Raw genomic sequence first — 119,901 nt, forward strand, 5'->3', positions numbered from 1 at the left:
TTTATTCCAACAGCAGGGAAATGATTGAGCAATTTTAATTTTTTTATTTCATTGACTTGAGAGAAAGAGGAAGGGTGAGGGAGAGAGAGAAACATCCATTTAAGAGAGACACCATCAATTGGTTGCCTCCCCCATGCACCCAACCTGCACTTCAGGTACATGCCCTTGGCTAGGTATTGAACCTGAGACCTTCCGTGAGCATCCTAACCACTAAGCACACCAGCCAGGGCTGGTTGAGCAATTTTATTTATTCCTTTATATAACACCTTGTTTCAAAAAAGGATTTAAGTTGGTTTATGGAGGACTAAACAAAAAAGCTAGAGAAAATATTTAAAACAATAAATAAATATTTAAAACACAAAAATAAAGAAAGGGAAAACAAAGATGGCAAAGTGGGAGGGCCAGGAGTAGGCTCAGCAGTATAAACAGTATATATTGTAAGGTCATATAATTTGTCCGGTAAGATTTGCTCAAAGCTTCCTAGCAGTGAATTCAACGTAAAATCTCACAGGGTCTGTAGGCCCAAAACTAATTGCTGTAGAAGAGTTAAATAAACTCTTCTTTATTTTATTTTATTTTATTTTATTTTATTTTATTTTTACAACATAGAAGCTAAATCTATTACTAGATTGTAGATACAAAATAATTAACCATTTACATGCAATAAACAATAATATTTCAAGAAAAGCTATTTTAAATGTACCAAATAAACTCTTCTTGAGAGCTAGACCATAGGGCCTCCTCCTCCGAGTAACCAGAGGCGCATCATCAGGGAGCACCACCGTCCACCGCTCCGGGGGGAGAACTAGCACCTGCGGAGGATGTGCTGAGACCAGCTCTGTCCCCAGCAATGATGGCCCATATCCCCGGTCCGGGTGCAAAAGTAATAGATGACAACCCAGTTAATGGGCTGTTACAATGCGTGCGATATTGGGGGCCGGCGCTTAGTGACAACGTTAGGTGGAAAATTGGAGAAGACAGAAACAAAAATGTCAAACTATGTGAAGGAATTTATCGGAATAAAATCCGCTAAAATGTTAACAGTAGTAATTGCTTTTGTAATTTCTGTTTTCTTCAGATGTCCAAGGGAAGCAGAGCGGGGAGAAGTCCTTAAGAAGATGACTCGCATAAAGCCTACACCGGGGTTAAGCCAAGCCTCGCTCGCATCCGCGGTTCCGACCCGGGAAAGCCTGGACCAGCGGCGCCGAGGCGGGAGGCCACCGAGACGCAGGTCCTCCGCGCAGCCTAGAGCGGCCGGGCCGGCCGGAAGCGGGGCCCGGGCTCCGCAGAGGGTCGGCGAGAAGAGGACTTCCGCTGCTCCGCACCCGCGGTCCCCAGGCGCGCAGCGAGAGGGGCGGCTTGCACTTTGCCCCGCTGACGTCCCCTCGCCCTTACATTGTACGTCAGCGCCTGAGGCCGCACATCCCCCTCCTTAGGCTCCCACTCCGACGCCCTCGGAGGAGGGTGGTGGGTAGACAAACTGGTGACCTTCGGGGACGTGGACGTGGACTTCAGGACCGAGGGTGGAAGCGCCTGGGCCCTCGGGGGCGCTGCACGGGCGCGACGCTAAAGCTAAAGCAATGTGGAGGCGTCATGGCACCGGGTCAGCGCTCGCCTGGGACTGGCGGCCGCACTGGAAGGCCCGGTCCAGGGCCCCCTCACTGGTTCCGACCGTCAGGCTGGAGAGCAGCACGTGCCCCATGGACACACTTTGGGCTCCAGGGTCTTGCCTGCTTTTGTTTTAGTCAGTGTTTCCTTGGTTCTTGTATTATCTCTGTGTCAGACAAAAGGCCTTGGCCTTGGCCTTGGCCTTGGCCTTGCGAGCCTTCTGGGTGCGAGTGCCACTGGAGCGAGCTGAGCTGCGTGGGCCCTGTCCGGTACTGACAGCCGTGGGGTGCAGCCGCTGCGCCTGAGACCAGATGTTCTGCTCTGGCCCATGTCTCCTGCTTCATCCCTGTGAATAGAGTTCCCAACCACAGCCTTTCTGGGCCCGGGTGCCCGGTCGGTGTCCCCACAGCAGGATGGGGGCCAGGTACTGCGGGTGTCTAGGGTGGCTGCTCACTGCCACTGCCCCTCAGGCCCTCCAGGACGGACGCCCCTGAAGTACTTCCCACCAGGACCACAGGCTTTCCAGGCCTCAGAGGGTAACCTGGCCCCAGGGAAAGCATATTTCTCCTACCTCCCAAATACGGGGTGTCCCAAAAGTGTGTTCACACTTTAACAGCTGATAGCTCAGTTTCAAAAATGGAAAGTATTTAAATAAACACTGCTTTATAATTACTCAAAATGGGATGTGAGGGTGATCTGGCTGCGACATCTGACACCCCATTGATCGCCAGGGTTGATTCGGCTGATCTGGCTGGCTAGGTGGGTGTCCCCCTCCTCCCTCACCGATCCATGTGCGTCCCTCCCGAAGCTGCGCGCTCCGTCGAAGAGGATGACTTTCCCCCAAGAGGAGAGGACCGGTCTTCGGTCAAGGGTATACGAGTAGCTGTGCTCCCCTGCTAGAACCTCCAAACAAGCTCTCAAAATGTATGTATTCATGGGGTGGGTTATATATGAAACGAGTATTTATTTATTTTTTTTAACTTAGAGAAAGTTCCAACTCTTTGCAGGGGTCTTCAAACTACGGCCCGCGGGCCACATGCGGCCCGCAGAGGAGTCTGATCCGGCCCGCCAGGTTTTTTGGGCAGTGAGCGCAGCCGAGGTGTTACAGTAGGAATTAGTAGTTCATATAGTCCGGCCCTCCAGCTCTCTGAGGGACCGTGATCTGGCCCCCACTTTAAAAAGTTTGAGGACGCCTGCTATAGCATGGCAGTTGAGGGCCTCCACAATGGTTGACAATCTACCTTTTCAATAACTCCCATTGTCAGGAATGAACACTACTGCAAATTGTTCTGCCCACTACCTTTGAGCATATTTAGTTTTCCAACCTATATACCCGTTTTTGTTTTTTTGTTAACCCTCACCCAAGGATATCTTCCTAATGATTTATAGAGAGTGGAAGGGAGGGGGGAAGAGGAAGAGAAACAATGTGAGAGACACACATTGATGGTTGCCTCCTGCATGTGCTCTGATTGGGGCCAGGGATCAAACCTGCAATCCGGGTACATGCCCTTGACTGGGAATTGAACTGAAACCCTTCTGTGCATGGGCCAATGCTCTGAACAGAGCACAGAGCCAGTGCTCCACCAGTACACCTTTCTCTTTAAATCTCCACTAGTTACATAGCGCTAGTGTGTACTATGTAGCCATTAGTTACATAGGGCTAGCAGGGGTCCTCAAACTTTTTAAAGTGGGGGCCAGATCACGGACCCTCAGAGAGCTGGAGGGCCTGACTATATGAACTACTAATTCCTACTGTAACACCTCGGCTGCGCTCACTGCCCAAAAAACCTGGCGGGCCGGATCAGACTCCTCTGCGGGCTGCATGTGGCCCGCGGGCCGTAGTTTGAAGACGCCTGGGCTAGTGTGTACTTGAAATGTGGCCAGTCTAAATTGAGATGCTTTACACACATCCAAATGAAACGAGTCTTTAGCTACTTTTGTTACTGTAATCCTGTGTCAGGATAGCTTAAGCTAAATTTGGGGAGACATTAAGGTGAAATATTCCCGCCTGCAGTTTGCCAGTCCCTCTTCCTTGGTATTAGAACAGGAGAGAGTGTCTAAGAATGGGATGGGATTGAACCCCACCCTTGATGAGATTGTGGCAGAAAAGAGGTTCCCAGCCTGGCCCACGTGGTCCAGTGGTTAAATCTTGAACTATGAAGCATGTGGTCACAGTTGGTTCCTGGTTAGGGCATATGCCTGGGTTGTAGGCTAGATCTCAAGTATGGGATGGGCAGGAGGCAGCCAATCAATGATTCTCTCATTGATGTTTCCATCCTTTCCTCTCTGTAAAACATCAATAAAATATATTTAAAAAAGAAAAGAGGTTCCTAGGATATCATCTGCAGAGGAAAACAGAAAATATAACCACCACCACCACTTCCCCATTGTTTATATTTCTGTAATAATCAGAGAAACCTTTATTTGGGAAGCTTTTTTAGGTCAAAATGGACAGAGAGAAAGTGGAAAGCTGCGAAGTCTACAGCTAGTCTTGGGGAGAAAGAAAAAAGGGAGCAAGTGAATGGCTATCTAGCGCCATGAGAAGGAGCGGGGGTCAGAGCAAAGGGAGCACAGCTAGCTTGCCTGGGGCCATGGGATCAGGTCGCCATCAGACAGTTGTGCTGGCACCTTGCTTCCTCAGCATGCTGCTGCTGTGCCCACAGTGGGATTTGCAGTTTATAAACAGGCGATCGGCCATTGGGAAAGAGGGAGGTTGTGTGTCGTGGCCAGGTCATGAGTGCAGGCGGCCTCTGGGCCCCTGGCCTGGTCTCCCTTCCACTTGTGATTGCAGTAAGTCATTCTAAAGGCTTATGTGTTCTAGTGTTAAGCAAACAGTCTCATTCTAATTAGTTTTCTCCCCCTGGTTGGTCTTACCAATGAGTAGCCAGCCTTTTTCTCCCAGGTCTTGCTCTGGTTCAGAGTTACTGATAAGGAGGACTTAAGGTGGGTTTCCTTCCACCCTCCCCAGTTCCCAGCGGACTCAGGATTTCTAAGTGAGCAGATGTAGCGTTTACATTCTTATGTGCTCTCCTTAGCATCTGCATCTTCATTTTAAAAAATATATATTTTATTGATTTTTTACAGAGAGGAAGAGAGAGGGATAGACAGAAACATTAATGAGAGAGAAACATCGATCAGCTGCCTCCTGCGCACCCCCTACTGGATATGTGCCCGCAACTGAGGTACATGCCCTTGACCGGAATCGAACCTGGGACTTTTCAGTCCACAGGCCGACGCTCTATCCATTGAGCCAAACTGGTTTCGGCTGCATCTTCATTTTTGTTTGGAAATGAAAGCAGAATAGAGAGTGGGACTTTGGATATGCAGCTTCCAAATTATCAGAACCCTCATCTCCACTAATAAAAGAGAAAGATGCAAGTTAACCGTACCTTTGTGACATCCACCACCCAATCAGGTGTGAGTATGCAAATTAACCCAACAAATTTGCATGCAAAGGTGCCAAGTGGCTGAGGGCCTTCTGAACTACCCCAGCTCTGGGTCTCTGGGCAGCATGGGAAGGCAGAAAGGCAGCTCTGGCCTGGAGTGAAGGCAGTACTGGCAGCCAGAGGAAGGCAGGCCTAATCTTTGTGCATCGGGCCTCTAGTCCTATATAATAAAAGGCTAATATGCAAATAGACTGAACAGCAGAACAACTGGTTGCTATGACATGCACTGACCACCAGAGGACAGATGCTCAATGAAGGAGCTGCCCCCTGATGGTCAATGCATTCTCACAGGGGGGTGCCGCTCAGCCAGAAGCCAGGCTCACAGCTGGTGAGTGCAGCGTAGGTGGTGGGAGCCTCTCCGCCTCTGCAGCAGTGCCAAGACTTCCCCTGAGGGCTCCCGGACTGTGAGAGGGCACAGGCCAGGATGAGGGACCCCTGCCCTGAGTGCATGAATTTCTTGCATCAGACCTCTAGTGTTCAAATAAGTTCCACTCTGAATCCAGCGGCCTCTATTCTGACACTGGACTAGAAAAGGTGTCTGGATCATGCTGCGCGCCTGCACGCACGCGCGCACGGAGAGGTCGCAGCCGGAGAGGAGGAGAGGGCTGGGTGCTGCCTGGCGTTGCCTAGCAGTTATGAAATAAAACCCCCAGCCTGGGCTGAACCCCCGAACTGGCAGCGCTGAGCCCCAGTTATGGGCCAGACCCTGGGGACCCAGGCTCCGGCAGGGGGAGACGGGGCTGTGAGGCAGAATCCCAGGGGAGCGGCGAAAAGCAGGGCGCCCCCGGAGTCGTGCGCACAGCAGAGGACTGAATGTTGACTCTGATGCTGGATTACCCTAGCCAGAAGAAACAAAGCCTCCGGCGGCGCTGAGCCTCAGTCCGGAAGGCTCTGAACCCCAGTTCTAGGCCAATCCCTGGGGACCCAGGCTCAAGCAGAGGGAGACGGGGCTGTGAGGTGGAGTCCTGGGAGTGCGGCGAAAGGCCGAGCCCCCGGAGTCGCGCACATTGCTTGCAAGGGAAGGAATGTTGACTCATGCGGGATTGCCCTGGAGGGAAGGAAACAGGAGCCCCGGCTGGCCGTGTTGGGCCCCAGTTTTGACTGCTCTGAACCCCAGTCCTAAGCCAGACCCTGGGGACCCAGGCTCAGGTAGGGGGAGACGGGGCTGTGAGGCGGAATCCCAGGGGAGCGGCGAAAAGCGGAGCCCCCAGAGTCGCGCACACTGTGCGCAGAGGACAGTCTGTTGACTCTGATCCTAGACTCCCCTAGCGGGAAGGAGAAAAAAAAGCTCCAGACTGGAGGAACGCGACGAGGAGCAGGAGCCCCTGCCGGATACCGGCCAGCCGGGCACCAGCAAGGAGCTGGGTGATGGGGCCCCCCGGGTGGGGGGTGCCCCTGAGCCTTTGACTGCTGGGCGCGGGCAACGGAGCCAAGGCCGGGGGCTGCTTCCTGGGCGGCGCCGACCCCAGCAACAGGCTGAAGCAGCGCAGGAGCCCGCGGAGAACAAAGGGGTGCCACAGGCCAACCTGCTGAGCTTCCAGGACAAGGAGGAAGAAACCAAAGAAGTTCTCAATGTGAAGAAATCAAGTGAGAGCAAAAGATAGTAAAATTACTTCTTAAGAAAGAATACAAAGAAGATCTTGAAAAATCAAAGACTAAGTCGCAACTCAACTCACCAGCAAACATTGCAACATAAATGCGTTTAAAAAAAAAAAAAAAAAGGACAGAATGTTGGAACACCAGCGGCCAGGCCTAGAGTGGCCAGGCACAAGGCAGTGGCAGCCGGGCCCAGAGCAGCAACGGCCAGGCCCCCGAGCAGCAGCAGCCAGAACCAGAGCATCAACAGCCAGCACTGGAGCAGCCAGACCTGGGGCAGTGGCAGCCAGGCCTGAGGCGGAGGCGGCCAAGCCCAGGGTGGCCAGTCCAGGAACACCCAGACCCGGAGTGGCTAGGTCCGGAGAAGCCGGGCCCAGAGCAGCCAGATTGGGAGCAGCCAGGCCCAGAATAGCAGTAGCCAAGCCCGGAGCATCCAGGCCGGGAGCGGCCAGACTCGGAGCGGCCAGACTCAGAGCAGCGGTTGCCAGGCTGGGAGCAGCTAGGCCCGGAGCGGCCGGGCCCAGAGCAGCCGGGCCCAGAGCAGCCGGGTTGGGTGCGGCCAGGCCCGGAGCAGCAGGTGCCAGGCTGGGAGTGGCCAGGCCCGGAGCAGCCGGGTCTGGTGTGGCCAGGCCCGGAGCAGCAGCTGCCAGGCTGGGAGTGGCCAGGCCTGGAACAGCGGCTGCCAGGCCCGGAGCGGCCAGGCCCGGAGCGGCCGGGCCCAGAGCAGCCAGGTTGGGTGCGGCCAGGCCTGGAGCAGCAGCAGCCAAGTCCAGAGCAACTAGGTCGGGAGCGGCAGTGACCAGACCCGGAGCAGCTGGTTGTGGAACGGACCAGAGCAACAGAGGCCAGGCCCGGAGCAGCCAGGCCCGGAACAGCTCGCTCCTCGCCTGCCCCTGCCCCACGGCTGCCCCTCAGACATGGCTGGAAACTTTTGTGGGAACTTGAGGGTCTGCTGAATGAAGTGATGAAGGCTTAGATCTGGATGTGTTGAGTTAGTATAGCGCTGGGGTGTTGATCTGTGAGTGCCTTGGGTGGGGCCTGGATGAGGCTGGTTGACCTATTTGGAAATGTCTTTTGTGTGAAGTGTATCATTGGGCATGTGGAGGTATTATTGATATGAGAAAATGCTAAGTAACTGATTTACTATCTGAAAAGGGATTTACTATCGAGGAAAGGGAGGGAGGAAGAGACTGAACATAAACTGTGCACCTATGGATGAGGACAATGGGGGATGGGGAGGGGGCAGAGGGTGGGGTGGGAACCTGGTGGAGGGGGGAAGAAATGAGGAACCTTTGTAATAATATGAACAATAAAGATTGATTAAAAAAAGAGAGAGAAAAGAAAAGGTGTCTGGACGATGGCGATGGGACCTCCATCCCTCCTCCCTCTGCTCTGCCTCTTAGTGAAGTCGTGGAGACTTCTCATCCAGGGCAGTGGGAGGAGGACTGGAAAGTCACCTCCACAGGAAAAGCTATTTTTTCCCTGAAGGGTAAAACCTCCCCTGGCTGCCTGGAGGTCCAGGAGCCGGTGCCTGTTCTATGCTCTCCTGGTTGCACGGATTGAGCCCTCCCCCTGGTGCAGGATCGATGCCCCCCACCCGTCACCCCACAATTCAGTCCTCTCCACGGGTTTGCTAAAGGCAAAAGAAAAACTTCACTCACAAGACATTTAAACAGTTGAGGCTTTGTTACCGATAAGGTTAAACATTACACTATCAAATTCTCTTTAAAAACTAAATACACAGGGGTTAGAGCCTCAGACTGAAGGGTAAAGGGTTTGTCGGTTAGGTATCCTGGTCAAGGGCATGTACCTCAGTTGCAGGTTCCCCACAAGCCCCTGTCAGTCAGGGTGAGAGTGGGAGGCAACCAATCAATGTCTCTCCCTCTCTCTCTCTCCTTTTCTCTCTTTCCCTCATCCCTCCTTTCCACTCTCTCAAAAAAATCAATGGGAAAAATAACCTCACTCCTTGAGTGAGAATTATTTAAAAATTACTGATTATTTCCTGATTATAGAATTATTGTTCATTGTAGAAAATTTGGAAAATACAGAAAAATTACAAAATTACAAAAGTACAAGTTAAAGCAATTCATTTCTACTTGCTTCCTGAGACATGACCTTTGTTTAGGGGTCCCTCCAGTTTCTTTTTCTGAGCATACACTTTTTAAACACCGCTGGGATCATATGTACATTTGTTTTGTAAAGTTATTTTTCAAACATCCTCTATTGTGAACATTCCCCATGCAGGCTCTCCTCCGTTACATCGTGTTTTGTAATGGCTGCATATCTTACACACATGCACTAGAATAAAGTTTGTAAGAAAATATGTAGGAAATTAAACGATACCAAACAATTCAAAAGAGCGGTGTTGGTCTTAATTACTGAGGTCAGCAAGCTGTGTGATAGCCGTTCATGTGTATGTGGACACGTTTGAATCAGACTGCACTACAGCTTTCCAAGTCACACCTGAGACAGTGTCTGGGTCATGCGCGGCAGGGTCTCCTTACCCAAACCTGCAGAGGTGACTGGGTTCTGCCGGTGATTCATCTTGTCTCCTGAGCACCTGTCACATCCTCCTTCCCCATAGATGGACACCCGAACATCTTACATGGCTGCCCATCATGCCACTATATATATATATAACCTTATAACCACTATATATATAGTGGTTATAAGGTTTTATATATATATATATATATATATATATATATATATATATATATATATCCTTATATCCTTTCCCCAAAAACTTACATCTCATTTTCTGTGTGGAGAGAATCCATATCTTTGTAGCATCTAAGTATTTAATTGACAAAAATGTGTATTAGCTTTACACAATGTTAAATGAATGTTTAGATTGGCAGAAACCTATTCAGTCTCCTTTTCTCTTGGAGATATTTGAAAATTGATTTAATGTGTGAGTATGTGATTTTTATTTTTTATTTTTCTCAGAGAGAAAGAGAGAGGGAGAGAGAGAGAGATGGAAACATCAATGAAACATCAGTGATCAGCTGCCTACTGCATGCCTCCAGCTGGGGATCAGCCTAAAACCTAGGCATGTGCCCTGACTACAAACTAAACCGTGACCTCCTGGTTCATAGGCCAATGCTCAATCACTGAGCCATGCTGAGTGGGCATATGTGCGTAATTTTTTAATTCAAGCAAAGACTTTGTTTATTGCTATACTCAGTCATTCAACTTTTAAATATATATTTCTTATTGATTTTTTAGGGAGGGAGGAAGGGAGAGGGAAAGAGAGAGAAGAAACACTGATGTGAGAGTGGAACATAGATCTGCTGCCTCTTGCATGCTCTCTACCAGGCATCAAGCTCACAAGCTGGGTACGTGCCCTGACTGGGAATGGAAGTGGCAACCTTTTCTTTGGTGCATGGGATTATACCTAACTAACTGAGCTACACAGCCAGGGCTCAACTTTTAAAAACTATTTTGTGCCTGGCCGGTGGCTCAGCGGTTAGAATATTGGCCCTCAGACTGAAGGGTTGCAGTTTCAATTCAATATCAAGGGCACATTCCTTGGTTTCGGGTTCAGTCCTTGGACCTGGAAGGGGCACATGCATGAGGTAACCAGCTGATGTGTCTCATGTGGACATTTCTCTCTTTCTCCTCCCCTTCTCCCTCCCTCCCATTCTATCTAAAAGTCAATGGAAAAAGTATCCTCAAGTGAAGATTAAAAAAAAAAAAAAAATACACACACACACACACACACACACACACACACGCACACTAGAGGCTCAGTGGATGAAATTTGTGCGGGGGGTGGAGGGTGCGGCGGGATTGGTGCCCATCAGCCTGGCCTCCACCCTCTCCAATCTGGTACCCCTTGGGGGATGTCTAACTGCTGGTTTAGGCCCACAGGGATCCAGCCTAAACCAGCAGTTGGACATTCCTCTCACAATCCGGGACTGCTGGCTCCAAACTGCTCACCTGTCTGCCTGCCTGATGGCCCCTAACCATTCCCCTGCCAGTCTAATTGATGCCTAATTGCTCCCCTGCTGGCTCGATTGTCCCTAACTGCCCTGCAGACCTGGTCATTCCAACTTCCCTCCCTTGCTGGCCTGATTACCCCCAACTACCCTCCCCTGACGGCTATCTTGTGGTGGTCATCTTGTGATGACATGGGGCAGCCATCTTGTGGTGGCCATTTTGTGATGACATAGGGGTGGCCATCTTGTGATGACGTCACAACAGCCATCTTGTGACAATGCCACCTAGGCTTTTATTATATAGGATATAGTGTATACCTAATATATACCGGAGACTGTTTTAGATGCTTGGGATCATCCATGAACAAAGAAAGACAAAAACCCTTCCCTCATGAATTTACATACTGGGTGGGGGGGGGCCTTGGATGTTGAATTTCACTGTGTAGCATCAGTATACTAATATCTGCTCAGTCATGCTCTTGTTATAGTTCCAAACTCTGGTGAGTTTGCCAGTGTGAATTACTTAATGCCACTTAAATTTATTAAAAACGGAACCTTTAAAAGCAGAGTGGCTGCTGTGGGGCTGAGCACCAGCAAGCTCGGCTGGGATTGTTCCTTCAGCCGGATGCCAAGGAGCAAAGCCGCAGGCCCCCAGCCTTTGAGGAGCACATGTGCACTCTTGTTTAAGAAGTAAATAAGTACCTGCACTTTGTGTTTAAACTCTAGCATTAAAAGCAAAATCTGAAAGAAAACTTTTAATAAACTAATACAGTTCGATGTGTGAAAAAGCATGTGGAAAGTGACACTTTCATTTAAGAGTTAGGAGAAATTAATCTGGGTTTTATGTGTGAATATAGATTTTTAAAAGGATCAAGCGGAACCTTGTCTTCCTACTGCAGCAGCTTACTGCATCCAATCACATCCCAGGCCCCCGAGACCTGCTTTATTCTCTGCGGCTCCCGGGTTCCGTATGCAGACATGCGGGCCCATCTGGCCAGTGGGGGGTAGCATTTGTGATGCTTGTAGTTGCTTTCTTATTTAGCAGCCCACGTTCAGATGGTTAGAGTATATATGGGTAGATTTTAAATTCTTTTTTCTCTACATGAAAGAAAGATGCTGGGTACACTATTACCTTAGAGTCTGGTTTCTCAAGTGGATTTCGGTGCAAGTTCAGAGCTCAGGGCTGTGTGCACCCCCACTTAGGCAAATATTTCTGCCTATGTGTGGGGTCCTCCCTGGTCATTGGGAGTCCCTCGGGGTGTTACCAAACCCAAGTTCATGCATTGACACTTATAAAGGCCAAAACTCAAAACGGCAAGGCTGGAGGGAAGGGAAGGGTTATTAATCGAAGAGGCACCAGCAGAGAAGATGGGAGACCTGCTGTGCCTCAATCCACCTTGCCTGCTGGATTGGTTAAGGGTGTTTAAGGGGTTTGGGGGAGCATGTATGCAGAAGGGCAATTGAAGGACCTTGGAACTTGGCCATTTGTGGCAAAGGGCGTTCGCACTGGACCTTCCTGGACAACAGATGGAGCCTTCGCTTTTGAAAGGGTTTGGTGTCCAAGTGACATCATGTCCGGTCTCTGGTCCCGGTGTGGCCCGGGGTGCAGGCGAGACTTTGGTTCCGGGTGCAGTGAGGCTGAAGTGCTCTGCTCTGCACATGTGCCCAGGCTGCGTGGCCTGCGGTCTGGGTGGGCTGTCTCCGAAAAGCAGCTCCGTGTCCTGTTAATCAGGATAGGACCATTTTCAGCTGCTTCCCCGGTTACAAATGCACAGACTGGGGACTGCCATTTTTTTCTGTCTTAGCTCACACTTCCCCAACCTGGCCAGTCGGGGCCCCATCACGTACACCCTCTGCGGAGGAGAACCACGAGGCCAGGCCCGGCCGCAGCCTTGCCACCCACACAGGCTGACATTTTTTGTGTGTGGTATCCTATATAATAAAGAGGCAATATGCAAATTGACCCTCACTCTGTCACGCCATTACAAGATGGCTGCACCCAATGCAGAGGAAGGGTTCCTGTAATGAGCTGTAAACACTGATCAGCAGGGACCTGAGACTGCATGGCACTGGGCCAGACGTCCCCCGCCCAGTGGGGCTTGATGGGCACCCCACCCCAGTGCCGGGCCAGGGGACCTGCGACTGTGCCTGCCGCCCAGCAGGGTTTGATAGGGGCCCTGAAGCTACACCCCCTACCTTAGGGGTGTCGAACTCAATCAGAGAAGGGGCCAAAATCTAAAATCCAGCCTAATTCGCGGGCCGAATGGTTTACTGAACAGTCATAAACTGTCATTGTGATGGAAACGCAGCGGAGTGCAGTGATGACAGCGCGGTGCGGGCCACATTGCAAGGCCTGGCGGGATGGATTTGGCCCGCGGGCCTTGTGTTTGACACATGTGCCCTACCTGGCAGGGCTTGATGGGGGTAGGGCTGGCTGGGTATGGATCTCGCCCAGTGGGGGTGGGGCCCGCAGGGTCTGGGTCTCATGTGATTTTGAGGTGTATGCAGGTGGGCGGAGACTTGACTCTGGGTCCTGAGGCATGCCCCAGACTCTGACAGGAGGAAGATTTTACTAATTTTCTTTCATCTCTGACACTTCTATTATAGAGAAAGGGCAAATAGCAATATTAAAATATTTCCTCTAATTAATTCCCTTTTAATGTGCATGAATTTAATGCACCGGGTCTCTAGAAATAAGTATATTGGGCTTTGTCTCCAATCCTGGCACAGAGCTCCTAAAAATTTTGGAATTTCCTGAGTGATAGGATTAGTAAACTCATAAGGAACTCACTCCTTCTGAGTGTATCTCAGTTTATGCTAATGAGGTGACTCAGTGGGGACCGTAGGGAGCCTCAGGATGGGGCTGGTCACCAGAGACCTAGTGAGTGGAGGGACCTCCCACCCAGCTGCCGGCCTCTGGGAGGGCAGGGGTGGGCATTAGCTCCATAAAAAGTGAGATGTGACCAGCTCTCCAGGGTTGGTGAACAAGAGTGCAGCCACTCACCAGGAGGGTGGCACACCCTGACTCCACGGGGACAGAAAGCTCCTGCCAACGTAGCTCGTCATCTGGTTGTTTATTGTAACCTTCAATGTTACCGGTATTTGTAATAAACACTGTAGTAAGTCCACTGTCTTCCTGCGTTCTGAGAGCTACTCCAGTAAATTAGTGGAACCTGAGGAGGGCTGGTGGGAACCTCTGATTTACGGCCAGCCGGTCAGCGCGGGTGCCACCGCACTGGGGTGAAGGGAGGGAGTCCGGGGGGACGGGGCCCTTCACCCGGGGCCGGACACTGTCTGCAGGCACTCAGCGCCAGAACTGAGTTGAACTGAGGGGCACCGGCTGGTGTCTGAGAATTGTTAGTTTAGAACCCACCCACTCCCGTTTGGTGACCAGAGGGTAGAGGAGGAAAATGGAACCATTTCTTTGCTCTGACATCTGCTGACCATGGAGCCCTGCCCATCTTCTCTGCTGGAAGAGTCTCCCTGGATGGCCAAGGCCATTGCTCATTCTTCTCTCACTCACCGCGCGCGCGCACACACACACACACACACACACGCTCACACACACACGCTCACACACACACGCATCTCACACACACACTCACACCCACCCCTACCCCCCACACACACGCTCACACACACACACATACACACACGCTCACACCCACCCCTACCCCCCCACACACGCTCACACACACACGGTCACACACACACACACACGCTCACACACACGCTCACACACACGCTCACACACACACACGCATCTCACACACACACACACACGCTCACACACACACACACGCTCACACACACACGCATCTCACACACACACACACTCACACACACACACACACACACACTCACACGCACACGCACACGCACACACGGACTCAAAGCCTCCCTGTTACCCGGCTGAACCTGGCTGTCCTCAGGGGTCATCACTCGGGTGGCGGCAGGAACCTCATGTTTCGGGACCGGCGACCTCAGAGGGTGAGGAGGCCGTGCCACATGCCTGGACTCGCATCTCTGCCCCTCGGAGGCATCTCCTTTGGGTGGGACGATGGAGAATTCGGACAAGACCGCACAAGTCACTGCGGCACCCGTTTGTGCGTAGCCCCGGGGCTAAGGGGAATCTTTGCAAGCTGCTTGGTCCTCCTGCCGGAAGGTGGGCGATTTCTGCTTCCCGTTTACCGTGGGTTCGGTGTTCGCTCGCTGCGGGCCGCTTTCCTGTGCAGAGTCTGCCGGCGCCTCCCGGGCCGGTCCGCCTTTGCCTTGAAGGCCCTGCCGGGGGGCGTGCACGCCTGCCCAGATGCCCCCCGCACGCAGGGCCTCCCACCGGCCTGCTCAGCTGGCACAGGCCTGGGCTGTTCCGTCCATTTCCTCCACTTCCCTGCTTCCAGTGCGATGAACGAAGTTCATCTTTCCCAGCCTGATCTCGTCCCCCTCCCGGGCCAGGGCAGCATCGTGGGCGCTGCAGCCCCGAGGACAGGAAACCTGGCTGCACAGGGTGTGTGTGTGTGTGTGTGTGTGTGTGTGTGTGTGTGTGTGTGTGTGTGTTTGGGGGGTCTATTAGCCCGGTCTGATTGCAGCCCCTTTCCTTGGGCGCTGGAAGTGCGGGGGAGTACAGGGCAGAACACCAAAGTTAAAAAAAGAAAAATTTTCTTTATTGTTGAAAGGATTACATATGCCCCCTCTCCCCCCAGTGACCACCAGTGTAGGTACTTCCCGGTTTTCTCAGCCTCTGAGCCTCGAGAGGAAATCCCGGCCTCCGTGTGCTGCCCCCATGCCCTCTCTGCTGCCGAGAGCCTTCGGCCCCGTCCCCCTTCCTGCCTTCTCCTGGGGCCGACTGCCTTCACTCCCATCCTCTGTCCTCCTCAGGCTGTCCTCTCTGTCCGGGGCTCATACGGTGTCCCTGTGCCCACTCCCTGCATTGCAGTAGTGGTTGTGAGGGATGCAGTTGTGAGGGATGGGGGTGGGAGGGTTGCGGGTGGGAGGGATGCGGGTGGGAGGGATGCGGTTGGGAGGGATGCGGGTGGGAAGGATGCGGTTGGGAGAGATGGGGTTATGAGGAATGTGGGTGAGAGGGATGCTGGTGGGAGGGATGTGGGTGGGAGGGATGCGGGTGGGAGGGATGCAATTATGAGGGATGGGGTAAGAGGGATGCGGGTGGGAGGGATGTGGGTGGGAGGGTAGCGGTTATGAGGGAGGCAGGTGAGAGGGATGCATTTGGTAGGAGTGCAGTTGGGAGGGATGCGGGTGGGAGGGATGTGGGCGGGAGGGATGGGGGTGAGAAGGATGAGGGTGGGAGGGATGCAGGTGGGAGGGATGCGGGTGGGAGGGTAGCCATTATGAGGGAGGCGGGTGAGAGGGATGCATTTGGGAGGGATGCGGTTGGTAGGGATGCGGGTGGGAGGGATGCGGTTATGAGGGATGCGGTTATGAAGGATGCGGGTGAGAGGGATGTGGGTGGAAGGGATGCGGGTGGGAGGGATGCGGGTGGGAGGGATGCGGTTATGAGGGATGCGGTTATGAGAAATGGGGTTATGAGGGATGCGGTGGGAGGGATGCGGGTGGGAGGGATGCGGTTGGTAGGGATGCAGGTGGGAGGGATGCGGTTATGAGGGATGCGGTTATGAGAAATGGGGTTATGAGGGATGCGGTGGGAGGGATGCGGGTGGGAGGGATGTGGGTGGGAGGGATGTGGGTGGGAGGGATGCGGGTGGGAGGGATGCGGTTATGAGAAATGGGGTTATGAGGGATGCGGTTATGAAGGATGCGGGTGAGAGGGATGTGGGTGGGAGGGATGCGGGTGGGAGGGATGCGGGTGGGAGGGATGCAGGTGGGAGGGATGCGGTTATGAGAAATGGGGTTATGAGGGATGCGGTTATGAAGGATGCGGGTGGGAGGGATGCGGGTGGGAGGGTAGCTGGGCCACACCCCCACCTCGCCTTGTAGTGACCACTCCGTTCTTCTCAGGTTGCTTTTGCTCAGAATACAGATCAGGGCGGGTTTTTTGTTTTTTATTTCTTTGTTTTCCTTTTTGTTTTTCAGGGTGGGTGTTTTATTCGTCACAAGGTGAGAGCAGAAGGGGAGGTGGAGCCAGCCCTAAAGCATGGCACTCTGAGGGCACCGTGGGACAGAGGTGCTGGCAGAACTCCACAGGCTGGGCTCCAGACACCGATTCTGAAGGACGTTTACACCTGGAGTGACTTTCTTATTGTTGTTAATCCTCACCTGAGGATATTATTTCCATTGATTTAAAAAAATATATATATATTTTATTGATTTCAGAGAGGAAGGGTGTGAGAGAGAGCAACATTAATGGTGAGAGAGAATCATTGGTCGGCTGCCTTCTGCACACCCCCAACTGGGGATCCAACCATAACCTGGACAAGTGCCCTTGACAAGAATCAAACCCGGGACCCTTGAGTATGCAGGCCAATACACTATCCACTGAGCCAAACCAGCGAGGGCTCCATTGATTATTTATTTATTTACTAGAGCCCAGTGCATGAAATTCGTGCATGGTGGGGGGGGGAGGGGGGTATGTCCCCTTAGCCCAGCCTGCACCCTCTCCAATCCAGAACTCCTCAGGGATGTCTGACTGCCAATTTAGGCTCAATCCCCTAAACCAGCAGTGGGACATCCCACTCACAATCCTGGACCGCTGACTCCCAATCACTCACCTGCCTGCCTGCCTGGTCACCCGTAACTGCTCTCCTCCCCCACCAGCCTGATCGCGCCTCACTGCCTCTGTATGCCAGCCTGATTGGCCCTAACTGCCCCTCCCCCACTGCCAGCCAGGTCGCCCCCAACTTCCCCTCCCTGCTGACCTGGTTGCTCCTAATTGCCCCCTCCACTGGCCTGGTCACCCCTCACTGCCACCCAATCAGCCTGGTTGCCCCACGCAGCCTGCTTGTTCAGTCGTTTGATCTTTCCTCACTAACCCCCCTGCCAACCTGGTCATAGACAGCCATCTTGTGAGGGCATGAGGGTTAATTTGCATAATACTTCTTTATTATATAGGATTCATTTATTTTTGAGAGAGAGAGAGAGAGAAAGAGAAGGGGAGAGACAGAGAGAAACATCGATGTGAGAGAGACTCATTGATCGGTTGCCTCCTGCACATGCCCTGACCAGGGCTGGCAATCAAGCATGCAACCCAGGTATGTCCCCTTGACTGGAATCAAACTCGAACCCTTCAGTCCTTGGGCCAACATTCTATCCACTAGCAAAGCAGGCTAGGGCCTGTAGTGCATTTTTATGAGTTTATTTGAGCCAAATTGACAGTTGCTGAGAAGCAAAATCTCTTTGGTTTAAGAAAATGCTCCAGAGCCCTAGCTGGTTTTGCTCAGTGGATTGAGCACTGGCCCAAGGACTGAAGGGTCCCCGGTTCAATTCCGGTCAAGGGCAGTGGTATTGGTTCAGGTTCAATCCCCAGCCCTGGTCAGGGTGTGTGGAAGGTAACCAATTGATGTGTCAATGTTTCTCTCTCTGTGTCTCTCCCCCTCCTTTCCACTCTCTCTAAAAATCAATGGAAGAATATCCTCGGGTGAGGATTAACAAAGAATAAAGAAAACGCTCCGAGAATGGCAGTTTGAGCTTATTTTATACATTAGACTAAAGGAGGAGCTGTAAGGGGAGAGGGTTACCTACAATCCATTGGAGGTAGATTTGGTAGATTAAGGGGGTGGGAGAAAGCAAAGTGGGGAGAAAAATCACTGAGATTGGGTAAAGAATAAAACAGAGACACACGCTTCTATATTGGTGGGCACAGGCCCGTTAACATTCCCAGCACATGGAGGTGGGGAACAAGATAACAGGGAGGGGTTCTGTGGTCTCCTGTGCTGGGGTCCCAGCTGTGCCCTGAGGGGCCTGGAAGAGAAGGTTACTCTGACATTTCAGGATTTGTTATCTGAGATGCAGAACGACAGTAAACAGCCTGTGGACTGAAGGGTCCTGGGTTTGATTCCGGTCAAGGGCACATGCCATGGTTGTGGGTTTAATCCCCAGTAAGGGCATGCAGGAGGCAGCCAATCAATGATTCTCTCTCATCATTGATGTTTCTCTCTCTCTCCCTCTTCCTTCCTGACTGAAATAAATAAAAAATATATTTAAAAATAAAATAATATGACTATTTTCAGATGATTTAGGTGCTCTGTCTATCCGATTACAAGTGCCCCATCATAACTGTGGCAATAACCACATCTTCCCAGCACTTCCCATTGCCGGTGCTGAACTGGGCAATTTGCATTATTGCTTAATTTTATCCTCACACCAACCCAAAGAGGTGGCTACTACCACCCGTTTTATGGAGGAAATCCCTGTAGATTACTTGCTCAAAGTCACACAGTTGAACCAGGTTGTAGCTGATTCAAGAGGATGATGTAATCACTGCCAGCAGCGTTCAAACTTAAATTTGACCAAGACCCACAGTAAGATGTACAGGGTGTCTCCAAAAATGTGTACCCACTGTAACAGCCAATAGCTCAATTTTGAAAACAAACATATTTTAATAAACACTTTTATAATTATTCAAAGTGTGTGTATACATTTTTTGGGACACCCTGTACTTTTTTTTATTTTTTAAACCTATCTTTTGTTGAAAATATTATAGATGTCTTCCTTTTTCCCCCCTTTAATCTCCTCCACCCCCTACCTGTCCCCATCCCCACCCCCAGGCCTTCACCACACTGTTGTCTGTGGCCATGGGGTGTGCACAATGCGTAAAAGTTAATCTTCCCACCCTCCCCTGCCTTCCCTCTGAGATTCCACAGTCTGCTCCAGGCTTCCCTGTCTCTGGATCTATTTTGTTCTTCAGTTTATTTTGTTCATTAGATTCCACATATGAGTGAGATCATGTGGTACTTGTCTTTCTCTGACTGGCTTATTTTGCTTGGGACACCCTGTACTTTGGATCTTAGCCCAGCACACATACAAATCCTCCTCCTCCTCTATAATAAAGGTGTAATATGCAAGTCAACTGAACGGCTGAGCAGTGGAGCTGATGCAGAAGCCCAAGAAGACCAAGGACACTCTGAGGAAGTCGGAGGGATGCTGTTTTATTTATTTTATTTTTTAAAAATATATTTTATTGATTTTGTACAGAGAGGAAGGGAGAGAGATAAAAAGCTAGAAACATCGATGAGAAAGAGTCATCGATCAGCTGCCTTTTGCACACCCCCTACTGGGGATGTGCCCGCAACCAAGGTACATGCCCTTGACTGGAATCGAACCCGGGTCCCTTCAGTCCCCAAGGCGACGCTCTGTCCATTGAGCCAAACCAGTCTCGGTGGAGGAACGTTGTTAATACGCTGGCGGACTCAGGGAACAACTTTCCAAATCGGAGTGAAGGAACATGCAGGGGCTTTCCTTTATAGCTCCCTGTGGTCTTTGTCCCGCAAACATGGATTCTGCTTCCGGTCCTTTTCGAGGGCCTTGCAAGAAGCCCCCAGGTGTTGGGGTCTCCAGGCCACGTCTGAGGGTCTGGCCTGGCGCCAGAGCTAATAGCCCTCCCTGTGGGGCAGCGCACTGTCCACAGTAAGAGGTTCTGCAAGACCAGCATCTGGGAAGGAGGCAGGGACTTAATTACAGGTTATCAGGAGTGTACACTGAGCTTGCTGGCATGGATTCAGATCACTAGCCGCCAAAGATGAGGGTTACATTGGAATTAACCCTTTATGGCCTCCTCAGAACGACCATCAGACGACAATCGGGGACCACGCTATGACACCACTGGCACCAGGCCAGCAAGGCGGTGCGATGTGATTGGTCAGGGCCCCGCCATCGCCCCAGGGTGATCAATGTGGTTGAGGGTCCACCATCGCCCCACAGAGGGAGGCCCAGGCCACCGGTGGGCGGGGTGGGCGAGGCCTCCCCTTGAGAGGAAGCCCGGGTCCTTAGTGCCAGCAGCTGGGAAAGGACGGCGTACTTTTGTACGAATTTCCATGCATCGGGCCTGTAGTAACATATGAGGACATTTAATAAGACCGTATGTGCATCCCCTGCCTGCCTACAGGGCACCGCCCACCGAGTACTTTGTGCCCTATCCGTCCTATTTCATTTAAAAGGCTGCTGGTCAGGACCTGCTAAATGCATTCCATCCTCGCCCACGGGACAGGACCCCGAGGTGGAAACACTGCGCTGCCGTCTCCGCAGCGGACCCAGAGAGGGCGCAGGCGCCCCGGGTCGCCGGGATAGACCGGAGGCCTCAGCGCCTGTTCCCGCCCTCTGGTCCCGGAGCCCTCCTGCGGCAGGCTGCGGGGCTGAGGCTGCGGCACAGCCTGCGCGGGAGCCCGGCGCCCAGGGCGCGTCCCGCAGGCTGCGCTCCCCTCCCGGGAGGAACCCCTCCGGGGCCGGGACGCGGGGCGCCGCTCCGCGAAGCTTTTCCTCATCCCCGGCGGGGGGCGCGGGCGGTCTGCGGCCTCAGGCGCGTTCCCTCTCCCCGCAGCCGGGGCCCCGCACTGGCCGCTGGGGCGCCGGGGAGGCCGAGGGCGCTGAGCGCGGAGCGTTTCCATCGCGGCTTCTCGGCGCGGCTCCTCCCTTGAGGGCGGGGACCCCCCCCCTCCTCCTCCGGCATCTGTGTCCCAGCACCCAGCGGCGCTGAGGGCGGCGCGGCCGGCTCCTGGGAACCGGGGGGCATGGGTGCCCAGGGGCGCCAGCCCAGGCCCCCCCAGGCTCGGGCCTCCGTTCCCTCGCGCCCCGCATCTGACCGGTTACTTGGACCGAGGAGGGCAGGACATAATATTTATCAACGTTTCCGGTGGCAAAACTAGGGCAACCAACGCTCTGGATGGCAGAATCGGTGCCCAAAAATACTCCAGCACCTGGAAGGCGGGCAGGAGCAAGATGGAGACGGCAGAGCTGCCCCACCCCGGACCCGAAACAGCTTCCCAACTCCGCCCAGAGCGCAGGGCGCGGAGCCCGGCCTCCCAGAGGCCACATGACACCTTTCAAACCCCGAGGAGAACCACGTGTTGAAGTTCCTGCATCGAAACCCAGGGTTTCTGTTCAGCAGGAACCCCAGAGAGGTAGTGACTGGGTGGGTACCAGAAAGAAAAGGCATCTTATAAAGTGAACACAGAATCAGAGGCTAGAGTATCAGGAACTCCTGCAAGTCAGAGGGAGAAGCGGGGAGCGGGAAGAGGCCCGGGGCGCAGGCATTTCACGGGAGAGCAGACTGGAGCCCCGCCAGTAAGAGATGCTGAGACCCACCGCTAATCAAAGAAAGGCAATTAACACCGCGAGGCTGCTCTTCTGGTGATAGCAGGACACGCCCTCCAGCAGCCCTCCTGCTGAAACCCTGGAAATAGCAGCGGCCTGTGACAGCATCCTCTGTGACTGCATCCCTGTGACAGCATCCCCTGTGACTGCATCCTCTGTGACATCATCCCCTGTGACAGCGTCCCCTGTGACATCATCCCCTGTGACTGTGTCCCCTGTGACATCATCCCCTGTGACTGTGTCCCCTGTGACTGCATCCCTGTGACATCATCCCCTGTGACTGTGTCCCCTGTGACTGCATCCCCTGTGACTGCATCCCCTGTGACTGCATCCTCTGTGACAGCGTCCCCTGTGACATCATCCCCTGTGACATCATCCTCTGTGACTGCATCCCCTGTGACTGCATCCCCTGTGACATCATCCCCTGTGACTGCATCCCCTGTGACTGCATCCCTGTGACAGCGTCCCCTGTGACATCATCCCCTGTGACATCATCCTCTGTGACTGCATCCCCTGTGACTGCATCCCCTGTGACATCATCCCCTGTGACTGCATCCCTGTGACAGCATCCCCTGTGACTGCATCCCTGTGACTGCATCCCCTGTGACTGCATCCTCTGTGACTGCATCCCCTGTGACTGCATCCTCTGTGACAGCGTCCCCTGTGACAGCGTCCCCTGTGACTGCATCCCCTGTGACTGCATCCTCTGTGACATCATCCCCTGTGACATAGTCCCCTGTGACATCATCTCCTGTGACATCATCCCCTGTGACATCATCCCCTGTGACTGCATCCCCTGTGACAGCGTCCTCTGTGACATCATCCCCTGTGACAGTGTCCTCTGTGACATCATCCCCTGTGACATCATCCCCTGTGACTGCATCCCCTGTGACATCATCCCCTGTGACATCATCCCCTGTGACAGCATCCTCTGGGACAGCATCCCCTGTGACAGCTTCCTCTGTGAGGACCTGACAGGCCAGACAGCACTGCTCTACAGGCCCAGGAGCCTAGGCGGGGAGAGGGCTCTTCGTCCACCTCTGCCCACAGGGCAGGGGGAGCCCTGTCTATGGCCCCTGCAGGTGGCTAGGTCTCCATCACAGCCAGGGCCTGCCCCAGGAGACCCTTCCCCCCAATAAACCTGGGTGAGAGTGAAGCAGAAGTGGACCGGCCTGCCAGCACTGCAGCCTGCCTCTGTGCCTGGAGGAACCCAGAGATCCCCAAGCCTTGACTCTGGGTAGCTCAGCCTGGCAGTGCCCGGGCTTCTGAGAGAAGTCCACGCCAATTCTCTGTGGGGGAAACTACCACCATCCTGGCCCTTAAATTATGCCCATAAATATATATATTTTTAATCCTCACCTGGCATCATGCTTAGAGAGAGGCAGGGAGAAAGAGAGAGAGGAGAGATGTGACAGAGAAATGGATTGGCTTCCTTCTATCTGAACCGGAATCAAACCCAAAACTTTGGCACATGCTCAACCAGCTCAGCCCCCCCGGCCAGAATAGTTGTTCGAGTCTAATGACCAGTATACAGTCAAAGGCAACTCGGGATAAGGAAGTTAGGCCCCGGCCCACTGCCTCAGAAGCCTGATTTCAGTGGCAACCAGACTCCAAATCGGACACATGAGGGCCTCTCACAATCCAAGGACTGCGGGCTCCCAACTTCTCGCTTTTTCCTGATTGCCCCTAACTGCTTCTGCCTGCCAGGCTGATCACCCCCTAACCACTCCCCTGCCAGCCTGATTGATGCTTAACTGCTCCCCTGCCAGCCTGATTGCCCTTAACTGCCCTCCCCTACAGGCCTGGTCACCCCTAACTGCCCTCCCCTGCAGGTTTGATCCCTCCCAACTGCCCTCCCTGGCTGGCCATCTTATGGTGGCCATCTTGTTTCCACATAGGGGCAGGATCTTTTTTGACCACATGGGGCAGCCATCTTGTGTGTTGGAGTGATTGTCAATCTGCATGTTACTCTTTCATTAAATGGGATAAGTTCTTTGGTTAGTCTTTTTCCAGCTCCCAGCCCCATTTCCCTCAGAGATTTGTCAGTCTGTTGCATGCTTATGTCTCTAAATGTATTTTGTTTGTTACTTTGATTCCACATATGAGTGAGATCATTTCATACTGGTCTTTCTCTGACTGACTTATTTCACTTAGCATGATACTTTCCAGGTCTCTCCAGACCTTTCCAGGTCTCACAGGGTAAGAGGTCCTTTTTCACTGCTGCATAGTATCCCATGGTATAAAGTACCACAGGTTTGTACCCCCTCATCTACCGATGGGCACTTGGGCTGTGTCCAGACCTCAGCTATTGTGAATTGTGCTGCTATGAACAGAGGGTGCAGCATTCTTTCTGGTTGGTGTTTCAGGATTCTTAGGACATACGGAGGTAGGTTTCTCTTTAGAGAAAGAGGTTATTTCTTCTTTCAAAAGTCTACTCTTCTCTTCCAGTTTCTTTCTCTCTTCCTGGTGAACCTTGTAATGGTGCTCAGATTCGGCCTGCTGCTCTCTGCCAGCTTCTTGCAGATGGCTGCTTTCTCTCTGACTTGTATAGCGCCGCCTGAGAAGGCACATGGACATTCTTTTAATTCTGATCAGCTGAGCCCGAGGGCACTGGCAGAATCCTGTTATCAGTACTGATTTCTTAATCCATGTGCTTGGAATGAGGAACAAACAGGACCTTGACTCACCCAGGTCTTGATATGCTAAATCTTGTACCAAAAAATAAGGAGCTTTCCCAGACCTTGATGAACAGGATCTGGGCACACTTGAAACTCCTTTTGACCTTAAACTCCCCTTTGGAAGCCAATAAATATGCTGTGTTGTCTGTGGTGAGTGTGACTGTCTCTCCATCAGAGAGATGGCACCCACGTAGCTCCCAGCTTTATGAATCTATTTCTGCCTCTTGCCTCTTTCTTTCTTTAATTTCTTAATCCCCAGCTCCTCCCCTCAGGAACCTGTCGCTGTTCCGTGCGGGACTCGGGAAAAGGAGAAACCACATGGCTTACTGAACAGACATCTGCTTCGTTTCTTCCTTCCTCCGATGTTCCCGTAAAATTGGTGTCCTTGGCTGGGTAGGTCTTGAGGCCTGACAGTGTGTCCCCATCATGGAAGCCTGGGTCCCCCAGTTTGCAACATCTGCCCAGTTCGTAGTGCTGGTGTGCGCCTGTCCGCACAGATCCTCCGTGTTGGTACCTCTGGGCATTTCCTTACAAACTCACATCAGTCTTCATTTTCCACTTGTGCAACACCCCAGGCTCTGGCCGGCTTTGGCCGGCTCATTTTTTACTTTCACCGTATCCTACTGCCCACCACAGCTAGCGGAGGGCACTAACTTAGCACTAGTGCTGGGACTGGGCACATGTAGACGCCAGTGAGGGCCAGCTCGCTCTTGAGCTTGATCTGAAACCTCTGTAGCTCGGTTTTAGAAACTGCACCTGCTTTGCCCTGGCTGGTGTGGCTCAGTGGACAGAGCGTCAGCCTCCAGACGGAAGGGTCCCAGGTTCGATTTCAGTCAAGGGCACATGCCCAGGTTTCAGGCTAGATCCCTCAGTAGGGGGCGTGCAGGAGGCAGCCGATCAACAATTGTCTGGGGCGGGCAGACATTTGTTAGGAGATCTCGTTCTATTCACCATGCCTCTTCCTCTCGTTTACACCCTTTTTATCTCTTTATCTTCCTGTGCTACATTTTTATATTTATATTTATATCAGCCTGGCCGTTGTGGTTCAGTGATTGAGTGTCGACCCATGAACCAGGAGGTCATGGTTCAATTCCTGGTCAGGGCACATACCTGGGTAGTGGATTCGATCCCCAGTGTGTGTATGGGGGGTGCAGAGGCAGCTGATCAATAATTCTCTCTTATCATTGATGTTCCTGTGTCTCTCCCTCTCCCTTACTCTGTCTGAAATCAATAAAAACATTTTTAAAAATACACACACACAATATATATATATATATCAGCACTGGTTTTCCTCTTTTATATATATTTTTATTGATTTCAGAGAGGAAGGGAGAGAGAGAGAGAAACATCAATGATGAGAAAGAATCATTGATCGGCTGCCTCTTGAATGCCCCCCACTGGGGATGGAGCCCAAAACCCTGGCATGTGCCCTGATCAGGAATCGAACCTTTGACCTCCAGACTCATGGGTTGACACTCAACCACTGCGCCATGCTGTCCAGGCAGCACTGGTTTTTCAATTCCATCCTCCCAACACAGAGAATATGAAAACAGAAGCCTTGCTGAATGGATCTGTTGACAAGTTGATCAGGCAAACTGTCAAAACCAGCACAGCCAGACACAGGTAAAGAAGGAAGGTTTTCTCTGTTCATCATCAGGAAATACAAGGTTTTGTTGCCATGTGAGACCAAAGAGCCCAAATCATACACGCCAGCAAGCTGTGGAGACACGTCTGGTCTGACTGCAAAGCCGGTGTTCCTTCTACGGCCCCAGGTTGTTAACTAAATACGATTCACTGCGCAGGTGCCTAGCCACCTCAGAGGTCAAGGGCAGAGGGTGAGGGGGATGGGGGTGGGGGTGGGGGTGGGGGAGCTGAGAGCCATTGGACTGGCCGGAGGCGCTCAGGGTGAGGGCCAGGGCCATATGTCTTAAACAGTGAGTTGAATCCACCTTATTAATAGTACCGTATTTTTCGGACCATAAGACTCTCCGGACCATAAGACGCACCAGTTTTTAGAGAAGGGAAATGAAGAAAAAAAGATTCTGAAACAAATAGTGTCCTAAAACATTTTATGTGCATTAAAACCCAACATCACAGTCATAAACACATGTAATCAACCCTGTAAAGTAAATAGCAGCATTTAGAACCATTTTAGAGCCGGGCAAGCACACAGAGACCACACAGAGCCGGGCAAGTTAAAAAACTTTTTTTTTAAAGTATATGTGTAGGCTATATTTGGACCATAAGACGCAGGGACCTTTTCCCCCCACTTCTGGGGGAAAAAAAGTGCGTCTTACGGTCCGAAAAATACGGTAGATCTCCTAGCCCAGCCGAGTGGCTCGGTTGGTGGAGGGTTGTCCTATGCATCAAAAGTTGCCAGTTTGACTCCCAGTCCCAGCATATACCTGGGTTGCAGGTTCCGTTCCCCATTGGGGCCCACACGGAAGGCAACCGATCAATGTTTCTCTCTCGATAAAAAACCAAGAGGGAGTGTGGGGGAGGGTGGGGATACAGGGGAGAGATCAACCAAAGGACTTGTGTGCATACATATGAGCTTAACCAGTGGTCAAGGACAACAGGGGGGTGGGGGCATGCGTGGGGAGGGGTGGGGGGTGAGAATGAGAGGACGAGGACAAAAATGCGATACCTTAATCAATAAAGAAATAAAATAAAATAAAAAACAGATCTAACTCCAAATGCGAGGTGTAGTTTACGCTGAGCTATTTAAGGCGTTTGGCAATTGCTGAACACCCCAGCGGTGGGAATCTCATCCTGGGAGCGCCACCGCCCAGGCCCCAGCATCCCGCCCCTCCCAGCAGCCTGCCCGCGCCTGGGCCACAGGCTTCGCTATGAACTGTTTTGCCACCCAGGGGCCTTAACGTTTCCGGTTTGCTGAGTAAAATTGCCTGTGTGAAAGCTAAGGCACCAGCACCTCGTTAAGGGCTGGAATTTACGCTGGTTTGCTGTGTTGCACTTGGAATGCTCAGCTCAGATACATTTTTATTGGATTCTGGGAACTCCAGAGGTTTCTCATAAGTAAGCTTCCTGTTAATTGCCCTTTTTGTACACAAACAAAATCCTAATTGGAAAAATGAAAGAAAATTAAAAAGTAAAATGTCTCTACTTAAAATGCATTCTTTTTCCCTTTATTGTTAATTATTTAACACATTTTTATGATCCATTGGGGTAACTGGCCTAAATTAAAACGGAAACTAGGAAAAAGTAATGGTGAGTTCCTCACACACACTCACACACACACACACACACACACACACACCCCAATAACAGTTCTGAGGGACAATGGGTGGGTCTGGAAGAGCATGAACTTGACAATCATTTGGGTCTGGGCTAAGGGCCTTCCCTGTGAGCTGTAAAGGATACCCCGGGGCCGTTTGGTGTGGGAAGGGACTGTCCCTCCCTTGTCATTGTAATGAAGGTGGAAGATAATATGAGTCAAGTGCCGGGTCCATGGAAGAGAGGTTTAATGTCACTCCCTGTGTAATTCTTGCCAGACTTTGATGGTTTAAGCATGTCACTCTCATGGGGTTTGATGTGGTTTTCGTCTTTACACACAGCATGACTGGTAGACTGTTCTTGCCCTCTGTGTGTTCCTTTCATTGTGATTTTATTTCCACCTGGACTTGAGGCATACCTTCCTGTGAGTTCATCTATCTGATTTTCACCACAGCCTATCAAGGTCTATCGCAAGGCCACGGACAGATCTCACAATCCAGAATTAGAAAACCCACAAGGAATTAATCCACCATGAATGAGAGTTTGTTTACATAACAGACAGGCAGGGTGAGGCCCTCAAGCACTTCAGATACGGAATGACAAGATCCAAGCTACAAGAATGTGAAAAGTTATCGAAGTCCTTTCCCAGCCAGAGTGGTTCAGTGGTCAGGTGCAGGCCTATGAGCCAGAAGAAGGTCCCGGTTCAATTCCTGGCCAGGGCACATCCCCCCATTTAGGGCTTAATCCCCAGGGAGGGCCATGCAGGCGGAAGCCAATCAATGATTCTCTCTATCATTGATGTTTCTTTCTCATTCTCGCTCCCTTCCTCTCTGAAATCAGTAAAAATATTTTTTAAAAAGCACTGAAGTCCCCCTGGCTGGTGTGCTCAGTGGTTAGTGTCGGCCAGCACACGGAAGCACTGCGGGTTTGAGTCCCCATTAAGGGCACATACCTGGGTTGCAGGTCTATCGTTGGCCTCTGTCAGTCAGGGCAAGCATGGGAAGCAACCAATCGATGTGTCTCTCTCACACAGATGTCTCTCTCTCTCTCTCTCTCTCTCTCTCTCTCTCTCTCTCTCTCTCTCCCCCCCCCCCTCCTTCTCTCTCTCTCCCCTTCCTTCCTCCCTTCCATTCTCTCTAAAAATCAATGGAAAAAATATCCTTGGATGAGGATTAACAGCAACAAAAATTATTAAAGTCATGAAACAAGTAATCAAAATAAAGAGAAATGAATGGAATACAATAAAAAAAATCACACAGCTGTCAATGATTAAAATGATTATTATAAACCAATGGATGGGTTAAGCAGAGGTTAGAATTGGGCACTGAAAGATAAATGACAAAATTATAAAAAACGTAGCACAGAAAGATGAAGAGATGAAAAAGGTGTAAAGGAGAGGAAGAGGCATGATGAACAGAATGAGATGTCCAGGAGAGGATAGAGGCTGAGGGGGATATAGACAATTCCCATTATTTACAACTTTATTCACAACTGTTTATAAGCACCTCACATGTGCCAGGCACTATTTTAGGATCTTACAACAGATAAAAGATGATAAGAGATTATGTTTGATCATCTTCCAGAACTGACTTTGGACAAGAAATCTCAGTCTCAGGAAATGAATCCCATGATGCCCTGAACCCTCATCCAGACACATCAGAAGGAAACTGAAGAAGAACTCAAAGGTGCAGGAGTATTTGAAAAGAAACCAGAAAGAAAACAAATGCTTTCACAAAGCAACGATGCTTGGACAAACAGCGAATTTCTCAACAACTGTGAAAAGTAGAAGACATAGGAACAGTGTCCTCACAGTTGTTAGGGAAATATCTGGCAACTTAACCAGTTAAGCCAGTGGTCGGCAAACTCATTCATTAGTCACCAGAGCCAAAAATCAACAGTACAACGATTGAAATTTCTTTTGAGAGCCAAATTTTTTAAACTTAAACTTCCTCTAATGCCACTTCTTCAAAATAGACTCGCTCAGGCCGTGGTATTTTGTGGAAGAGCCACACTCAAGGGGCTAAAGAGCCGCATGTGGGTCGCGAGCACAGTTTGCCGACCACGGAGCTGAGCCATCACTCGAGAATGAAGGTGACCTGCATAAGGCACAGTATACAGGCAAGTCCTATTTACATCTTACATTCTCTCCGAGGTGTGTGTGTGTTTGGACTATTTAAAAATATATATTATTTATTGATTTCAGAGAGGAAGGGAGAGGGGAGAGATAGAAACATCAGTGATGAGAGAGAATCATTCATTGATTGGCGGCCTCCTGCTCGCCCCCTACTGGGGATCGAGCCCACAAGGGCATGCGCCCTTGACTGGAATTGAACCCGGGACCCTTTAGTCCACAGGCCAATGCTCTATCCACTGAGCCAAATCAACTAGGGCCTCTCCCTCACTTTTGGTTGGAACTCAGGTGCACAGCCTTTCACGATTGGCTAATTTAAATGAAGGGGTTGGCTTTTGCGGTTTCAAGGCTGCCCCCAGGGGACCTGCAAGTCATGTGGCCAACATGGCGGCTGCCAAGTCACACAGACCAAAATGGCAGTTGTCTAAACTGTTCTTTGACAGAAAAGATGACTTGTTTATTCTCACAATTCCCCCCCCCTTTTTTTCTCTCTCTTGTTTTTTAGATTAATAAGGGGGTGTTTATTCTTATAAGATGCCCCCTGTCTCTATTTAAACTCTTTTCTTCAAACTTGGCTGACATTCATTGACTGATAAGACATGGGATGATGTGACATCCCATCACTTTAACTCTTAATCAAAGGGGTGAGTGTGGTTGAAACCAGTTTGGCTCAATGGATAGAGTGTCTGCCTGTGGGCTGAAGGGTCCCGGGTTCGATTCTGGTCAAGGACATGTACCTTAGTTTTGGGCACATCCCCAGTAGGGGGTGTACAAGAGGCAGCTGATAGATGTTTCTCATTGATGTTTCTAAATATCTCTCTATCTTCCTCTCTGTAAAAATCAATAATATATATATATTTTTTTTTTAATTAATTTATTTTTTTTAAGGAGGTGAGTGTGGACACCATTGCTCTAGTGAATCGGAGAAAGGACTTCAAACCTGGGTCCAGCTCACTTGTCACTAAAGCTGCCAACTGTGTGCTGTGTTGCCAGGGATGAATGTGCAGCACTGGCCTCAACATTACCCGTCTTCCTCCTCCTTCTACCAGAATCATCTCCAAGGCCAGCCTGTTCTCCCAGGGCACCCTGCTGCTGGCATCTAGCTGCTCACTGTCCCTTTAGCTGCATCTCGAGCGTATTTAACAAGCCTTTGCTGGTGATAGTAAATATAAGTAATCCACCACATTCTTGTTCACAGTGGCCACCAGCACAGGACAGACGTAAACCCTGTGGTAATCTGATTTCTAGCCTTAAACTCTTTGGCCCTCCCCCTAGACCCCAATGGGATCTGTGTGTACATGGGGACCAAAGGGGCCCCCAGACTCTCCTCTTCCTAGTCTGTCTGTCCATTGAGGAAGGTTTACAATGTGCCAACGTGAAAGGTGAAAGGGATAGCTAATTGTATCAGAGCACAAGATCCACACCATTTGCTGGGCAAGGCCACAAGTGAGGGCCCCCTCTGACACCACCAGGCATCAGCACGGGGTACCGACAGGGCAGCACGATGGGCTTCTGAGGCTACTCGGCCATTTACGCATCCGGATGCATTTCCCATGCACTCCGAGCACCGTTCCCCCCTCGAGAGGCAGGAGGACGGGGGCTGGATCATTTTGGGGGTCCTTGCTCTTTACCTCTGTCGGATGGGAACAACAGGGTGAGAGTCTTACAGGAAACGTTTCCCCATGCAGTTTCCTCCTGGTACAAGGCAAACACATACTCTATCACATTACTGTCTGAATGAAAATGGGACCAACTGGGCCTCTCGCCTTCCAGCCGTGCAAGCGTAACAGTTGCTTTTATTTAGGACACTTACAGAATAGTTAATCCATTCCACCCAGGCATTTGTTCCCTTATGTCCTACTTCTTTTTTTTTTTTTTTTAATATATTTTTATTGATTTTAGAGAGAAAGGGAGATGGATAGATAGAAACATCAATGATGAGAGAGAATCATTGATCGGCTGCCTCCTGCATGCCCCCTACTGAGGAACAAGCTCACAACCCAGGTATGTGCCCTTGACTAGAATTGAACTTGGAACCCTTCAGTCCGTAGGCTGATGCTCTATCCACTGGGCCAAACCGGCTAGGGCTATCCTACTTCTATTTGCATGATGGTGGCAGTGGCCTAGGGGATCTTGTCCTGTGACATTTATTCCTAAATCTAGTCCTAGCCAATTTTTTGACCTAAAAGCTGAAATATCCAAGCCACTCAAATTATCTATAATCAATAACTAAACTGGATAAGCATGATCCAGATTGTACACCTTTCCCCAGCCCACATTGTAAGCCTCTGCGATTTGTCAGATCCCTAAAGCAAATAGAACTCAGTCCATGATGGTTATGAAGACAGTTCACAGTTTTTAGCATCAGTTTCAAGGGGACATGTCCTGGTGTGGATGTTCAAGTTGGGTGTGCCCGCCCTTAACCTGTGGGTGATGGTTCTAACCTCGCTCTGCAGCCTGAACATCAGTCTCTGTGAAGCAAGACAGGTAAGGTCCTTCCCAGGAGGGTTCCAACTTGCCTCCCTTCCATGTCTTGATTAGGACAAACATAGTCTTCCGTTCGATGGTGATAAACTGGAAACTCCAGAAGGCCTTGGGTCAGGAGGCCTTCTAACCTGAGAGAGACTAAAGTAGAAGAGACACCCAGTGCCCAGTTCTTAAGAAATTGGTCCCTAGTTTCCATTGTAGGAGGAACTTGAGGCATTCCAGGGCCTATGGGAATCACCTACAGTCAACTCTAGATAAAAAAACACACACATAAAAAAACCACACACACACAAACAAAAATCTTTTCTTAAAATTTAAACCCTAGGAAGGTTGTCAAACCCTTTCTACCAAGAGATTATTAGCATTCAAAGTGACAAGAGGCTATTAAACATAAAATAAGCTAGGAAAACTTCAGTTTATTACTTTTGTTAATACCTGATTAGTATAACATATAATAATTTATAGAACTTTTGCTTCAGAAAAGGGCTAACCAAAATAAGCTTTATTTCCTAACTCCATTTGTCCTTGGGTGCGGGCAGCAAATGACACTAATTGGATTTCTGCTATCAGTCTCCCTGAGAACATTGAGATGAGCTATTTACCCTCTGGTTAGGGATGCAAAATGCAAATCATTTACTCTGAAGTGTCCTTGGTTTAGGGCAGATGGGATTTACTAGACGGCTCCAAATTGCTGTTTAACTATTTCAATTTCCCTATTCTACTTATCCTGGATTACTGGCCTATGTCATTTATTCAACTTCTTTTCTACATTTTTCTTTACAAACATTCTATAACTTTCACAAACCTTTCTTTAGAAACCTTACAACTTTCAGAAATGACCAGCTTTAGAAACCACTTTCTTTCTCCTTCAAAATGCATCTCCATGCCTCATGTTTTTTCGATTATACCAAAATCATAATTTCTTACCATAATTTTAGAATTCTTAACCCTTAGAAACCTTTATTTTTAGATGGCATGTAAGTAATTAGTATTCCTCAGATTAACAATACTTCACATGTTAAGAGATATCTATGTTATAAAAACCAAGTGGCCCTTACATCATAAAGACCAAACACCAGTCACCAGGAGGCTGCATGCATGGCGAGGTGAATGCAGGTGGGTGGGGCTGTGTGCTCCACTCTGACTACAGGGACTTGACTCTGGTTCTTGCAGCGTGGTGGGACTCCAGGGAGTCCTGGGTCCTGTGTGGTCTGGCACAATTTCCTGAGGAGCTGGGTCTTGCATGATTTTGCACGCTGGATCACTAGTTTCAAATAAAATACAAGACTTATTCATTAATGGATTCAAATCCATCCTCTATATTTTCCCTAAGAGGAAAACTCAAATTAATGAACGTTTCAGTATCATGTTATTTCAAAATATTTAGATGTTTATCATTTAACCCAGCAATGCTCCAAAACTTTTCAGTTATCAAAGCCTTTGGAAAATTATGTATAGGCCTATGAGCCTGAAGAAAAAGGTGAGAGGAGAAGGGAGCAGGCCCTGCAGCCTGTTCCCAGACCTCAAGCTGCTTGGGTTCAAAACTGCTACATTTTTCCTTAGTGATAACATGCTAAGGTTTAGGTGATAATGAGTTCAGCTCTGACAGTATCAGAACAGTTAGGTAAAGAAACTGTTCTTTGGCCGAGACCGGTTTGGCTCCGTGGATTGAGCGTTGGCCTGCGGACTGAGCGGTCCTGGGTTTGGTTCCAGTCGGGGCAAGTGCCTTGGTTGCAGGTGCATCCCCAGTGGGGGGTGTGCAGGAGGCGATGTTTCTCTATCATCGATGTTGCTAACTCTCTGTCTCCTCGCCCTTCCTCTCTGTAAAAAAAATCAATAAAATATTAAAAAAAGAAAGTGTTCCTTGGGAAGGGGGTGAGAATGTGGCCTTGGGATCTAAAGGCTCAGTAAGAGGTGGCTTTCTTTTCCTCCGGGACCCATCCGCTCCCTTTCCCAGAGAGCCACACCGGCCTTTGAATCGTTTCCCCTTCTCTTCCTGAGAACAGGATTCCCAGGATAGACATAAACTCAGGTTTACTATACATGTGAGGGCCCCAAAGTGGGGCTGGCTGGTCAGCTGAGCCACGTGGGCCCTCCCGCAGAGGCTTTAACGCCCCCCTGACCCCCCCCTCCCCCGCCCCCCCTCTCCCCCCCCGACTGCTCCAACTCCTTTCACAAAGCTGTTCCTGGTGGTGCCGAGGCCTTGGGCCAGCTGGAGCCTTCTCAGGACAGCCCTCCTCCTGAGGGGCGGGGCTGGGATCGCTTGTCTCAGCCACTTAGGGAGGGGACAGCAGGGCAAGGGATCCCCCTTCTCTGTCTACCTTTGTTCTCTGTCAGGCTTCTCTGTCTTTACAGGGAGAAGGACGACCGGCCTTCCTCAGAGAGCACAGTCAGTCTCCTCTTGAGTGACCGGACTTTCAGTATTAACGCTAGAGGCCCAGGACACAGATTCCTGCATGGGTAGGGTCCGGCCAGCTGGGGGAGGGGCCATGGGAGGTTGGCCGGCTGGCCCCACCCCCCTGGTCAAACTCCAGGTAGAGGGGACAATTTGCATATTAGCCTTTTATTATATAGGATATTTATAATTATTACTGAAAAGCTTTATCATTAATCCCTCATTTTAGTTACATCTATTTATTATATCTTAACAACTTTGAGATTTTAAAGCCAATTATTACCTAAAGTGAAAGATCCTCCAGCAAAGAGACTACATCTTACTCTGGACAGCGGCTGCAGGCAGGCAGCACCGGACTGAACGGACATTAGTCCCAGTCATTTTCCTGAGTAAATGGGAAGGGTTGGGAATCACTAGCCCTGCTTCTTTCAAGTCTTTGGTGTTAATGTCTGCACTTCCCCCAAGAGTGCAGTATTCCTTTGGTTACCATCTTGCAAGGGTAGAGGAAGTTCCAGAAGCTTCCACTAACCCTGCCTACCGTCACGACCACCTCGGCCAGAGCCGGGGAGACACACACACACACACACACACACACACACACGACGACTCCTCTGTGAACTGCCACGTGCATCTCTGCCAATTACACTTTCAGGAGCTCGGGAACTCATCACAGGGCGAGTCCGTGGCCAGCAGGGCCAGAGAAAGCCAGACTGTGGTTGAGATCCTATCTCTCACCTGCCATCACAGACCCCTCCGTGGAGTGGTGCCCACACTGGCATTTTGAGCCCCAAGGAACTGGCGTCGGTTCAGAGCCAGTGTCTCTAGCTCTGGCAGGTCTGGGTGTCTCCCTCCCCCGGGGCACTCTTGCTCGTTAACTGGCCCGTCCCCGGGGGGTGGAGGAAGGTTAGTGTTTACTTGTGAAGGTGGCGCCAGGTCCCTCCTCACGGGAAGCTGACCTCTGGCTCTGGGGCTGTGAACTGACTTGAGCCTGGACCAGGGTAAGGGTGTCGCTCTCCACTCTGGGCACTCACGTCAGGTTTTGGGCATAAACCCCAGCGTTTTTCTCCTTTTAGAGATCAAGCATAGCCTAGCAGGCCGGCCCTCTGGTGCGTTGCTAGGGGCGCCATGAGGGGTGAGATCTCTGCAGGCCCGGGGAGCTGAGGGGACACTGCTGCCCTCGGGGTGGCATGCCCGCCGTCTCTGACGGCTAAGTGCTTCACTGGCCGGTGCTCCGTGGAACAGAGCCCACCTTTAAGCGGCTCCTACACCCTGACTGGCCTGTCACAGGTGTGACCCTCCGTGTGGGCCTCGTGGCTGCGGGGGCGGCTGTGGCGGGTCCGAGGCGGATGCTGGGATGCCCCGGAGCCTTCACGTGGAGAGAGCTGTGTCCTCAGACACCAGAGGCCAGACTGCTCCCCGGAAGGGGCCGGAGCGGCCTGAGTGCAGGACCACCAGCTTCGTGTGGGTTCTTGGTTCGTTGGCGATGTCTCAGTTTCCGGGTCCAGGCCCCGTTCTTTCCTGACCCGTGCCCCGAGTTTCCCATGAAACCCTGGGGAAGCTGTTAATCCAACAGGAGTTACAGTTCAGCAGCCTGCAGGGTCTCGGTGTTTGCTCTCAGCTCTCCCCTGAGAGTCCTTTCCGGGCCCCACCGAAGCTCTGGTTCTGTCCCCGACTAGAGCCGAGGTTAGCAGTTCTGGCGTGACATTTCTCCCCATACTTCCCCGTCTCAGGCCACAGGCCGTGTGGCCCCACTGCTGCCCTGGCAGGGAGGGGTGGCAGCTCCCAGGGCACCTGGCACCTCGTCACCAGCACCCAGGTGCAGTCTCATGTGCGGGGACGCCACGGCTCGGCAGGGGTTACTGGCCCGCTCTCACTTTTATCCTCACCCCAGGATGTATTCTCTGAACTTAGAGAGAGAGAAACATCGATGAGCTGCCTCCTGTAGGTGCTCCAACCTGGGATAGAACCCGAAACCAGTTATGTGCCCTGACGGGAATCAAACCCGCGCCCTTTCGGTGACTGGACGGTGCTCTGACTAACCAGGCCACCGGCCAGAGCTGGCTCCCATCTTCCATTGACAAGAGGTCCCCACGGCTGTGGGCTAGGCCCTAATGGAGGAGGTGTGCTTGCAGCTCCCTGGAAAGGGTGCTGGGCTGCCCAGGCCAGAGGAGTTAGCAATCACCATGCAAACAGGGGACAACCCTCCAGGGTGCAGTGAGTGAGGCTGGTGGGTGGGCACGCAGAAGGCGACTGGGTGCCACCCTGGGCATGAGGCAGCAGTGTGCTGTCTGCATTGAGAGGGCAACAGCAAGTGATCACGTGGCCCTCACTGGGGCTTCATGGGGCCTGGGGCCTGGTTGCCTAGCACACAGAGTATGCTTGGCTGGTTCCCCTGCCTCCAAACACACACATTCACATTGCCGATAGACCATGGAGCAGGAGCAGAAAGCACATTGCATTGGAACCAGGAAGAAAAACTCCCTCCTCCCGCACAGTCTTCCTGTGCCTGCTCCATCATGCTCACTGCAGAGAAGAAATGCTTACACAGTCCAGTGCATTACTGCAGAGCAAGCACTGAAGCACAGATTTGGAGCTGAGAGTTAATAAACAGATGACTGGCATGTGTTCTCAATCACTTTCCTATAGTGTTTATGTAAGCAGGTCCAGAAAAAATAAAAGGTTTTGTTTTTTTATACAACTTATTTGTAAGGCTATTATAACATCTATATATATAAAAGCCCGAGAAACCCTTATGATGGGATGACCAGAACAACCAGAACAACTGGTTACTACAACATGCACTGAGCAGGAGGCAGGCAGGCAGGCAAGCGGTTAAGGGTGAACGGTCCCAGATTGCCAGAGGGATGTGTTGAATTGCTAGAAGGTGCAGGCCAGGCTGAGGGGAGCTCCCCACCACCACCACCATGCACTGGGCCTCTAGTTTAAAAAGATGTATCGATGCCCTACTATATACCAGCCACTGTTTTAGGTCCTAGCATCACAGCGATGAACAAGACAATCAACTGCCCGTTCCCATTGTAGTGAGGGAACACAGACAACAAACAAACACTTAAAGAAAGATACCAATCAGCCAGAAATAACATGCAAAATAAAGCAAGGAAATGGGTGCAAAGTGAAGGGACTGCCTCTTTAAGCTGTGGTGGACTGGCTTACAGCAGACTAACCTTCCCACTAAGAACAAGAAAGGCTAGATAAAAAATAAGAACAAACAAAATTTTGCCCAGCCTGGGATGCTCAGTGATTGAGGTTTGACCTACGAACCAGGAGGTCATGGTTCGATTTCTGGTCAGGGCACATGCCCATGTTGTGGGCTTGGTCCCCACTGTGGGACATACAGGAGGCAGCCAATCAATGATTCTCTCTCTTTGTTGATGTTTCCTTGTCTCTCTCCCTCTCCATTCCTCTCTAAAATCAGTAAAAAAAAAATTTTTTTAAAGATGACACAATGGAGAATTTTACAGAATTTGAATATGTAAAATAAACAAAATTGAAATTCTAGAATGTAAAATACAATAAATGAAATTAATAATAATAATTTGACAGCAGAATTGACACAGCTAAAGAGAAGTTAGTGAACAGGAAAATGGGTTAGTAGAAAATATCCAGACTGAAGCAGAGATGAAAAGATGAAACACACACACACACACACACACACACACACAAAAGCAGAAGAAAACATATAAGAAATGGTAAAAAGTGTAATATAGGTGCAACTGGAATTCTAGAAAAGACAGAGAATGTGGGAGAAGCAACATTTGACAGAACAATGGCTGAGAATTTCCCCAGTCATTAATAAACATCAAACTATAGATTCAAGAAACACACACACACACTGACAAAGTATCTAGATGCAAAATAATGAATTTGTAACCTTACTCAATACAATATGCAAAAACTAACTCAAAATTGATTAAAGACCTAAAACTATAAAAAAACACCTTAGAAACCAATTTAGAGGAAACCTTCATGACTTTGGATTTATTCATGGTTTCTAAAATATGGCACCAGTGCAAGAAACACAAAAAATAGGTGAGAACCTCATCAAAATTTAAAAATTTTGTGCATCAGAATCACGAGAATGAGACCCCCCACAGAATGGGAGAAAATACTTCATACGTACATATTATCCGGAATATGTAAAACACTCTTACAACTCAGCAACTAGAAGATAAACAACCCAATTTTGGAATGGCGAGATGTTTTGCTGTTTCATCTCGGAGGGTGTTTGCTGGTTTCTCCTGAGAGAGGATTTAATACCAGTCTTCGCTGGTGACACCCATCATGACCTCCGCTCCTCACACAGATCATCGCTGTGCCTGCCGTGAAGAACCGTGAGAAAGGATATTCAAGCAGAATCTGCAGATGGTTACTTCTGGAATTAACTTTTTTTGTTGTTCATAACCTGGAGGCCATTTATGACAGATACCGGGAGCCACAGGAAATCGCCAGGACCCAAGTAGAGTTATCGAGGTGTTCCATTAACCAGGATCAAATTGATGCCTCACAAAAGGAGAAACTGACGGACACCACCTCAGGATGATCTTAAATTAACCTGGACACCTTTGGGCCTTTTGAAAGTCTCTTGAACCAAAACCAGTTTGGCTCAATGGATAGAGCGTCGGCTTGGGGACTGAAGGGTCCCGGGTTCGATTCCGGTCAGGGGCATGTGCCTTGGTTGCGGGCATATCCCCAGTAGGGGATGTGCAAGAGGCAGCTGATTGATGCTCTCTCTCTCATCGATGTTTCTAAACTCTCTATCTCTCTCCCTTCCTCTCTGTACAAAATCAATAAACTATATATTAAAAAAAAAAAAAAAAAAGTCCCTTGAGCATTTTAAAATTGAGCCGAAACTGGTTTGGCTCAGTGGATAGAGCGTCGGTCTGCGGACTAAAGGGTTCCAGGTTCGATTCCCGTCAAGGGCATGTACCTTTGTTGTGGGCACATCCCCAGTGGGGAGTGTGTAGGAGGCAGCTTGTCAATGTTTCTCTCTCATCAATGTTTCTAACTCTCTGTCCCTCTACCTTTCTCTCTGTAAAAAATCAATAAATATATATATTTTTAAATTGAAATAAATTCAAGCTTCACACAAAAATAAGATGGGCAAATATTGGTGGGAATGTAAAATGATGCAGCTGTTGTGGAACACAAAATGGCAGTTCCTTAAAAAAAAAAAAAAAATTAAACAGAATGACCATATCATTCACCAATTCCACCTCTGGGTATAAGACCAAAGAATGAGAAGCAAGGACTTACACAGATACTGTACATCAATGTTCCCAGCAGAATTATCCACAGCAGTCAGAAGGTGGAAACTACCCAAAGGTGATACTATGAATAAACAGAACATGGTGCATTTTTCAGACATAAAAATGTATTGTTCTCATGTATTTATTTTATGTACTAGAGGCCCGGTGCATGAAATTTGTGCATGGGTAGGGTCCCTAGGCCTGGCCAGTGATCAGAGCCAATTGGGGCCTTCTGGCTGCTGGCCAAGGCCTTCCTTCATTCCACACCGCCCCCTGGTGGTCAGTGCACATCATAGCGAGCGGTTGAACTCCCTGTCTGTTGAACTCCCAAGGGGACAATTTGCATATTAGCCTTTTATTATATAGGACTAGAGACACAGTACATGAAGCTTGGGAGGGAGGGGGAAGTCCCTCAGCCCAGCCTGTACCCTCTCCAATCTGGGACTCTCGGGAGATATCCCAGCAGAACATCCCTCTCACAATCTGGGACCATTGGCTCCTAACCACTTGCCTGCCTGCCTGCCTGCCTGCCTGCCTGATCGCCCCTAACCCCTCTGCCTGCCTGGCTGATCACCCCTAACTGCCTATGTCTGCTGGCCTGATTGCCCCTACCTTGCCCCCCTGCCAGCCTATTTGCTCCTACTTTTCCCCCTTGCTGGCCTGATCAACTCTAACTTGTTTCCTTGCTGGCCTGATTGCCCCTAACTGCCTCTGCCTCTGCCCTAGCCTAAGCCACAGTCTGGCCTCCCTCTGCAGAAGGCAACTCGGCAGATCAGAGGAAGGCACCACCTTTATTACCCCTTTGGCCTGAGCCTGGGCCCTTTGCAGCCACCAACAGCTGCCTGAGCTTTGGCCCTCACAGCCACTGGGGCTTTGCCAGAAAGACGTCCACCTAATTAGCATTTTACCCTTTTATTATTATAGTATAGATTATCCTATCTAATAGAAGATTAATATGCAAATTGACCATCACTCCAACACATAAGATGGCTGCCCCCATGTGGAGATAAGATGGCTGCCACAAGATGGCCAGCAAGGGAGGGCAGTTGGGAGGGATCAGGCCAGCAGCAGAGGGCAGTTGGGGACAATCAGGCTGGCAGGGGAGCAGTTAGGCGCAGGTGTCTTCAAACTACGGCCCGCGGGCCACATGCAGCCCACAGAGGAGTCTGATCCGGCCCGCCAGGTTTTTTGGGCAGTGAGCGCAGCCGAGGTGTTACAGTAGGAATTAGTAGTTCATATAGTCCGGCCCTCCAGCTCTCTGAGGGACCGTGATCTGGCCCCCACTTTAAAAAGTTTGAGGACCCCTGATTAGGGGGTGATCAGGCTGGCAGGCAGAAGCAATTAAGGGCAATCAGGAAGGCAGGCAGGTGAGCAGTTGGGAGCCAGCAGTCCTGGATTGTGAGAGGGATCCCAGATTGGAGAGGGTGCAGGCTGGGCTGAGGGGAACCTCCCCCCTGCCCCATGCACAAATTTCATGCACTGGGCGTCTAGTTCATACATAAAAATGAATGAAGTACTAATACACTATACATGAACTTTTTAAAAATATATATATTTTATTGAATTTTTACAGAGAGGAAGAGAGAGAGATAGAGAGTTAGAAACATCAATGAGAGAGAGAGTCATAGATCAGCTGCTGCCTCTTGCATGCCCCTACTGGGGATGTGCCCCCAACCAAGGTACATGCCCTTGACTGGAATCAAACCCAGGACCCTTCAGTCCGTAGGCCAATGCTCTATCCACTGAGCCAAACTGGTTTCGGCACATGAACTTTTGTTACCAGCAAGGGGGCCTACCTTGAGTGGGTCTGCCCAGGGCAGGCCAGGAGTGTGTGGGTTCTTAACTTCATTCAGGAAAATCTCACCTGAGCCCAAGTGATTTTGAGAGGGTGTTTATGAAAGCTGGGGACAGTGAAACAGGAAGGACTTAGGACAGAGAAGCAATAGTGAGTTAGGCGGGGCAGCTTTGGCTCACTGAGAAGTCAGAGAAAAGGGCCTTGGGGACAGGTTCAGGGATTAGCCTGGGACAAGTTGCCGCTGCCTATTGCTCCCCTGATTGCAAGACTTGTGGGTTCCTCAGAGTTCAAGAGATGTGTGCCTGTGGGGGGAGAAGAGAGGGAAGGGAAAGGCATGAGAGTACATCTATACTGAAAGTGATAATGTTTTTTAAGAGATAAAGCATAAAAAGACATATACATGGCCAGGCACACAATTTCATTTACTATGAATACCTTACTTCCTGTGTGTGAGGAAATAAAACTTTATTTAAATGCAGTTGATCATGGAAAGTTTATCAAGACCCTTCCAAGAAACACATTCCATGGGGAGGAATAATCCTGGAAAGAGCTAGGTTGGAAGGAGAGGGATGTCATGGACTGAGCTTTGTCCCCACACAATTCCTGTGTTGAAGGCTGTAATGCTCCACGTGACTGCGTTTGGAAACTGGGCCTTTAGAGAGGGGCGTGAGGCGAAATGGGCCCCAGCGGCAGGCCCTAATCCAGCAGGACTGGTGTCCGCATAGAATAGAGATGCCACGAGTGTCCGCACACAGAGAGGCCAAGTCTCAGGTTTGCCAGCATCTTATCTTGAACTTCCGTCTCCAGAACAGTGAGGAAGTAAGCATCTGCTGCTTAGGCGGCACAGCCTGTCGTCATTTGTAATGGCAGCCCTACAGACTAATACTTGACAAAAAATGTTTCAAGGAAATTTAGATTGTGTAGACAGAATGACTTCCATGGCTTGCAAAAGATCATAATTGTGACAAGAACAGAAAAATCATATTAAAAAAATGTAATTTCCAGCACAGAAGCATAGCACGAGCAAGGGAGTGGAACACTTGCCCATTTGGGCCATTTTGAGTTTCTCGTCACGCTTTGTCAGTATTTTCACAAGGTGACTCGCTTCTGAAGACTCCACTGCCGAGACGAGCAGACCACCCACTGGGCTTCCCGGATACGGACATGGCGAGCCTGACACTGACCGAAGCTCTTCACCTTTCCCACCGCTCAGCTGGCAGCATCCACTCCAGCTTCCTCCCCTCACCTCCAAACCTCACCAGGAAACACTGCCATCTGCAGTATCCATGTTTAAAACCTCGCCTTGTTTATTTTATTATTGTTAAGTGTCATTTTCCTTCATTATGTGTCTTCGGCATTATTTCACTGTTCATTTACATTATAGCACACATTTGTTGTACTTAAAAGGAAAACATGATTTGTATCCTGTTATGTTCTTGCACAAATAAATTCATTGGTGAGTCAATTAAGTGTTGATCAATTAGGTAACTGGTGTTTTAAGGCCTTATATTAAGCAGAAATACCTGGTTGATCATTACATATGCATTTTAGAGTGTTTCAAGTACTGAGGGAAATTGGTTGGAGTTTTTATTTTTTTATTTTTAAAAAAATAGATTTTATTGATTTTTTACGGAGAGGAAGAGAGAGAAATAGAGAGTTAGAAACATTGATGAGAGAGAATCATCGATCAGCTGCCTCTTGCACACCCCCTACTGGGGATGTGCCCGCAACCAAGGTACATGCCCTTGACCGGAATCGAACCCGGGACCTCTCAGTTCACAGGCTGATGTTCTATCTACTGAGCCAAACCGGTTTTATTGGAGTTTTTAGATGTGCTGGGAATACATTATTATTTTCTTCATTTAATGAGGAATGTTGTACAATAAGTAAGTAAACAAACAAACAAATAAGATAATGCCCTTTTGACATGACATTATCTTCAGTGTGGCTTAGTAGTGGAATATTGCCCCATGAACCCGCAGGTCCTGGTTCAGTTCCCAGTCGGGGTGCCTGCCTGGGTTGCAGGCTCGATCCACAGTACAGGGGACAGCTGATTGATGTTTCTAGCTCTCCCCCCTCCCTTCATCTCTCTGAAATCAATAATAATGATAATAGTAATAATGCCGTACAGACACCCACTACCTAAAAATTCACTATCCAACATGTTTTTAGGAATGGATTAGATCTTCTGAGGGCTACCTGAATCGGGAAACAAGGTACGGAAAGAATAAAGGCACATAATTATATTGCTGTGTACTTAATGTTGCATTCCATTAGAAGACGCTGATCAGCCCTTTGTAATGCTAAGATTTACCCTCTAGCTTAGGGTGGTGACAGTGAGATCTCTTCATCTACAGTTAACAGTTCCCTCCTGAGACTAGAAAGGAAAGTGTGTGGTTGTACTTTAGCTCTATATGAGAGTTTACAACCATCACTTACCTATTGGTTTTAACACCAATTGATAATCTTTGTCTGAATCAATAATATTTTGGAGGTTGGTGAAATTTTGTTTTTCTAATTATTTTCTTTCTTTTTTGTATTAATTTAAATTTATTTATTTAAATATTTAATGTTGAAAGTATTACAGATGTCCCCATTTTTCCCCTCCATTGCCTCCCTCCACCTGGTTCTCACCCCATCCCAGGCCTTCACCACCCTATTATCTGTGTCCATAGGTAATGCATACATGCATAAGATCTTTGGTTAATCTCTTTCCACCCCCCAACCTCTCTTCCCTCTGAGATTTGTCAGTCTGTCCCATGTCTCTATACCTCTGGTTCTAATTAATTCATCAGTTTATTTTGTTCATTAGGTTTCTTTCATCTTTTTATGTTTATTGATTTCAGAGAGAAAGGGAGAGGAAGAGATAGAAATATCAACTATGTAAAAGAATCATTGATTGGCTGCCTCCTGCATGCCCCACGCTAAGGATCAAACCCACAACCCTGGCATGTGCCCTGAATCAAACTGTGGCCTCCTGGTTCATAGGTCAATGCTCAACTACTGAGCTACACTGGCTGGGCATTCATTAGATTTTGTTTGCTTATTTTAATTTTTTTATTCAGTTGTTGATAGATATGTATTTATTGCCATTTTATTGTTCATATTTTTTATCTTTCTCTTCTTCATCATCTTCCTCTTTTTAAAGAATACCCTTCAACATTTCATGTAATACTGGTGATAAACTCCTTTAGCTTTTTCTTGTATGGGAAGCTCTTTATCTGACGTTCAGTACTAAATGATAGCTTTGCTGGGTAGAGTAATCTTGGTTGTAGTCCTTGCTATTCATCACTTTGAATATTTCTTGCCACTCCCTTCTGGCCTGCAAAGTTTCTGTTGAGAAATCAGCTAATAGTCACATGAGTGCTCCCTTTTCTCTTGATGCTTTTAAGATTCTCTCTTTGTCTTCAACCCTTGGCATTTTAACTATGATGTGTCTTGGTATGAGACTTTTTTGGTTCCTCTTGTTTGGGACTACCTGAGCTTCCTGGACTTGTAAGTCTATTTCTTTCACCAGGTGGAGGAATTTTTCTGTCATTATTTCTTCCAATACGTTTCCAATATCTTGGTCTCTCTCTTCTCCTTCTGGTACCCCCATAAAGCGAATGTTGGTATGCTTGAAGTTTTCCTAGAGGCTTCTCGCACTATCTTCACATTTTGGGATTCTTTTTTCTTTTGGCTCTTTTGATTGGGTGTTTTTGCTTCCTCATATTCCAAATCATTGATTTGATTCTTGGAATCCTCTACTAATGAATCCCTGTAAATTCTTATTTCAGTTAGTGTATGCTTAATTTCTGATTGGTCATTTTTTTATGTCTTTGACAGTCTCACTAAAATCCTTTGGTCTCACTAAGTCCCTTGATGCTCTCATTAATTCCCTTGAGGCTTTCATTAAGTCCTTTGAAGCTGTTATTAAGGTCCTTGAGTAACCATATAACCATTGTTTTGAACTCTGTATCCAGTAGTTTGCTTGCTCCTGTTTTCTTTCATTTGTAACATGTTTCTTTGTCTCTGCATTTTGTCTGCTTCCCTGTGTTTGTTTCTATGTATTAGATCACATGTGTCAAACACAAGGCCCGCGGGCCAAATCCGTCCCGCCAGGCCTTGCAATGTGGCCCGCACCGTGCTGTCATCACTGTACTCGGCTGCGTTTGCATCACAATGACAGTTTATGACTGTTCAGTAAACCATTCGGCCCGAGACTTAGGCTGGATTTTAGATTTTGGCCCCTTCTCTGATTGAGTTCGACACCCCTATATTAGATGGAGCTGTTATGTCTCTTGAAATTGGTAGAGTAGCCTGTGTATTAAGTATCCTGTGGGCCCAGTGGCTCACTCTCCCAAGTCACCTAAGCTGTGCACTCTGCATGCACCCCTGTATGGGCTGTGTGCACAGTCTTGTTGAGATTGAGCCTTGATTGCTGTTGGTGTCACTGGGAGGAATTGTCTGTGAGGACCAGCTGTGACTGTAGTAAAAGAGCTGCTGTGCAGGAGACACCCCTGTGGAGCCGGGCTCACTTCAGTGGAGCTTTGGTGCTCACTGAGTCTGCTCCTTGGTGTGTTGCTTGTGTATGTGTAGAGTTTTAATCTGGTGTGGTCTGAAGTTGTCCGCTGGGTACACTGGCTCTGGGGCCTACCAGGAGGTGCAAAATCAGCCACTGCCTGGGGCCACCTGGAAGAGTTACAGAGAGATCTGCAGATGGCTGCTACTTATATTGGGTTAGGAAGTGTCCAATTGTGAAGCAAAGCAGCCTGGTGCTAGTGCCAGGTCTTGGGCCTTTTATTGATAGGTTTGGGGTACAGTGACTGCAGTTGATGCTTGTTTAAGAGATTTTAGCAAAGTCTGAAGCCTGAGACAGAACAGGCCATTTATATGAAAAAACAGCTGCAAACAGCTTAGGTGGAGCTGCAAATTGGATGGGGCAGGGCTTAGGAATCACCAGAAAAGAGTGAATAGTGTGGGCCATGCTGATGGAAACTCAGATATGGCTGCCAGTCATTTCTGTGATGGGAGAGGTCCTAGCACAGGAACAATGACCCATGTTTGCAGGGAGAAAGCTATCCCCAAGTTCCTGACCAATGTCAGACAGTTCATTTCCTCCTCATATGTGCCTGATTCCCTCAAAGCCTCTTCCTGGAGCTCAGAGGAAGGGAGACAGTATAAGTTCATGCGCAGGCCACAATCCCACTGGTTTTTACAGCCCAAAATTATGGGGACTTCTTTTCCCAGCTCTGGAACCCTGGGCTGGGGGTATGGTGTGTGGCTGAGACCCTGCTTCTCACAGGAAGTCTTGGAGATATCCCTCCCAGTTGAAAAAAGGCTACATGTGAATATCAGACCAGCCCATTCTGCTCCTCTGCCCCTACTACCAGTCTCAATGTGCTTTCTTCTTTACTTCTCTAGTTGTAAAGACTTCTATTCAGCCAGATTTCAGGTGGTTCTGAATGGTAGTTGTTCTGTATTTTAGTTGTAATTTTAATATAGTTGTAGGAGGTGGTGAGTATATGCTTTTATCTATACCACCATCTTGGTTCCTCTTTTACCAGTATTTCTCTAATATTGTTTAACTAGAATTCTGTGACTTTTTTCTTCATTAACTAAAATTTTTAGTTATCCTACATTTTTATTGGGAGAGCAAAATAAATGCTTAATATTTTTGAACTGACAATTTTCAAAATAAGCTCCTGTTTTAATAGTTGCCTCAGATGATAACAAATGAGACTTCTTGACTTACACTCATTTTTGAGTCTCAATATAAAATAATGAATGTTCATTGATTCAATGTGTTCAATATAATCATTATTCTTTTTGTTTCTCAGATTGTCACAACTTTGCTCAGTAGGGACACTTTCATATGGGCTCCTGGGCCCTTTTGACATGACATTATCTTCAAAAGCTTTCTGGCTTCTTAACACAAAAAAAGTGTCCTAGGTATACTTTGTAAAGTGCCTGCTCTAGACCTGGAATCAGAGATTTCTGGAAGAATCCATACTTTAATGTAATGGAAAATGGGATTAGAGATTACAACATGGGCACTAGGACTGTTCACTGCTTATAGTCCATTGTATAGAAGTAGATATGAACAAAACCATCTCTATCTTTGTCTTTTCTGCTATGATCTTTGAGCAACCTCACTCTCCTTAGCAAGAACACCAAAGCTTGCTAGTTGACTATCCGTGTTCCTTAAGATGTAGCCATGAATATTATTGTTAGTAACACCCAGAATAGCATGACAATCAATGTAAATTTCAAAGACTATGGAATATAAACAATCATCTATTACAAGACCACCAGGAGGTCCTGCATCCTTTGTCCCTTTGTCTTGTCATTCATTAGTACCCACGTTATACTATTTTACAAGTATAATTAGAGGTGAATAATTTGCACAAAACTGCTGGATTGTCGGCCTGCTCCAGCCCAATCTTCCTGTAAGTAAGCATATTACCCTGTTATAAATTCTGTTGCATTCTAGGGAGTTTCCTGCTTCATCTTTCAGTCTGAAGGTACCTTCTTGTTTTGATGGCCAATATCTTTGCCCTACCATCAGACATCCATTTCAATTAATGAATTCATATTGATTTTTTTTATTTTTAATATTATGTTTTCACTTAGTTTCTTTGGTTATATAATAGCATATCTTTTATTCTAAACTATTGATTTTTAAAATATATATATATTTTTATTGATTTTTTACAGAGAGGAAGAGAGAGGGATAGAGTTAGAAACATCAATGAGAAAGAATCATTAATCAGCTGCCTCTTGCATATCCCTACTGGGGATGTGCTCGCAACCAAGGTACATGCCCTTGACCGGAATCAAACCGGGAACCCTTTATTCCGCAGGCCGATGCTCTATTCACTGAGCAAAATTGGTTTCGGCTAAAATATTGATTTTTATATAATCACTGATGCCCTTTAACCTATTTATAAGAAAATACTGTATTTTCAAAATGTTAGTAATAATAATATTACATACAATATAACTTCTGGAAGAAGTTTAAAATTTAAGTATTAATTATAATTAATATTTAAGAGTTTAAAGTTTGAAGTTTCATTTGGAGATTTTTATCCTTATAGCACATCCCATTAAGCATATAAAATCTTTAGAATTAACTCTATGTGATTATGTTACCAAGTTAATATGGTTCAACTGTGCTTAAATTAAAAGAATTAATTTTTTTCTCTTTTATTTTTGACTAGAGGCCTGATGCACAAAATTTGTGCAAGGGCCTAGGCCCCAGCCCTGGCCTACTGCCACCACAGCCCCAGCCCACTGTGGCTTTGTCCAGAAGAAAGGATGTGCCAAAACCGGTTTGGCTCAGTGGATAGAGCATCGGCCTGCGGACTCAAGGGTCTCATTCCGGTCAAGGGCATGTACCTTGGTTGGAGGCACATACCCAGTGAGAAGTGTGCAGGAGGCAGCTGATCAGTGTTTTTCTCTCATCATGTTTCTAACTCTCTGTCCCTCTTCCTTCCTCTCTGTAAAAAAATCAATAAAGCATATATTTTTAAAAAGAAACATTTAAAATTCCTCCATATCTGCCTGGCTGGTGTGACCCCAGGCTGCCACCACTGAAGGGGGTCGGGCCCTGGCCAGGCTGAGACCCCAGCCCAGGCTGCCTCCGGGGCCAGTGGATCGCCCCACTGGGATGCTAGGCCCTGTTGGCCTGAGACCTCAGCCCAGGCTGCAGCCTCTGGTGGGGTGACCTCGCAGTGGGGGTGCACAGCCATGCAGGCCTGAGATCTCAGCCCATGCTGCCGTGTGGCTTTGGTGCAAGGCCTTGCAGGTCTGAGACCTCAGCCCAGGCTGCTGCTGCTGGTCTCTGATCGGGTGATCGAGCAGTGAGGGTGCCGGCCCTACACCCCTGAGACCCCAGCCCAGGCTGGCCGGGATCAGCCAGGATGTGCAGGGCACTGGTGCCTCCCAGTGGGACACCCCGGGTTGCTGCCACTGGGCAGGGATTGCTGCGTGGGGGGCAGGTGCCTCCAGCTAGACACCCTAGATTGCCTCCACTGGGCGGACTTGGGGACACGGGCAGGGCTAAGAGGACTGGGCGCCGCCATCTTGTGGCAATGGGTGCTGCCATTTTGTCTTGGAATGATGGTTAATTTGCATATTACTCTTTTATTAGATAGGATTTCTATTTTTGCAAAATATACATAACATAAAACTTACAATTAATTTTTATTTATTGGTTTGAGAGAGAAAAGAGAGGGAGGGAGAGAGGAAACATTGATTTGTTGTACCCCTTATTTATGAAGTCATTGGTTGATTCTTTATTTGCCCTAAGGATTGATCCAGATCGAACCTACAACCTTGGTGTATCAGGGGCAACACTCTAACCAACTGACCTACCTGGTCAGGGCTTAAACCACTTTTAAGAATATAGTTCACTAAGTGCATTCGCATTGTTGTGCAACCATCACCACCATCCATCCTCTGCAGAACTTTCTTCATCTTTCCGAACAGAAACTCTGTACCCATTAAACAATAACTCATTTTCCTCTGCCCAGCCCCAGCAACCACCGTTCTATTGTCTGTCTCTATGAACATGACTGCTCTCTGTCCTTTGTATAAGCGGATTCATAAAGTATTTGTCCTTTGTGGCTGGCTTATTTTGCTTAGCATAATGTCTTCAAGATTCAGTCACATTGTAGCATATATAAGAATTTCCTTTCTTTCAGAATTTCCTTCCTGTTCTTTTATTTATTGATTTTAGAGAGAGAAAGGGAGAAGAAAATAGGGATCAGTTGCCTCCCCCTCTCACCCCCATTGGGAATTGGGCTCATAAAGGGGCATGTGCCTTGACCAGGAATTGAACCTGCCACCTTTCGGTGCACAGGACGAGGCTCCAATCAACTAAACCACACCAGCCAGGGCTAGGATATTCTTCCTTTTTAAGACTGAATAACTAATGCTAGGGTGATATCTGGCATCTAGAAGGGTTCAGGAATCTGGAGAAAAGCTGCAAGTAAATGAATAAAGAGACTAGAAACATAATATAAATTTGTAATGTAGTAGCTAAATTCTCTCTATCTCCGGACCCAGAGCTCTTTTTATTCCCACATTTTGCCCTATAGCAAAGTAGATATACATTTCAAAGGTTAAGGTTTGGTACACAGTAGGCATTGCCAGTCTGGAGGAACTGCCGGCTGCTCAGCTGTTTGGCCAGCAGCAGGTAAAAACATGTAGATTGAAATGCCCTCAGCTGTCTGGCAGCAAGCAATCATTTATCATCTTTTTCAGGTGTGGGGAAATGCTTGCGGCCGTTCCAGTAGGCAATAATATGTATATTCAGCCCTTGCTGAAGGCTCAAGGTCCACCAACCTTTTGATGAACTTCTTGCATTTAGTAGGACATGCTGGAATTAGCTTCCAGCAAATAACATTCCATTTTATGTCTATATCACACTTTGTTTATCCATTCATCTGTTAGTGCACACTTGCTGCAGATGTGGTAATGTTTCTTAATGAATTTAATCTAAAATTACAAAACAAACGTGGCTATATGTGAAACATATTGCAGCCAAGTCATTAAAGTTGTTTAAATTGCAGATATTATCAAGCTGTTATGCACACTTCCTGTGCTATCAAAGGTTAAAACAAAAAGCAAGATCTCCATTTCCACAGAAATTTGCAGCAAATAGATTTTCCTGAGTTCAAGCTACAGACCCAGCAGTTTTCTGGACTTCAAATGCAAAAAAATTCTCTATTTAATTTCATCAACTGGATGTGATTAATCTACAATGTAATGATAAAAGGCAAGTATTAAGAGAAGAACATAACAAAGTTCTATAAATGCCCTTCAAGTGTTGAATATGCTCAATTAAAACCATACGCTCATGACCTTAGCCAGTTTATCTCAGTGGTTAGAGCATCACCCTAAGGACCTAAATGACATGGGTTCGATTCCCAGTCAAGGGCACATACCTTGGTTATAGGTTCAATCACTGGCCTGGGTCAGGGCAAATGTGGGAGGCAACCAATCATGTTTCTCTCACATCAGTGTTCTTCTTTCCCTCACCCCTCCTCCTTCCCTTTTATTCTCAAATAAATAAATAAATAAATAAATAAATAGGGGGAAAAATCAATGGAAAAATATCCTTGGGTGAGGATTAAAAAAAGATCATATGCTCTTGGATATCAGTGTTTGACAGTCCTATCTGTGTGAAGACATTTTCAAAGATGAAATATGCAAGATCTCATTACAGATCAGCATTAACAGATAAACATTTGCAGTTGGCTTTGATGATAGGGAACACTAACTTTGAATCCCAATTAAGCAGCAGACCTATATTACCAAAAAAAAAAATGTACTCAGTTATATTTTTAATTGTCAATAAAAAATTTGTGATTTGTTTTCTTTAATTTTTATGTGATTACATAATATCCTTGATTTTGCTTCTTGGTATGCAAAGTCTAATATTTTGTATCTAGTCCCTTATAGGATAAGTTTGCCAACACTGGTCTAGAAGAACACTGGACAAGGACATTGGGCTGGCCACTGGATACTCCCAGACATTCAAACAAAAACCTGGATCCACTCTAAGTTCTAGTTCCATCTTCTACTCATTAAAGTGCCTCTAGTTCAATTGTTCAAGCCAAAATTCTAGAAGTCTTCCTTGATATTTTACTTTCCTACAATGTCTCTATTAATCTGTTAGAATGTCCTGTCAGTCCTGCCTCCAAATATAATAGTTTTATTGATAATCCATCTACTTCTCTCCATATCTGCTTTTAACCTCCTCTGCACTACTGAAATAGCTTAATTGGTCTCCCTGATTCCACTGTTGTCCCCTAATGATTCATCTGTAGCCAGAGGAAACTCTTTAAAATGTTACTTTAAACTTTCTTTTAAAAATAAATTTTTATTGATTTCAGAGTGGAGAGGGGGAGAGATAGAAACATCAATAACAAAAAAACAAAAAAATTGCTGAGACCGGTTTGGCTCAATGGATAGAGCGTCGGCTTGGGGACTAAAGGGACCCAGGTTCGATTCCCGTCAAGAGCATGTACCTTGGTTGCGAGCATATCCCCAGTAGGGGGTGTGCAAGAGGCAGCTGTTTGATGACTCTCATCGATGTTTCTAGCTCTCTATCTCTCACCCTTCCTCTCTGTACAAAATCAATAAAATATATATTTTTAAAATTGATCAACTGCCTCCTGCACGCCCCCTACTGGAGATGGAGCCAATAACCCTGGTATGTGCCCTTGACTGAACAAACCCAGGCCCCTTCAGTCCACAGGCTGATGCTCTATCCACTGAGTAAAACCAGCTAAGCCTACTTTAAAACTCTTTGCCTCCCTTACATTGCATTTAGAAAAAAATACAAATTCCTTGTCCCAATCTGAAGGGCTTTACAATCCAGCCCCAGCCTACCTCTTCAATCAATCTGCGATGGACTTAATGATTGTAACCCCCATCCCAGTTTGTATGCTGAATTCCTAACATCCAATGTGACAGTATTAGGAGGCGGTGCCTTTGGGAAGTGATTAGGTCATGGAAGTGGAGCCCTCGTGAACAGGATGGGTGCTCTTATAAAGATACCCCAGATGACTCCCTTTCTCTTTCTGCCGTGTGAGGATACAACGAGAATACGGCAATCCATAAACCATCAAGCAGGTCCTCACAGCATAGAATCTGCGGGTACCTGATCCTGGAATTCCCAGCCTCCAGAACTGTGAGATATAAACGTCTGTTGTTTATAAGCACCGTCTATGTAGTGTTACAGCAGCCCAGACAAAGTCAAAACAGCTCATTCCTCTCCAGGTCCACTGGTTTCCTTGTCAATCATCCAACCCCTTTCTTTCTTGGCCTTTGCATCTGCTAAACATTTTAATGGGACACCTTCCTTGTCCAGCTTTGCAGTTCTGGTTTTTTCTTTTCCTTTGGATGCAGATCAATGTGCACAGTATGCCTTCCCTTTCTGATACTTTCCCACCTTACTACCCGGATTATTTCCTTTGCAGCACTGGAATGTAATCTTATGAGGCAAGCAATGTCCGCCTTACCTAAACAGCACCTATATATGAGTAATCGTGGATAGCTGGCAACTATTTACTGAATAATGAAAGTCCCAAGAGTCTCGTGGTATGGGAAAATAAGAGCTAGTGGAGCACACAGCAGAGGCCCTAAAGATAAGGGTGATTTTTCTAGAGGAAGTGATGTTTAAGCTGATAACTAACAAGAGGAATTAGCCCACTGAGGGCTATTTCTAGGTAGGTAACTATTCTAGGTAGAGATGAGCAGGAGGCGCAGAGGAAAAGAGCAGAGGCCTGGGGGAGAGTAATGACTGAGGAGACTATGAAAGAGCAAGAGGAAGCGAATGAAAGGGGAATGAAAGAGGAAGCTGAAGAGTTGGTGTAACAGTACTTACTTGCTTTAGAAAGATCACTCTCGCCATTGTTGTAGAGTGAAAAATAGAGGGAAGAAAGACAGAAGACGAGTTAGGTTTAGTAGCAGTAGTGAGAATGAAGGAATGCATCAGCTGGAAATATTTGGGAAACAGCACTAGTAGGACAGGTATGGGAGGTGAGACATGTTCTAGGTTTCCGTCTTGGGCATTTAGGTAGGTGGTGGAACTAAACCTGGAAGGAACAGCGAAACAGCTGACTGGAGGTGGGGCCGAGCACTTTAGTCATGCTAAGCTTGAGATGTCTATGAGGTATCTACATAGCTGGTTTAAATATTTGTCTCTTAAAGTGATAGTCCAGGGCCCAAGCCCTTGTGATACCTTTTGCATTTATTGTTGAAGGAAAAAAAGAAATCTAAGTGGGTTTGGGAGTCAGAAAAACTGGAGATATAAAATTAAGAGTCATCAGTATTTAAAAGGAAAAAATCACTCTAAGTATATAAAGTTAGAAAGTGAGAGCCTTGAAGAACTCTAACACTTATGAAAAAGGTAATAACAATAACATTTAATCCTTACTGAGTGCTGTATGCCTCCTTTCCTTTTAGTTGAAAACATTTTCTCTTTATGTAAGTGATTCCTCCCTGAGAGAACTGATCCCAGTAAAGTTGTGACTAATGTTCTTTCATAATAATAGCTAACATTTATTGAGTTTACTGAGTGTAAAGCATTGTCCTAAGCCCGTGGTCGGCAAACTGCGGCTCGCGAGACACATGCGGCTCTTTGGCCCCTTGAGTGTGGCTCTTCCACAAAATACTACGGCCTGGGCGAGTCTATTTTGAAACAGTGGTGTTAGAAGAAGTTTAAGTTTAAAAAATTTGGCTCTCAAAAGAAATTTCAATCGTTGTACTGTTGATATTTGGCTCTGTTGACTAATGAGTTTGCCGACCACTGTCCTAAGCATTTTACATGTATTCTGATACTCTATGAGTATGATTAACTGCAAATGGCAATTCACTTCAAAAAAGAAGCCAAGATTCTGGGAGGGGGCTAGCGTTGGACAGTAGGAACATCTCTTCCACTAAAGGAGGAAAGGATAGCTGAAACTGGTTTGGCTCAGTGGGTAGAGCGTCGGTCTGCGGACTGAAAGGTCCCAGGTTCGATTCCGGTCAAGGGCATGTACCTTGGTTGCGGGCACATCCCCAGTTGATCGATGATTCTCCCTCATCGGTGTTTCTAACTCTCTATCTCTCTCTCTTCCTCTCTGTAAAAAATCAATAAAATGTATTTTTTTAAAAAGGAGGAAAGGACAGAGGTAGAAAAGTATGTTTATCTGTTTAAAACAAACACTTTCATCATGGAAACTTTTCTGTACAATACCTAAACTCTTTAAAAAAGATTTTAATGATTATTTTTAGAAAGAAGCATCGATGTGAAAATGCAACACCAATTGGCCGCCTCTTGCACCGAGGACCAAGCCTGCACCCTGGACTCCATGAGCAGAAGGGAACCGGCAACACACACACACACACACACCCCCACCCAGTGCACAGGGTGACACCCAACAGAGCCACCTGGGCCAAGGTACAATACCTAACAACTTTTGAAATAAAGCTCTGACATGATGTTTATGTTTGTTTGTATTTTGTTAATCCTCACTCAAGGATTTTTTCCTCATTGATTTTTAGAGTGGGAGGGAGACACATTGATTGGTTGCTTCCCAGGGCCAAGGACTCAAACCCTTTAGTGTGGGGGCCAACACTAACACTGAGGAACACCAGCCACGGCTAACATGGTGCTGTAACTGGCTTATAGAGTAAAAACAAAGTGCTACAGGGATTAAGTAGAGGAAGGAAACAATTCTGCCTTCAATCAGAGGGCAGAGGTGGAAACTGGGCAAGTTCACATATCTTTTTTTTTTTTTTAATCTTCACCTGAGGATATTTTTTCCATTGATTTTTGTTGTTTGAGAGTGGAAAGGGATGGGGAGGGTGTGGGGGGAGTGGGACATCAATTGGTTGCCTCCCAAATGTGCCCAAATGGGGCAGGAGGTTGAACCTGCAACTGAGGGACGTGCCCTTGACCAGGAGCCAAACCTGTGACCCTTTGGTCCAAAGACCGCTCTATCAAGCCAAACCAGCCAGGGCAGGTTCACCTATCTTGAACACCTATTAAGTGCCAGGTATATCTGAGGCTTTAAGGACCCCAAAGTGGGCAACATGTGGAGATTATCTGGGGTGGGTCTGTGCTCCTGTGGTCTGATCAGCAGCTATTCCCCTACTCTTCTATCCCATGACTTCCATTGCCCCTTGAGGATTCCATGCTCACTCTGTTACTTTGGGAACACATGATCAAGGTGCTCTGGCCAGAGGTTGGATCTGAGGCTCACAGTTGTCATCTGGGAAATTCAATCTTGAGTGACACAAGAAATAATGACTAGTTCATCACCCCAAAACAATGACCTCTTTAAAGAGACTTCCAGGAGTTCCTGCTCCCTGGACTTTCAGATCTGACCCAGGTCTTATTCAACCAAATGCTGGTCCTTCATCCCTTCCATTTCAGGAGCCACCCCAGATCCTTTCATAGATTCCTGTTTTGATAAAGTTAGTTAGAGCCAGCTCCCGTTGCATGCAACCTGAGGATCCTGGCCAATGGCTATAGCCACCAACAGGATGTGTGCCAAAAGAGTGACAGGTGGGTGAGATTGCAATAGATTGAAGATTGGAGCCTATTCCTTGATGCCTTTCCCAATGTGTTCAGTCCTTAATGGTACCATGGCGTGGCTCTTTTAGAGGCTGATAGATAGCAGCTACAATTTACCTTTTCAGCCAGAAAGTCACATTTTTTAGCCGCTTCTGAGGAACATGCTTTAGGGAAGTAAAGTTGTGACTTGAACTCATGTTCACCATTTCTACATTAGTTCAGCCATCCACACCATTGCCATACTAGTCTGGCACATGGAGTTCTTTGTGAAACCTCTTGGCTCAGTTTCCTTTGTGCAACTACAGGAATTTGTCTGTTCACTCTATGGATTTACCACACTACACTGTCATTTGTCTAGCTTCAGTAGTAGCTGTGAACTCCAAGAGAGCAGAGTATAAAAGCAGGGTCTGGCACAGTGCTTTGCACTAAATGTTTGTAGAGCAAACTAAACATTATACAAAATATATGAAATTGGAGAACATTAAAAGATCATGTGAATCAAGCCCCTTTTAAAAAAAAAAAAAAAAAAGGCCAGTTTGATTCCCAGTCAGGGGACATGCTTGGGTTGCGGGCTTGATCACCAGTAGGAGGCATGAAGGAAGCAGCCGATCGTGATTTTTCTCTCAACATTGATGTTTCTATTTTCTCTCCCTCTCCTTCCTCTCTGAAATCAATAAAAATATATATTAAAAAAAAAAAAAAAAGACTACGACGATGAAGACCGAGAACCAGTTCGGATATCACCCCAGCAAGAAAAACAACAGTTCTGACTCTGAAAGATAAGGTAGCTTACCAGAGGTTATTCAGTGGCAGGTCTGGGCCTAGAATCTATCCCAGTGAAATCCAGTCTGCACCAGTGTGAGACTATCCTATTCTTTCCCCATCAGCATAACCCAGCTGCAAAACACAGCCAAGTCTTGGCAACTCTGTTTTCACATTGTTTCTCCCACATAAATTACTCAGTCCAATCCACTGTCAGTTCTCAATTCCAGGACAAAGTTTATTTGTCATGTGCAAGTAGGGATGAAAAGGGTGGGGGGTGTGGTCCCACTATGCAGTTACTCTCTAGCCTTCAGTATGTGCTGTCTCAGCTGGTCTCTGACCAAAGCCACTTGTTTATAGTGGTGCTACCTTGAGAGCATTTTAGGTCAGTGGCCATCTCCTGAGTTCCCTGGTCACATTCCAATCATTGTGATCAATATATGAGTGATTAATCATGGTCAAAAGTAGACAAGAGGCACAGGCTGTTGAAGGAATACCCTCTATTAAAGAGAGTTCTGGTAATGACACATGGAATGCTCAATTTGTTAAAGTGCTCAACTACAACATAAAAATAAAGGTGTTGGGAAGATATCTACTGGTAAAAAAGCAAGTTATCACCTGAGGGGCTTCTGGAAAGACATAATAAGGAAAATACATAAAAAAGAACTCTGCTCACATTTCATCAATGATAAGGGAAAGAAAAACTAGAGCTCAGTCCCTGAATCACTAAAACTCAAAATCAAACATATCCCCAGATGGAGACCAGCTCCTTTAACATCTCATGGAGACTGAATGAAACGTTCATCATTGTCTTTTTTAACTCTTCTCTCTTCAATTAAATTTCTAATCTAAAACCTAGTTCCCTGTATAAAAAGGTCTATTATCAGCAAGTGACCAATTTATATATGGCCTATAAACCACTTTTCTATAATGTGATTAGTAAAAACCTGCAGCAAGATGAGAATTCTGAGTCCCAAATCTGCCAGGTTGAGGTCCATACCCAAGAACAAGAGGTCCATAACATATCCTCCTGGCATGATTATAAGACCCATGATTGGGGTGCCACGGTAGTGAGGGTAAGTATCCATCAGCAGCAGTGGCTCTCTTGTTCTAGAAGTTAGTATATGGCCTCACAGTCACTTGTAAGTCCAGTGAGCAGTGGCCCAGCCCTGGCCCTTGCACAGGTCCCTGTGACGAAGGAAACAGGCATGGACTCGGAATCTACGACCGCAGTGGGGACAGGCATGCAAGGCTCCCGCATGGGTCTTCATATGCTCTGTCAGGTGGTGCTTCAGCTTGAAGCGCTTGTTGCAGATCCCACAGCCAAAGGGCCGGAGGCTGAATGTCAGCATAATGTGCCGGTCACGCTTTGGTTTCACTGCAAACCGCTTCCCGCACAAGCAACCAAAACATTTTCCATCTGCAGGGGGTGTCCCCCCTAGTTTCACAGGCCCATGAACAGCCTGCCCCACTCCCCCGGGTCCCCCACCCCCTGACAGGATTTCATTGCCATGAAGATCCACTGGTTTCCAGGATGGACCTCCTCCTCCAGAGGTTGCCCCAACTCCTGCGGGCGACAAGAACCCCAGCTCTCCGCTCCCTTCAGTGACTCCTCTAGGAAACACTGTGGTCTCCTCGCTTACTCCTCCAGACTGAGTTCCACTTCCGGTTATGTCCTCCTTAGGCTCAAAGGGTTCCTGCTTAATGTAGAAGATTTTGGGGGGCGGTGCAGAAGGAAGGGCAGGAGGTTCAAGTGGTGCACTCCCCTCCTCTGGAAGCCTGCGGGGAGTAGCAGATATGGGCAGTGAGTGGGACCCGTGAGAGTGGGGAACCCCCGAGACACTGGCAGGTTGAGGAGTCTGAGAAAGTGCTGCCGACCCCTGGTCTTCATCATCTTCCTCTTCCTCCTCCTCCTCCTCCTCCACTTGAATCTGTAACACCTCTCCCAGTTCACTCCCCTCCCCTCCAACGGGGTTCTGGGTAGAAGCAGAAGACGGCACCGGAGTCTGGAAAGAGGAAGAGCGAATGCACCAACCTCCTGCTGATGAGGTAGTGGAAAGAAGTGTGTGATAAGGGGTGGCTCCCCGGGCTGCAACTCCACCGCCTGAGGTTTCCAATTCTCTAAGAATCTCGGAGCACTGATCCACTACTTGCCACATCTGGAGGCCACTGGCCACGAGGAGGTGGGCAGGGAGAGCATCCAGTGGCAGGCGCAGGCGCCCTGAATAGATGAGCTGGAGCAGCCCCTCGAAGGCATCAGCTTCAATGACGCTGGGCAGGGTGAGACGCGGGGCATCCCCCAGGAGAAGTTTGTCGTGGAAGTAAGGCGAGGCAGCAGCCAGCACTGCTTTGTGAGCCCTCAGCTCCCGGCCCTGCACCAGGAGGGACACGTCGCAGAACTTCCCCTCCAGCCGGTGCCGGTTCAGGGCCTCCAGGAGCATTGAGCTGTGCTGAGGGAACTCGATCTGGATGGTCCGTGGGGCTGGGTTGCGGTTCGGGGACGGGGGGACGGGAGGCAAAGGTGCCGAGGTATCCATGGCCTCCACGGAGATAGAACCAGAGGACCGACTCCAGGAGATGAGGGCAGGGGTGGACCTCACGCCGGTTGCAGGCTGGGAGGAGAGACGGGGTCACAGCAGCTCTGAATGAGGAGTGCGCGTTGCCTCTAACACCACCTGCCTTCCCTCCCGCCACCCCTCACACCCGCGGAAACTTTTCAGTCAGGCCGGTCCCGCGCACCCCCCCACCAACAAACCACCACCAGCCACTACCAACCGGGTCTGAGAAGACGGAGGTCCTCCAGCCGGACCCGCCTGGCCGCCGCTCCGCTGCCCACAGGGCCCGGCTCCCGGGACGCCGCCAGCACCGCGGTGCAGCCACCGCACCTCAGCAGCCACCGCGCCGTCCCGGCCGGAAGCCGCCGCCTTCCCCGACTCCAACGCCGGATGCGGTGGGCGGGACTAGACGCAGCCAATCGGAGCCCACGAGCCCCGTGGTGATAGGCTGCGCCGGCGGGAGGGCGGGGCTGGGGCGGTGCGGGCCGCGCGCAGGCGGAGCGGCGGCTGGGGAGCCGCGCGGGGTTCAGGTGGCGCCCGCGCCCCGCTGGGTGCTAAGAGGCGAGACCAGGGGGCGCCGGCCGCGTGGGCCAGGCATTGTCCGGTCACCGGAGCCGGCCCCGCCTGCAGGTGGGTGCGCCTTCCGGTGTCCTCCGCTGGGCCAGAGGTAGGTCTGGGGTTGGAACCCTATTCGCTAAGGAACCATGTTCTTTCCTCCCTTGCGCCTGGGGACATTTTAACCAGCAATGAAACCTTATTTCTAGGTAATTACTTTCTCTATTTTTTACTTAATATGTTTTTATTGATTTCAGAAAGTTAGGGAGAGGTAGAAACATCAGTGATGAAAGAGAATCATTGATTGGCTGCGGCCTGCAGGCCACGGAGCCCACATCGCCGCCACAGTCCCGGAATGAAACCGTGACCTCCTGGCTCATAAGTCCCAGCTCAGCCAAGCCAGGCCTGCCAGGCGCTAACTGTTCTCTTTACAGGATGCCTGTAGAGACTTGGCCTCTTACCGGTATTGCTCCTGTTCCTTGGCCTCTTTACTTGGGGTGTAGTGGGGCAGTGGGGAGGGGAGAGCTAGTCTGGGTTTGGCCAGTGCAAAACCCAGTTAAGGAACTGACAGCAAGTCCCAAATGGAGTCTTTTGTATCAAGCCCAAGTCTCAAACAAAGACTTAATACTTACTCTAATTGCAGCTTCACTTTCTTCCTGGAATGTAACCTTTAACTTTTCAGCCTGGGGTTACCTGATAAGACCCCTTCCTGCTGCCGAGGGCTACCTTGTCTAAAACAATGTGTTCTTGGCCAATACTTTCCTTTTTCCACCTTTAAAACCATTTCTTTTCTGCAGCCGGGCTGAGCTTTTTGCTGGATGGATGCTGCCCAATTCAGAATCAGTGAATAAAGCCAATTAGATCTTTACATTTACTCAGTCGAATTTTGTGTGGTTTTTTTTAACACCCGGCTCTGAAACAGGAAGCCAGGCTGGCTGAAAGAGGGATACTTGGGGAGGGGGCCATGTGTTGCACAGGCAGTTTCTCCTGGACTGTGGGTCTCCTTTCAAAAAGCAGGTCTTACCACCCTGTTGGTCCTTCTGGAGGGCCCAGCTTAGGAAGTAGCAGAGAAATAAAAGAACAATCTCCGTTTATTAAACATGATTTTTCAGTTTCACCACACACTCCAGAAAAAAAGGAAACGGGGCTGGGAGTGGAGAAAAAGGGGTTGTGGTAGGGTAGAGAAGGGTGGGGGTGGGGGTGGGAGTGGGGGTGGGTAGGGAGGGAAACTGAGAAAACAAAATAAAACTGATAGGGAGACGCATCTCCCTACCCTCAGGGTGGTGGGCGGGGAGGGCAGCATGGGGGAGGGGGCTAGGAAGCTCTGTACACGGGGGTTGCCCCCAGCCCCCCCACACACACACCCCAGATATGTACAGTACAAACCCCAGATAATTACAACAGCCAAATAGGAGGAGAAGGGGATCCCAGGTAGGGTCCGAGGTTGGGAAAGCAGGGAAAGGGCACAGGGATAAAATTTCACATATTTACACTTTTATATAAGTATAAATTTGGCCCCGGCTGGGTGTATGTGGTTGGGGAGGGACTGAGGGGAACTGTCCATACAAAAGAAAGAAGGGTGGAGTCTGCGAAGTCTCAATACCAAACGCAAGAAGGGATGAGGGGGCAAGGCTGGGTAGGGGATAGCAGTCAAGGAAGAGGGGTGTCAGAAGGGGGTCTCCCCTCATGACCTACCCACCCCAAACCCCATCCATCCTACCTCCCCTATCCCGCCAGAGAGCTATGTACAGAGAAACACCGAAAATTGTGGAGCTGGCGGGAGGGAGGGAGGTGGAGGGAGCTTGGGGGGGAGAGGGGAGGGTAGCCCAGCCCTGTCCTACCTCCCCCAGGGGACAGAGTCATGGAAAGAGGCCCCCAACACCCCTCTTCCACACAGGTCCCCCCACCCTGGGGGAGAGAGACATGGCTTTTCCTAGGGTAAGTTCCCCCGTCCCCCTGGGAGCAGAGACCATGGAGAGAGAGGGGAGGGGCGGGGGACTGTGTGTCATGGCAGGGCAGATCAGCCAGGCCGTCCTCCCAACATACACACCCTCCTAAACCCTAACCCCTCACCCTAACCTCAGTTCCACCCCACCCAACACACTGGGGGAGGGGGGGGCAGCAGCCCCCTCACCCCGCTCTGGGACCAGCCGAGAGCAGATCAGGTGTGGGAGGAAGGGGAGACAACTCCCATTCCCCCCTTGCCGCCCCCACCCTGCCCCGGTGGCCCCCGCCCCGGCTGGGTCTGAGTGGGAGGGAGTAACTTTGAGTGGAAGGATGAGAAGGAGTTGTGCGTGCTGAGCCCCCCCAGACGCTCCTGAGAAATCAAGGGGTAGTAGGGCCCCCTCACTCGGGGTCCTCTCCCCATAACAAGGGGGACAGGGGAGGCCAAAGTGGGGCAATGGAGGGGAGTTAGATTGTCAGCTTTGTTACTGCTAAAAAATCACCCTGAAGTTGAAAGTTTGGAGGTGCCACACCCCCAGGGTGGGGGCGAGGGTCTGTCCCCCAGCGCTCAGGGGAACAATGAGGCAGAGGGTGGGGATAGCACCCCGGAGTGAAGGGGTCCGCGTGGGGCAGGTGGTGTCCTGGGGCAAGGGTCCGCGGGGGTCGCAGGGGGCAGCACCCCAACAGGAAGAAAAGGGGCAGCTACGGTCCCGCTCTCCCTCCTGGGAACGGTGCGGTGGGTGGGGGCCGCTGCCCCAGGAAGCGTTCAGGGAGGCAGTCTTGCTGTCCTTCGGCGACGTCCGGGGTGGTGATGGGCAAGGAGGTCTGTGATGCGGGGGCTAGTGGTCTGCGGTGTTTCGGAACTCGCCGTTCTCGGTGATCTGCAGCCGGGGTGGGGGGGGCGGGACTGGGGGGGCCAGGCCGTTCCAGGGTGGGGCCAGCGTCACACGCGGGTTTGTTGGACCCAAGGGGGGAAGCTGCCTCTCCTGCAAGACACCAAAGAGGAGAGCGCGGACTTATTGAGACGCATCGCAGTGGCCTGGGTGCCAGCCCCTCGCCCGGCCTCCCCCGAAGCCAGCCCAGGCACCCCGTCCTCTCCCCCGGGACCCCACACCCGCTCCTGCTGCGTTCGTTCCTCACCTTCAGGAGAAGTTACTTCTTCTGGGATCAGGGAGAAGGAATCTTACCCGGACTCCTAACAGGGCCTTCACCCAGGAGTCCCGGCGGGACGCCAGCTCAAAGGCACGTTCCTCCCACGCCCACCCCCGTCCCTCCGCCCAGCCCACCCCGGCCGAGGTAGGACTTCGTGTGGAGGGAACAGGGGAGGCAGTACAGCAAAACCTCATTAATCCAAACCCCCATGGGTTGGAACTTTTTCATAATTTGAATAAAAACGGGGCTTGAGTTTTCCTTTATCCGTGAAGAAAGGGTGTGCTAAGCAAATTAACAGTGGCAACGTGTCTGTGGGAGGAATATTTAACCTATACCAGAAAACAGACTTTTCAGTCCTATCTATTCATTAACGCATGCTCCCTGAGGGCGCGAGGAGAAAAGCCTATTCATTGAAGTTTACTTACTGTATATATTTGAAGACATGCATTTCATTAAATAGACACTGTCATTCAGTTTTGTCACTTATTCAGAGTAGCCATCTTCTCAAATATAACATTCCAAATTAGAGAGGTTTAACTGTACTGGGGGGAAAGGAAGGGGATTCAGGGAAGTGACTGGGAGGGCTGCCTCTCTCTCTCTCTCTCTCTCTCTCTCTAACCACAACAGCCTGGGAGCCCTGCAGACACAGCAGGCCCCAACCTCTGCAGCCACAGGAAGTGCAAACACTTCATTCCTCCCACCCCCGTGTTCCTTCCACTCCCTCTCCCTGGCTCCATTACAGGTGAGGGCTCCAGACCCTCCTCCCATCCCTGTTCTGTATCACCCCTGCGCTCCGGCCCAGCCTGGCTCCGGCCCTCTGCTGGGCGAGAAGGCAGAGGCTCCTGGGTGCTCACTAGCCTAACACACAGCACTCGGTAGCCCGCTTTGGCCATGCCTCTTGCCCTCGTTTCCGCCAACCAAAAAATAAAACACAGGCACAGAATTAATTTTTAAATTAATGCCTGAGCTTAGGTAGTGCTTTAGCAAATACCTAAAAGTGCTTTAGCAAAAGCTTCAAATTATTTCCTGGGCCACATGTCTGACCTTCTCTCTAAAGGACACAACATCCTCCCAGGCAGAAGCTCCCACTCAGCTCTCCCTCCAAACCAAAGACCCCTCTCAGAACCCCAGCCAGAAGGGTTGGCTCTCCAGTCAGGAGGGCTGGCGGCAGGGAGGGAAGAGACCTCGGATGCCCGTCCCTCTGCGTGGCTGCCGGGCATGCCCCACGGACCCCGTTAGGAAGTGGATAAATTGGGGTGCCATTGTTCATCTTCGCTGCAGGAGTCCTTCCGTGGTGAGGTGACTTTCAGCGTATTTACAGACCACTAAGACTTGGACAGAGGCTGGGCAGGCAGAGCTAGTGACAGCCCGAGGAGCAGTGCCCGCCGCAGACGACGCTCAGAAATGGCGTCCGTGGCCCACAGGTTCCCGTGACTGGCCTTTTAGGGAGGACTGTGTCTGCAAGGCCACGGGGCGGCGGGAGGGGAGCGATGGCATTAGCCACCTGGGATGTGGCTCTGACAGGAAGAGCAGAGGTTATTTTTCAGGCTGCTCCCGCACCCCGGACTGGGAATCAGCATGGCCCCGACCCCAGGATCTTATCTATATAGAAGACCTGGCCCCCTGCCACCCGGGCGGTAGGCGTGCTGACGCCTGCCACGGCTCCTCGCTCCTCCCGCTCCACTCACCCTGCCTACTGCCCTGACCTCTGATCAGCAGTCCTCCCAGGCCCCAGGCCTCCCCGAGTTAAAAGCTCCTAACTCCCACCAGATGCCTCTACCTCCCAGCTGCAAGGAGAAGGAAGAGAGAAGTGGGGGCGAGGCGAAGGAAGGAAGGGGGTAGAGAGCGAAGGTCAGGTACGGAAGAGGAAACCCCACCTACCTGCTGTGGTCAGAGCAGCCCCTCTAGCAAGGGTGCCCAACCCACCATCACCGCTCCCCTCAACAAGCCCACGCCCAGCCGCCCAACCCCAAGGACACTGGTGAAATGGGGGGTGACAGACATACACTGGAGAGTCAGAGGAAGAGGAAGAGGAAGAGGCTGACCGTTAAGAGGAGGCTGTGGGTGGGTTTGTGGGAAAGGGGGTGTGATCTGGGACAGATGGCTACTGCCGCCAGGACAGATGCCTGGCACTTGAAGGTGTCACCTAGCCGACCAGTCTCTGGGCAGCACCTTGGGAGGTGGTCTATGCCGGAGGTATGAGGGCGGGGCCTGTGGAGGTTCCCAGGTGTAGTGAGGGCCCACAGTGAGGGGGTCGCAGTGAGGGCCCTCAGTGAGAGGGCTGGAGTGAGGGGGCGCAGTGAGGGCCCACAGTGAGGGGGTCGCAGTGAGGGCCCTCAGTGAGAGGGCCGGAGTGAGGGGGCGCAGTGAGGGGCCACAGTGAGGGGGTCGCAGTGAGGGCCCTCAGTGAGGGGGCCGAAGTGAGGGGGCACAATGAGGGGCCGCAGTGAGGGGGTGCAGTGAGGGCCCTCAGTGAGAGGGCCGGAGTGAGGGGGCGCAGTGAGGGACTGCAGTGAGGGCCCGCAGTGAGGGGGCCGCAGTGAGGGGGGCTGTAGTGAGGGGGCCGCAGTGAGGGGGCCGCAGTGAGGGACTGCAGTGAGGGCCCGCAGTGAGGGGGCCGCAGTGAGGGGGGCTGTAGTGAGGGGGCCGCAGTGAGGGGGCCGCAGTGAGGGGCCGCAGTGAGGGACTGCAGTGAGGGCCCGCAGTGAGGGGGCCGCAGTGAGGGGGGCTGTAGTGAGGGGGCCGCAGTGAGGGCCCGCAGTGAGGGGCCGCAGTGAGGGGCCGCAGTGAGGGGCCGCAGTGAGGGGGTGCAGTGAGGGGGCTGCAGTGAGGGGCCGCAGTGAGGGGCCCGCAGTGAGGGGCCGCAGTGAGGGGCCGCAGTGAGGGTCCCGCAATGAGGGGGCTGCAGTGAGGGGCCCGCAGTGAGGGGGCCGCAGTGAGGGGCCGCAGTGAGGGGCCGCAGTGAGGGGCCGCAGTGAGGGGGTGCAGTGAGGGGGCTGCAGTGAGGGGCCGCAGTGAGGGGCCCGCAGTGAGGGGCCGCAGTGAGGGGCCGCAGTGAGGGTCCCGCAATGAGGGGGCTGCAGTGAGGGGCCCGCAGTGAGGGGGCCGCAGTGAGGGGGCCGCAGTGAGGGTCCCGCAGTGAGGGGGCTGCAGTGAGGGGCCCGCAGTGAGGGGGCTGCAGTGAGGGGGCCGCAGTGAGGGGGCTGCAGTGAGGGCCCGCAGTGAGGGGCCGCAGTGAGGGGGCCGCAGTGAGGGCCCGCAGTGAGGGGCCCGCAGTGAGAGGGCCGCAGTGAGGGCCCGCAGTGAGGGGCCCGCAGTGAGGGGCCCGCAGTGAGGGCCCGCAGTGAGGGGCCGCAGTAAGGGGGTCGCAGTGAGGGCCCTCAGTGAGGGGGCCGGAGTGAGGGGCCGCAGTGAGGGGGCCGCAGTGAGGGGGCTGCAGTGAGGGGCCCGCAGTGAGGGCCCGCAGTGAGGGGGGCACAGTGAGGGCCCGCAGTGAGGGGGCTGCAGTGAGGGGCCGCAGTGAGGGGCTGCAGTGAGGGCCCGCAGTGAGGGCCCGCAGTGAGGGGGCTAACATGAGGGCCTGCAGTAAGGGGGTCGCAGTGAGGGCCCTCAGTGAGGGGGCCGGAGTGAGGGGGGTGCAGTGAGGGGCCGCAGTAAGGGGGTCGCAGTGAGGGCCCTCAGTGAGGGGGCCGGAGTGAGGGGGCGCAGTGAGGGGCCGCAGTGAGGGGGTGCAGTGAGGGCCCTCAGTGAGGGGGCCGGAGTGAGGGGGCGCAGTGAGGGGCCGCAGTGAGGGGGTGCAGTGAGGGCCCGCAGTGAGGGGCTGCAGTGAGGGAGGCCGCAGTGAGAGGGCTGCAGTGAGGGGGCCACAGTGAGGGGGTGCAGTGAGGGCCCGCAGTGAGGGGCCGCAGTGAGGGGCTGCAGTGAGGGGGCCACAGTGAGGGGGTGCAGTGAGGGCCCGCAGTGAGGGGCTGCAGTGAGGGGGCCGCAGTGAGGGGGTGCAGTGAGGGCCCGCAGTGAGGGGAGCCGCAGTGAGGGCCCGCAGTGAGGGCCCGCAGTGAGGGGCTGCAGTGAGGGCCTGCAGTGAGGGGAAGGCTGTGGAGAGTTGGAGGGGAGTGGGCTTCAGGAGTGACCAACCTGCAGTGGTCCGGAGTCACCTCCCCCTGTGTCCTCCGCCCGTGATCAAAGAGCAACCAGGAGAACTACCTGATGAGGAGCTGCAGGGGGAGAGAGTGGGGTCATGGGGTCAGGAGCCGGGGGGGTGGGGAGCCTGGCCAGCGGAGCAGGAGGAAGAGCGTGGCGGGAAACCGAGCAGACTTTAGGGAGAGCAAAGGGGCAAGAGTGCAGGAGGGAGGTCCTAAAGCTGGCTGGTGAGAAGAGGGAGGGCAGCAGAGAGGTGGAGAGCTAGTCAGGTGCAAGGGCCAGAGGCGGCTGGACTTAAATCCCGAGGGTGGAGAGCTCACAGGGTGGGAGGGTTCACGTTCTGAAGAGCCAGGAGGACTGTGCAGGGGCTGCCCAGGAGTCAGGAAAATGAGGAGCCAAGAGAACAGAGGATGGAGACCTAGGGCCCCATCCAGAGCCCGGGGGAACCAGCAGCCATGCGCCCTGTGCTCTGTCCTAGTGAAACGCAGTGTCTAGGCCAGGGCTAGCCACGCCAAGAAGAGATCCAAGGAGGCTGAACCCCGGCCTGGACAGGAGCGGGCCCAGGAGGGCGGGGCCTCCAGGAGCTGGGAGTGGTCTGGGGCGGAGAGTGAGGGTCTCGCAGGTCCTGAGACGCAGACAGAAGTGGGACAGACAGGGCAGGAAGGCACAGGGGGTGGGATGACACGGCCAGGAGTGACAAAGGCACAGACGATGGGATGAAGATGGGGTCACTGAGGGGCTGCTGGGGCAGCCAGTGGACACACGGAGGACAATGGGAGAGACAGACGTCAATGGGGCTGGGGTGCCGGTGCAGTGAGAGCACGAAGGACCGTGGGATGGATGGGGATGGGACACGGAGAAGATAAATGACATTGTAATTTCCACCTGAGCGTCGAGCAGCCTCTTCTTGGGCTCGGGCAGTGGCTCAGCCATGGTGGGGTGGTCCCGGCGCAGCTCCTCCTCCACCAGCATCAGCCTGAAGGGACGGGCTTCAGTGGGGTTAGTGGCGGGCACTAACTGCCCAGGGAACTCCTGACCCGGGCACCATGCAGCTCTCGGGCACCCTCCTCCCCTGCCTCAGAACACCTCCACTGTCCATTACCACCCTCCGCCAGGGACCCTCTCATCCCCCTAAGGACAGCTTTCTGAGCGTCTGCCATCCACATCCCCAGGCCGTCTGCTCCCATCCAGGGCAGTGCCCTCCCTGAGCCCTGTGGCTGAAGATCTGGCTCTCATGTCCCCCATTCCACCTCCTGGGTAGCCCCCGATGCCCCTCACCCCAGAGGTGCCCTACAATCATCATTATCCCAGCATCCCTCTGCCTTTGGTAGAGATCCTCAAGGTGATTTCTGATAGCGGGCAGCAATCAGAGCAGTCGTTTTCAAAAAAGTTTCCAATGAAGCCTTGTTCTTCTAATTAACGTTACTCAAAAACACTTTAAGAATGAGTCAAAAAGGAGCTGGCGCTGAAGGAAGTGAGGCCAGGGTCCCCCCAGTTCTCAGGATAACTGAGCCCCGTGCTCAGTTAACCTCTGTGGGATAGAGCCTAGGGCTCCTGGAGCAGCTGAGAACGTGCAGACTTCATAAAAGAAGGCGTTCCTCTTCCACTGGACACCCTTCCAGGCCTGTCAGAGCTGCTCTGGACAAGGACCCTGACTGGTTTGAGGTGACTATCATGGCCTGGGTGGGAAGTAACAGTGGTAGGGGGACGGTAACAGGCACATTTCCCAAGGGCGTCAGAAGTTACTCTCTCGGGGTGGGTAAGGGTAGGGTGGGCTTTCCTCCGTGTCTGCAGTTGGGTCTGGGGGCTCTCTGCAACCTCAGGTCTCCCTTGCTACCCCTCCCCAGGCCGCCCCTCACCTGCCAATGATGCTCTTGATCTGCGAATCCTTCTCCACCTGCTGCTGCCTTAGCCTCTTCTCGCTCTGCTCTAGGCGGGCCTGATACTGCATCAGGATTTTGCTGGTCTGCTCTTCCTGGGACAGCAGCCTCCGCTCATACTCTTCCAGCTTCCGGTTGGACATGTGCAGCCGCTCCTTCAGGGAGTGGATCTCCTCCTCGTACTCCTTCACCTGCCCGCCGGGCACACGACCCCGCACTGTGAGGGGCGCCCTGCCCTCACCCCACCACCCAGCCCAGCCCTGCCTGCCAGGAACAGCTGTGCCAGGTTGAGGCTGACATCCCCACCGCCTCCTCCAGCCCTCCCTGCCATTGATCCCACTTTTTTGAAGGCCCCACCATGCTGAAGACCCCTCACCATGGAGCATGGCCTCGGACTCACACACCAGAGAGATACAATATATACATGTCCTCACATGTGTACCTGCACATGTGAGGCCCACTCAGAACCTAAACAGACTCAGACACACCCTGAATTTAAAGCTAAGGGGACTCCTCAGCCTGGGAAGAGCAGGAAGGAGGGACAGGCTGGGGAGAGGCAGGCTGCAGAGGAGTCCCGGCTGAGAAGCTACGAATGCCTCTCTGTTGGCAGTGAAGTGGAATTCCGAGGCTGGAAGGCTCAGAAGTCATTCTCTCTGCCCTGCCGGCTCTAAAGTCTGGAGCTGTGCTGTCCAGTACAGTAACCGCTAAAAATTAAAACTTCATTTCCCCAACTGCGCCAGCCATGGCCCGTGGCCACCAGATTGGACAGAGGAGACCACAGAACATTTCCACCGCCACGGAAAATCTACTGGACGGTTCGAGTCCAGAGCCTTCCTCAAGACTGCTCACCCGAACCGCCAGCAGAAACACTGATCTGAGAGGGTCTTCCGTCCGCTGCGGACACACTCACAGCCAGGCGTCCTGGGGAAGGAGGCATGCTACCGGCCAGCCGGCAGGGCTCATTCTCTCCCGGGCTTGCTAACCAAGTCCATCTCGGTCGGTCCCAATATTTCCTACATCCAACACCAATTCCCCCGAGAAACTTCTCTCTACTGCCCCAGCTGCAGCCATACGCTCTCTACCTATACCCTAACCCTGCCGCCACGCTGTCCTTCAAGGTTCCTGGAGCAGTGGCTTCACCAGGGAATGTGCCGCTAAGCTACTGTGTGCCCAGAGCTCTTGCTGTCCTTTGCTCTGGGCCACCACCCACTGGGAGTCTGGATGGTCTTTTCACACACAGGCAGGTGCACTACTTACAGCACAACCCTCTGTCACCTCTGCCGGCTGTGACTGGGCAAAGTGGACCGCTTACAGTGCACCTCAGCCCCGCTCCCCCGCTCAGCGGGTCAGCTCGCTGCTAGTGAAGTGATTCCCACTCCTGAGCAGTCACAGGAGCCCCGACGGTGTTCTCCTGAGCTCAGCATGGGGGGACGCCTTCCACAGAGCCCGTTTCTCCCCAGACGGGCCGTGCTGTGTACAACCCACAATCAGAGTTGGAACTGAATTCTCAACAGACTGGTTATATGTGGTCTCCCCTTATGGACTGAAGGCTTCTCAAGACAGGGGGTCAAGTGTTTCTCTTTTTCCCACCATAACCACCTGATCCTGGCTGTTTCCCTCGGCAATGACAAGGGCAGGGTAGGGAGAGCTTGGGGCTGGTGGGGCTGGCGTACCCTGTCCAGCCGGCTCTCATCCATCGACTTGGAGTACTCCTTGAGCTTGTACTCCTCCCGCTCGATGTGGGCGCTCTCGATGTCAGCCGACAGGTGGGGCATATTGGAGACCCAGGCCACCGTCCGCTCAGAGGCTGGCATTGTGGGGTTCAGCGTGGATGGCGTCTGTGAGTGCTGGGACCGGGCAGGTGGGGGCAGAGAGGGAAGGTGGGAGAAGGCAGGGGCATTCAGAGTGAGCACGGCCAGATGGGCCTCGCCCTGTTCCCCTGCTCCAGCTCTGACCACCTGGAGGGCTAGGCAAGTTCCCTATCGCGCCTCCCGAGTGCGAGCTCCCTGCACAGGGACCTCTGCCTGCTGTTCACCACCACATCAGTGCCCAGAGCAGCACTAGTGAGGACTCCACAGCTCACGGAGGGCACTCGCACACACTTGTGTAACGAGTGGAAGGAGGTGAGAAAATTGTCAGTTCAGACCACAAACCCTAATCTACCCCTACCTCCCCAACCCGTCTCCTTCTGCCCTCCCTGCCTTCCTCCCAGCCTCACCTACCTGCTTGGTGATGGAGGGCTTGAGCCCCCCACCCCCTCCGCCACCGCTGCCCCCGCTGCCCCCAATGCTGCCCTCCTTGCTGAGGCTCTGTTGCCGGGGACGGGCAGGGCCGTAACTGGGCTCCGGCGACTGCAATAGATTCCCGCTGGACGGCCGGGGCTTCTGGGCGGCGCTGACTGTCAACTGCTGGGACTTGCCCCGCTGCAATGGAGGCGGCTGGCCCCCACCACCCCCGCCGCCCCCGCCCCCGCCCCCCCCTCCAGGCCCCGAGGGGGCGGGCCTCTGGGGACCGATGGTGATCTGGGGCGGGGACAGCATGTGCTGCAGGTTGTCCTGTAGGGAGAGCTGCCGGCGGGTGAAGTCAGTACCAGAGGGTCCGAACTCGTCACTGTAGCTGTGACTGTGAAGGATGGAAGCGGCAGGGGGCTTGGGGACCCCCGAGGAGAGGTCCTCACTCTTGCTATAGCCGTGGAACGGGGCGAAGGTGTCCCCGGGGGGCTCTCCCCCTCGGTGGTGGTGATGGTGGTGGTGGTGGTGATGGGAGGAAGGCGGGCCGTGGCCACCGCCCCCTCCGTGGCCCCCTGGGGGGCCTGGCCCATCAGCAGCCATGTGGAAGAGAGGGTTCTGGAAGGAGAGGGGGATGCGCAGTTGCTGGGCGGGAACGCCGTCCGTGGTGACACCCATCTGGCTGAGGCGCATGCCGGCCGCGGTGACGGACGAGCCGCTGCCCTGGGAGAGGCGGCCGGCGGGCGCGGGCCGCAGCCCCAGGGCGGCGGTGAGCGACGCCTGGCTGGAGTGCAGCAGGTCCCCGACAGCGGCCAGGTTGGACACGCTGCTGCTGTTGAGGCGGCCCGCGGGCCCGTCCCCCTGCAGATCCAGCATGGAGACGCTCTTGTTGACACTCAGCATCTTCTGCTCCGGCTCTGTGATGTCCGAGCTGCTCGTGCAGTACGCTGGCGAGGACCGGGCCAGGGGTGGGCGGCTCACGTAGAACAGGTCCTTCCCCCCGCCGGGCGGCGGCGGCGGCGGCGGCTTCTCCTTGGTTGGGGAGGGGAGGCGAGCCATGTCCATGGAGCTGTCGGAAGGGAAGGGGCACACAGCAGGAGTGAGGCCCAGGCGGCCGGCAATGAAGCCAGCTGTGGTCTGGCACAGGCTCGAGGTGGAAAGTGGGACCTTGCAGGGAAGGGCTAAGAGCTGGCAGCCACAGCTCTGGGAGGAAGGCAGGGAGGATGGGAGGGGGGTGTGGGGAAGGGTAAGAAAAGGACAAGACCTCTGCCAGGAGGGAGGGAGGGAGGGCGAGAGGAGGGGAGCTGGGGGCAGCAAGTGGAGGGATGAGGGGCAGGTCTGGGCAGATGTGGAGGAGATGAGGTGCATGGAGGAGGAGAGCATAGGAAGGTGGAGGCCACTGGAGTGGGAGGCAGGAGAGGAGGGGGGAGGGGAGAGCCCCTCACCTGTTGAGGCCTCGCGCCATGAAGGACTGAAGGTCGATGGAGCTGGAGAGAGATGGAAAGAGGGGGGAGCAGACAGGGAAGGAGAGAGGTGGGGATATGGCACGGATGTGGCGTCATGGAGGGAGAGACAGGCAAGGAATGAGCAGGGTGGCCATCACCATGAGCAGCCGCTGAGGCGAGCGCCACCCTTCGGAGCCGGGGCTCGGGAGGCCCCAGGGCCAGGTGTGACTCCCCAGCCCTGGTTGTGGTGAGGTCTGTGGGGCTGGTGGGGGCTGGGCCAGTGCTTCTTTCCAGCGCGCACAGAGGTATTTTGGATCGGCAGCCTGGACGCCACATGGCTGACCCGACACGCACTGCTGGACCTCAGCTCAGGGGCGGGCACGGCTCACGACAGAGCAGGTCAGTGCTGCAGTGGACTCAGGGCCGGCTCACTCCCCTGGCCCCAAAGCCTGCTCCGCCTGACTGTGGAGGCTCTCCCAGCCTCGCCGCTGCCTGCACCTGCCTCCTCCCTGTTTTCTCCAACACCTGCTGCTCTTCCTCTCTAGCCCCACAGGCACACATGGAGCCCAGTGAATGTATTGGAACAGAATGGTGGGGCCCCGGGTCCCAGGTGTGGGGTCCCGCGGTGCTCACCTGTTGAGGTCCCGCATCATGTAGCCCTGCATCTCGGCCGACGGGCCCCGCAGCACCACGGGCTGAGGCCGCGGCCGCTCGCTCTGGCGGCTCGGCTGCCTCTGGATATTGGGGTTCCGCAGAGCTGTGCTGATGTCATTGAGGAGCCGAGGCAGTGGGCCCAGCTTCAGGAGGGCTTCCTGGAAGGGGAAGGCTGTTACCTGGGGGCCTCAGGGGGAGGAGGGTGCTGGGGCAGGCGGGGGGACATGCTATGCAGGGGAGGGACCCCGCAGGGGGCGTCCGCTGACCTTGCTGAGCTGGGGCAGCACCTCCCAGAGCAGGGCATGTAGTGTGGAGAGCTCGCGGCCCAAGTCGATGTAGCCCTCAAAGCTGCTGCTGTTGGTCAGCGTGTCCAGGTTGGAGATCTCATACAGGAACTGCTGCATGGAGCCCCACTCCAGCTCCAGGAACTCATTCATGAACCCCAGAAATTCCTCCTTTGAGGTAAACCTGCCGAGGCACCCAGGCAGAGGTCACACCCCCTGGAGGCCGCTCGCCCCCCGTGTCTCCAGCCGCAGGCATGCAGGACACCCTTGCTGCCGCCCAGCCCGAACCCTCCTCACTTGGAAAAGTTGGCCAGGTTCTGGATGACCTTGGCGATGAGGGTGAGGGTTCGTGAGGTCTGCTCATCCGGATACTCCTGCATGAGCCCGAAGAGGCTGGGCGACATGATGGCTGGGCAGAGGAAGCGCAGGAAGAGCGAGGCGCTGATCAGCCGGTCAGCGATGTCCTCCCGACCCCGCTCTGCGCAGCGCAGTCGCCAAGACGCAAACACCTCCTTCAGCTCCCTCGGGAACACGCTGGGGGGGAGGGGTGGGGAGACAGAGAGAGAGAGAGAGAAAGAGAGAGACCAGGACTGAGCCCCAGAGACCCTCAGCTTCCAGGGAACATGCCGAGGAGGTGGCAGGAGGTGGGGTGTGGAAACAGGTGAGAGACAGGCAGGGAGGGACCGCAGCGAGAAGACGGGTGGCTGCTGGGAGCAGAGGGTATGGCAGAGGGGACAGACGGATCGGGGAGAGAAACAGAGGGGCAGAAAAGGCGAGGGGAGAGAGACACATGGGAGGCAGGGGTCATGTGAGAGGGACGAGCAGAGAAGAAAAACAGACACCAGGAAGAGACAGAGATGGGAGAGAGATGGAGGGTCACTTGAGGTACAGGGAGCTCGGACCCCCCAACTCTTCTGAATTCCAGGGGAATGAGGCATGATCCCAGTCCCTGCCATGGCTCAGCTCACTGCCCGACCCCTGCTCCATGCTCCTTTCTAATGCCCCACTAACACCTTCAACTGTGCTGCCGGTAAAGCAGGGCTCACCGTCACTCCCCCCTCTGACTCGCCTCCGACTTCCGAGGCTCTCCCGAAGGCCAGCCTCCTTTCCAATCGCTGACAACGGCTGCCGATCCCTTCCTCGAGGGTCTCTCCTGCAGCCTTCTCCACTATCCTGCTGCACCCCCTCGAGGTCTGATCCCCATGCCTGACCGGTCAACTCTAGCCCCAACCACTCTGGACTTCCTTCTTCCTGCTCCAGGCTCCCCCACCCCCACCCTCCTACTTCTCGGCCACCATACTTCTTGGCACCAGCACCATTAACGGCATCCCATGGCCTACAACACCCCATGGCCTACAACACTCCATCGCCTACAACATCCCATCACCTACAAATGACCTCAAACTCCTTAACCTGGTAGCCAAGGCCTTCCAGATTCTAGTTCCAATCCCTTTGTCCAGACACCTGTCCCACCACTCTCCATTAGGAGCCACGTGCTCTACCAAACTGTGCCAACTGCTGTCTCCTGGAAGCTCCTGGGCCTGCCCACCAGGCACACATCTTTGTCCACAGCCCCTCCTGAAGAGTCTTCTTTTCCCAACCAGATCCAATCATCAGAACTTGACCCACTTTCCAAAGCCCAGCCCCGGGGGCACCCCCTCTATGAATCCTTCCCTGCTTCACCTCCAAGCCCTGCCTTCCTGACCTTGTATTACTCGGGGGGACCCTCACTTGGCACTTAGCACACCCTACAGCTGTTCTGCAGCTCTTACGTATCTCCTCTGCCCCTACTCCTCCCCGGGGTCCTCTGAAGGCAGGGCCAGGCCTCACTGCTCTGCCTGCTTTTACAGCACCCAGCCCGCTGTTTGCCCGTAACTGGTCCTCAGTCCTCTCTGAAGATGGACAGATGGATGAACAAATGGACACACAGCTCCCCGCCCCCCAACCCAGCGTTCCCAGTCTCACCAATGGGAGTTGACCACCTTGCACAGGGCCAACTCACAGCACATCCGCAGGTTGGCCTGGTGCTCTGCCAGACTGGACGCCGTGCACTTGATGGGGTCCACCTCGCAGTTCTCCTCAGACTCATACAGAGCTCGGATAAATTCCCCTGTGGAGCACAATGGGGTCACACTCTGGGGCAGGGGCAGGGGCTGCTGGGTGGGGGGTCTCAGAACCTGGCGGTCGGATGCTGGCACCCAGAAACTCTGGGTTCAGAGGCATCAAGCCTGAGGAAGGGTGGACTTGGGTCTGGAGTAGCCGGTTTAGGGCTGGGTGGACATCTGGTGGGGTTAGGAAGCAGAGACCTGAGGGTGGGCCGTACCAATGGCATCCTTGAGGTATTTCTGACCAATCAGTCGCATGTACTCTTCTATGGCTTTAGTGGCGAGCGTGTTCTCGCGGAATATGAGGTGCTCCCGTTCCATGAACCTGTCCACCTCAGACATGGCCATGTCTGAAAGGAAGTCCTGGGGCCGGGAAAAGCCAAGGGTCAGCCTCCGTGCGCCAGCCTCCCGAAGACAGAGGAGCCCGTCCCAGGTCACCTTGTCCCGCCGGCGCAGCACTCACCTTGGCCTTGCCCGTGCTCTGCAGGATGTGAACCAGGGCGCTGGCGACCTCCTCCTTGCCCTTGACATTCAGGGCGGGCTCCAGGACCGCACACAGCATGCGATAGTGGTTGGTAACGTACTCTGCGAACTCCTTGTACAGCTCCATGGGCAGGATGCTCATTGTCTGGTAGCGTGCTTTCAGCCGCACCGCCGGGCAGCCTCCTTTGCCCTTGCCCCCTGACCCGCCCCCCGAACCCCCGCCTCCTCCTGAGCCCCCCATTCCCCCGGAGCCCCCACTGCCAGTGGGCAGGGCCACGGGGTACCACTGCTCTGTGAAGTGGCGCCCGGCCAGGGTGGCCACGGGCACAGTCACCAGGCCCACGTAGCCCGCCTTGTCCTTCTTGCGCTTTTTGTCTGAGTCGCGGTACAGGTGCAGCCGCAGGGCGCGGACCGCAGGCAGGTTGTTAAACTCGAAGTGCTCGCCCCAGAAGACGGTGTCCCCCGACGCCGAGCGCGGCTTGGAGGTGGTGCGGGCGTACAGCATGTCGTCCAGGCACAGCTCGCAGTAGTACCGCTTCTTGGGGGGCAGCTCCCGGGCCTCTATGATCCACAGCTTCAACACGTTGTCCACCCGGCGGCTGTTGTCCTGGCAAGGTGGGGTGGGCATGGCGGATAAAGGGGAAGGGACAGGGGACAGAGACACGGAAGAGGAGACACAGTGAGGCAGTGAGAGGGAGCAGTCAGAGCTCATGTGCACTTGAACCTGCAAAGGGGCCTTATTTGGAGCAGGGTCCTTGCAGATATGCCCACTGAGAAGCGTCGCATGGGTTAGCCTGGGCCCCAGACCCCGGGCCGACATCCACATGGAGAGAGAGCCGTGGGAACCAGAGACACACAGAGGGGAGATGGCCACCGGAGGTCAGTGGCAGCAGAAACTGGACAGATGCAGGGGCCGCTGGTGAGCACAGAGCTCGGAAGAGACCGGGAAGGATTCCTTCTAGAACTCCAGAGAGAGCAAGGCCCTGCCAACACCTTGACTTTGGATTTTTAGCCTCCTGAACTGTGAGAGAATAAAGTTCTGTTGTTTTAAGCGGCCCACGTGTGGTAACTTGACACAGCAGACCTAAGAAATGGCATCAGTATCGGGAAAGATTTTAAAAGCTAGAATAATAAGCCAGAAACATTAAAGTAGAATTTGAAGGGGAGAACTGGCAAGTCCTTCAAAGACAATCAGAACTTATTTTTGAAACAATAAAAGAAGTGCTTAAGTACAGGATGGGGGAGGCAACACAGCTGGTGTGAAAGGGCCTGGGGTACACTGACACCAGAGCCTGGGAGGCTGAGGTGACCTGCACCATGGGGGGCGGAGGGGGGGAGACTGCAGGGTTAGACCACATCCAGCATCTTTTTTTTGTTCTTGATGTTAATCTGGACCCCAGGATATGTTTTCCATTGATTTTCAGAGAGAGTGGAAGGGATGGGGAGAGACAGAGAGAAACACTGATGTGAGAGAGACACATCAATTGGTTGCCTCCTGCATGTGCCCCGACCGGAGCCAGTGATCTAGCCTATAACTGAGGTGCATGCCCTTGACCAGCATCGAGGCCGTGGCCCTTCACTCCTCAGGCTGGCACTCTAACCACTGAGCAAACCAGCCAAGGCGCATCAGCATCTTGGGCCTAATTCTTTAAGAAGGACACTGAGAAACAAGGGTTCCCCCAGGAGGGCCACCAGCCTGTGAACTCACTGAAAAATGGGGTACAGAGAACAGCTGATGGAACTGAGAGCATTTCTCTCGGGAAATGTAAGTCTTGGGAAGAGCCAACTCCTAGAACTTGTGAGCAAAGGGGCCTTAGAGATCACGTGGCCCAACTCCACTGCCACCAGTTTCTTTTTTTCTTTTTCTTTTTTTCTTTTTTTAAAATATATTTTATTGATTTTTTACAGAGAGGAAGGGAGAGGGATAGAGAGCTAGAAACATCGATGAGAGAGAAACATCGACCAGCTGCCTCTTGCACACCCCTACTGGGGATGTGCCCGCAACCAAGGTACATGCCCTTGACCGGAATCGAACCTGGGACCTTTCAGTCCGCAGGCCGACGCTCTATCCACTGAGCCAAACCGGTTTCGGCAGCCACCAGTTTCATAGAGGGCAGTCTGAGGGCGAGAACACGCGAACTGGCAGGGCGTGTCCTACAGAAACACAGCAAGCAGGGGCTGGGCAGCACCTGTCAGGGGTCGGTGGGCAGTTCTGCTTGGGGGAGACATAGCCCAGAGCACTTCAGAGCCCAGCCATAAGTATGATTTTTATAGCAGGGAAACGGGTCAGGAGGTAGAAAAGGGAAAGAAATGAAGGACTCGGAGAGAAATGGGGGTCACCTCCTTTCACCCATGGCCCCTCCACCTTAGTTCCCTCTTCCCCCAAGCCTCCGCTCCTTAACTCCTCCCCACTAGGTCCTAGGCTCCCGTGGCCTGACCTCCGCTTGCCCCTGTGCTCCTGATACCTTGTTGGGCTTTACTGCTCTCTGGAGGTTCTCGATCCATTTGTCCCTTTCGGCCGCAGAACGACAGGCAAAACATTTTGTTCCTGATGACGTGGTCACCTGGAGAGGGGTTGGAGTTGAGATGGGGCTGAAGAGGGGAGATGACTCCTGAGGACGGGAGACTCCGCCGCCATCTCCTCCTCCCCCGCCTTGCTCCAGCCCCCAAGGCTTTGGTTTTCCTCACATCCCCACTGGTGCCACTTCCTGAGGCCTCTCTGTCCTACCCTCCATCAGCCAGCACACAGACCCAATACCTCAAAACAGAACTCCTGGCCCAGGATGGAGCTGTGCACGGGCTTGATGATGGAATCCTCATCCAGGTTGAGCTCTAAGGCCTCGGCTGCACTGCTCGGACTCAGCAAGGACTCGTGAGAATGCGACTCCTTGAAGCTCTGCATCAGCCGGGCCCTAGGGCGGGAGGAGCGGGGAAGGATCAGGCCCGCTCCTCTTACACACCGAGACCTGGGGAGAGTGCCTCCTGAACTCCCTTCCCACCCGGACTCAGACAGACAGACAGAAACCAGCCTATCCCTGGGGAAAGATGCAAGGGACGTGAGAGAAGCAAGACTCCTTAAAGAAACCCCCTCGCCCTCAGTTCACACCTAGGGGGCTGTGAGGACCGGGACACAGAGGAATATCGGAATCCAGAAATGGACCACGGCAGTGAGAAAAGGGAGCAGGTGGGCTTGGGGCACCTCCAGGGGACCTCCACCATCCAGAGCCTCGGAACGAGGGAGGAAAGGTGGAGGTGAAGAAGCAGAGTGCAAAGACGTTCACCTGGGCCTGGCACACGCCAGTGCTCACAGAACATCACTAACCCAGAGAGTGAGGGAATGAGATGGGAGGACACTCCAGCAGAGTCGGGGTTTATGGTAATGTGTTACAGCAGCCGAGGGAACTCAGAGGGGAAATCGCAAGACATAGGAGGAAGCTGCGGGCAGAAACGTGAGGATGGAGAGACTGAAATGGGGACTGGGGACGAGGGGGAGCTGGGGCAGGAAGGAGACAAGGGGGAGGCAAAGGCATGTGCAGAAATAGAGGATGGGAGAGGTGAGGAGGCAGAGCTGCAGAGAGGGCCATGGGAACAGGAATGGGAGTAAGACAGGAGGAAATCCAGGAGAAGAGAGGGGCTGAGGGAGCCGGGATGGGGCTGGGCCCAGGAATAGGAAGAGAGCGAGCAGAATGAGGATGGCTAGGGATGAAGAGTGGAGAGCAGTAGGAAAGCAGGAGGGAGAGCTCGGGTGTGGGAGCCTCCTCAGAGCTATTTATAGCAGCCCCGTCACTGGGCTCCATTGTCGTCAGCGCCACGCTCCCCCAGCCCACCGCCCCCGCGGCCAGGAATACCATGGCCTCACCCCCCTGCCAGCCCCAAATGCAGCTCCGGGGACATGGGAGGGGGGCTAGGGAAGGTGTGACTCACCTATCCCAGCCTCCCTACCTGCCCAATCCTGAGGGAAGGGGGGGGGGGGACAGGGTTCCTCCTGGGGGGTGACTGGGTGAGGGGGAAGCCCATGAGGAACCCCAGAAGCAGACAATAGGAGCAGACATGACACGTCCCTCAACCCCAGCCTCAGTGACTGCCCTCTGGACCACTCTAAGGACTTCCTCCTCAGCGTCAGTCCCTGGGTTAACCCTGTACGCCCCTCCCCCGCTGGCACACCTGTGCCACCCTCCCCCTCCCAGCCAAGCTCTCAGCGGTCCCTTCCTCAGCCATTACATCTGCCAGCCCCAGCCCCACTCCACCCTCCGCCCTTCCCTCTCGCCCCTCTCCCTGGACCACACTGCTCCTCCCTGAGCGCCTTCCCTGGCCTCCCAGCGGCGCCAGCACTCCCTCCCTCCTGGGGCCAGCAGAGTCCCTCCTTGGCTCGACCTCTCCCCGTCCCTAACCCCATAACACCCCCCGCCGGCCTGGGCCCCAGCCTCGGCAGAGCACACCCATTCCTCGGATCCCACTGCAGAGTCCCCATTCGGCCACCAAGCCTCCCCTCCCGCTCCAGCCGTACCGGTCATGGTCAGCACTTCGGAAGCGAGGCAGGATCTGGCGAAAGCTGCTGGTCCGGTCAAGTTTGGGCTGGGACTTCGTGCGCTTGATGGAGCTTTTCAGCCTCCGGCTCAGGAAGCCTTGCTGGGGGAGGGAAGTGGGGATGGGGTGGTCGGAGCGGGTCAGTCCCACCAGCTCAGCCCTCAGCTGAAGGTGGGGAGGGGAGGATGGGGAGTCTTTAGGGCGAGGAGAGGGGGAGAAAAACCCTGCCACCGGCCTGTCTTCCTCTGCTCCCACGGGTTCGAGCGCATACACAAACACACACCAGCTTGCAGAAGGTGGGAGGGCTGGTCTGAGAAGCAGGGGGGCAGAGCCAAGCAGGGGGAAACCAAAGAGGTGGGGAGTCTCTTTTTCCTCCATCCCTCCCGCGGTCCCTTCAGAATCCCGGCTCCAGCTGGGACGCTGCGGGAGGGGCAGCAGCCACATTCGGCGGCACCTTCACTCACCGAGGGCCGGAAGGGCGCAGCGGGGGCGGCCTCCATGCTGTACTGCTTCCCCCCGGGGACACTCTTCCTCCGCGAGCGGCCCAAGTGGTACTCTGGGGGGACGGAAGGGGCAGCGGGAATTGGGGAGGGGTCGCTGTCAGCCCAGGCTTCCGCCCCTGGCCCCAGCACGCTCACCCACCGCCCTGGCCCCTCGCTCCAGCCTCACCTACCCCCCGGGAAGCAGCAGGAAGAGCAGCGGCGGCGGAGAGGCTGGCGGCGGGAAGAAGGGGGCAAGGAACCCGAACCGGAGCCCCCCGAGGGGGACGGAGTGGGAGGCCTCAGGCCCATGACTGGGGCTGGCAGTCAGCCCAGGGGCATGGCTGAGGGGGTCAGTAAAACCCGAATAATAAAGGACACCGTTCCACAAAAGATAGGTCCTTGGTGGCCACCCCCCTCCCCCCCAGGAGGAGGCTAGCTGAGGGGGGAAGCTGGGTTAAGGTCATTGCCCATGGGCAAGCTCTACTCTCCCCTCAGCTGGGTGCATCTGCCCCCTGCCCCCCTCCCGCTGGAAGCCCGGGCTATCGGGAGGGCCTGGGCTGCCTCCCATGACCCCCTCCCTGCGCTGGAGGGGGGAGCTGGGAAGAGGCCTGTGAGGAGTGGCAAGGGGAGAATCCCAGGGACAGACAATTCCAGGAAGGGCCAGGCAGGGGGAGGGGAGCAGGGGCTGGCTCCACGTGCACTGCAGTGGCGGGGACTCAGGAGGGAAGGAGGGAAAGGAAGAGAAGAATGCCAGGCAGTGGGGAAAGGGGCAGTGGGGGCTGGGGGACTCCCAAGTGCGGGCAGGAGAGGAGGTGACTGCAGATGAAGCTTGGGACTGCCAAGAGTCTTGGAGAGGTGGCGGCTTGGAGGAGGGAAGCTGAGGCTCTGCTAGCAGGGGGTCAGGGGGGCGAGGGGCTGGAGGAGAATGAAAGTGGGGGATGCCAAGCTCCGGCTCCAGCTCCAGAATGGCTGCTCAGGCCTGGGCTCCCCCCTCAGCCCCAGTCACCACTGCAGCCAATGGGGGGGCAGGTACTGCATCAGGGGCGGGGCTACCATCTCCACAGCAACAAGAAGCTACAGGATGGAGGGGGTTGGACCGGAAGAGCTGCCAGTTAACCCTCTCCATCCCAAAGCAAGGGTGGGCCACAGCCACATGTTCACTGCTGGCTTCCAGAATGGCAAATGGTCCTAGAACCGGTCCCCACGTTCCGTTCCCTCTAAAACCCGGGTGTTCGGAGAACTGCACACAAAAATGTGGATCTATGACACAGGAGCCCTTGTCAGCCCCTCAGGAACACACGTGTAAACGCAGAAACAGACTCTGAGCTGTGGAGGTACATGTATATGAGAACCACAATACAAAGCTACACGGGGATCTAGGTGCTCAGAAGACACAGAGACAACCGTGAGCCCGGGTGCTGCTGCCCCAACCCCCCACTGGTGCATGCTTAGACACGTGTGAGCACCACAACAGGGGCGGACATACTTGGACGGACACTCACAGGAGGGCTGCTGGTGTGGACGTGTGGCTCGAGTCCCATGGGCAATCATGTAGGCAGCACCTTACAGAAGCGGACATTTACACACACATGACCATGATACATGCTTGAGTACACCAGGGTTCGGACCACGTCAAGGTGCCCCCAAATCCCACAAGCACCGACACCGCTCATTCACATGAAAAGAACAACTCCATCTCAGGACGCTCCTCTTCCCAGCCCTCCCTGACCCAGCACAGGCTCCCGTGACTGCTACCGGGATAAAGAAAAGACAAGGAGCAAATGTGTCACTACCCTCCCGTCACACACGCGACAAGGCACCTAAGGGCAACGGATTCCTTCGTCGGAGTCTCTGCTGCCTCCCCCTCATTCCGGGGAGCCCAGCTCAGCCTGGTTTCCAGATGTGGGCTCCCCCAATAAAGGCATAAAGCCTGATTTGAAATCCGCAAAATTTTGCTTTGGAACTAAAGAATTAACAGAAGGAGAACTGATGTGCTGATTGGTTCTCTCGGTTCTTGGAAGTAATATAACCTTCCACATGTCACCAGAAACTAAGATCCAGGAGCTCACACAGAGATCACAGGTATGGAGCTGGCCACACACACACACAGGCATACAAAAACTCACGGCCACAAGGCTAAGAACAGCAGAAGCACATAGGAAAAGGGGAGAGAGTGACAGGAACTCGGGACATCCTGTTATTAATGCTGCATGCAGTGACATGTATAGAAAGCACAGCACACACCCCTGTACATACACACAGCAAACCTGATCCTCATATTGTGATTACTGGGTCTCCATGGCCCATTCTTGCACTCTTGCATGCACACACATAACAGCCACCTACACAGGCCTGTACCCCAGGCATTGTGCATACACCCACACATGTGTACACCCTGTATCCACACACAATTGCTCTCACATGCACACAGCAAGAGCTTGAGCTCCCACCTCTTCAGTCTCTGGAATCTTGCCATGTCCCCGCCTTGCAATCCCCTCACAGGAACCCTGCCTGCGGCCTTTCTCCCTGTCACTCCCAGCTGGCAGCTCACATAGGGCGCCAGGGAGGGCAGTTGGCAGAACAGGGTGAGGAACAGAGTTGGACAGAGAGCAGAGAAATGGGGTGCAAACTCTGCACCAGGACAGGAAGCTCTAATGACGGTCCCTGCATGACCGGCCTCGCTCAGCAGCCTCTGAGCCTCAGTGGCCTCTCTGATCTGACATGGCCCACTGAGCTGGTGCCATCTTCTCGCTCCTGCTTTTCTCTCCCAGAGACCTCTTTACTGAGAGGCCTGGCTCCTCCTCCCCACCTCCCAGACCCTTTCCCCAAGTCTCCATCCACTTCCCCTCCTAAGCTCTCTGACCCTCTCTTCTCTCCTCCAATCTGCGTCTCTCCAGCTACTCTTCCTCTCTTTCCTCCCCTCCAAGCCTCTCTCATCCCTTCTCTCTCCCTTTCTCCCCACTTTTCCTCTTCCCTCCACTTTCAGCTTCCTTTTCAGCTTCTCTGTCCCCACACCCTGGCAAGAGGGGCTCCTACCTGCCTAGCCCAAAGGTATCTCATATACAGAATTCCAAGGAGCACACACACACTTACTCCATCCCCACCTTGCACACCACCCACATCCAGACACACCCTGGCCTCCCATGCTGGGGCTGACACAGACACCCAGATCAATGTCAGAACACACATGCAAAGACACACACCTGCCAGCAGGGACACAGGAATCCTGTTCATGCAGCCACACATCCCACACACAGGAGAAAGACCAGAGGTGAGCCCCAGCCAGGGACATGCATGCTCAGGGTCAGAGGTGACATGTACCGGTATGGCCACGGACTGCTCCGCAAGCCAGTGGCCAGCCCAGCGGCTCCCTAGCCAGGCACTTGGCAGAGGCAGGTAACAGGACAGGCTGACAGGTCTGCGCTTGGCTGGATGCACATGTGTACAGGAGTAAATGGGCCCCTGTGCACATGGCAGCGACACACAGGGGACACGGGTATGAGCACGAACACAACGTGGACACCCAGGCTGCCGCCTCCACAGAGGAGCTCCGCGACCACCCCACACCGGCCGCCCCCGCGCGCATGAGACTGTCCCCCACGAGGCCAAGATCGGCCCCCGGCACTCCCCCACCCGCGGACCTCCGCCGCCCCCCTCCAGTTACCATAACGCCCCCCACTCGGAAGATGCAGCGAGAACATGCAGAGGGAGCAGCTGCCGCCGCCGCCGCGGCCTCCCCACCCCCGCCCGAGCCCACGCAACGCGCGCCCCCGCCCCACGCGCCCCCACGCGCGCTCCTCTCCGGCGCGGTCCCGCCCTTACCTCGCACCGCCCCTGGGGGTCCCCGGCGGGAGGGGCTCCGCCCCGCGCGGGGGAGGGGCGGGTGCGGCGGGACGGGGGGCGGTGCGGCCCGGCTCGCACCGCCCGAAACGCCGGGGGCGGCGGCGGGCCCGGGACGGCCGGACGGCCGCGCGGTGACGGCCGCGGAACGGCTCCTTCCGCCGCCGCTCCCGCCGCTGCCGCCGTTGCCCGGGCCCCGCCGCCGTTGCTAGGCGACCGCTGCTGCCGTGGCCGCCTCTGTCACGAGCCCCGTCGCCCGGAGACAGCGCGAGAGAGACTGGGGGAGGGGGACCAGGGGACCCCCTAAACCAGCCGGGCCTCCCACCATCGCCCGCGAAGCACAGCCCCTGCCCCACACCGCGGAGGGCGAGGGGCGCGGCTCCCCCGCGGAGGGACCCCTGGATCCCAGTGCCCGCAGAGGTCGGGACCCGGCCTGGGCTCCCACACCCACGGCCTCAGCCACCTTCGCACATCCTCCATGCCCGCTACACAGCCCCGGCTCCCCGAGAACCCCAGACGTCCACCAGCCATCACTCTTTCTCTACACCCTCCCCCAACATGTACACCTCTGGACGCCTCCCAACCCTACCGAACCTCCAACTCCACCTCCAGTGCCATCCCAGCTCCAAACACAGGCTGCCTGCACCCAGGAGGCACGGCAGACCCCCAGCAGAGACCCAGACCCTGGGGCTCAGGGCAGAGGAAGGTGGGAATAAGTGGGCAGAGACACCAACCACCGGACATAGGAAAAACATATCCCATGCTGGCCTGGACACTCGGGTGCTCACACGTGCACAAAAACACACAAACCTTTCCCCGACATGGACATGACACTCACAGATGGAACAGAAATCACACACCACCACCACCTGGCTTTGCCTCACATATATGTGCTACCCACACACACCCATGGTCAGAGGTTTCCATGACAATGACACATTCCTGGCCATCCAAACGCCCAGGTCCCAGAGCTGACCCCCGAGGGCCTTCTGGGCCCATGAGAGGAGGGCTGAGGGGGCCAAGAGATGGAGACGGGCCCACTGGCTCTCTCTGAGGAAGAGAGGCTGGAAGCCTGGGTCCCCGAGGGGAGGGGAACTGGGGGAAGAAAGGAGTCACTAGGGTGGGGGTGGGGGTAGGGGGTGGGAGGACATGAAGGACCTGGATCCCTGGTCCTGGGAGGGAAATGCAGGGTCGGGGGGCAGTGACAAGGGGGGTTCCAGGGCTGGGGGTGTCTCTCTGCACCTTGGCTGTAAATCTCTGTTCTCTGCCTTCATCTCCCCTCACTGTTCCCATGGAAACCTTTTAAGCTAACTTCTCAGGAAGACAAAATCTTTTTTTAAATGACTAAAGAGGGAGGTGGAGGGGGGGCAGAAAGAGAGAGGGAGGGGAAGAGACAGATGGAGAGAGAGAGAGAGTTGAAGAGACAGACTGAGCAGAGAGCTCTACAGACAGACAGACAGGAGATGAATGGGGGTCTGATGGAGTGAAGAGGGGTAGAGGAAATAAGAGAAATCGGGAGGAAAGAGAAAGGGGTGATAGAATTGCAGAAAATAGAAGCAGTTGATGAGAAGAGGAAGAGGGGGGCAAGAAGAGAGGGAGGGCCTGAGGGCCAGAAGGTCTGGAAGGAGAATCAGGAGCGTGGGGTGGACCAGAGGTGGGGGGCGAGGGGCCGGAACTGGGTTATTCTCTCCAAGATCCCAGACCAAGCCCTGGGAGGGGCTGGGGCGGGCACTCCAACAGGAAGCTAAAGATCTAAGGAGACTATTTTTACAAGCACCAGGAAAAGTCATGCTTCGCAGTTGGAGAGGAAAAAGGGAGCGAAACAGTAAGGACTGCCACCCGCAGCCCCGGCCCGCGCCCGGCCGAGCTCGCCCCGCGGAGGGCACCCTTCCGCCCAGACTCCCCTCGTGGACGCCACTGTCCGCTGCCTCCCAGCCCCGCGCTGCTCCCTCGCTCCCGCCTTCCTCCGCCCAGCAGCCCGGTCTGCCTTCTGCTCTCTCCCCGCGACTGTCCGGGGCACCAGAGCTGCTCGGCCGCCGTACCATGCTCGCCGTGGGGCCGCCCCTCCACCGGCACGGAGACTGTGCGTCTCAGCAGTTTGTTGCGGCTGGAGTCGCTCCTCCGGTCCCGGATCAGAAGGGGGTGTATCTAGGGGATGCGGGTGTGTCAGAGCTCAGGGGCACCGACAGGCCCCCCTTGTCCTCCCCCACAAGCAGGCTGCACCCCCCTGCCATCAGGCCAGCTCACCTTCTGCCCCTGCCCCAAGACACTTTAAGTGTCCGGTGAGCCAACTTCTCCTTCCCTTCTCTCCCAGGTCTCTCTCTCTCTCTCTCACGTCCCACTCTCCTCTCTTCTCCCTCTGTTTCTTTTGGAACACCCTCCAGGAATTCTCCCAGACCCCACTCAGCTCTCCGGAGTTGGCTACTCCCTGCACTTTCCCCTTGACCTTCAGGTCGTCCATTCTTCCTGCTTTCCCCCAACCTCCCACCTCCCGCACCCCCTCCTCTCCCTCCTGCCTGTCACGGAGGGGGTGGGGAGCAGGAGCCGCATTTATAATCAGGATCCAGCTTGTCTCCCTCCCACGCCCACCCGGCCCCCACGGGCTTGAGGCCAGGCTGGGACCCAACCTCCCGGTACCTGGGAAGGCCTGGTCACCTCCCCCCACTTTCATCTTCTACCATTACCCCCAACCCAACCTCTCACTTCCCTTTCTTCTCTCTGAACCTCATCCCACCTCCCCTTGCCACCTCTTCCCAACCTGCCCCTGTCACCCTCCCATCTCCTCCGCCCCTAGGAACCTCCTCCCCCACTGGGCCCAGCCCGTCCCACAGCCCAACCTGGGCCCTGCAGGGTTCATTGGGGCCCGCAGTGTTCATTTCTAATCCTGTCCGCCAGCACACTTCCTCCTGGATTCTGGCCACTCCTGTTCCCCTCAGCTTGCTGGCCACCAGTCCCCGAAGTCCCCTCAACCTGTCTCCCTCTCATGCCTTCATTACCCCATCCATCTCTTCCCTCTTCGTCCTCACACCTCACCTCAGTCCCCATTCTTATTGGTCCTGGTTTCTTCAATTCATCCTACAGACCACAAACCCTTGGTCAAGGCTGGTGACCACCAGTGCGTCCCTCAGTGCCTAAAACCGACCACCCACACCACCTCTCCCTTAAAGTCACCCTCTTCCCCCAGGCCATTCCTCGATTTTACGCCATGGCCTGAGAGCTTTCTACTCAGCCATCTCTCCACTCCCCCTCACAGATCCCTCCAAACCCTGGTTACCTTCAATTCCAGTTCTAACACAACCTCCCCAACAGCTTCTGGGGCCCAGCTCTCACCACCTCTGGTCTGGTGAGTTACCCTATCACTCTCTGAAGATGGTCCCCCAAATCACTCCACTCCCTGAATCATACATCTGGACATCTACTCTTCATAGTCGCGCACCCCCCCCCCTATTTCTTCTGAACCCCCTCCACTGTGGACCCAGCTCCCAAATCTGAACCCACACTCTCCTGGCTCTCTGGTCACCCTGCATGTCTACCGCCTCCCACAGGAACCCTCTGTTCATGTCATGTCTTTCCCTCTGGCTAGTCCCTGCCCGTACCTCACTTACTGTTTTAGGCAACTCCCCTTACTCCCAGTGCCCTCGCCTCCAGGCATTCCCTCCCTGCCATGTTCCTTCCAGATTCCCTGGCAGAAGCCCCCTCAGTGCCTCTCTAAACCCTGATCTCAGGTGCCTTCCCAGCCTTCACTGCTCTCTCCACCGAGATCCACTGACCTTTGTCATCTCTCCCAGGACCCTCCAGCCTCCCCCAGTTTCCCAGAGAACCCACTGTCCCTGCCTTTTCTCCAAGTCCCTCAAGCCCCCACCCCCACCCCCTGCACGTTGCGCCATGACGGGAACAGGACTGGGAGGCAGTGATCTTGCTCAGTGTGGGAAGAGGCAGATTCCTGAGAACACTGTGGAGCTGATCGCTCCAGAGCAATCCCCATTTCTTCACCCTTCAGTTTCTCTTTCCCACCCTAACCTCTCCCACAACCCCGGCAGTGAAAACAGGAGGCACTCCAAGTCTTCCGAACCTCGTTTCCTCTTCACAGGGCCCTCGAAGACCCCAAGCCAAGGTGGGAGAATGCTTGTCTTTCCACATCCCAGCCAAATCCCAGCGGCCAGCCTCCTTCCACGCTGGCCGATGTCACTCTTGTCAGTCTTCTCTGTGCCTCTCACCCTGTCACTAGTGAGGGCTCTCCCCATCTTTCTCTCTACATCCCCTGTGGTACCCAGTGGTCTTTCCAACCTTCCCACCCGGCTCACCTCGTCCTCATCCAGCATGAGAAGCTGGTTCCCAGAGATGATGCAGAACCGAGGGTTCCAACCAGGACGATCATATGGGGAATGAACGTATTGGGTTCGGTGCATAGGGGGTCCCCGTACATCTGGGGGACAGAGACACACAGAAACAGTAAGGGAGTCTCTAAGCATTTGGGAGACAGAGGCCTAAAATGGGTACTAAGAGAGTCCACACATGGGAGAAGGGGACCACACCTGCCTTGAGTTCGTAGATGGGGGGAGGCACCTGGTGACTGTAGGGGAGCAGAAGATAAGCCTCTATGTCTGGGGGGAAAGAGGAATGGGACTCAGCACAGGGCTCTGTCGACTTGGAGGAAGAAATTGGGAGGGTGGCTCAAGGAGGGGGAATTAGAGCATGACAAAGGGTATGAACTTGAAGGCAGAAAAGAGTGAAGGAACTCTCCATCCACTTCCAAAAAATAAAAAGGTGGAGGCAGCTAAACTGACAGAGAAAAGCATACAGAGGTTGGTGGGGTGTCTGGGAAGGGGGAGGGCAATTAAATAACCAAAGAAGACAGACTTGGAAGGTGGCACGAACCCCCTGCACGAGAGTAAGGGGAAAGCTGGGGGGGGGGGCATTTAGGTCATAAGGTTCTGAGAACTAAACCTCTGGAGAAGGAAGAGAGACATGTTCAGAGCCAGAGACATGAACAGGCCTCCCCTCCTGCCTTTCCCTAGGCTCTGCTCCCTCCTCTCCTAGCCCACCCTGCTCAGCAATAGGGGACAGTCTGGTTCTTTGTCAGCATCTGGCTGTGAAGGGGCCTGGGAGTGAGACTAGGAGCCTCCGCCCCCACTAGTCTCCACAGACAGGATGAAGGCCAAGATTTAATACCTGCCCTGCCTCCCCACCTACTCTCCACGGACAGGATGGAGGCCAAGCCCAAGGCCCGTTGAGGAGTTTGAAGAAGAAAGAAGAAAGAATGGGAGATCCAGACCTGGGACATAGAGTGGGCTCCAAAGACTGGCCCCGGGGGCGGGGACAAAACTCCTAAGAACAGCAGCCCACGGTTGCCCGTATTCCCCCTGTGCTGCCATCCCGCGAACTGCCTCTTGTTTAACCCCCATCTGCGCACCATCACAGGGACCAGGGACAGGCCCAATGGAGGTGAGAGGAAAATCAAATTGGTAACATCAAAATGATAGAAAATAGGCTTAAGGTGTCCAAGTGTGAGAGTTTAGAGGAAGAACATCAAATTCTGTCACCTTGCAGGGTAATTACTCATGAGCATATTGCAGGAAAATATCTGATCTTTGAGCTTCATTCCAACTGAATGCCCTGAATAGGAGAGCTTTGAGAAAATCTAGTCCCCTTTTGTCCACAAATATGGTCTTCAGATTTTCCCACCTGCAGGTCACAGGCAGGATGGATCCCCAGAACACAGATGTCTAGAAACCCCAGCACTTTGAAGCCCTCACTTATCTCGCTGCCACCTCAGAGACCCTATGAGCAAGCCCCTCTAGACCCAGAGATCACCGAGGCTGAGCTGCAGACACGGCAGGTGTGCCCCTGCCCTGACTCTGAGGGCCCCAGAGAAGGAATCTGCGGATACACAGTCATTAGGGGAGGGGCTGGCTCAGGCTGCAGCCTCGGGGAGGCAGGTTAGACTTCAGGGGGCACCTTCTTCCTGGGAGCAGGGAAGAACACAGGGAACTTAGCTTAGGAGCAACTCCAGAAAAACACACACACACACACACACACACACACACACACACACACTCCGGACTTAAGTGAGTCTGGGAGGCAGATGCAAGAGGAACACAGCTGAGAAAGGGGAAAGGCTTACTAGAATGAGAACTCCCACAGGGCCCGGATGGGGGTTGCTTGTGAGCCCTATTCCAACCATCAAAACTGCACCCCAAATCTGCAACACTCCAAAAAGTAGAGGGGACAAGAAGAAAAGAATGGATGAGAAGAGGTTAAGGGAGCTTGGGTAGGCACAGGCTTGTGGGGACAAGATGGGGAACGGAGTAGGCAATAGGGGATGAGCTAGGAGACAAATAACAGGGACGGATGGAGGAGAAGAGGAGGTAGAAACACGGCAAATCCCTGCAAGAAAATATACCAGAAGGGCCCAACTGGACCTGGGGCAGAAGAGATGAAGTGAACCTAATAGAAGTGCTAGAACAAGGGGGTCAAGAAGGAGGGGGGAAGAGGCGGGAGAGAGGGGGAGAGAGAGGACACCAGAGAAGGGACTGATAAAGGGGAAGGACAGAAGGGGGACCCATATAAAGAACGGACACCATATGGGGGGAAAGATATAGGTGATGGACACCAGAGGAGGGAGGGGGAAATGGAAATAAAGATTGGAGATGGGGGATGGGAGTAAAAGTGGGGAAGTGAATGAAGCAGATAAGACCCCAGGGGTTACATTGTCCTGGCCAAGGGCCTTAGAGAGGTCTGGGCAGTCTAACCTGCCCCCTACTCCCATCACTCAGTCTTACTTGTATGCCCCCTCCCCCCTCAACAAACACACACATATTTAGCCCTCCCCCTGCCCTGGTCTCTCCTCCCCCAACCCATTCCCTCTCCTCTCTTCCCTCCATCTGGACCCTCTATTCCTCCCCCCACACACACTGCCTCCCTCTCTCTCCATCTGGCCCCTTCTTCTCTTCCTCCATCCTCCTCTCTTTTTCTATCCCATACCATTCTCTGACCTCCCCCACCCCCACCACATTCTGACCCCCATCTTCCTGGCTCCTCTTTGCAACCCTGTGTTTTCATTCCTCCCTTCCAGCCCCTCTCCTGACTCTGCCCTTCTATTTCCTTGATATTTTCCTCATCTCTTAGCTTCAGAATTATTTCTGCAGCTCTTCCTCCAACCCTGTCCTATCTTCCCACCCTCTCTTGCGATCTCCTCTTTCCCCTTCATTTTCACCTCAGCCCTCTCTGAGGCCTGTTTCCTGGCCCCTCCGGTCCCTGTTTCCCCTGTCCTCTGGCCTTCAATCCCTCCTTCCTCACTGCTCCTATCCTGTCTTCCTAGTCCTCCTGTCTCCCTCCATTTCAGCAGCTCCCCTCCGTGGCCTCGGCTCTGCCCCCTCCTCCGCCCTGCCCCTCCCCCCTTACCCCTCCTAACTGGCCCTCCCTCTCCCCTCCCTGGCCCTCCCCTTCCCCTCACCACCGTACCTCTGAAGGGGGCATAGGACATCGCGGGGATGCTCCCCCGATGGATGGAGGCGCGAGACCTGCTCATCAGGCCTGGGAGGGAGGGGGCGGGGGACGGGGGAGAAAGAGAAGAGAGAAAGAGGGGGAGAGAGAGGGGGAGAAGGAGGAGGTGGAAGAGGAGGAGGAGAGAGGAGGAGAGAAGAGCGGAGAGGAGCAGAGAGGAGGAGAGAGGAGGAGGAGGAGGAGAATGGGAGCCAACGGCAGCAGCGGCAGCCGGGAGAGAGAGAGGGGGGCGGGGGAGTGAGCGAGAGAGGAGAGAGCAGGAGGAGGAGGAGAGAGAGAGAGAGAGAGCCTCTGCAGCCCCCACCCCTACCAGTGGGAATCAGAGAGACAGAGACCCCTGACTCAGAAACGAGAGAGAGAGAGAGAGAGAGAGAGAGAGAGAGAGAGAGAGAGAGAGAGAAAGCGAGCTAGCACTGGAGAGAGAACAGTTTTAAAGCTGCAGATCCCAGACCCAGCGAACGATACCTTGTCACCAGGGAGGTGAGGTGTGGGGAGGTTAATGTGAGGCACAGTCTAAAACCTAGAGGAAAACAGACCTCAACTTCTGTAAAAGCAAAACAACGCCCCCAAAACAGACCCCCTAGAGAAAGGGGTGAAAGGTCAAAAACTGAGCAACCAGTCTCACAAAGTTCACAGCCACAGAAATCTTGGGCAGTAGACGCAAATGGTTATTTCAGGGACCCAAATCTGAGACTTAGACCCATATGCAGAGAGAGCTGTCAATCAGAGACCCCAGATACAGAGAACTGCAGACCTCGGGCTTGGGATGAGAGTGGGAGAAGAAGGGGAAGGAAGAGATCAGAGATAGAGAGGCAGGAAGGAAAAAAGACACTTAGCTAGTGCAGAGATGGAGAACTCGGCGACCCCAAAAATTCATAAAGAAGTTTGAAATCTGCCGAGACCGGTTTGGCTCAATGGATAGAGCGTCGGCTTGGGGACTGAAAGGTCCCAGGTTCGATTCCGGTCAAGGGCATGTACCTTGGTTGCGGGCACATCCCCAGTAGGGGGTGTGCAAGAGGCAGCTGGTCGATGACTCTCTCTCTCATCGATGTTTCTAGCTCTCTATCTCTCTCCCTTCCTCTCTGTACAAAATCAATAAAATATATTTAAAAAAAAAAAAAAAAAAAAAAAAAAGAAGTTTGAAATCTCTTGGAGAGAGTGATTACAGATCCGGGAAAACAAATCCCTAAAACAGAAAAACAAAAAGAAACCCCCATGCAAACATGGAAAAGACCCCACCCCACAGAGATGTGTCTCAGAAACAAACTCCAAACCAGAGGCAGCTCTGAAGAGACCCAGCCCCAGAGAGGTGGGCATGAAGGAACTCTGGTGTCAGCCTGGGAAATGCCAGGCATGCCCACCCCGAGGGCCAGAGACCCTAGACCTTGGAGGAAGGAGGAACACTGGGTGGAGGGTGTGGCAAGAAAGAGCCTTTTCCTCTGCTTCGTCCTCCCACCACGCTCCTCTCATTGGCCCCTCTCTCCATTTTTGGGTCACAGGATGTGCTTGCGCCCCAGGGAGGTTATGTAGGGCAGGTCCTGGCTCCTCGGAGGATGGGTTGAGGGAAGGAGACCCAAGCTGACAGGTAGACCAGTCCCGGGGAGTGAGATAGGAAGGGGATAGGGACAAAGGGACCATCACTACTTCTCGGTGTCCTTTCCATATCCCCAACCTCAGCCCTATTTTTCCCGGATTTACCAGTCTGTCTCCAGCTTTGGGGTTTCAAGTTAAGAAGGCCGAGGCGCCTGTAGCCCGGTTTTCATCATCCCATTTTCAGGGGCTCCTTCCAAAAGACGTCTTTCCTCACCCAGCTATGGTCTAGCCATGCGCGTGCCTGCCTCAGCACTCCCCCCTACCCAGGGACAGCTGGCTTCTCCTCAGATTATCATTGTTCATGCCCAAGCCCAGGCGAGTGCCAGTCCTAGGCAGAAGGGCAGGGGGCGCTCTCTTCGCCCTCCGCGGGTAAACCCCCTCAGACCCTCCCACCTCAGGCCCGGGGAGCCGCGCAGGGGCCGTTGTGGGGTGCACTCTGGGGACCAAGGATGACTCCCCACTCTACAACTTGACGCATCGAGTCTGCGGGGTCTCCAGCCCCGCTTTCCTAGCGCCAGCTCCCCCGTCACGTGGCCCGCAGGGCTGGCCCGCGATTGGCTTCCTCTTGCCCCTCATTGACAGACCGCGTCCGCGGGGACCGCCCCCTCACATGACAGTGGGCCGCCGCCGCGCGCCCCTCAGCCTGCCATTGGCCGGTTCCGGAAGCGGGCGGGCCGTATCCGTACACGGCTGCAGATCCTTTGTGGATTGGTCAGCTCCCCTTCGCTCCTCCCCCGCCGGGAGGCGGGGCAAACCGGGCCGTGCGAGGGCCGGATTGGCTGGCTCTGGAGGCGCAGCTCTCACTGTCACGTGGTCACCACCCGGGTAAGTAGAGGCCACGCTTCCTGGGTTCCGCGCCCTTTCTCGGCGTGACTTGTGGCCTTTGATATTCAACCCTCCTCCGCCAGCGTAGGCTGCATGAGAGGGGTGCGGGCTCCCGCGATCCTGCTCGGCGGAGGGGTGAGTGACCGGCCCCGCCCCTTCCGGTTCTGGAAGCCTGGACCGCCACCCGCACCCGAACCCCAGAGGTTGGCCCCTGAGGAGGGAGTGTAAACCGAGCCTCTGCCTTAATTTTTCACGTTTCTCTCTCAGCTTCAGGGACCTTTCCTTCGGGGTGCAGCAGAGGGAGGGCAGAATCCCAGTGTCTGTCCAAACGAAGGGTTTCTGGGGTGCAGTTGCCTGTGGCATTAGTGGGGAGACACAGAGTTCGCCGCCTGTCCCAGGCCGCGCTGCTCCTGGCGCTGCTGTGGATGCCGGCGCTGCCGCCTGCGGCCTCCCGCCTCCTCTCGCTACCCCGAGCCCTGATGTCCATGGCGTCAGGAAGCCCCCCGGCCCAGCCCTCGCCCACCTCGGATTCGGGTTATGTTGCCGGCTCGGTCTCTGCAGCCTTTGTCACCTGCCCCAATGAGAAGGTCGCCAAGGAGATCGCCAGGTGGGGACCCCAGTGTGGGAAGAGGGAGACCATGAGGGAGAGTTGGGGGTGTTGAAGGGCGCCCTCCCGCCGCTTCCCGCCTCTGGGCGTGGAAACCCTGGGCTGGCAGTGCAAAAATGCGGGTAGTGGTGTGCTCTGAATGGGGTGTCTCTTCGCCTGCAGGGCAGTGGTGGAGAAGCGCCTGGCAGCCTGTGTCAACCTCATCCCTCAGATCACATCCATGTGAGTCAGAGGAGTCGGGGTTAACCTAACGCTCGGGGCGCCTGGCGATCGTTTTCCTGGAGGAAAACCTTTGCTCTCACCTTTTCAGCTATGAGTGGAAAGGAAAGATTGAGGAGGACAGTGAGGTGCTGATGGTGAGAACCACCTCCCCACCCCACCAAACCTCAATGCTCTGACCTTTGACCCCTCTCCTTCATGAGATCCTGAGATCAGCCTCATGGGTGGATTCAACCACTTTTGTCTTCACCCTTTAGATGATTAAAACCCCAAGTTCCCTGGTTCCAGCTTTGACAGATTTTGTTCGGTGAGAATTTTGAACTGGGGGGCGGGCAGAAGGTAGGTAGATAATGTGGGCAATCTGAATGACCCACCCCCTCTGTTCCACAGCTCTGTGCACCCGTACGAAGTGGCCGAGGTGATCTCGCTGCCCGTGGAGCAGGGGAACTCCCCGTACCTGCGTTGGGTGCACCAGGTCACAGGGTCAGCTTCCGACTCCAGCACGGTCCCCCCATGAGGAGCCCCGTTCCTGCTGGGTCCCCCTCACGCACTTCAGTGCCCTCTGGCTTGCAGAGGATGACAGGGCCCTAATAAATCCCACCTTTGGTTCTTTCTGCCTTTGCCTTTTCTCATCACGTATGTGAGTTTGGTTGGGAAGATGCAAGTGCTTCCAGCGCCTGTGTTCTCATCTTTCAGAATGACTCAGCTGCCAGGTTTGTTTATCTTTATTTCAATCATACAGAGCCCAGAATCCTTTACCGTCCTTCCCCTCCTCAGTCTCCATCCCCAGGGGTTAAATAATTTTTAAAAATAGTTTAAAAGCTGTAACAAAATAACATCAAAGGAAGTGGGAAGCAGGGTGGGGGAAAGCTCGGGAATCAGGGAGTAGAGAAGAGAGCCTCTTCCCCCCTCCCCTGGATCAGTAGGAAAACTGATCAGTAGGAAAACTGGGCAGTAGGAAAACTCCCGCCTACCCCAGGTACATCCCAGCTGTAGGTGAGGTCAGAGGTCAGGGTACGAAAGTGCCGGTGTGTGTGTGAATGGGGAGGTGGGCGGAGGCAGGCTGTTCAGAAGATGCCCCCACCTCCCCACTCCACCAGGTACTGCACAGAACCATCAGGCCGCACTCTCCGAGCCAGGACGCGGACAGGGTCCCCTCGGGACAGATAGCCAACCCCACCTCGGACTCCTCCCCCAGCCCCCGGAGACAAGCTGCGGCACAGGGGAGAAGGGAGTGCTGAGCGTCTAGGAAGACCTGGGGAGGGCGCTGGGCCTGAGGGTGCCGAGGCGATCATCGAGTGAGGGGTACTTTTGGGGATGTCTGCGGGGAAACCAATGTGAAGTTCCAGGGGTGACCTAGGGAGAGAAGGCCGTTGTGAGTCCAGCTATACCAGTAAGGACTGATGAGAAACAGAGACCACAGGTAGATCAGGGGAATGAAGAAATGGTTGGAGACGGAGGACCTTAAGAACACAGGGGCAAAGAGGGGTGTCACAGGTAAAGGAGCAGAATCTCACCTGTCTGGGGGTTCGCCATCCCCAGAGGTCCCTGCAGTGCTGGCAGAGGGGTGGAAGGAAGCGAACATCCGGATGGGACTACTAGGGTTGGGGAGGGAGAAAAGTTAGGATCTGAAGCAGAACAGGACGGTCTCCCCCTGAAAAGGGCAGAGCTTAAACACTGCCCCTGAGGAACCCCCAACCCCAGGATACTGGGGAGCAGACAGTGGTTCTAGAAGTCTCTGGGACAAAAAGTGGGTAGCCAAATGAGAATTCTGGGTGACAAAGTGCAGAGGATGTGGGCAATTAGAGGAGAGGTTCTAGGGCAGCATATCCAGTTGGAGGGGAAAAGCACTGACCTGGGCAGGCAGCGGGCATCTGTGGGCCGGAAGTTGTAGCCGCTGCTGCCCTGGTAACTCTGGTTAGGGCTGGGGGGTGGTGGAGACACTGAGGCCTAGAAGTAGGAACAAAGGACTGAGAGGTAACCCTCAATCCCCCATACCAGCATCTGCTCATGGGGTTCCCGCTGCCCTGTACCTGCAGTGCCCTCTGCAGAGGGGCCCGCTGCCTCTGCTCCTGGGGCTCTGGCTGGCTGCACGCCGCTGAGGATGGCCCCAGCTCCTCCATCTTCCCCTTCTGCCTCCTCAGGGGCTCTGGCTCCGGCCTCCGGCGCTTCCCCAGGGGACGTGGAACCCCTCCCCCAGGGCCCTGCCCTGAAGGGAAGCTGTAAGAGGCCTCCTTATCCCCCCAGCCCCCTCCCGGACACCCCGAAGACCCCCACCTCCATATACATTTGCCCCCAGGTGAATACCCTGAGAATTCCCCCATCCTCCCTAGACCAGTGACCTGGTGGGGGCTCCATCTCCAGTAGGTGGCTCCACAGGAGGGGGGATCCGAGCGTGAAGACCAAATAAGCATTTCCTCTTCTTAATCTCCCTTCCTGAAATGAAACTGGGGTGAGGAGAGAGATGATACAGGTCAGTGTTATAGAAAAGGGCCCCTCTGCTGACCTCCTCCGTCCTTTCCAGAGGTGGTGTCTGATGGATGCCAGCACCTCCCTCCCAGGCAGCCACATCCACATCGTCTCCCCGAGCCTCCACCTTACCGGTCCTTGTGGCTGTTGAGTGCAGAGAGGAGCTTGGAAGAACGTTCTCCCTTGGGAGTGTCCGAGAGCTGGGCAAGAGGAGGGGAAATGGGGTCCAGGAAGCAGTAATCCCTTCCTCCCCTCCCTTCCCATCTCCCTCTCCTGCCACAGCCCCACAGTTCCACCTCCCCTTACCTCCCCAAGGAGCAAGCTGTCCCAATTCTCAGAGGTGAAGGGGAGGATCTCGCGGTCAAAATCAAAGTATTTTTTCTTGCAGCAAACGCTGAGGTGGTAGAGGACAAGATGGGCCACATCCACCCTGGAGAAGCAGTGAGGTGTCAAGGTTGTGGAAGCGTTACAGAAGCCAGGGAGTTCCGAGTGGGAGGCTGGGGCAGGTGGGTGAGAGGTTACACTGAGGTCAAGCTCACCAGCGAAGCTGTAGCCTCCTGACCTTCTCAGGGCCCCCCTGACACACACAGCATTCGAACTCATAGAACCTGGGTGTGGGCAAGAGAGAACACGTCTTACACGGGAGGACAGCACCATGCTCTGCAGGGCTCACAGAGCAGGGACGGAACCCGTGAGCAGCACTTCCGAGACTGCAGGGAACGGATCCGAGACAGGCAGGCGTGGGGGAGCTGAGAGGTGGAGCGGGTCACGGAGTCTGTCCGGGTCTCACCTGTCCCCGTAGAGGAGGGGCTTGCTCAGACACTGGGTGCAGGCCTCGTGGAACCACTGCAAGCAGCTCCGGCACTGCAGCATTTTCAGGTTCCACCTGAGGGGGCACACAGGACAGTGACCTCCAGACACCCTCCCCCTTAACCGCCCCAAACCCTGGTCACCACCGACTGCCTCCCCTTCAGCACTGCTGCCCCTGTTCTCTCTCCTCCATCCCTGGGGATTCCTGCACAACCAGCGGCCTCCTTGTCCCTGAGCCCCGCCCTCAGTACTCACTCCCCAGGACCACCGCAGTAACAGTAGCTCTGCTGCCGGTTGCTCAGATGTCCCGCGTCCCAATCCAGCCCCTTCAGTCCGTACGGGAGGGAGAGCTTCATGCCCAGCATGGCCCGGGCATAGGGGCCCTTCTTCAGTGCACCTCCCCTCTGCAGAGACAAGGCAGGCCAGCTCAGAGGCGGGCGAGGAAAGGCTTGGGAGAGGCGGTGGTGGGACGCTCCATAGGAAGGTGTCTTTACCTTGGTGGCGATGGCAAAGATGCACTGGCGGCAGACCCAGGACGTGCCCTCGCTCTCTCCAGGGGCCGGGGCCCTTGGAACATGGCAGTCCTGGTGATAAGCTGAATAATGATATTGATGGTAGAGCGCTTACTGAATTGAAAACCTCTATGTACTAGGTACTGAGAGAGGAAGAGTCATCTATCTCATTTAATTCTTGGTCATGGTCCTATTGGGGGGCAGGGGTTACCCTAATGTTACAGGTGAGGGAACTGAGGCTCCTAGAGGTTTTGAGACTTGCCCAAGGCCATATGGTTAAGAAAGGTTATCTGAACCACCCTCTGCCTGCAAAGCTCACGCGCACACACACACACACACACACACACACCCCTGCCATGGCCGCCTCTCTCTGGGTTGGGTGGGGAGGGAGGGAGGTAACAGGGTTGAAGAGACTGGCCAGAGCGGGGGCCTGGGGCACAGGCCAGAACAGGCGGTGTAAGGACCAGAGCTGGCGGGAAGGGACAGGGCAGCCTTGAATGTCCAGGGCAAGCTGGACCGCTCAGGTGTCCTGTGCTCTCACCGTGGCGACACTTCTCACAGCTGACCAGCCGGTTCCCAGGGACCACGGCCTCTGAGCGACAGACACAGCAGAGGAGTTCCTCCCCAGGGAGGGCGGCTGCGAGGGAACACAGAGTCACGGACCTGTCCTCTAGGCAGGTCTCTGTCCTCCACGGACGCACTCCCAGGCCTCTAGGGTCTCACCGGGGCTAATGTCTTTCCATAGAACCAGAAACTGGGAGTCATCCTCAAACTGGACCAGACACACCTCCCGGGCACTGTCCACCTGCAGGGGGTGAGTACAGAAGGTAAAATGGGCATCAGAACTAGATGAGGAGATTGGGGGAAAGGTGACAGGTCAGAGGTCAAAGGTCTTACCTTCTTGATAGTTCCCAAGTACAGCAGCCCATCTGTCCATCTGGCCAGCACATCCTGACCCTCCCAAAGTCGAGGCCTGGGGCCTGAGGTGGGAGCAGGGGAAGCTGGGTCCCAAAGTGGGGGGGCACCGGAGCGGCTCAGCCGGGGGGGCTGTGCCATTGCATCCTGGGGGGGGCCTAGCCAGAAGCAGAATGTGAGGTTATGGAAGCTGAGAAACACTCTTTTCTTTGCCTATTTTTCTGTCAAGGACTCAAGCAGCAGTGCTCCCTGTCTCCATACCCCTGAGACAGCTGGATAGGAAACCCCTCTGCTGGACTCCAGCTCTCCCAGCTATGGTGACCAGTCTCTCTCCCTAACCAGCCCACCCCAACCTACTTCTCGTTTCCCAGCTTCCAGAGCTCCCCTGGGACTGTCCTGGTCTTGAGATTTTAACAGGAACGATGGTTGCGGAAGCAAAGGTTACCACTCCTGCAGTTAGAGGTATAATTGGGGTTACCCAGAGATGTATTTTGGGAGCTCTTTTGGAGATGTTTTTCCAGAGTAGAAACAGCTGGCTCCCTGGGCCCGTGAGTCTCATTTAGAATAATCATCCGGGTACCAGGTTAGGTCAGGTCATCCTCAAATTCGGGGATCCCTGCCCTCGGGTTAGATAACTTCCCTGAGTGCCCCGGGAGGGGGGCGTGTCCCAGGCTCGGGCTCCACTACCGTGACCGCAAGTCCAACGGGGCAGGAGTCGGCCCAGCCCGCCCCGACGCCCGGGTGGCGGGGTTCTCCCGCCCGCGCTCCGCGCCGACCCCCGGCTCCCGGCGCCTCCCCCACCCCGCGCTTCCCGCCGCCTCCTCACCAGTGACAGCTGGGCCGCCGGCAGCCGGCAGAGGCGGGCGCGGGAGACCGAGGCGAGAGCCCCGCGCGGGGCGGGCGCGCCTGGGCGCCGGGGGGCGTGCGGGCACAGGCCGGGGGTCCCCGGGCCCAGCCCCTGCGTCCCGGCGGCTCTGGGGCGTATGACGCAGCAGCCAAAGCCGCGCAGGAGGAGGCGGCCGGGGAAGGAGGGGAGGAGAGGGAGGGCCGAGCCGGCTCAGGGGGAGGGCGGTGGGAGGGGAGCATGGGGGGAGGAGCCCGGGGCGGGGGACGGGCACCACCTCACCCCACCTCCCTCACCTCCGGCAGGCCCGCGGGGCGCGGAGCCCGCGCCGCCTGTCTGCGGGTGGGGCTGGCGGACCGGCGGGCCCGCGGGAAGGGGAGTCCCCGAAGCCCCTTCCTCCGAAGCGGGACCGCCCTGGGGCTAGGAGGGGCTCCCCCCTCCCGGCAGCCCGTCCCCGGACTGGTCCCCGCTCCATGCCACATCGGCTAACTGCCCCCCAATCCTTGGTCGCCCCAAGTCCCGCCCCGCCTCCAGCCCGGGACCCGCCCTCCTCACCCTGCCCTTGGGCCACCACGCCCTCCTCCCTCCGGCGCCCGCCCTCCTCTCCCGCCTTTGCCCGGCCCCGCCCCCGTGCTTCTGCGCACGCGCGGCCCCTCCTGCGGGGCACCTGGGAGGCCGAGGCCCTGCTCTCGGGCAGCGGCCGCCGGCAGTTGGCGCCTGGGGCTCGGCCGCCCTGCTTGGCCCCGCGCTCCCGGGACGGAGGGCTAGTAACGAGGCGGTGACGCCGCAGGAGCCGGCCAATAGGCAGTGGGCAGGGCCAGCCCCGGCCGTTCGAACGGGCAGACCGGGAAAGGGCGGAAGGAGCCAGTATGAGTGGGAGGGTGCACCAGCCCGGTCCTTGTGCTCCAGTGCCCACCTCTCAGGGTGCGTATGTCTAGCTCACATGTGTCAAACACAAGGCCCGTGGGCCAAATCCGTCCCGCCAGGCCTTGCAATGTGGCCCGCACCACGCTGTCATCACTGCACTCCGCTGCGTTTCCATCACAATGACAGTTTTGACTGTTCAGTAAACCATTCGGCCCGCGATTTAGGCTAGATTTTAGATTTTGGCCCCTTCTCTGATTGAGTTCGACACCCCTAGTCTAGCTAGAGGGCACACCTCCACATATGGACCAGGGGTAAGTGAATGGGAGCTGGAGGCCACCCAGACCCCAAGGTACAGCTTGTCAAGGAGAAAAGAGGTGGCTCTGGCCCTCAAAACACACAAATGCTGGGTAGAGTGGACAGATCCACAGTTCCCCTTTTTACAGATATGAAAAATATCCTTCTAGGGCAACTGCTAACAAAACCTTTATTTAAGAGAAAAAACAACAACACAGAAAACTTTTCTTTATTTGATAGGCCTGGGTAACATGGGGCACCACACCTACCCCAATAAATCATCCACCCCTAGAAGATGTGGATCTGTCTTCATTTCCTGTTGGCCTGGGCAGTACCAATAACACACTGGTTCACCTGTGAGCAGAGGGTATAGACAGAATAAAAAAGTTTTCAGAGCAACCAAGAGACTGGTTTCCAAAGATCATCCCCCAACCCCGTTATTAGGGCTGCCCCTGAGAGCACTGAAATAAGGCTCTGAAGACAGTTCACGCTGGCCTAGGTGAAAAGGCCTAAGAACAGACGCAGAGAAAGGAGTTTTCATTTCTAGCCCTCCCACCACTAATGTTTAATAAGCTAAATAGAACAGTAACACTTAGCAACCAAGGCTCCTTGGAAAATCAATGATTTCAAGTCTAGAGCAGGAAATGTGCAAGATGAACCTGGAATAAAGACTATTGGGGACCCATTTAAAGGACATAGCCAAACTGAAGCAGCACACAACGGACAAAGACGTACAATTTGCACATCAGAAAGAATGACACCTGCAAAGAACACGTATCAAATACATAAGCATCTGGCCGAAGCCGGTTTGGCTCAGTGGTAGAGTGTTGGCCTGCGGACTGAAAGGTCCTGGGTTCGATTCCGATTGAGGGCAGGCACATCCCCAATAGGGGGTGTGCAAGAGGCAGCTGATGGGTGATTCTCTCTCATCGATGTTTCTAACTATCCCTCTCTCTTCCTCTCTATGAAAAATCAATAAAATATATTAAAAAAAAAAAAAAAAGAATCCAGCCTTTCATATATGAGCTGAATTTCAGAGTAACCAAATAGATGGGAATGGGAAGTACTTTATAGAAGAATCTGGACTAATAAATGTAGAACTGGGAAAATTAGAAAATCACCATTTTAACATTCCCTAGTAAAATAAGACCTTGGTATGATCCCTACTTGATAAAATCACTAGGTGAAAAAGTCGATTGGGAGTTTTTACTGGATAGATCAGGCTGACAACACCCAAATCCAATGATCAATATTTGTATTATTAAAAGTGAAACAACTAGATATTAGGTGCTTTCTGATATGATTTGATAGAAAATGTACCACCTCACAGAAGTTTACTTGCTAAGAAATTTAAACCTGATTCAAATCTAGTCAACAAACAAGACAACAAAACTTATGGAGGAAAGAGGAAGCAATCAGCCAAAATCCAGAATATGGCTATTCTGTAGGACAAATGACCCTATTCAATAAATAGATACCATCAAAGGGGATGGGATTATTATAGGTTAAAGAGAGAGTTAAGAGATAATTTCAACTAAATTATCTGAGTGGCCCTTGCTTAATCCTCATCAGAACAAGCCCAACGTATAAGACATTGCTGAGACATTAGGTGAAATGTAATATAAGCTGGGTATTAGAGGATATTAAAGAGTTTATGTTTGGTGCTAATGATGTTGATATAACATTAATTGGATTGCTAGATAGCAAGAGAAATACTGATCAAAGCAGACCAGGTAAGGGTGCCAAGGTGGCTGGCTGCTTCCATGGCAGCAAGAAAGGCTGAAGCTCCAATCGAGCAGGAGGGCACACCTGACCAGAGGCCCTGAAAAAAGCCAGAAGCCACGGCAGGGCTACAGCCTCAGGAAAATGAGTGACCAGAGGGGAAAATTACCCTTCAGAGGAGGCAGTAAAAAGCTTTCTGACCTAATTCTAGTGGAGGGAGTATAAGCATCCTAGAGCAGCAGTCGCCAACCGGTGGTCCGTGAGGTCCAAAAGCTGGCAACTGCTGTCCTAGAGAATTCATGGCCACGGCCACAGCTGACCCTCGTGAGGTTCGGGGCCTGAACTCACACTATTTGGAAAGGTCTGAAAAACCTTAGGTCTCTTTTGATCCAGCAATCGCATTTCAAGGCATCCTTCCCTAGTTAGATGTGATTAAACAAATAGGAAGTGTTATACATGAGACTAGTCAACATGGCCTTGTTTGTAATAAAGTGTGGAAACAATCCAAGTGCCCAGTAGAGGGAACTGGTGGATAAACTTTAGTTCTACAGTTCCTAGGCAGATGTAAAAACACTGGGATGGTCTCTGTGTGCTGGTGGGAGTAATCTTGAGGCTGTGTTATTAAGCAAAACAAAATGCAGAATAACATATGAGAGAGGGGGGGAGAGATGTCTTTTATATAAGGAGGAGGGAAATAAGCACATGCATATTGCTTGTATTTGCAAAAGGGACATGAGAATAAGCAAAGTGATGATAAAAATGACAGGTGGGGGAAAAGGTGATGGGGTAGTATATAGCTTCCTATGAAGTTTACCTATTTTTAAAAACTTAATTAAAAATCCCCAAAAGCCAAGAGTTAAAAGTCTATCTAGATGGGTGTGTGCTGCGGATGGCTAGTCATTGTAAGTCCTTTCTGGACGAATGGCCTAAAGGACAGAGGGTGCGGATGCAGAAACCCAGCCTCCAGGGGTCCTGCAGGGCCGGGTTCGGTGGTAGCCTCACCTTAGAGGCAAAGCGGAGGGAGTTGAGGGACTCGGACACGTTCTCTTCCAGGGGAGAAATGTTCACAAACATGAGCCTGTGGAGAGAGGAGAGGGGTCCAAACCCCAGCATTAGTGGCCGTGTGGAGCCTGGACCAGGTCTCCACTGCTTCCCCTTTCCCACCTGACCCCCACGTCAGTTCCCACAGGACCCTTCCACCTGCCCCTTCCACTCACATCTTGGCGCTGCCGCCCAGAGAGTTCTGCAGCAGGTAGGTGAGCTTGCTGTTCCGGTACGGCACATGCGACTCCTAGAAGGTTGCGGGGGAGCAGTGATTAGGACTGGACAGGGTTCAGCCCCAGGTCCCACCTGCCCAACCCCTTTCCCACCTTGTTGCTTAAGGCCATGATGACGAGCCCCAGCGTGGACAGGCTGCTGTTAATGGCCTGTGTTTCCCGAAGGCGCTCCCGCTCCCCAGGACCGAGGGCTAAGCCAGGGTCTAGCCGCTCGCTCCCGGCCAGGTCCACAAGATTGAGGGGGGCCGCACACTGCACGCCTCGCCCAGCATGCTCCCCAGAGATCTGCAGCTGGAACACACTGTGGCTGCGTGACGACCGCTCGTTCTGGGCTGTGCGGGCCACGGCCCGGTTCTGGCGGGCCAGAAGGAGCAGAGTCTCCACCTGGGAGGGAAGAGCAAGAGGTAAAAGCAGGCAGGAAGTTAGCACAGAGCAATGTCAAGAACGGCAATGAGCACGAGTCAGCACCTGCCCTGTGGAGCTTTCTAGCCAGCGAAGAGATAAAAAGTAAAATACACAACATGTCTGAGAGTGCTAAGGAGTAAAATGAAACAAAAATAAGGAGTGTGTAAGAATGAGGTGAGGGTTGCAATTTTAGACAGGATGGCCGGGTCTTAAGGCAATGAGGAAGCACGCCATTTGAGGCAAAAGGAAGCAGCAAGCCCCATGACCCTGCTAGGCTCAGTGTGCCCTGTGGGCTCAGGAACGGGCTCGAGTATGGCTCCAGCGCAGTGAGCAGGAGAGCAATAAGAAGGGAGGTGAGCCAAACCGGTGTGGCTCAGTGGATAGAGCGTCGGCCTTCGGACTGAAAGGTCCCAGGTTCGATTCTGGTCGAGGGCATGTACATCAGTTGTGGGCACATCCCCAGTGGGGGTTGTGCAGGAGGCAGCTGGTTGATGTTTCTCTCATCGATGTTTCTCCCATCATCGATGTTTCGAGCTCTCTAATCCCTCTCCTTTCTCTCTGTAAAAATCAATAAAATATATTTAAAAAAAAAAAAAGAAGGGAGGTGAGGCAGTGGGCAGGGTGCCAGTGACAGCCCTGCCTCAGCAGGTGCCTCTCCTCCCCACTCTGTGGTTATGAAGGCAGATCTACCCCAGCCCAGCCCACACTCAACAGGCAACTGGTCCTCACAGCTTCCCTTCATCCACCTCCATCTCATGTCCACGCCTACCATTTTCCAGCCACAGTGCCACAGCGCTCACCTCTTTCTCACAGGAGACAGGAACATAGCGGGCATTGGTGACAGTCAGCTCCTCACTCCCTGGCCCTGCCCGGCGAATCTCGCACTCGCCCCCCTGGCCCTTCCGGGTCCCGGTGGCCAGGAGGTCTCGGACAGTCTCGTTGTAGATCTCCACGTAGCTCGCCACAAAGCTGTAGGTCCAGCCCTGGCCGCTCAGCTCTTGGGCTATAGAGAACAGGTGCCGCAGGGCCCTGGGGATCAGCCCCTCCGCCTGGGGGTCTCCCGCAGGCCCACCCTCCATGGTGAAGGTCTTGCCGCTTCCTGTTTGGCCGTAGGCAAAGATGCATACTGGGTAGCCATCCAGGGCTGACTGGACAAGCATGGCAATCTCCTCAAACACTTCGTCCTGTCCACTCCCTGGCGGGAATACCCGGTCAAAGGAGAAGTCGTGGCGAGTTGGGGGGGCTGGCGCCCCACTCAGGGTCCCTCGGCGCTCATCACACCGGAGGACGCTGACATGGGTTGGAGGGTCAGAGGGCCCAGCAGGGCCTGAGGGAAACAGGAGGAAGCCAGGGGGTGGGGTGGGCTCCCCTGGAAGGACAGGGCGGACCCGACAGAACACACGGATGTTGCCCTTGAGCTCCTGCAGCTGGTTGTGTAGTCTCCGGCGCTCCATCTCTAGCCCATGGAGACGCTCCCCTCGCTCAGCCAGTAAGGTCGCCTGGGCTGCAGCCTCCTGGCGCAGAGATGCCACCTCCGCTTGGCTACCTGACAGAGCTGCTTCTGATGTCTGAAGCCTCCTCTGCCCAGAACAAAACAGAGAGGACAAGATAAAGCAAGAATCAGAATAAGTCATGACAGGGTGGGGGTGGAGGGGGTGGCCCTTGCCCACTGTGACTTCATAGTCCGGTAAAGAATGAGATAAGAAATAGGAATCAGGTAGAAAAGCAGGAAGCAATGGGCATATCCAGAAGAGGCACTAGGCTCACACCCAAAAGTATAGGAGTGACCCAGGGGAAGGACAGTACAGAAAGAGCATCCCACAAAGGGAAGCACACATGCAAAATCCCCTGGAAGTAATTCAATCTAGTGGATGCTCACCAAGGAGTAATGTGCAGAGGGAGAAAAGTGCATGGGAATTTTGGATGAGGAGACACAGAAAGAGAGGAGGGTGGAGGAATAGGGGAGATATAGATTGGAGGAGCTATGAAAACAGAGGACAGCCCTGGCTGGTGTGGCTCGGTGGGTTGGGTGTCATTCCTTGCTGAAGCTTGTCGGTTCGATTCCCAGTCAGAGCACATGCCAGGGTTGTGGGCTCGATCCCTGGTAGGGGGCATGCAGGAGGCAGTCAATAGATGTTTCTCTCTCTCCCTCTCCCTTCCTCTCTCTCTAAAAAATAAAAACATGAATCCTACCTAATAAAAGAGTAATATGCAAATTATCATCATTCTCCTACACCCACCAGCCACACCCACCAGCCAATCAGAGCGAGTATGCAAATAAACCCAACCAAGATGACTACAGCCCCAGAGAGCAGGAGGGAGGCTTGGGTTTCCCAGGCTAAGGCAGAAGCCACGCTATCCACCTGCCCTTGCAGGCCTAGGCCTCCACTCAAGGCTACAAAGTTTCAATTATAGAAGGTAAACAAATTCAAACAGAAATATCTGCTGGCCACAGGGTAAGCAGGAAACCTGGCTCTGCTTCAGGCTACAGTTTCAATTGTAGAAGGTAAATAAATTCCAGATACCAGGGTCTCCGCTTGGGTCGCCAGGGGGCGTGTCTGGCCTGCAAACCACCACAGGCCCCTCGCTCAGGCGGCCCCACACCCCAAGAGAACTCCCACCCTGATCTGGGTCATCCTTCAGGGCAAACCAGCTGGCCCCCACCCATGCACCAGGCCTCTATCCTATCTAATAAAAGAGTAATATGCAGATTGACCATCACTCCAACACACAATAGCTGCCCCTATGTTGTCAAAAATGGCTGCCCCCATGTGGACACAAGATGGTCACCAAAAGATGGCCTGCAAAGGAAGGCAGTTGAGAGGGACCAGGTCTGCAAGGCAGGGCAGTTGGAGGGGATCAACCCTGCAGGAGAGGGCAGTTAGGGGTGATGAGGTTGGCAGAGGAGGGAAGTTGGGGGCAAACAGGCTGGCTGGGGAGCAGTTAGATATCAATCAGGCTGGCATGGAAGTGGTTAAGGGGTGATCAAGCTGGCAGGCAGAAGTGGTTAGGGGCAATCAGGAAGGCAGGCAGACGAGCAGTTGGGAGCCAGCAGTCCTGGATTGTGAGGGGATCCCAGATTGGAGAGAGTGCAGGCTGGGCTGAGGGACAACCCCCACTCCTGTGCATTAATTTTATGCACTGGGCTTCTATACATAAATAAATTATCTTTGGGCCGAAACTGGTTTGGCTCAGCGGTAGAGCATCGGTCTGCGGACTGAAAGGTCCCAGGTTCAATTCCAGTCAAGGGCATGTACGTTGGTTGCAGGCACATCCCCGGTAGGGGGTGTGCAAGAGGCAGCTGGTCGATGTTTCTCTCTCATTGACGTTTCTAGCTCTCTATCACTCTCCCTTCCTCTCTGTAAAAAATCAATAAAATATATTTAAAAAATAAAATAAAATAAATAAATAATCTTTGGGAGGAAAAACACAAGCTTTTTTTTTTTTTAAGAAGGGTAGAGATATAGGTATGCTGCTAGACAGAGGTGGTCAGGGATTCTAAGCCCAAACCTGGAAAGCAGGAGCAGCATTTAGTGAAAAGCTGGTCCTTACCTCCTGCTCCTCCAGCCGGGTGGTCAGTTCCCTCCGCTCCGCTTGCAATCCCAGCTGTTCTTTCTGAAGCTCTTGCACCAAGCCTTCCTGCGTGCCCAGCCGCTCTTCCAACTCCAGGACACGAGCACTCAGGTTCCCCAGCTCCTGTTGGCCCTGCTCAGCCTGAGCCCGAACCCTGGCCAACTCCCCTTCGAGTGTCCTGCGTTCTGCCCCCAGGGCCGTGGCCTGCTGCTGGGCCTCCCTGAGCTGGTCCCGCAGCTGTTGGTTCTCCTGGTCCAAAGTCTGAGTCCTCTCACGGTAGCATTTCAGCTCTGCATTTAGGTCACTTAACTGACCCTTTAAGTCCCAGCCAGGACGTTTGCTGGGTTTCTTCCCTCCCAGCTTAGGAGGAGCAGCTGTTGCTAAGATGGGCACAGAAAGGACCAAGGTCAAGTCTTAGTTCCCTCTCTCTCCCCCTCTTAACCTTTAGGGCCTCCACACCTGATGCTACATCTTCTCCTCCAGACAGGGAAGAGACCAGATGGGTTCTTCGGGGTACTCACCACCTCCCCTTCCCTATCCCAACAGTCATGTTTGTCACCTACTGCCAGGCTTCTGGGCAGGAGCAGCGGGGGCCGCCTTCTGATTCTTCAACACTAGAGAATTGGGAGTTGACATCAGGAACTGCCACCTCCATCACTCTCCCTTTATATGTACCCCGAAAGGGCTCTTAAGGGCTAATTACCTGAGGCAACAGCTGTGGAACATCGGGGTCCTGTCTTCTTGGGAACTTTTGGAGCTGTCGGGAAACAGGACAGAGGAAAAGAGCTGTCACTCTCAGGGCGGCATGCACTCTGGCTGGGTGACGGGAGGGCAGTTACTTTTACTGAGGATTAGGAATTAGAAAACTTTCCCTCCCACTAGGTCTGGCCAGCTCCTAAAGATAGCCTTCCCAGGACCAGAAATTACTGAACATGCTAAGAAACAAGTTGGACCAGGAGAAGCAAAGAGAGCAGGGGCAGACCCATGTGAAAAGTGTGCTACATCTCTGTAAAAAGATGTTAAGGAACATGTATTTGCTTGAATACCCATAGAATATCCCTGAAGTAGACAAAGTGGTCCCTAGGAAGGGGAAGTGGGTGGCTAGGGGACAGAAGTAAGAGGGAGCCTTTTCAGAAGTATAACAACTTCGGAGCCTTTGAAATTTTGAACAAGTGAAATATTACCTGTTCAAACTAAGCTAAAATTGAAAGAAAAGTGAGTTGGAGAGCACTGATCTGTCCACCCCAGAACTCACCTGCGGCCTGGCCTTGTGTCTGGGGCACTGTGGTGCCGACAGGAGCTCTGTGGTGGGATATGGCAAACTTGGTCACTGTGCCCAGGCCTCGTGTCCTTTTCTAGGAATGGACAAGGACAGGGTCCATAGTTATCCTCCCTGATAGGTTTACATTCCCTCTCTCTCTCTCTCTCTCTCTCCCTCCCTCCCTCCCTCCCTCTCTCTCTCTCTCTCTCTCTCTCTCTCTCTCTCTCTCCCTCCCTCCCTCCCTCCCTCCCTCTCTCTCACACACACACACACACACACACACACACACACACACAGCTTTCTAACCCAGCTCACCTTCTCCGGCTCCAAGACATCCTCCATCTGGTCAAACCTCCTCTTACACCTGCTTCCTGAGAGAGGCAGTCGGGAAGGGGGCTTGACCAAGGGTCTCTTCAACTCTAAGTTACCCTTCACTTCCAACAAAGGGGACCTCTGCTGGGAAAAGAAAGACACTTAAGACATCACCCAAGAACCCAAACGTCCAAAGACCTCTGCTTTTTGGCCCCCCAGCCTAATTCTCAACATCACCACCAACAGCATTAACTTTGGACCTCTTGTGCCACATTATATGGCAGCCAAAAAGCATGGAGGCCCTAGTTGGTTTGGCTCAGTGGAAAGAGCATTGGCCCGAGAACTGAAAGGTCCTGGGTTCAATTCCGGCCAAGGGCACATGCCCGGCTGCAGGCTCAATCCTCCATAGGGTGCATGCAGGAAACAGCAGATCAATGTCTCTCTCTTCATTGATGTTTCTATCTCTCTCTCCCTCTCCCTTCCTCTCTGAAAATATATTTATTCTATATAATAAAAGGCTAATATGCCAATTGTTCCCATGGGCAAGAGTTCGATTGACTGGGACTTAGACTTGTGCTGACCACTAGGGGGCGGCATGGAACACGGTGGGCATCAGCGACGTGGCGCTGGCTGTGGGCGGCAGTGGAGGCGCTGAACCTCGGCAGAGGAGGTGCGTGGGTGCCACCAGGCCAAGGCGGGTGCAGGGGGGGGACAGATTGTCCTGCAGGTCACCCCACAGATCGGCCCTGATCGCCAGCCAGGCCTAGGGACCCTACCCATTCATAGATTTCGTTACCAGGCCTTTAGTCATTAATTATTTTAAAAAGCATGGAGAAGTGGGAGCAATCTTTAAGGGAGAAGCTGGGCGGACTTTGGACTTCAGCTAACTCTAAGGGTAGTACTTAAATAAGCAGAGAGAACGGACACTTCTTTATATATATATATATATATATATATATATATATATATATATTATTGATTTTGTACAGAGAGGAAGGGAGAGAGATAGAGAATTAGAAACATCGATGAGAGAGAGTCATCGATCAGCTGCCTCTTGCACACCCCCTACTGGGGATATGCCCGCAGCCAAAGTACATGCCCTTGACCGGAATCGAACCCGGGTCCCTTCAGTCCCCAAGCCGACGCTCTATCCATTGAGCCAAACCGGTCTCGGCTGGACACTTCTTTTAGAAGGCAAAAACACACACCCACATGGTATGACTGTGAAACCAACACACTCTTTTAGCCAGAGCTGAGGAAAAAAAGTAAGGGAGAGAGTAGAAGATAGATAAAGCTGCCACCTGGGTTGGAGGAGCAGGTAACATTTATTAGGAACTGTTTTAAGTACTCTATCTGTATCAACTTAGTCCTCAGAGCAGCCCAGAGGTGGTACTGAGGTAAAATAGCTTGTCTAAGGTCATCAGCCAATAGAAGGCAGAGCCAGGGTTAGAATCTAGACAGTCTGTTCTAAAGGCCATGTTTTTGTTTGTTTGTTTTCCATAGTAATGTATAATAGGTTTATTTCAATAGAGACATGCTGAATACAGAGGGCTGAAATAAATGAGCAATCGTTAACAAAATATAGAACATTTTAATAAAAATATTTTTCTTGAACATTAACTTACCAGACACTGAATAACTGCACAAATTAATAAGTGTAATGCAAATAAACCTATTATTGTTGCTCTCTGAAAGCAAAATATTTTCTTTTTATTTATTTACTTCTTTTTCTTTTTTTCTTTTTTCTTTATTTTATTTTATTTTATTTTTAAATCAATCTTTATTGTTCATATTATTACAAAGGTTCCTCATTTCTTGCCCCCTCCACTAGGTTCCCACCCCACCCTCTGCCCCTCCCCATCCCCCATTGTCCTCATCCATAGGTGCATAGTTTATGTTCAGTCTCTTCCTACCTCCCTTTCCCCGATAGTAAATCCCTTTTCAGATAGTAAATCTGTTACTTAGCATTTTCTCATATCAATAATACCTCCACATGCCCAATGATACACTTCACACAAAAGACATTTCCAAATAGGTCAACCAGCCTCATCCAGGCCCCACCCAAGGCACTCACAGATCAACACCCCAGCACTATACTAACTCAACACATCCAGATCTAAGCCTTCATCACTTCATTCAGCAGACCCTCAAGTTCCCGCAAAAGTTTCCAGCCATGTCTGAGAGGCAGCCTTGGGGCAGGGACAGGCGAGGAGCGAGCTGTTCCGGGCCTGGCTGCTCTGGGCCTGGCCTCTGTTGCTCTGGTTCGTTCCACAACCAGCTGCTCCGGGTCTGGTCACTGCCGCTCCCGACCTAGTTGCTCTGGACTTGGCTGCTGCTGCTCCGGGCCTGGCCGCACCCGACCCGGCTGCTCTGGGCCCGGCCGCTCCGGGCTTGGCCGCTCCCAGCCTGGCAGCTGCTGCTCCGGGCCTGGCCGCTCCCAGCTAAAGGCCATGTTTTAACCACTAGGCTGCACTGCTTGAAGGGCTTTGATGCCAAGCTAAGGAGTTTAGGCTTTAGCCCTGCATACATGGAAAGCCACACACTTTCTGATGAAGCATTTGAAAACTCTGCAAATGAGCCTACTGTAAAGAATAAGAATGAGCTGTAAGAAGGCTGTCGACTTGCAGGGAAGACCAGCAAGTAGCATGACCAGTTTGGAGACCACCGAAGTATAGAGGCATGAGGTGGGGACGATGGGAAAAAGCACCTCACTGTAAGCAGCACAATTCAGGCCTGGGGATTATGTTCACCCGATGGTTACCAGCCATTCGGGTTTGACTAGAACTGAGGGATTTCTCAGAGGACATGAGAATTTCAGTGCTAAAATTGCGACATTCCCAAGCAAACAGGGACAATTAGTCACCTTACTTCTATCCCACCACCAGGAGAACACTGTATAGATCAACTTTTGGTTTTCACTAGAAGTAACTTAATTCCAAGGCCAGTCTCTCTCTTCCCTTCAGTTTACTTCATTCATTCGATGTTTACTAAGTGCCTTTTAAGTGCCAGGACATGATCTAGGTTCTGGAGTAACAGCTGTGCTCTGTGCCCTCAGGCAGCTCATGGGACAGCCGGAAGGGAAGCATTTAGAGGTGATTAAAACTTTACTTAGTGTTATCATAAAAGGATCCCAGAGAAGGGGGGTAGGCATCAAGTACAAATGTGTCAGAGAACACTTCTAAGAAGTATTTTTAGGCAGAGCTTTGAGGGTGAGAAAGAGTTGGCTTGATGGATTTCAGCCAAGAGCATTCCAGGCAAAAAGCAAGGAAGAATGCATTCAACAAGAGACACACTGTTCTGTTAAGCTGAACAGAGGGAATTGCATAGAAAGTGGGGAGATGAGAAAAAACAAAAAACAAATAAAATTTAAAAAAAGAAAGTGGGGAGATGAGAACAGAGGCAGAAGAGAAAAGACTGTGGTGATTGGTATGCCATTATAGAGCCTAGAGTTTACTGATGGCAAGAGGGACCCTGTTGCCCTAACGGGTTTGGCTCAATGGATAGAGCGTCAGCCTGCGGACTCAAGGGTCCCAGGTTCAATTCCGATCAAGGGCATGTACCTTGGTTTTGGGCACATCCCCAATAGGGAGTGTGCAGGAGGCATCTGATCGATGTTTCTCTCTCATCAATGTTTCTAACTCTCTATCCCTATTCCTTTCTCTCTGTAAAAAATCAATAAAATTAAATTTTAAAAAACAAAAAATAAAAAAGAGAGACCCTGTTAACTTTTAGTCAGGAGAATAATATGACTAGATTTGTATGTAAAAAGTGAACTATGAGCAAAGTGAAGAATGAATAGAACTGGAAGATGAGAAGTATCAGAGGCAGACACTTCATCATTCCTTTGTTCACTCATTCAACAAGGATTTTTAAAAACATGTTTTTATTGATTTCAGAGAGGAAGAGATAGAAACATCAATGATGAGAGAGAATCATCGATCGATTGCCTTCTGCATGCCCAACACTGGGGATCGAGCCCACAACACAGGCATGCATCTGGGAATCAAGCCATTATTTCCTGGTTCATAGGTCTATGCTCAACCACTGAGCCACGTCAGCTGGCCTCAACAAGAATTCTTGCACTAAGAATTGTTGACAGACTGCTCTGTAACAGGCGCTGTTGTAGGTACTGGCGAGTAATGAACATGAAGTCTCTGCTTCCCAGAGCTGTTTTCTAAGGCAGCCTTTCCAAACTGGGGCACCACAAGAGAACTAAGCTCTACTGAACATCATCTACTTTCTCAGTTTTCTCAAGGATGTATATAGCTCTGAACATTTTAGTTGCTAGAAAGAGAAGTAAATTCATTAGATAAAAAGGATGCCTTAGGGTAGGGGTGTCGAACTCAATCAGAGAAGGGGCCAAAATCTAAAATCCAGCCTAAATCGAGGGCCGAATGATTTACTGAACAGTCATAAACTGTCATTGTGATGGAAACGCAGCGGAGTGCAGTGATGACAGCGCTGTGCGGGCCACATTGCAAGGCCTGGCGGGACGGATTTGGCCCGAGGGCCTTGTGTTTGACACATGTGCCTTAGGGCATTAGAGCTTAATTCTCAAGGAACTCCGCAGGGAGGGGCCTAAGTCAAGCGTGTCAAATGCGGCTTGCCAGGCGTGAGTTTGACATGCTTGGTCTAAGTGCTAAGTAGAAATCCATCAGAAAGAAGGCCAAAGAAGAACTGCATTACATGCTGACTAAAAGTCAAGCACAGTAGTTCCCCTTGCCCCTTGTTATCTGTAGGAGAAACTTCCCAAGATCTCCAGTGGGTGTCTGAAACCTCAGACTGTACTGAATCCGATATATACTATGGTTTTTTCCTACACACACATATCTATGGTCAAGTTTAATTTAGAGATTAATAACTATAACTAGTAAGCAGAACAATTTAACAACATCCTATATAATAAAAGCCTAATATGCTAAGTGTCCGGTAGACTGGTCGGCTATTCAACCAATCAAAGCATAATATGCTAATGATATGCTAAGGCCGCTCAACCACTCTATGATGTGCACTGACCACCAGGGGGCAGACACTGTGATCAGTAGGTTACCTTGCTGCTGGAGTCTGGCAGATTGGGACTGAGCAAGAAGGGCCAGACACATTCTGGAGCCCTCTTACAGGCTCTCCCCAGCTGGCCAACCTCCCAAGTCTCTCCCTGGCTCCAGTCATGTGGTCCTGATCATGCACCGGTGAGATCCCTTGGCCTGGCCTGCGCCCTCTTGCAATCCGGGACCCCTCGAGGGATGTTGGAAAGCCGGTTTGGGCCTGATCCCACAGGCTAGGCCAAGGGACCCCACTGGTGCACAAATTTGTGCACTGGTCCTCTAGTACTGTAATAAAAATATGTGAATGGCTTTGGAGTCATTACTAAGTAAAATAAGGGTAACCTGAGCATGAGCACAAGCACTGCGAAACCTTGACAACCGAGACGGCTACTAAATGACTAACAGATAGGTGGCCTACACAGCACTATATGCTGAACAAAGGGATGATTCATGTTCCGGGCAGGACCGAAGGATAGGCATGGACAGAATGGCATGCAATTTAAAACTTATGAGTTATTTGTTTCTGGAATTTTCAGTTTAATATTTTTGGACCATAGGTGACCATAGGTAACTGAAATCATGGAAAGCGAAATCTCAGATAAGAGGGACCACTGTATTGACCCACTTGGGAGCTGCCTTGGGGGGCAGAGATAGAGGGCAGGCAATAAGGGAGATGGAAGATTCCAAACTGACTCCAAGATACCTGCCATGGTTCTATTAATCAGGAGGAAGAGCTGGTTCTGTTTTTGATTAAACTTTTCACGATAAAGTCATTGTAGCTTCACAAGCAGTTTTAAGAAATAACATGGAGAGATCTGAGAGTACCTGAAGGGCTAGTTTGGGAAGTTCAGCTTTGGGAAAGTGACTTTGAACTACCTGTGATATAAATAGATATATTCATGACATTCACAGCAGAGTATCACTATAGAGAAAACTCTGAAACCTCTTGATACCCTGATTTCTTACATTTTAGTTTATTTGTCTGTTATCTTTCCTTACATTAGATTGTGAGCATCACATGAACACATGTTTTGCTCACAACTATATAACCAGAGTGTCTAGTACAATGTCTGCTATGTAGCACGGCTCAGTAAATTTTTAAAGGAATAAAATCAGATGTCCATCAGTAGGAGAACACTTAAATTGCACAATGCCCAAATCATTGGCTTAAATACACATAAAGGGGTGGAGGGGGTTCCATCACCTGCAGAAATGTACACAAAATATATTTATTTCTTTAAATTTTCCAAGGTCAAAAAAAAAATTTTTTTAAATAACCTGTGCCCTTCAGTCTCTTTATTGGTGTAGGTTCAGAAAATGTGTTCATAAGTTTATTCTGTTCAAGACAACTTCAAGAGTACAGTTTATTTTTCTTCTCCCATCTAAAAAGCTAGACACAATGACTCTCAACTTTGTACAATTAGCATGAGCACTTAACCTATAAAAACAGCCAGTTTGCTCAATGGTTAGAACGTGGGCCAAGGACTCAAGGGCACCTATTTAGGTTGCAGGCTCCATCCTAAATCAGGGGTGGGAGGCAACGAATCATGTGTCTCTCTCACATAGATGTTTCTCTCTGTGTGTCTCTCCCCCTCCCTTCCATTCTCTAAAAGTCAATGAAAAAAATATCCTTGGGAGAGGATTAAGAAAATTAACGGACAAACTAAAACAGATTTTTTTCCCCCCCCCGTGTCTGAAATTTCTATAACCTTGCTCTGGATGCAGCAGGGCAAGGCCTCAAACCGTTCCAAGATGTTCTTGCAAGCACTGTAGGAATGCACAGGGTCACCGCAGACCCAAGCACGCTGGAGGCTTGCAGAGAAAACAGATATTCACCCAGCCCCTCCTATACCCACTACTCGGCTCCCACGGCTGAGATCCCACCCCCTCGCCTAGTCGCGAACTTCAGCAATCCTTCCTTCTCTCCTTTGCGTCATCAACTTCTCCTGCTCCCCGGAATCATTCCAATCGGCATGCAACACACGCTATTATTTCTTCCAGCCTCGTAGCTTCACTCTGCTTTTCCTGCCATCTCCCTTTTTTGTTGCCTTCTGTAGTAAACGCTTCCAAAGCGCTGCCTCTTAGTACCCACTGTGCCCAATTCCTCTCCCAAGTCACCCCGATCACTGAGGGACGCGCTGGCCTTCGTCCGCCAAGTAGGCCGGGGTGGGGGCTCGTTGCACCGGGGCGGCCGCCGTCGGCCCCGCTGCCCCCGGCAGGAGACCCACCCGGCCCCACTCACCTGCGGCTCCATGACCGGCTCCTGCCACACGTGCCAGGGGCGCGACGAAGGAACAGGGCGCGGCGGCTCCGGGACCGGCGTTCCCTCGCCCGCTCGCGACGCGGAGCACGGCCGCTCGGCGCCCAGGCAGCCACCAAGCCCGGGCCACACCCGCCACTTTTGAATTCCAACGGCTGTCTCCACACTCACCGCGCTCCGCGCGCCGGGGCCAATCGTCGCCGCCGCCACAACCGAGGGCCAATCGCAGCGCCCTCCGCCTCCCGAGGCCACACCCGTCGGGCCGGCGCCTTCTGCCAGCTTGGCCAGCGGGTTAGTCCCACTTCCGGCCCCGCGTCTCTAACCGCCGCTCTGGCCGCCGCCCGCTACGTCAGGCGAGGCCTGCACACGCCGCACGACGTCACTGCAGCTGGGGCGGGACGCTGGAGCCCAGGAATCACGCGTGCGCACACTGGGTCCAATGCGGGCGCGGGCGGGACGAGCGCCCCTAGCGACCAAAGTAGGGAGCGCACTCGCGCCCGAGGATTCGGCTGGTTGGCGGCCCCGAAAGTGGGAGCGGCGCCCTCACGCGGCTGTGAGCGTGGCCGCGTCCGCCCATTCCCCGGTCTTCTGAGCATTTCTAACCAAATTTAGGGAAAAGAGATGCAGCCTGACGCTTCATGGAAACTCGACAGTGGGGATTCGAGGCTCAGAGGAAGATTTTTTCCGCAGACTCCT

At 52.7% G+C, this 119,901-nt stretch overlaps 5 protein-coding genes, 1 long non-coding RNA gene and 1 other non-coding gene across 34 annotated transcripts; 2 read left to right on the plus strand and 5 right to left on the minus strand.

Annotated features, from left to right (window-relative positions):
* Positions 1-57,828: 57,828 nt before the first annotated feature.
* On the minus strand, positions 57,829-60,537 carry ZBTB9 (zinc finger and BTB domain containing 9). The gene is made up of 2 exons (XM_036414677.2): positions 60,391-60,537; positions 57,829-60,227 (listed from the first exon to the last, which is right to left on the minus strand). Exon 2 carries the CDS (start codon positions 60,150-60,152, stop codon positions 58,752-58,754), a length of 1,401 nt encoding a protein of 466 aa, XP_036270570.1. The 5' UTR covers positions 60,153-60,227; positions 60,391-60,537; the 3' UTR covers positions 57,829-58,751.
* Positions 60,538-60,563: 26 nt separating this feature from the next.
* LOC123651343 lies at positions 60,564-61,599 on the plus strand. The gene is made up of 2 exons (XR_006739988.1): positions 60,564-60,800; positions 60,983-61,599. It is a non-coding gene; the product is annotated as an uncharacterized LOC123651343 (long non-coding RNA).
* A 199-nt stretch (positions 61,600-61,798) lies between these two features.
* SYNGAP1 (synaptic Ras GTPase activating protein 1) lies at positions 61,799-93,617 on the minus strand. 18 transcript variants are annotated; one of them, XR_006739983.1, is made up of 21 exons: positions 93,354-93,608; positions 90,194-90,315; positions 87,932-88,037; positions 82,032-82,123; positions 81,548-81,669; positions 79,799-79,952; positions 79,506-79,604; positions 77,021-77,647; positions 76,776-76,920; positions 76,418-76,562; positions 74,750-74,986; positions 74,435-74,636; positions 74,148-74,326; positions 73,515-73,556; positions 72,064-73,138; positions 71,515-71,688; positions 69,821-70,032; positions 68,847-68,937; positions 67,956-68,035; positions 64,247-64,363; positions 63,637-63,655 (listed from the first exon to the last, which is right to left on the minus strand). XR_006739983.1 is itself a non-coding variant. In XM_036414612.2 (19 exons), the coding sequence occupies exons 1-19, from the start codon at positions 93,418-93,420 to the stop codon at positions 63,509-63,511; spliced, it is 4,038 nt and encodes a 1,345-aa protein (XP_036270505.1). In that variant the 5' UTR covers positions 93,421-93,617; the 3' UTR covers positions 61,799-63,508. The 18 variants fall into 18 exon arrangements, 13 of the variants coding, with proteins under 13 accessions (XP_036270505.1, XP_036270506.1, XP_036270508.1 ...); XR_004983753.2 differs by lacking the exon at positions 67,956-68,035 and having other exon boundaries at positions 63,517-63,655; positions 64,247-64,358; XR_004983755.2 differs by lacking the exon at positions 64,247-64,363 and having other exon boundaries at positions 63,524-63,655.
* Positions 93,618-95,804: 2,187 nt separating this feature from the next.
* CUTA (cutA divalent cation tolerance homolog) lies at positions 95,805-97,260 on the plus strand. 6 transcript variants are annotated; one of them, XM_036414714.2, is made up of 6 exons: positions 95,805-95,948; positions 96,081-96,420; positions 96,583-96,642; positions 96,731-96,776; positions 96,897-96,946; positions 97,030-97,260. In XM_036414714.2, exons 2-6 carry the CDS (start codon positions 96,239-96,241, stop codon positions 97,154-97,156), a joined length of 465 nt encoding a protein of 154 aa, XP_036270607.1. In that variant the 5' UTR covers positions 95,805-95,948; positions 96,081-96,238; the 3' UTR covers positions 97,157-97,260. The 6 variants fall into 6 exon arrangements, with proteins under 6 accessions (XP_036270607.1, XP_036270606.1, XP_036270603.1 ...); XM_036414713.2 differs by having other exon boundaries at positions 95,809-95,948; positions 96,212-96,420; XM_036414710.2 differs by having other exon boundaries at positions 95,820-96,035; positions 96,164-96,420.
* An 89-nt stretch (positions 97,261-97,349) lies between these two features.
* Positions 97,350-102,734, minus strand: PHF1 (PHD finger protein 1). Of its 5 annotated transcripts, XM_036414665.2 has the most exons (15): positions 102,172-102,731; positions 101,328-101,503; positions 101,154-101,235; positions 100,972-101,067; positions 100,413-100,513; positions 100,174-100,322; positions 99,899-99,994; positions 99,648-99,716; positions 99,415-99,538; positions 99,241-99,308; positions 98,982-99,086; positions 98,673-98,859; positions 98,495-98,589; positions 98,157-98,237; positions 97,350-97,995 (listed from the first exon to the last, which is right to left on the minus strand). In XM_036414665.2, the coding sequence occupies exons 2-15, from the start codon at positions 101,484-101,486 to the stop codon at positions 97,707-97,709; spliced, it is 1,701 nt and encodes a 566-aa protein (XP_036270558.1). In that variant the 5' UTR covers positions 101,487-101,503; positions 102,172-102,731; the 3' UTR covers positions 97,350-97,706. The 5 variants fall into 5 exon arrangements, with proteins under 5 accessions (XP_036270558.1, XP_045428757.1, XP_036270559.1 ...); XM_045572801.1 differs by lacking the exon at positions 99,648-99,716 and having other exon boundaries at positions 102,172-102,734; XM_036414666.2 differs by lacking the exon at positions 100,972-101,067 and having other exon boundaries at positions 102,172-102,733.
* A 785-nt stretch (positions 102,735-103,519) lies between these two features.
* On the minus strand, positions 103,520-119,362 carry KIFC1 (kinesin family member C1). 2 transcript variants are annotated; one of them, XM_036414660.2, is made up of 11 exons: positions 119,188-119,362; positions 111,904-112,041; positions 111,583-111,682; positions 111,031-111,084; positions 110,891-110,941; positions 110,307-110,707; positions 107,555-108,334; positions 106,443-106,733; positions 106,290-106,363; positions 106,075-106,150; positions 103,520-103,704 (listed from the first exon to the last, which is right to left on the minus strand). In XM_036414660.2, the coding sequence occupies exons 1-11, from the start codon at positions 119,197-119,199 to the stop codon at positions 103,660-103,662; spliced, it is 2,022 nt and encodes a 673-aa protein (XP_036270553.1). In that variant the 5' UTR covers positions 119,200-119,362; the 3' UTR covers positions 103,520-103,659. The 2 variants fall into 2 exon arrangements, with proteins under 2 accessions (XP_036270553.1, XP_036270552.1); XM_036414659.2 differs by having other exon boundaries at positions 111,904-112,044.
* On the minus strand, positions 118,633-118,764 carry LOC118706234. The gene has a single exon (XR_004983955.1). It is a non-coding gene; the product is annotated as a small nucleolar RNA SNORA9 (small nucleolar RNA).
* Positions 119,363-119,901: the final 539 nt, after the last annotated feature.

The sequence above is a fragment of the Pipistrellus kuhlii genome, unplaced genomic scaffold, assembly GCF_014108245.1.
Source record: "Pipistrellus kuhlii isolate mPipKuh1 unplaced genomic scaffold, mPipKuh1.p scaffold_m20_p_5, whole genome shotgun sequence".
NCBI classification, from domain to species: Eukaryota; Metazoa; Chordata; class Mammalia; order Chiroptera; family Vespertilionidae; genus Pipistrellus; species Pipistrellus kuhlii.

Coding starts and splice junctions, on each gene's coding strand:
- PHF1 (XM_036414665.2), bottom strand. CDS start 101,486: ATGGCACAGCCCCCCCGGCTGAGCCGCTCCGGTGCCCCCCCACTTTGG. Junction 99,995..100,173: donor TACTGCGGTGGTCCTGGGGA/GTGAGTACTGAG, acceptor GTGCCCCCTCAG/GTGGAACCTGAAAATGCTGC. Junction 98,238..98,494: donor GATGCCCGCTGCCTGCCCAG/GTCAGTGCTTTT, acceptor CCCCAACCCTAG/TAGTCCCATCCGGATGTTCG.
- CUTA (XM_036414710.2), top strand. CDS start 95,907: ATGAGAGGGGTGCGGGCTCCCGCGATCCTGCTCGGCGGAGGGGTGAGT. Junction 96,036..96,163: donor GGTTGGCCCCTGAGGAGGGA/GTGTAAACCGAG, acceptor TCTGGGGTGCAG/TTGCCTGTGGCATTAGTGGG. Junction 96,947..97,029: donor GCTTTGACAGATTTTGTTCG/GTGAGAATTTTG, acceptor TCTGTTCCACAG/CTCTGTGCACCCGTACGAAG.
- ZBTB9 (XM_036414677.2), bottom strand. CDS start 60,152: ATGGATACCTCGGCACCTTTGCCTCCCGTCCCCCCGTCCCCGAACCGC.
- KIFC1 (XM_036414659.2), bottom strand. Junction 108,335..110,306: donor CCCGGCTGGAGGAGCAGGAG/GTAAGGACCAGC, acceptor TGTTCTGGGCAG/AGGAGGCTTCAGACATCAGA. Junction 106,151..106,289: donor CTGGGCGGCAGCGCCAAGAT/GTGAGTGGAAGG, acceptor CTCTCTCCACAG/GCTCATGTTTGTGAACATTT.
- SYNGAP1 (XM_036414615.2), bottom strand. CDS start 93,420: ATGAGCAGGTCTCGCGCCTCCATCCATCGGGGGAGCATCCCCGCGATG. Junction 77,648..79,505: donor GAGCAGTAAAGCCCAACAAG/GTATCAGGAGCA, acceptor CCACCTTGCCAG/GACAACAGCCGCCGGGTGGA. Junction 76,563..76,775: donor ATACCTCAAGGATGCCATTG/GTACGGCCCACC, acceptor TGTGCTCCACAG/GGGAATTTATCCGAGCTCTG.